The sequence below is a fragment of the Chiloscyllium plagiosum genome, unplaced genomic scaffold, assembly GCF_037043375.1.
Source record: "Chiloscyllium plagiosum isolate Xiang-an unplaced genomic scaffold, Cpla_swu_hap1 HiC_scaffold_50, whole genome shotgun sequence".
In the NCBI taxonomy this organism is placed as follows: domain Eukaryota; kingdom Metazoa; phylum Chordata; class Chondrichthyes; order Orectolobiformes; family Hemiscylliidae; genus Chiloscyllium; species Chiloscyllium plagiosum.
The window spans coordinates 49,642,210-49,770,067 of NW_028270188.1; the positions used below are offsets into that span (position 1 = coordinate 49,642,210).

The 127,858-nt window shown below is 47.4% G+C and overlaps 2 protein-coding genes across 8 annotated transcripts in view; both read left to right on the forward strand.

Annotated features, from left to right (window-relative positions):
* Nucleotides 1-14,895, forward strand: part of prpf3 (PRP3 pre-mRNA processing factor 3 homolog (yeast)) — a 23,237-nt gene extending 8,342 nt beyond the window's left edge. For 2 of the 3 annotated variants that reach the window (XM_087985024.1, XM_087985023.1), the window contains exons 4-16: nucleotides 39-179; nucleotides 2,165-2,248; nucleotides 3,163-3,383; nucleotides 5,631-5,940; nucleotides 6,749-6,915; nucleotides 7,438-7,520; nucleotides 8,446-8,589; nucleotides 8,695-8,794; nucleotides 9,096-9,209; nucleotides 10,169-10,287; nucleotides 11,513-11,596; nucleotides 12,721-12,782; nucleotides 13,512-14,894. In XM_087985024.1, the coding sequence (XP_087841150.1) occupies nucleotides 39-179; nucleotides 2,165-2,248; nucleotides 3,163-3,383; nucleotides 5,631-5,940; nucleotides 6,749-6,915; nucleotides 7,438-7,520; nucleotides 8,446-8,589; nucleotides 8,695-8,794; nucleotides 9,096-9,209; nucleotides 10,169-10,287; nucleotides 11,513-11,596; nucleotides 12,721-12,782; nucleotides 13,512-13,661 (1,779 nt within the window). In that variant the 3' untranslated portion in view covers nucleotides 13,662-14,894. Of the gene's footprint in view, nucleotides 1-38; nucleotides 180-2,164; nucleotides 2,249-3,162; nucleotides 3,384-5,630; nucleotides 5,941-6,748; nucleotides 6,916-7,437; nucleotides 7,521-8,445; nucleotides 8,590-8,694; nucleotides 8,795-9,095; nucleotides 9,210-10,168; nucleotides 10,288-11,512; nucleotides 11,597-12,720; nucleotides 12,783-13,511 lie in introns of all 3 variants that reach the window. The other variant, XM_043684004.2, reaches the window with a different exon arrangement.
* A 5,101-nt stretch (nucleotides 14,896-19,996) lies between these two features.
* LOC122544760 (regulation of nuclear pre-mRNA domain-containing protein 2) lies at nucleotides 19,997-107,179 on the forward strand. Of its 5 annotated transcripts, none has more exons than XM_087985019.1 (11): nucleotides 19,998-20,448; nucleotides 62,561-62,690; nucleotides 72,149-72,249; nucleotides 74,110-74,148; nucleotides 75,257-75,309; nucleotides 81,360-81,486; nucleotides 85,328-85,503; nucleotides 86,278-86,566; nucleotides 88,821-89,036; nucleotides 91,245-91,460; nucleotides 93,207-107,179. In XM_087985019.1, exons 1-11 carry the CDS (start codon nucleotides 20,181-20,183, stop codon nucleotides 96,257-96,259), a joined length of 4,668 nt encoding a protein of 1,555 aa, XP_087841145.1. In that variant the 5' UTR covers nucleotides 19,998-20,180; the 3' UTR covers nucleotides 96,260-107,179. The 5 variants fall into 5 exon arrangements, with proteins under 5 accessions (XP_087841148.1, XP_087841145.1, XP_087841147.1 ...); XM_087985018.1 differs by having other exon boundaries at nucleotides 19,999-20,448; nucleotides 88,818-89,036; XM_087985021.1 differs by lacking the exon at nucleotides 91,245-91,460 and having other exon boundaries at nucleotides 88,818-89,036.
* The last annotated feature ends 20,679 nt before the right edge of the window (nucleotides 107,180-127,858 follow it).

The window sequence follows — 127,858 nt, forward strand, 5'->3', positions numbered from 1 at the left end:
GGTGCCTCACTGTTTTCTGTTTTTTTTTTTGCTGGCAGGAGGTCTTTGGCGAGGATTCGGAGGTCACTCGGGAATCGTCGTCCAAGAGGAAACGGATCCTGAGGTTTGAAGAGGTTGAGGAGAATGACATTATCCCCGGACCACCCACAGAGAGTCCAGGCATGCTGACAAAGATTCAGGTCAGTCTGATTTCTCCGTGATGTCTACTGAGACCACAGACCGGTCAAAGAGTTGGCAAAGCAGGGTTGGATTTACAGCAGGATTCAACAAGCAGTGTATTTTACAGCAGGCTGTGTCTACTTAAATAGCACACTACTGGATACAATCAACTGAGTCGATAAGGCACTGCAGTACCCAGTCTACAGGGCCTGTTTGGATGGCGCCCGGCCTGCAGGGCGAAAGTGAGGACTGCAGATGCTGAAGATCAGAGTCGAAACGTGTGGTGCTGGAAAAGCGCAGCTAGTCAGGCAGCATCCAAGGAGCAGGAGAATCCACGTTTCGAGCATAAACTCTTCATTAGGCATCATAAGACCGTAAGAGCATAAGACATAGGAGTGGAAGTAAGGCCATTCGGCCCATCGAGTCCACTCCGCCATTCAATCATGGCTGATAGGCATTTCAACTCCACTTACCCGCATTCTCCCCATAGCCCTTAATTCCTTGTGACATCAAGCATTTATCAATCTCTGCCTTGAAGACATTTAGCGTCCCGGCCTCCACTGCACTCTGTGGCAATGAATTCCACAGACCCACCACTCTCTGGCTGAAGAAATGTCTCCGCGTTTCTGTTCCGAATTTACCCCCTCTAATTCTAAGGCTGTGCCCACGGGTTCTAGTCTCCTCGCCTAACGGAAACAATTTCCTAGCGTCCACCCTTTCCAAGCCATGTATTATCTTGGAAGTTTCTATTAGATCTCCCCTTAATCTTCTAAACTCCATAAGGCCTTCTGTGCGAAACGTCGACCCTCCTGCTCCTTGGATGCTGCCTGACTGGCTGTGCTTTTCCAGCACCACACTTTTTTGATCCCGGCCTGCAGGGCCTGTTCAAACAGCGCCCGGCCTGCAGGGCCTATTTGATTTGATTGATTTATTGTCACGTTTATCTTGTTACAGTGCGAAGTGTTGTATAACAGTATTTAAATAGCACAGGGCAGTGAACTGTTAATGAACCATAGGAAGGCAGAATCATTGAGCAAAACTGTAACAACGTGGTCATCCAGCACAGAAACAGACTAATCAGTTCATAATCCCAAACTAAACTACTCCCACCTGCCTGTTGCTGACCCATATCCCTCCAAACATTTCCTGTTCATGTCCTTATCCAAATGTCTTTTAAGTGTTGTAACTGTGCCCACATCCACCACTTCCTCAGGAAGCTCATTCCACGTGCGAATCACTCTCTGTTTAAAAAGAAAGTCCCTCTTCTTTTTTTTAAATCTCTCTCCTGTAAGGTTAAAAATGTGCCCCCGAGTCTTGAATTCCTCCACCCGAATGAAAAGACAACCACCATTAACCCTATCTGTATCCCCCATTATTTTATAAACTTCTTTCATCTCACCGCTCCACCTCAACAGCTAATAGCTGAATTGTTGACATATCCCTGTCCTGGGAGTGTTTGATGGGGGACAGTGTAGAGGGAGCTTTTTTCTGTATCTAACCCCGTGCTGCCCCTGTCCCTGGGAGTGTTTGATGGGGGGACAGTGTAGAGGGAGCTTTACTCTGTATCTGACCCTGTGCTGTCCCTGTCCTGGGAGTGTTTTATGAGGGGATGGTGTCGAGGGAGCTTTACTCTGTATCTAACCCCATGCCGTCCCTGTGCTGGGAGCGTTTGATGGGGGGACAGTGTAGAGGGAGCTTTACTCTGTATCTAACCCCGTGCTGTCCCTGTCCTGGGAGTGTTTGATGGGGGGACAGTGTAGAGGGAGCTTTACTTTGTATCTAACCCCGTGCTGTCCCTGTCCTGGGAGTGTTTGTTGGGGGGACAGTGTAGAGGGAGCTTTACTCTGTATCTAACCCCGTGCTGTCCCTGTCCTGGGAGTGTTTGATGGAGACAGAGTCGAGGAAGATTTACCTTTGGCTGAAAGGCCCCGAGGAAGCTTGATTATTGATTCTGATGTTGTTTTGCTGTGAATCTACTCATTCCTTTTCCTTATTTGCCTTACAGATCAAACAGATGATGGAGGCGGCGACAAAGCAGATTGAGGAACGGAAGCGGCAGCTGAGTCTGATCACCCCTTCATTCCAGCAGGTAACGGGTACTGTCACAACAGCAGCTGTGATGGTGGAACTCTGCTGTGCCTGATCATTGCTGCACTCCAGGGCACCCCTGCTTGGGAGAGAAAGTTGGATATGGGAGGGTTCCAGTTATCCCTTCCATTGCGGAGTTGGAAGGAAAGTCCTTGGAGTTAACCAGGGACTTCTGTTCATCCATCTCAGTGGAGTTCAAGATAATTTCAGGCAATGTCTTTGGACTGAGTGCTTGGAACAGGGAGGGGTTGTGCAAGAGGCAAGAGAGATCGCGGAGGGCCGTCCCTTCCCTGGCTGGCATCGGTTCAGTCAAAGGTGATGTGATCGTCATTGTGTCACGATTTCTCGTATCGCTGTGCACACGTGAGGTGCTGCGGGTTCTCTTTGAGCACGGGAGGTGGGTGTCACTAGCTGGATTAGTGTTTGTTGCTATATCTGGTTGCCCATTGAAGTGATGGTGAGTCGCTTTCTTGAACTGCTGCAGTCTGTGGTGATGTAGGGGACACCCACATTACTGTAAGGGAGTGAGTGGACGTCTGTATACGTCCAGGCAGTATGGTGAGTGGATTGGAGGGGAACTTACAGTTCCATGTATCTGCTGTCCTTGTCCTTCTAGATATTAATGGTGTCTGAGGAGCCCTGGTGATTTGCTGCAGTGCATCTTGTAGATGGTACACCCTGCTGCGACTGGGCGTTAGTGGTGGAGGAAGTGAATGAATGAAGGAAGGTGATGGATGGAGTGTCCATCAAGCAGGCTGTAGTCTTGAGGTGCCACAGCCCAATGTTGACTGGATGTCAACCTGTGACCTATTCTGGGGCCAGCTGAGGTGGTGAGAGGTGCTGCAGAAATGGGCGTCTCTCTGGTTGAGCTCTCTGCTGTTCGCTGTTGCCTGACGTGACCTTGTTTCTCTGCAGCGGGTTTCGGCCCTGGCTCCCAACGCTGACCTGCCTCCGATGGGTCAGACCATCCAGCCCTCCCAGGCAGCCTCCTTTATGAACGATGCCATTGAAAAGGCCAAGAAGGCGGCCGAACTGCAGGCCCGGATCCAGACCCAGCTCTCCTTGAAGCCCGGACTGCTGCAGAGCACCAACCTGGTGGGCCTCGCCAATCTGCACGCCATGGGCATCGCACCCCCGTGAGTATCTGTGCTGCAGTGTGCTGCCCCATGGGGAGAAAGTGAGTGGTCCTAGCCCGCACTGACTGAGGGTTGGGAGGGCGCATCTTCTCGGACACTTGGTGAAGGAACCCTCTCTCCCTCACGTTGCCCCTATCCTGCTCTTTACCTCGACCACGTCCCATGGGTGTGAATTCCACATTCTCCCTCTCAGGATACACAGACATTTCTCCTTGATTCCCATTTATTCGTAACTGTAACGTGTTGGCAGTCCTCCAGTTGCTGTCATTCCTTGACACGGTATTTTTCACTGTTGCGTGAAATATTTCTGCGTGGGAGCAGATGCCCTGTTCCCCGTGAGAGCATGTCCTCTGTTTTCCCCCTACTCCAGTAACAGGAGAAGGCCGTTTGCCCCCTCGAGCCTGCTCCACCATTCTCGATCATGGCTGATGGTCCACCTCAACGCCAATTACCCACGCAGTCCCCATATCCCTTGATGTGACTGGTCACCAGAAATCTCTCAGCCTCTCTGTTTCAATCTACTAAATTCTGCTCTTGCACCTTTGTGTCCTTTTATCATGTGGAGACTAGACCACTGCCCAGTCGCTGCGCTGATCTTGTCTCTCCGAGAGTCCGTAAGCTTTATATAATTTCTCTGTCAGTGTTGCCTCTCCACAGATGAATCTTGTCTCTACTAGCAAGCACACTAGCAAGCACAGTATTTGGCCAGTTGGGACTTACCTTTATTTGGTATTTTAAAAAAAAATTCACTCATGGGATTTGGTGCGCTGCCTGAGTCAGCATTTATTGCCTGTCTCTAGTTGCCCTTGAGAAGGTGGAGGTGAGCTCCCCTTCTTGGACTATGGTTGATGACTCTCAATGCCTTTAAGGAGGGAATTCCAGGACTTTACACCCAGTGCTAGTGATGAAATAATATATTAGATAAAAATAACGTCTGCAGGTGCTGGAAACCAGAGTCTAGATTAGAGTGGTGCTGGAAAAGGGCTTTCTGAAGAAGGGCTTATGCCCGAAACGTCGATTCTCCTGTTCCCTGGATGCTGCCTGACCTGCTGCGCTTTTCCAGCAACACATTTCCAGCTCTGAAAAAGCACAGCAGTGCAGGCAGCATCAAAGGAGCAGCAGAGTTGATGTTTTGGGCAAAAGCCCTTCATCAGGAATACAGGCAGAGGGTCTGAAAGGTGGAGAGATAAATGAGAGGAGGGTGGGGGTGTGGAGAAAGTAGCATAGAGAAACAGTATATTTCCAACTCCGGATTGCGGGGGGTGGGGGGGGCGGCAGCAATGTTCCCATGTATCAATTGCCCTTGTTGTACTGGATGGAAGTGGTCATGGGTTTGGAAGGTCATGGTGAGTTGCTGCAGTGCATCTTATTGATGGTGCATACTGCTACGACTGAGCATCAGTGGTGGAGGGAATGAATATGTTAACCAAGCGGGTTGCTTTGTCCTGGATGGTGTCAAAGCTCCTCGAGTGTGGTTGGAGCTGCACCCATCCAGGCAAGTGGGGAGTATTCCACTGTGCTCCTGACATTTGCCTTGTTGATGGTGGGGCAGGCTTTGGGGAGTCAGCAGGTGAGTTACTGGTTGCAGGACTCCCAGCCCCCCTCCTGCTATTGTGGGGCACAATTTATATGGCTGCTCCAGTTCAGGTCAATGGTAACTCCTCGGACTTTAATAGTGGGGGATTCAGTGATGGTAGTGCCATTGAGCTCCAAAGACCAATTATTAATAGTCTCCTGTGAGATGGTGAACCCCAGGATGTTGATAGTGGGAATGCAATCATAGTGACACTATTGAATGTCATGGGGCGATGGTTAGATTGTCCCTTGTGAGATGGTGACCACGCAGATGTTGATAGAGGGGGAGGTTTGGGTTGGTAACACCATTGAATGTCATGGGCGTGATGGTTAGATTCTGTCTTTTGGGAGATGGTAATGAGATGGATGTTGATAGTTAGGGGTTGGGATTCACGTTGCTAATGGCAATGAATGTCATGGGGAGATGGTTAGATTCTGTCTTGTTGATGATGGTCTTTGCCCAGGTAATTGTGTGGTACAAATGCCATTTGCCATGTGTCAGCCCAAATTGCTGACTTGACCACCAGTGCCCCCCACTTCTCAGCCCAATTGTCTGCCCCCTCCCAAAAAGAAACTTGGCACAACTACAGTTGCATCCCCGCTGCCGATGGTGGAACCTGAGGTGTTGGTATGTGTTTTTTGTTCAGACTAACGTCCTGTTTCCGTTGGCAGCAAAGTGGAGTTGAAGGAGCACCTGAAGCCGACACCGCTGATACTGGACGACCAGGGCCGAACGGTGGACGCCACTGGGAAGGAGGTGGAGCTGACCCACCGGATGCCCACCCTGAAAGCCAACATCCGGGCGGTGAAGCGGGAGCAGTTCAAGCAGCTGCTGCTGAGGGAGAAGCCCAGCGATGACCTGGAGGCCAACACCTTCTACGATCCCCGTGTGCCCGTGCTGCCCTCCCAGCGCCAGAAGAGGATCTTCCGCTTCCATGAGAGGGGCAAGTTTGAGAAAATAGCCCAGAGGATACGCACCAAGGTAGCGGCGGCCGGCCTGGGACGAGCGAGCAGTGGGAGAGGGGCGGGGGCTCCGTTTCCCCTCAACCCCCCCCCCCCCCACCTCGCGAAAGAGAAATCAGACGGGGTGGGTGGGAGGGGGTTGGGACTTGAAAGGGAATAGCGGCAGAGTTGAATTATTTAAGAGTAAGGATGAAGAGCGAGATGAAACGCTGTTCTTATAGTGTCGGCTCCCCCCAGCAGGCTAAAAGCTGCGATGGTTTGGATTGAGCCCCCTCGCTGTTTGATTGAATCCCTCGTGAATGTTTGGTGGATGGTAAAACTCCAGTGACCCCGGTGAAGGGGAAACGGAGCCCCCTTTGATCTCTCAGTTCGCCTCCCTCTGCCTTTCCTTTTGAAAGCGTAAACCCTGTGCTTTTGAAAAAGGAAACTATTGGGTAGGCAGCACAGTGATTAGATGTTACTGATTTAATAATCCAGCGAAAAGTCCAAACTCTACGGCCAGGCGTTTTGAGAGATCCAGTTTATTGAAAAATTTGGAAATAGAATCAGGCAAGGGGTCTGTAAAAGGTGTTGGAAAACCCCGTCAGGTTCACGCTGGAGTCTTTCCCGCTGTAGCGTTGCTGACTTGGGGTGGCAAGAGCAAGCAGAGATGGGGTTGGGGGCTGGAAAATGATGCGATCCTCGTATCCCACAATCTCATGAGTGGAAGTGGGTGACGATGCGGGAAGGAGCTGAGGAGGGCACGACTCCACTGGTGCTGTATCTTTAACGCAGTTACCCCCCCCTCCCCCCCAAACCCACCCCTGCCCTCTCCATTCTGTGTTCAGGCGCAGCTGGAGAAACTGCAGACCGAAATCGCACAGGCGGCCAAGAAGACGGGCATCCAGACCTCGACCAAGTTGGCACTGATCGCCCCCAAGAAGGAGCTGAGGGAGGGCGAGGTGCCGGAAATCGAGTGGTGGGATTCCTACATCATTCAGAGCGGGATCGAGCTGTGAGTTGCCTGGACGCTGGGTGGGGAGTGAGGTTCTGAGGGCTGAGTCTCGAGGCAGCGAGGCGAGGTGGGGTGCTTAACGCAGGCGTGGCCTGGGTGAGAACTCCCGGCTGTGTCGTTGGGCTATCCACCGGTGTGCACACGCTTGCAACTCTTAAACCCCACAAAACGTGGTGAAATCTGGTCGATTGCCTGGCTTGCTGATTCTTTTCCCTAAGTGGGCGGCACGGTGGCTCAGTGGTTGGCACTGCTGCCTCACAGCGCCAGAGACCCAGGTTCGATTCCACCCTCGGGCGACTGACTGTGTGGAGTTTGCACATTCTCCCCCGTGTCTGCGTGGGTTTCCTCCCACAGTCCAAAGATGTGCAGGTCAGGGTGGATTGGCTCGGGCAGCCACGTCGCGTACTAAATTACCTGCGTTAATAACTTGAGTAAAAAGGAGAGCGAGCGAGCAGCATTGCACTTGTCTTGATGTTCCTCTGTATCTCTCTGCCTCTGTTTTGAATTTAAACGCATGCTCAGGACAACGGAGAATCTGAAGAATGAACAGAATTTCCACGGCATTACAAACTTGGTGGAGCATCCGACTCAAATCAGCCCTCCCGGTACGAGCCCCACGAGGGCATGAGTGTTATCGTTGCAGGCCAGCCCCAGCTTTAACTCTCTGCTCTGCTCTGCGCACCCTTTCCCCAGTTCGGACATTTCCCCCCTCGAGGTCGGTCTCTATGTTTTAGTCTGTTTTAGTTCTGTCTAACAGGGAAAGAACAGGCTTTTCAGGTCCACCCAAAGTATTTCACAGCTACTGGGGGACATTCAAAATAATACAGGGATGTAAGAAATGTGGCCAAGCAACGCGTTCTCTCAGCGCCGTCCCTCCCGACGGTGCGGCGCTGAGCCTGGGCGCCGTCCCTCCCGACGGTGCGGCGCTGAGCCTGGGCGCCGTCCCTCCCGATGGTGTGGCGCTGTGCCTGGGCGCCGTCCCTCCCGATGGTGTGGCGCTGTGCCTGGGCGCCGTCCCTCCCGCCGGTGCGGCGGTCTGCCTGGGCGCCGTCCCTCCCGCCGGTGCGGCGGTCTGCCTGGGCGCCGTCCCTCCCGCCGGTGCGGCGGTCTGCCTGGGCGCCGTCCCTCCCGCCGGTGCGGCGGTCTGCCTGGGCGCCGTCCCTCCCGCCGGTGCGGCGGTCTGCCTGGGCGCTGTCCCTCCCGCCGGTGCGGCGCTCTGCCTGGGCGCCGTCCCTCCCGCCGGTGCGGCGCTCTTGTCTGTGATGACATTGGAGTGTCTGGATTTTGTGCTCAAATCTGGGGCCCGATCTTCTGGCTTGGGTGGAGGAGGGAGTGGGTACATGTCAGGGACTGAACATCCACCCTTTGTGCACAGCTGCAGCTGGCACGCTGGCTGCGTGGCCGCGTGGGGTTTTATCTGTGGAGCATCCTCTGCGTGAGCAGGGTGGCAGCTGGAGAGAGCCCAATGATCTGGCTCTGGCTGACTGACCGTCTTTGTCTGTCCACCCCCTCCACGTTGTGTGTGCACAGTTGACACAGACAAGCCGGTGACGCTTGGTGTTTACCTGACCAAGAAGGAGCAGAAGAAGCTGCGACGACAGACTCGGCGGGAGGGCCTGAAGGAGATGCAGGAGAAGATACGTCTGGGGCTCATGCCTCCTCCTGAGCCAAAGGGTAAGCAGCCAGTGGAACTGTCGCGCTTTTCTTTTATCCCCCACTCCCACCCCCCAGATCTCTGTCCCCCTTCCTAACAACGGGGCCTCCTTTCTGTCCCCACAGTGCGGATCTCCAACCTGATGCGGGTTCTCGGGACAGAAGCTGTGCAGGATCCAACCAAGGTGGAGGCTCACGTCAGGGCACAGATGGCCAAGAGGTTAAAGTAAGTGTTGTGGGGGGGGGGGGATGGGTTTGTCCTTGAATTGGTGATCCCTTCCCCCGGGAGCGGCGTCCCAGCAGGGGTTTGTGCTGTTCCTGCTCCCTGGGAGGGAGGCGAGCGTGGGCTCAGAGGGCAGGAGTGCAGCTGACTGCCGGGCGGTGAGTGGGCTGGAGTTGTGTTGGAGGGGGAGAGTTCGTGGCGAGAGTGAGCCGCAGCCTCTGAGGCAGCGGAAGGCAAGGGCTGGCTCAAGAAACCAGCTGGGTGGAGTGTCGCAGGCCTTGGGTGACCCCGTGTTTCGTTGCAGGGCTCATCAGGACGCCAACAGTGCCCGCAAGCTGACAGCTGACCAGCGGAGAGAGAAGAAGATCAAGAAGCTGAAGGAAGACGTGTCCCTGGGCGTCCACATCGCAGTCTACCGGTGAGTCCGGCCGCGAGGTTTCACCTCTGCCACTCCTCACCCTCCGAATTGCCCCCCTGTGTGGGTGCTGCCTATTCCACCCCATCGCCTGAGGTACCCATCGGAAATGTCAGCACTCCCCACGGTCTGCTCGACTGTCCAGGGCATCGGGTTGAAGGTGCCCTGCCTGTCCAGCAGGGTGTGGGTGCTGAGCTGAATGGTGATCCTGTGCCAGGGATTTCCAATGCCCCCTCGCTCCCTCTGCCAGCCCTGCATACCTGCTGCTCCCCCACTACGGCTGCTCTGGTTCAGCTGGGGTCAGCCCATTGCTGGCAGTCGAGCCTACCCTCAATCTGCCTGACTCGGTGCTAGTCCAGGGACGGCACCTCCTGCCAGGCATCAATGGGTTTGCCGTTACTTTCAACATGTTATGTCTGGTCGTGCACGTTGTTGGAGCAGCGGTGGGAGCTGCGATGCACATCGAAGCCGAAGAGCTTTAGGATGTCACTGTCTGATTAGCTCTGGCAACAATTCGCAAAGCTATTTGTGTATTCGCTGCCAGCAACCGCTTTTGAACTTTACACATTGTGGCAGGGAGCAAGGTAGCTAACCTGCTCGATCAGGTCCTACAGTCCGGGGCGTCAACTCTGGCCAGAGCTTGTTTTCTCAAACGGTGGTTCACAGGGTAGTACTGGCCCCAAGGAAACAGGGCTGATCTGATCCATTCTGTTACCCAAAACTGGACTTTTTCAATTCCCCTGAGTAACAGAAGTGTACTTTAATGCCTTATTGTACTTAAACCACCTTTGGAACAACGGCATCACGGGGACAAACCCCCCGGTGCGTCGCATCCCTCGGCGCTGACCCTCTGACAGCACAGATTTATGACACTCTGTATATGTTTAATGTTAATCTGTAGGGCATCGTCCCCACTGAAAATTGCTGTGGAATTGCCCTAACTGATCCTCTGCTAATTTCAGAATCCGAAACCTGAGCAACTCAGCGAAGAAGTTCAAAGTGGAAACCAATGCAGGGCAGCTGTACCTGACGGGAACTGTAGTCCTGCACAAAGATGTTAACGTGGTGGTGGTAGAGGGAGGTGAGGAAGATTGGGCTGAGTTTGTGTTGGTGCCCTGAGTTTCAGGCCATCCTGTCCCTGTCCTGGGAGGGTTTGATGGGGGACAGTGTAGAGGGAACTTTACTCTGTCTCTAACCCCATGCTGTCCCTATTCTGGGAGTGTTTGATGGGGGACAGTGTAGAGGAAGCTTTACTCTGTATCTAACCCTGTCCTGGGGAGTGTTTGATGGGGGGGACAGTGTAGAGGGAGCTTTACTCTGTATCTAACCCTGTGCTGTCCCTGTCCTGGGGAGTGTTTGATGGGGGACAGTGTAGAGGGAGCTTTACTCTATATCTAACCCCGTGCTGTCCCTGTCCCTGGGGTGTTTGATAGTGGATAGTGTAGAGACAGCTTTGATTGCAGTTTAGAAGAGTACGGGGCCTTTACTATGTCTATAATCCCAAGCTGTGTCTGTCTAGGAATTTGATGGCGACTGTGTAAAGGCATCTTAACTTTTAGAGTTATAAAGTCATAGAGATGTACAGCATGGTAACCGACCCTTCGGTCCAACCCGTCCATGCCAACCAGATATCCCAACCCAATCTAGTCCCACCTGACAGCACCCGGTCCGTATCCCTCCAAACCCTTCCCATTCATGTACCCATCCAAATGCCTCTTAAATATTGCAATTGTACCAGCCTCCACCACTTCCTCTGGCAGCTCATTCCATACACGTACCACCCTCTGCATGAAAAAGTTGCCCCTTAGGTCTCTCTTCCCTCTCACCCTAAACCTCTAGTTCTGGACTCCCTGACCCCAGGGAAAAGACTTTGCCTATTTACCCTATCCATGCCCCTCATGATTTTGTAAACCTCTATCAGGCCACCCCTCAGCCTCCGACACTCCAGGGAAAACAGCCCCACTCCCTAGGACCTTACCATTAAGTGTATAAGTCCTGCTAAGATTTGCTTTCCCAAAATGCAGCACCTCACATTTATCTGAATTAAACTCCATCTGCCACTTCTCAGCCCATTGGCCCATCTGGTCCAGATCCTGTTTGTTTTAGATGAGTCGAGGGACCTTCAGTTTTAAAAGGGTTCTTGCTGGGATCAGGGGATTGGGAGTAATGCTGCTGTGAGTGCAGGAGATGGTGATGCTGCCCCTTCTCTGCACCTTTTGAAGTGTGTCTGTGGGCAGAGAGGCAGTGTTGTTAAAAGCTGCGATTCCCAGTTTTCAAGGCTGTCCTCTCCTCTCCTCTCCACTCAGGTCCCAAAGCACAGAAGAAATTCAAGCGTCTGATGCTGCATCGTATAAAGTGGGCTGAGCAGACTGCCACTTCTCGAGACGACGGTGAGTCATGATGTTGGTTCCGTGCTTCCCTCCTCCGGGAGGAACTCCAGCGGGGATGCGGTCTGAAGGGGCAGGACACAGACCTGCTGAAGTCTACAGCATGTAAAGAGAGCAGGGGGACACAGTGAAAGGGAATGGTAAAGCTCTGAGACGTAAACATGAGAGGCTGAATTTGTTTTGGTTCATTTGTGGGACTTGGGCGACACTGGCTGGCCAGCATTGATAGCCCATCCCTCTTTGTCCCTTGAGAAGGTGGCGGGTGGGGGGGGGTGGTGAGCTGCCTTCTTGAATCACTGCAGTCCACCTGCTGTGGGTTGACCCACAATGCCGGTAGGCGGGAATTCCAGGATCTTGATCTAATGACTGTGAAGGAATGGCGGTTATATTTCCAAGTCAGGGTGGTGAGTGGCTTTGAGGGGAACTTGCAGGTGGGTGTTCCCACGTACCTGCAGCCCCTTGTCCTTCTAGGTGGAAGTGGTCGTGGGTTTGGAAGGTGCTGTCTCAGGATCTTTGAATTTCTGCAGTGCATCTTGTCGATAATACACACTGCTGCTAGGAGGTGGAGGGATTGAATGTTTTGTAGATGTGCCAATCGAGCAGGTTGCTTAGTCCTGGATGGTGTCAAGCTTCTTGTGATGTTGGAGCTGCACCCGTCCAGGGCAAGCGGGAAATATTCCATCCTAATCCTGACTTGTGCCTTGTAAATGGTGGATAGACTTTGGGGTGTCAGGAGGTGAGTTACTTGTCGCAGTATCCCTAGTCTCTGATCTGCTCTTGTAGCCACTGGTCACTGTGGTGAGTTTCTGGTCAATGGTAACTCCAAGGATGTTGACAATGGGGATTCAGTGATGGAATACCGTTGAATGTCATGGGGCGGTGGTTAGTGTCTCCTATTGGTGATGGTCATTACCTGGCATTTTTGTGTTGCGAATATTACTTGCCACTTGTCAGCCCAAGCCTGGCGGTATCGTCCAGATCTCGTTGCATTTGAGTGTGGGCACCTTCTGTGCGGTGTACAGGGAAGGTAGTCAAAGGACCAGGATGTTGGGTGCTTGCAGCTCACTGTTTGGAGCGAGTTAAGCCCGGGCTTGTAATAGTGTGTTTTTGCCCTTCCACCCTCTCAGACGAAGACGGATCAGACGATGAGGTTGTGAAGAAGGTGAACAAGTGTGTGCTGGTGTGGGAGGTAAGCAGTGTTTTCATCAATTACAGCTCCCTGTGACCCCACAGCTTCCCGGCCTGATGGCTTGTCCCCTTTGTTTGAAAACCAGAGCCGGGGGTGACTTGGTCACCACCTGAAACTGAGCCTGTCTGCTCAGCGGAGTCTCTGGAAGCCCAGGCTGGCCCGACTCCCTCAGGCTGATGACACTGAGTCGAACTGGAGCAGCTGCCTGCCTGTGTCGACCAGCCACACCTCTCCAAAGCCTTTGACGATGCTGCTAATTGATGTATTTAATTAAGTAGTGTATTTGCTGTAACTTCAGCCTCTGCGGTCTTTCGGAGACCCAATTCTGGACCCTTGCTCGTCACACGATTTCTGCACCTCAGCCCCAAGCTCTGGAATCGCCTTCCGAAACCTCTGCTCTGCCCGCGCTGTCTCCCCCGCTGGCGCTGCCCCTCCCCAGCTCATGCTCTCTTCCCCTTCAAGAACCTGACCTCTTTCCATAGCCATCCCTCAAGTGACTCGGTGTCAAATTAAATTTGGGTGCACTTCTGTGGGACGCTAAAACTGCTTACATCGATGCAAGTCATCAAGTGGTGGGTTGTCATTTTCAGGACTTGCCTTGATTTTTGTCGTTGGCATGAGGGAGCACTGACACGGGGTTCAGCAACTGCTCTCCGGGGTCTTGATTCTGACACACGGAGCTATTTGTGTGTGACACCCCTGCCTCCTTTTTCTCTCCTGTCAAACCAGGGAACGGCGAAGGAGAGGAGTTTTGGCGACATGAAATTCAAACAGTGTCCGACAGAGAGCATGGCACGGGAGCATTTCAAGAAACACGGAGTGGAGCAGTACTGGGACCTAGCCATCAGTGAATCGGTGCTGGAGGTTACAGAGGACTGAGGTGGCAGCATTCCGCTCCGTGTCTTCCAACTGTCTGTGGCCATTTTGGATTTTTCACGGGTGTTGGGCTTGGGAGGGTGAGAGGAGATGGTGTCTTGGTGTGAGACGGGCTTTCGTCTAGGGCTGGGAGGAAGCCAAGAGCTCCAGGGCTCTCTGATCCAAAATGCAGGAATTGAATATTGCCTCCAGATTTCGGTACCGCTATTCTCTTGTACACCCCATTCTCCGTACAGCTATCGTGTCGCCAGAGCATGTAGGAGACTGGAAAGATGTGCAGTCCTTTCTGACAGTGCTTACATCTGCCGGGGAAAGTAATATTGAGCGTTACAAATGTGATACAGTGGCCAGTCACAGCATGAAAAGAGAAAGGGGTTCTCATAATCCCTATTCCGGTCCATTTTGACGATTCTGATGCTTTTGAGCTCAATTGTTTTCCGAACAGCTTCTAGTCTCTTTGGAGCCGGGGGGATCCTGTTAGGAACCAGCTGCTTCCCTGGCGCTGTCCACCCTGGTTTGCATGTTTGTTACAAGTAAAACAAGTGGAGAGAGCAGAGACTGGGGTTGGTAGGGGGGTGGGGGGGGGCAGAAAGGTCGTGGGGTCGGTGTGATCATTTTCTCTCCTCCTCCCCCCGCCCCCCCCTCCCCCCGCCCGGAAAGAATCTTCACCCCTGTAAAAGAAATTGGCACCTGCCTTTGTTGAGGTCGGTCAAACAGGTTTCTGGAATGATCCATGTCACTTTTACCCACTGAATACCTTTAGGACAAATTCGGTTTAGAAGGTTGATCAGAAAGTTTTGGTATTTTATTCCAGCCAGGGCTGAGGCTTGAGACCCCCGTTCTATTCAAGTTCAGTGATGAGTGCATTGCAATATGTCATTCCCGACCTTCGGTTTGCAGTCCTTTTCCCCAGAAAGTCATTCATCTCCCTTTTTACCTTGCATGCTCACTTTCTCTCTCCCTCTCTTTTATTCCTTTCTCCCTCTCTCTCTCTTTCTTTATTTCTCTCTCTCTTTCTTTATTTCTCTCTCTCTTTCTTTATTTCTCTCTCTCTCTTTCTCTCCCTTCCTTCCTCTCCCGCCCCCTCTCCCGCCCCCTCTCCCGCCCCCTCTCCCGCCCCCTCTCCCGCCCCCTCTCCCGCCCCCTCTCCCGCCCCCTCTCCCGCCCCCTCTCCCGCCCCCTCTCCCGCCCCCTCTCCCGCCCCCTCTCCCGCCCCCTCTCCCGCCCCCTCTCCCGCCCCCTCTCCCGCCCCCTCTCCCGCCCCCTCTCCCGCCCCCTCTCCCGCCCCCTCTCCCGCCCCCTCTCCCGCCCCCTCTCCCGCCCCCTCTCCCGCCCCCTCTCCCGCCCCCTCTCCCGCCCCCTCTCCCGCCCCCTCTCCCGCCCCCTCTCCCGCCCCCTCTCCCGCCCCCTCTCCCGCCCCCTCTCCCGCCCCCTCTCCCGCCCCCTCTCCCGCCCCCTCTCGCGCCCCCTCTCGCGCCCCCCCCTCTCCCTCTCTCCCTCTCTCCCTCTCTCCCTCTCTCTCTCTCGTGGGCGCGCCCCCTCTCCCTCTCTCCCTCTCTCTCTCTCTCTCTCTCGTGGGCGCGCCCCCTCTCCCTCTCTCCCTCTCTCGTGGGCGCGCCCCCTCTCCCTCTCTCCCTCTCTCTCTCTCTCTCTCTCGTGGGCGCGCCCCCTCTCCCTCTCTCCCTCTCTCTCTCTCTCTCTCGTGGGCGCGCCCCCTCTCCCTCTCTCCCTCTCTCTCTCTCGTGGGCGCGCCCCCTCTCCCTCTCTCCCTCTCTCTCTCTCTCTCTCGTGGGCGCGCCCCCTCTCCCTCTCTCCCTCTCTCTCTCTCTCTCTCTCGTGGGCGCCCCCCTCCCCCTCCCCCGCACTTGGGCCTTGACGTGTTTTTGTTCTGTTTGTCCTGTCTGCTGATGGCGAGGTATTCTGGTTGACAGGTGAGTACTAGCTGCAGTGGAGTGACCCTGACGTTGCCACAGAGAAGTGAGATGTAAATCTCTCTGGTCTGATGGCTCATTGCCCCTCGTTCTGAGGAGAGCCACAGCCCTGTTTGCTCATGGAAGTTTACTGCACCTCGAACTGGAGAGGACCAAGGAGCTTTGTGAGACCTCTGTCAGCTGTAGTGGTTCTGTTCCTAACACTGAGGTTAAGGTGGATTATTTCTTTGAGTCACAGAACATGACTGTTTTATCTAACCTCATGTCTCACCTATCCTGGGAATGTTGGATGGGAACAATGTAGAGGAGCCTTTATTCTATATCTAATTCCCTGCTGCCCCTCTCTTGGGGGCTTTGGATTGGCAGTGGGGGGGGGAGAAGATAGTGTAGATAAAACTTTACTTATTATGTAACCCATTGCCGCCTCTGTCCTGGGAGGGGGAATACTGTAGAGGGAGCTTGACTCTATCTAACCCTGTGCTGTAACTGCAGTGAGATGATATAATGCTGACTCTGGGGGGTGATATCTCCTGTGTGAAATTGTTGCAGCTCTACCATATCCTGAATTTGGAACGCTGACAAGTGCTGGTATTAAGGTGACCCCCTCATTATATCCTGTTCTGTGCTCGACCTGAATAATCTCCCATTAACAACCATTGTTACCTTTCAAGCGAGAATCTGTGTCAACGGCCTGTAAAAAGAAGAGAAGCTGCTCAGATACGATTTGTGCTGTAGAGGGTTACAGCTCGGAGTTTCATAATAAAGACTAATTATTTTTTTCTAAAGTGTCAGTGTAGTGTACTGAAGTCTGTGTCCTCAGCAGCAATGTAGCAGTTGCCTCTTCATTTTATTGTAGTCACGTGCGCCTAAGTACAGTGAAAGGTTTTGTTTTGCGAGCAGTACAGGCAGATCATAGCAAACAGGGACATGGAGATCCTGGGGAGCTTGGACAGAGCGAGACACACAGGGGTCACAGCTGCACAGGAGGGGCACAAAGCAAGATCAACATTACTTGAAGTGAGATCGATCCATTCAGCAGTCTCATAACAGGGAAGAAGCTGTTCCTGAATCTGCTGGTGCGTGTGTTCAAGCTCCTGTATCTTCTGCCAGACTGATGAGGTTGGAAGAGAGCATTACCGGGGTGGGAGAGTGGTCTTTGATGTTGGCAGGCTTTCCGCAACAATGGGAAGTATAAGTGGAGTCCATAGTTGGTTTTCCATGATGTTCTCTCAAATTTCTGTAGTTGCCATTCATCCTTGCTTTTCAACATACCTGAACAGCTCCACATCTGCCTGGGTGGCCTCTTGTCATTGGGGTCTGTACTGTCTTAGCGTGGGAGAGCGAAGAGATCATTCGACCCTGGAACCTGATCATGTCCCTGTTCCTTGGATCACGGCTGGCCTCTATCAGGTGGCCTTGCCTGACAGCAATCTGTCCATGGCTGCCTGCGCCACTGAGCAGCAAGATCCCATATTCGATCTTTGCAATACACCCTGCCTGTATCGAGCTAGGTTCTCAGGTGAGTGCTGCATTCGTGGTTGAGGCAACAGGGCATCACATCGTCATGGCTGGAAAGGCTAATCTGATCGGGTGGGCCAGAATGAATTAACCTGCAAAACAAATACCAGCGCCTGTGGAAATTACGCAGATCAACTCGATGCTTTCTTCCGTTAGATTTTAGAACAAGGAACTGCTTTTCCCAGGAAATTTAAAACTAACCCGATCCCCATCCGTGAACCAGTATTTTTTTGAAAAAATGAGTCAGACAGCACATAAACAGACCTTTCAGTCCAACCAGTCCAGGCCGAACATAATTCCAAGCTAAACTAGTCCCACCTGCCTGCTTTTGGCCCATATTCCTCCAAATATTTCTTACTTATGTACTTATCTAAATGTCTTTTAAACCTTGTAGCCACTTCCTCCGGAACTTTATTCCACACACGGACCACTCTTTGAGGAGAAGAAAAGGATGCCCCTGTGACTTTTCTAAGTCTTTCTTGTGTCACTCTAAACATATGCCCCCAGTCTTGAAATCTTGTCTACATCGTGTCAGTTAGTAGTAGTCCCATCATGCTTGTGGACTCTATGACTCTATCCTGATGAAGGGCTTTTGCCCGAAACGTCGATTTCGCTGCTCCTTGGATGCTGCCTGAACTTCTGTGCTCTTCCAGCATCACTAATCCAGAATCTATGCTGAGTTGGTAGTTGTGCAATAACATACTTATGGGGTGCCACGCTGTCAAAGGGTCAGCCCTGACAGAATCCCTACAGTGTGGAAGCAGGCCATTTGACCCATTGAGTCCACACCCTCCCTCTGAAGAGCATCCCACTCAGACCCATTTCCCCACCCTATAACCCTGCATTTCCCATGGCTAGTTCATATAGAGGCTATGAGCATTTTAGCATAGCCAATCCATCCTAACCTGTACACCTCTGGACTGTGGGAGGAAACTCAGAGCACCCAGAGAAAACCCACACAGACATGGGGAGAATGTGTAAATGTCACAGACGCATACCTAAGGCTAGAATTGAGCCTGGTGCTGAGGTGGCAATGCTAGCCACTGAGTCATTGTGCCACCCTGTTTGGTGGGGGCGGGCGGGGGGGGGCTGGGCTGGGCTGTACTGTTGGTGGATGAGTTCTGAGGGAGCTAGCATTGTTGGATGTTCAGTGCTGCACTGTTGGAGAGTAAGTGCTGTGGGAGTGCTGCATTGTTGGAGGGTCAGTGCTTTGTGAGTGCCGCACTGCCCAAGGGCCTCGACTGAGGCAGCAGCTACTGTCATAGTCCGTGTTGACAGAGTGGGCACTGTCAGACGGTCAGTGCTGAAGGAGTGCCCTACTGCACAAAAGGTCAGTGCTGAGGGAGTAGATACTATCAGAGGGTCAGTGCTGATGGGTGCACTGCATTGTTGGAGGGTCAGTGCTTTGGCAAAGCTGCCCTATTGTCGGGTCAGTGCTGAGGGAGAGCCTCCCAGTTGGACAGTCAGTGCTTTGGGAGTGCAGCACTCTCGTAGGGTCAGTGCTGCAGGAATGCCACACGGTCGGAGAGTCGGTGCTGAGGGAGGCCGCACTGTGTCGGGAGCACCGTACTGTCGGAGGTGCAGCGCTGAGGGTTCAGCACTGAATTGCCCATGGTGCTATCGTGTCGTCCGGATGGTTGGCTGACAATTTCGCGCGCCGCCTTATTTTGAAGAAGGGAGAAAGTAAGCGCTGGAGATCAGACTCTGAGGGTGTTGCTGGTCAGGCAGCGTCCGAGGAGCAGGAGAATTGACGTTTCAAGCATATGCTCTTCAGCGGGATGTGCTTTACCAGCACCACGCTCTCGACTCTTATTTTGAAGAAGAGCAGGCAAGTTCGCCATGGCATGGCCGTTAATCTCTCACCCAGCACTTCACAACCAATCACGGGGATATTGATCACATTTTGGGAAGCTGGTCTGTGAAAACTAGGCGGTGGGGTGTTTGAACATCAGCCAGTGGTTCAAATCCCATGGGGAAAGGGGTCATGATAAAAGGTGGGCTAATGCGGAGTGGATGGTGTTCTGGGGCTGGGTGGGATGGCTTTGGAGGGTCAGTGGTAAGCGTGATGGGCCGAATGGACTCCTCCCAGGAGGGATCATATGATTCGAAAAGGGGGCGTGTTCTGAGGGGAAGGGATGGGCGGGAGTTTGTCGCAAGGGGGCGTGTCCTTAAGAGAAAGGGGCGGGATTGTTGAAGGAGGGCGTGTCCTTAAGAGAAAGGGGCGGGATTGTTGAAGGTGGGCGCGTCCTTAAGAGAAAGGGGCGGGATTGTTGAAGGAGGGCGTGTCCTGAACCGAAAGGGGCGGGATCGTTGAAAAGGGGCGCGTGTCAGAGGGCGAATGGGCGCGGCTGTTGAAGAGTGGGCGTGTGCTGAGGGTGAAGGGGCGTGACTGGATTAGAGGGCAAGTGGGCGGGGCACGAGGGTTAGTGGGCGCGGCGTCAACGGAGGCGGGGTTTGAGTGAAAACGGCGCGATGTGTGGGCGGGGTTTCGTGGAATCGGGCGTGGCATGGGCGGCGGGGAGGCGTGGACTCGACGTCCGCGCGTGCGCCCCAGGGGCGTGTGGGCGGGGTCGGAACGCCCGCCTTAACGGCTTTGGAAACCCCACCCCCGCGTGTCTTGGCGTTTGGGGAAGAAAAGTTGAGAGGGTTTGGGGGGGGGGGGCGGCGGGGTGTCATAGGAAAGAACCCCCGCTTGTATTCGGGGCGATTTGTTAGAGGTGGCTTCTCGCCCTCCCCCAACTGTTAGTGAAATCAGATCGGAGGTGGTGGTGGTGGGTGAGAGAAAGTGAAGCGATCAGAGGGAGAAAGAAACCGTCGCTGCTTGGGGGTGGGGGGGGGAGGGGAGGTGGTGTCACGTGGGGCACAACAGGAGGCCGCGCACGCTCCGTCTCCTGGGAGGTCACGTGCACTTAACGGCGTGCGGCATCCACGCAGCCCGACGTGCCCTGCGTGCTCGCCCCCCTAACGTCATCTTGCGTCGCCGTGCGCGCCCGCCGTCGGCGGCGGGGGGGGGGCGGGGCATATACACACACACACACTCACACAGCGAGCGAGCGAGAGCGGAGGAAGGAAGATGGCGGCTGTCGCAGCAGCGGGAACGGGAGGGCCCGCCGTGGCCGCTTCTTCTTCTTCATCGTCGTCCGCCTCCTCCTCCTCCTCGTCCACCATCATCCCCGGCGGCTCGTCTTCGTCGCTGGCCGCTCTGGAGGCCGCGCTGGAGAAGAAGCTGCTGACGGTCACCAACACGATGGACGGCATCCAGGGCCTGTCGTCCTGGATCCTGGACAACAAGAAGCACTACAGCTCCATCGTCAAGCACTGGATGAAGTGCATGAGGAAATGTGAGTGGCCTTGCTGGGTATAGTCCCCACCTGCACACGGGGCTCGCACGTATTCTGCCACGCCTCCATCTGTACATCCCAGCAAAGTTTATTTTTTTTTTCGCAATGGCCAGCATCTGTCATGTTTTGGGAACGAATGTTTTTTATGGCATTTCTCTCCCTTCCTCTTACCTCACCCCCCCCCAAAAAAATCAGTTAATATTATTCCCCCCAAATAAAACAGATAAGATCAATAAACTTAATACCGACCCTTCACTCTGACCAGTTATTATTGAGGAGAAAGTGAGGACTGCAGATGCTGGAGATCAGAGATGGAAATGTGTTGCTGGAAAAGCGCAGCAGGTCAGGCAGCATCCAGGGAACAGGAGAATCGACGTTTCGGGCATAAGCCCTTCTTCAGGAATGAGGAAGGGCTAATGCCCGAAACGTCGATTCCCCCAGTTATTATTGACCCCATTCAATTGTTCCACCCCCTCCCCAATTGTTCAGCTATTATTCTGCCAAGCCAGTTATTTTTCAACCCCCTTGCCCTGAAACTGCCACTCCCCTGCACACCCTCAAACTCCTACACCCTTAAACCCCCACCCTCAAACCCCCACCCTCCAACTCCTTCAGACCCCCAATCACTGCCCCCCCCTCTCCCCAGTAGTTATTTATTCTCTTGCCTCCCGAACAGTTATTGTCTTTCCTGACCGGTTATTAGTTGCTTGCCTTGACCGGTTATTATTGCTTCCAACTGGTCATTGCCCCCCCCCCCCCCCCCCAGGCTGTTATTCTCACTCAGTTGTTATTCCCATTCCCCCAACCAGCTGTTATTCTCTCACCCCCGTCCCCAGATCAGTTATTGCCCCCATTTTCCTGAACTTATTAACCTGACCAGGTTTCCAAGGATTGCAGGTCCACACCCTCTCCCCATCACTGCCAACTGCATCCAAATTTAATAACCTGACCCCTGACCAAAGTTTGCACGCCTTGCCACCCCCCACTTTGAATTTAACAATCTGATCTCTGAGGGCGAGCTAAAACATTTTGAAATTGACTTGCCAATCTACTGCTTTAACTGACTTCAGGATTACCTGTTTGGATTCCCCCCCCCCCACCCCCACCAATTCTCAGCTCCACTCTTGGGCTCATTAAGTGGATGTGAAGAGACAGGTCAGGTTGAAAGGCATCTTGATTTTCTGGAATTATTTGAACTCTGCAATACTGACCGTGTATGGGTGATATCGTGGCTGATTAGTACTACACAAAGCTTTGTGTAGCCGTGTTTCAAGAAGGATATGTCCTTGGTGTGCACGGGGTAAACGGTTGTGGAAACAACACTTAGTAAGAAATTTTTTTTAAAAATTGGATGGATGCCAGAAATTGTTGGTGATAGAGGAAACCAAAATGATAAAATTTTGTTAATGGCTTTGCTTCCGAGTACAGTGTCCAGAGATACAAGTGTTTTGTGGTTCTGCCACTGTGGTGGGATGTGCAGAACTCTCACTACAATGAGCGCACTTGTATTGTTAGGTTGTAAACTGATTTGTAGTATCGCACTAGTGGTTGCTGCCAAACAAGCAGTTTCTCTCGTTTTAAAAAGTTCTTTTATTTTCTCCATTTTCTTGAATTTGGTGTTGTGTGTTCTATGTGTATATTATGAGTCTGGTCAGCACTAATACGAAACAAAGAATTGTAGATGCTGAAGATCTGAAACAAAACAAAACAAATTGCTGGAGCGATTCAGCAGGTCTGGCAGCATCTGTGGAGAGCGAAAAACTCAGTTACTGTTTTGAGTCAGTTCTGAAGAAGGGTCATTGGACCCAAAACATTAATGTTGTGTTCTCTCCATAGATACTGCCTTTCCTGCTGAGTTTCTCCAGCATTTTTTTTTGTTCCATGGTAGATAGACCAGGCTTGTGAAGGTGTGTGGCAGGATGACCTGTGATTTATTTAACTGGTCTTGCTGGTGCGTGACTTTCGTGGTTTTGCATTGGTGTTAGCATGGCTCCAAAAAAACCTGCGTTGTTGAGGATTAAAGGCATTAAACCGATTCAAAAGTACCTTTTAAGCGGTGGCCACACTGCTATATAGTGATTTGCATGTTTATAGGTTAGGGTGACATGTCCTCTCATACTCCATGGGAAGTAGGCTAATTTTTTTTCCTGTACTTTCAGAGCAGCTTGATCAAAAGTACGTCATGTAGTACTTCAATCTTCCACATAATTTGTCACACTGCAATTGAGGTGTTTTTCATAGCTGTAGGCTCTTTCTCTGATTTCCCTTTTTGTTTCTTCAGAAACAGCCCCATGTCACTGATAATGAATTGACCGCAAGTTGCACACCCAGTTGCGAGTGGATGAAAATAGCCTTTGCCGCTGTTAAGATTTCAGGAAAACACAATGCGTTGTGAAAAGTTAGTGCGGGTGCCATGCTGGACTGAACAAAACATCTGGTTTTAAAGTCTGGTTTTAGAGTTTGTTTTTGAAATTCACCTTTGGAGAGCGCCTTTTGAGCTGGACCACAGTCGCTGCTAGTGGTGATGGGTGTGACTTGAGTTAAAAGAAGTGTGTTGTTACATCAGTTTGAAAACATGTTACCGGTGTGCTACATGAGCCTGTGCAATAACAGTACGATGTAATGCTGTAGATAGTTGCCATGGTTGACTCCACAGAATTATACACTATGGACAGATTGTAATGTCCAACACGAGAATTTGGAGCAGATTTCTCAGCGCAGGTCACTTTTTCACTTTTCACCCAAAGGAATTGGAAGAATCTTGTTACGAAGGTAGTGCAGTGGAAGACTACAGTTGGCTTTAGTATCAATGCTAGAGGAAGAGAACACTTATTCAGTGATTTCTTGTTGATCAAGTGTCTGTGGGCACAGACTTGGCTGTGATGCCTCCCTTCATCTGAAGAGTATTTTAATACTTTCCATCTAGGTGTATGTATCAAGCCCAGACACTTGCTGCCAGTGGATTTGTACCCTAACTCAAAAAGTCTTGTATTTCTTTTGCATCATTGGATGGCTGAAAGCACTTTACAGTGACTGAAGTACAATAACTGTTGGAAAATGAGAGGGGGGGGGGAAGAAAAGGGTAGCTAATTAGCACACAGTAAGCTGCAACAAACAACAGTTTGATAATAAACTGCTCATCAATTTGTAGTGCTAGTTGAGGGATAGATATCAACTGGGGAGAATTCCCTTGCACTCTGAAATAATGCTACAGGACCTTTTACTTCTAACTGAGGAGATATAATGTCTCAACAACAACCTGGCGCTTGAGTGTCAGCCTTGGTTTTTGTCCTCAGGCACTGGAGTAGAGCTTTAACCCACAATCCTATAATTCCAAACTGATCGTGCTACTAGCTGAGCCAGAGCTGACGCATTTAGTATTCTTTGGGAGCAACGCAAGGGTTTGGAATAGAATAAATTGGGAAAGTTCTCCAATAGTATAAAAGGAAAGACACTCATTTCCTATAAAGAACACCTAGGCACAATGGATAATATGGCCTTTCACTCTGATTTCTGTACTTGCCTTCTATTGTAGGACCTGGCTGTTAGCAATCTTTTTAACAAAGGTCATAGTTCCCCGAAGTGTAAAGGAATGAACAGCAATTGCTAGGTTTGGATTGGCACTTTCATTACACAACCCCAAAAACCCAATGCTAAACTGAAAGGCATACCTCTTTTGCAGCAGGGAATCTAATCCGTTTTTTTGTTCTTCCAAATGTAAAATGCTCAGTGTGCGCAAAGTCAGAGTTAGATTTCCAACAGCCGACAATTGTATCAGCTCTCAGTGAAATGCATGTTAGTATGAAACAAAAAGACCACCAATTAGAAAGAATGTTTTTTTTTTCTTCAGTCATTGTGATAATGTGTACACTGCTGCAGTATGCAGCTCCAGAATGTGTGCTCAGTTTCTTCCCGGTATTCATGGAGAGGACTTTTGTTAAAATCAAATGTGCAGAGGAATTAGGATGTGCAGGTTTCTTTGAAAGTCTGAATCTACAGTCTTGTCTTCTGATTGGCCTGGTTGTGGTAAATTGTTTTGCTCCAGTGAAGGCAGGTACTTGTGTTTGCGTATCATCTGTCTTCACTGATTCCCTACTAGCTCCTCACTTCCTGAACACTCGACTTTTAAGTGCTTGCTGTCATTTGCAAATTACTGCGTACGTTCTCTCAAACATATCTTTGCAGTCTTCTCTTCTGAATTGTCCTTGTCCCATTAAACTCCATTACCAATGGCAAAACATTGCTATCAGACCTTAATTTTCTTTTACCAGACATGACTACTCATGTCTCTTCCTGTCAGCATTCTCAAAACTTAACTCTTCCACCACACATTTGTTCATTCTACTCCTTCCAAATATTGTACCACCTTTTGATGAAAACAGAAAGTACTGGAGAAACTCAGCAGGTTCTGGCAGCATCTGTGGAAGGAGAAACCAAGTTAAAAGGTTTGTGTCCAATCTGACTCCTCTTTGGAACAGTTCTGAACCGCAAGTTGGCAAACTGAGAGTTCCTGCAATCAGCTGGATTTTGAGGAATCTTAGCAGAATTGAAAAGTCAGAGAGATGAACAGCACGGAAGCAGACGCTTTGGTCTAACTCATCCATGCTGACCAGGTATTCTAAATTAATTTAGTTCCATTTGCCAGCACTTGGCCCATATCCCTCTATTCATATCCCCATCCAAATGCCTTTTAAATGGGGATTGTATCTCATTGTATCAGCCTCCACCACTTCCTCTGGCAGCTCATTGCATACACACCTCACTTTCTGTGTGAAAAAGTTGTCCCTTAGGTCCCTTTCAAATCTTTCACCTCTCACCTTAAACGTATGCCCTCTAGTTCTGCACTCCCCCACCCCAGGGAAAAGACCTTGTCTATTTATCCTATCCATGCCCCTCATGATTTCATAAACCGCTATAAGGTCACCCCTCAGCCTCCAACACTCCAGGGAAAACAGTCCCAGTCTATTCAGCCTCTCCCCATAGCTCAAACCCTCCAACCCTGACAACATCCTTGTAAATCTTTTCTGAACCCTTTTAACTCTGTTTTCTCTCCACAAGTACTGAGTTTGTCCAGCATTTTCTGTCTTTGTGTTTTTCTGCGATGAGCTCATCCTTTCTGCTGAATAAAACCGAGGAAGGATCGTTTGACCTGAAACATTAACTCTGATTTCTTGTCACAGGTGTTGCCAGGCCTGCTGAGGTTTTCCAGCAATTTTTTTTTTCTCCTCTGTTGTAATTTGAATTTCAATTTAGCTTGTTCTCCTCCCGAGGTAACGGTTAGGCGGAAGCTCAGTCTGGGTCTGCTATCTAAGAAGTCACCACAGTTCTACCAGGTCATAGGACTGCTCTCTTGATATAGAGAGATGTCTGGTGGTTTAACTCGAGGGTCACCACACCCCAGGCAAGGGGACAGGTTGAGAAGGAGAGCCCTTCATGGTAACCTCAGCTGGAATTGAACCCATACTTGTTTGCATTACTCTGAATTAGATTTAGAATGTATTGTCATGGGTACTCAAGTACAGGAGTACGTGAAAAATATATAATGTTGCCATTCCTGGTACCATCTTGGGTAAAAGGTACAAAATCATAGGTACAAAGTAGAAAACTAAGGAAATACAGTTAAAAGTTCAACATTATTAAAGTACTAGTAGTATGAAGTAGAGAAATAAAGTTAAAAGTTAAACATTGCAGTCATCAAGTGCTTAGCCATACTGGGCTTGCACTCCCCTCAAGGGTTCAATCTATCCGTGCTGGGCTGGGCTTGACCTTCCCATGTTTGATGCCACTGCAGATGCCTGGAGACATCAGGCAGTCTGCTCTTGCTGCTGCCACAATGGCCATGGGACCTCTGCTTCTGCGCTGGGCTCAGCTCCCCCACGTTGGATCTGCTGTCTCGCTCTCCGCTGCACGCTCTCACTGTCCCGCACCGCTCTGGCATGATCTCTCCACAAAATTGATTAAATTAAGAGGAACACAAAAACTGTGAAGGAAGGGGAAGAAAAAGTAAAATCAGACGGAGCAGATGAGGTCCAGGCAGGAGCCCTCATGCTGTGCTGCTTCTCTGCCACCATCTTGGATGTTATTGCAAACCAGCCATCCAGCTAACTGAACTAACTGACCCCATGTCATTGCTGTGTCAGAAGTTTGTGTGTTCGTGCATATTGACGAGTATTTGTAAAGGTTCAATCAACTTTTCCCTAACTTCTGTGAATCAGAAATCCAGCTGAGTTTTGAAAATTCATTTGGAATCCTTTTCAATATTAGGCCTCTGCCTTCTTTTTAAAATAAACCCATCTTCTGAGCAATTTTAATGTCCTCATTTCAGCTACTCTTACTGGCCTATCTGATTTGTGACAATGTAGTGATATGCCTTTTGGTCTCTGAAGAGTTATTTAATTGGGAATAGCCTATCATGCAGTTTCTTTGCACACTATTATACTATTTTTGTTTTAAAAAGACACTGTGAGCTTGTATTCAGCGCAAATTGGTGATGTTTGTTCGTAGGATTGGGCTTGACATTCTGCCCTTTGCTCCCTGTGCGTTTTCTGCTTTTTAAGGGGGTGTGCAAATTGAAAATATTGGGTGGAACAGTATTCAGTAATCTCTCTTTTTTTTCCTCTTAACTGTTTCATTATGGTGACATTGTTGTTTAGGGGATTGGGTGCATTCTTAGCTGCTTTGAGATATTTTAAGTTCTTTGAGGAAATAACAAGCAGGATAGATAAAGGGGAGCTGGTAGAGGTCACATATTTTGATTTCTAAAAGGCATTTGATAAGGTACTGCACGTAAAACTGCATAACGTGAGAACCTGCGGTGGTACATGAGTGTGGATAGAAGGTGTAGGCCCTAAGCGATAGGAGCCAGAGAGGGGGATCAAAGGGATCATCTTCAGAATGGATTCCTATAACTAGTGGAATGCCACCAGAATCTCTGCTAGAACCACAAATATTTAGTTTATGTTAATGCCTTGGACAATAGAAGTGAATATTCTACCGCCTAGTTTGCAGATGACAAGAGTAGGTGGGAAGGTAAGTAATGAGGATGACATGGACTCTCCAGAGGGATACAGAGATGATGCGAATGGGCAAAAACCTAGCAGATAGAAGTAAATATGGAAAATGAGAGGTTATACACTGTGACAGGATTAGAAGAGCTGAATATTATTTAAATGGGGAAAGCTTCCAGAAATCTGCATTACAGAGGGATTTGGGAGCATGCATGGATTACAAAAAGGTGATGGGGAAGCCAAATGAACTGTTGGCCTTTCATTCAAAGGAAATTGAGTATAAAAATAGCGAAGTCTTGCTAAAACTATATCAGGCACTAGTCAGAACACAGGTGGAATACTGTGAACAGTTTTGGCCTAATTATCAATGGAAGCAGGCTAATCCCGGTTCACCAAGTTGATTTTGGTTATGGAGGGATTTTCTTGTGAGGAGAGATTGGGTAGGTTGGACCTGTACTCATTAGAACTTCGAAAAGTGAGTCAGTGTTGTTGAAACATCTTAGGAGTGGGGGTGTTGACATTGTAGAGCTGGCAAGGTTATTTCTCTGTGGGGGAAAGTCAAGAGTCTAGGACTGGAGGGCATAATCTGAGTAAGGAGTCACCCCTTTAAAACAGATAAAGCTTATGAATTTGTGGGATTCTTCACCACAGAGGGCTGTACAGGCTGGCTGGTTGAGACTGTCCCATGAAGAGAGATTGGGCAAACTGCGTCTGTATTTTTAAAAGTTTTCAAGACTGAGCGATGATCTCATTGAAATGTACAAAGTACTTGAAGGGATGGAGAGGGTAGATGCAGAGGAAAGTTTCCCTTGGCATTGGGGGTACAAGAGAGGGGTGGGTGTGGTGGTAGAGTCTAAAACTGGGGAGGCTACTGAGAATAGAGAAACCTTTTATACTGTTCTCCAGAGAGCGTTGTTTTGCTCTATTATTCCATGATTTATTTGTCAGCCCAACATATTTATCCCCTGAGAACCCCCACAACAATCTAGAAATTAACAAGTTGACCTACATTGTGTGCAGTTTCATCACTGTTTCTAGATGCATAGGTGCAGCAGAATTCTGTTTTTCCATAAAACCAGACAACAGTTGACTGGTCCTTTGTGTATGATTAAAGTAGAGATTGATGGATTTCGCTAGTGTCCTGAAGAAATATGGGGATTGTGTGGGAGAAGAGCTTCAGGATAGTTTTTGAGAATTCATGAACTGCTGGCTAGGTTGAGGAATGGCCTCTTGCTCTGGATTTGAAGAAAGAAGCTGAGTTGGAAATTGTGAAAGGCTTACTTCCATTCCTATGGGGACTTTATAAAAGCCGAAAGAACTGTGGGTGTTGTAAATCAGAAACAAGAACAGAAATTGCTGGAAAAGCTCAGCAGGTCTGGCAGCATCTGTGGAGAGAGCTAAGAGTTAACGTTTCAGGTCGAGTGACCCTTTCTCAGAACAGCCACTCAACTCAAAACATTAACTCTGACTTTATAATTGTGTGGTAGTTTTCTCATAGTTTCAAGACGTTTATCACACACAACAATCAAGACTGAGATGAGGAGGAATTTCTTCTGACTGAGTGTTGAGTGTCTTTGGAGTCTCTTGCTGCAGGTGCAGAGATCGTGTACATATTTGAGGCTGGATAGATTCTTGATAGTAGGGGAATTGAGGATTATGGGGAAAACACAGGTAAATGGACGTCAGTGTTTTGAATCCAGCATAATCGTTTTGAATGTTGGAGCAGGCTTGAGGGACTGAACAGCCTATTTGTTTTCCTATTTCTTATGGCCTTAACACCCATTTTGTTACCAGGCTAGTTTTAGTACCCGTTTCCCCATCCCATAAAAAAGCTGCTTAGCTGAGATTCGCTAACTACTGGCTGAGAATTAAACTGGGGCTTGCTCAGTTAAGAGTCATAGAGACATACAGCACGGAAACAGACTCTTCGGTCCAACCCGTCCATGCTGACCAGATATCCCAACCCAATCTAGTCCCACCTGCCAGCACCCGGCCCATACCCCTCCAAACCCTTCCTATTCATGTCCCCATCCAGATGCCTTTTAAATGCTGCAATTGTACCAGCCTCCACCACATCCTCTGGAAGCTCATTCCATACATGCACCACCCTGTGCGTGAAAAAGTTGCCCCTTAGGTCTCTTATATCCTTTCCCTGTCACCCTAAACCTATGCCATCTAGTTCTGGACTCTCCCATGATTTTATAAACCTCTGTAAGGTCACCCCTCAGCCTCCGACACTCCAGGGAAAACAGCCCTAGTCTATTCAACCTCTCCCTGGCAGAATCCTTGTAAATCTTTTCTGAACCTTTTCAAGTTTTGCAACATGCTTCCAATAGGAAGGAGACCAGAATCGCACGCAATACTCCAACAGTGGCCTAACCAATGTCCTGTACAGCCGCAACATGACCTCCCAACTCCTGTACTCAATACTCTGACCAATAAAGGAAAGCATATCTTCACTATCCTATCTACCTGCAACTCCACTTTCAAGGAGCTATGAACCTGCACTCTCAAGGTCTCTTTGTTCAGCAACACTCTCTAGGATCTTACCATTCATTGTATAAGTCCTGCTAAGATTTGCTTTCCCAAAATGCAGCACCTTGCATTTATCTAAATTAAACTCCATCTGCCACTCCTCAGCCCATTGGCCAATCTGGTTTAGATCCTGTTGTAATCTGAGGTAACCATCTTCGCTGTCCACTACACCTCCAATTTTGGTGTAATTTGCAAACTTACTAACTATACCTCTTATGTTCACATCCAAATCATTTATATAAATGATGAAAAGTGGTGGACCCAGCAACAATCATTGGGGCACTCCACTGGTCACAGGCCTCCAGTCCGAAAAACAACCCTCCACCACCACCCTGTCTTCTACCTTTGAGCCAGTTCTGTATCCAAATGGCTAGTTCTTCCTGTATTTCGTGAGATTTAACCTTGCTAATCGGTCTCCTATGGGGAACCTTGTCGAATGCCTTGCTGAAATCCATATACATCACCCTCATCACTGCTCTGACCTCATCAATCCTCTTTGTTATTTCTTCAAAAAACTCAAATCAAGTTTGTGAGACAGGATTTCCCACGCACAAAGCCGTGTTGACTATCCCTAATCAGTCCTTGCCTTTCCAAATATATGTACATTTTTCCAACAACTTGCCCACCACTGACATCAGGCTCACTGGTCTCTAGTTCCCTGGCTTGTCCTTACCACATTTTTTAAACAGTGGCACCACGTTAGCCAACCCCCCAGTCTTCTGGCACCTCGCCTGTGACCATCGATGATGCAAATATCTCAGCAAGAGGCCCAGCAATCACTTCTCTAACTTCCCACAGAGTTCTTGGATACACCTGATTAGATCCTGGGGATTTATCCACTCTTATGCATTTCACAACATCCAACACTTCCTCCTCTGTAATATGGACATTTTTCAAGATGTCACCATCTATTTCCCAATATTCTATATCTTCCATGTCCTTTTCCACAGTAAACACTGAGTGCCGAACCAGAGGACACAGCTTAAAAATACGGGATAGACCATTTAGGACAGAGATGAGGAGAAACATCTTCACCCAGAGAGTGGTGGCTGTGCGGAATGCTCTGCCCCAGAGGGCAGTGGAGGCCCAGTCTCTGGATTTGTTTAAAAAAGAGTTGGATAGAGCTTGCAAGGATAGTGGAATCAAGGGTAATGGAGATAAGGCAGGAACAGGATACTGATTCAGGATGATCAGCCATGATCATAATGAATGGTGGTGCAGGCTCGAAGGGCAGAATGGCCTACTCCTGCACCTATTGTCTATTATAAAATACTCGTTTAGTATCTCCCCCATCTCCTGTGGTTCCACACAAAGGCCACCTTGCTGATCTTTGAGGGACACTATTCTCTCCCTCGTTATCCTTTTATCCTTAATGTATTTGTAAAAACCCTTTCGATTCTCCTTAACTTTATCTGCCAAATTTATCTCATGTCTCCTTTTTGCCCTCCTGATTTCCCTCTTAGGTATAATCCTACTGCCTTTATACTCTTCTAAGGATTCACTCGATCTCTCCTGTCTATACCTGACATATGCTTCCTTCTTTTTCTTAACCAAACTCTCAATTTCTTTAGTCATCCAGCATTCCCTATACCTACCAGCCTTCCCTTTCACCCTAACAGGAGTATACTTTCTCTAGACTCTTGCTATCTCATTTCTGAAGGCTTCCCATATTCCAGTCATCCCTTTACCTGTGAACATCTACCCCCAATCAGCTTTTGAAAGTTCTTGCCTAATATCATCAAAATTAGCCTTTCTCCAATTTAGAACGTCATCGTTTAGATCTGTTCTAACCTGTTTCGTCACTATTTTAAAACTAATAGAATTATGGTCGCTGGCCCCAAAATACTCCCCCACTCTCACCTCAGTCACCTGCGCTGCCTTATTTCCCAAGAGTAGGTACATCCACATACTGAATCAGAAAATTGTCTTGTCCATTCTTAACAAATTCCTCTCCATCTAAACCATTAACACTATGGCAGTCCCAGTCTATGTTTGGAAAGTTAAAATCCCCCACCCTAACCACCCTATTATTCTTACAGATAACTGAGATTTCCTTACAAATCTGTTTCTCAATTTCCCTCTGACTATAATACAATCCCAATAAGGCGATCATCCCTTTCTTATTTCTCAGTTCAACCCAAATAACTTCAAGTCACTCAATTGCTACTTTGCCAACTGGGCCCACTAGAGGTGTTCATTTTCAGCTTAAAATAATATACCAGACAGTTTGTCAAAAGAAAGGAGTCAGGTTCTTCAACTTGACCGACTTTCACAGGGCATCATAAATCTGAAAACTGGAGGTGAAAGCTCAGACAGATGTCATTAGTGACAACATTGGAACATTTTCACTGCAGGCTCTGCCTTTTCTTTTGAGAGAGGATTGGATAACTGAATGGTATGATGTTACACAGTCTATTGTAGATGAAAAGTGTCAAAGATTTGAGCCATGCAGTATGGGAGATTGCTGACCTTATGAAGTTGTCACAACTGGCTGTCATTCTTGAGCAAGGTTTTAATGGGGAAATTGGGGCTCTGCATTGATGTTGAAAACTAAGCTGGTCAAACTGGGATTTGTATTGACTGCAATGCTCTCCATGGTAACCGAGTACATTGTATACTATCCATGTTGCAAAGTGAGGAATCCCCACATGTGACTCATTAGAACATTTTGTAGATAGAGGAGTTGCTATTGCAGAATAGACAATAGTTAAAGCCAGTGATGCTTATTCTGTCTTAATCTGTTGTTTAGTTGGAATTCTTTGTTCTTTCCTAACTGTCTGAAGCCAGAACTCCCAGGGTATTGCATAATCTTTGACTATCCATGTGGCCACTTTCCTGTTTTAATTGTGTAGGTTTTTCAAGCAGTCTGATCTTGTGCTGAATGCACGTCAAGTTTCCAGCAGGTGTCACTGGATAGCTGTTATATTTTTGTTTCATTTACTGCATCAAGGCTATTTGTACCATCCCAGCCACAATTCTTGGGAAGGTGAGTTAACTGAGAGGCTGTGATTGCACAGTCCAATACAGCGTTGCTCTAACCTAAGTGAAGGTACCACACAGTGATTCCCAAACTTCTGAACATTGTCACGACCCCTCTGAGAGTTGGGGAGTGGGTGCGAGTGTTAGACATGTGAAAGTAGACAGTGGGAGAGACCAGTTGGTGCGGGTGGAGACCTGTGGGATGGAGCAGGTACCAGTAACTCAGTCAATGTACTTGTAACTCAATCAGAGCTCCAGGACAGCTGTTGCTGCCTCGAAGCTGGAGACCCTGCCTCACTTGGGGTGCTGGACCCTCACTTTGAGAAGCCCTGCCATAGAGTTGGGACAGTTTTGACGATTGTCAATGTCTTGCACAGCAGTTATGTACATTTTTATTGTCACTGTGCTTCTTCAGTTAGTGAAAACAAAATCCTGAAAGTTTGCGGCAGCTGGGAGGTGAGGGAGTGTTCTGAGACTGTTAAATAACAGGCCAATTTCTATTTAATAATAAATGAATTGTGTAATACCTGATATTGGTGTTCTGCATTAACTATTTGCACACAGAAACAGCAATAACTTGTTTTCCATACCATTTTCTTCTAAAACCTTTTGTTTCTCTGCGGTGTTCAGATGTGAACAGATCATATTTTTGGTGGGTTGTACTAAAACTTATGCAGCCAGGAAATTAAAGAGGGGAGGTGCTTATCAAGTGTTGCCCACTTAAAGTCCGATTTCACTTGTAAAAGTGGTTTGAATTTTCCAATTTCTTTCTGGCAGGCCCAGAGGGAAATTTATCCTCCCTTTCTTGCCTGCTAGTCTGCTCCAAGCTGTCACTGATGGGGAATATCCTGGGCAGGCTGTCTTGAAAACACTGGAGCAGAATTTGACAGCATTATGCCTCCCTCATTCACTGCCCCACCCTGCCCCAAACACTACCCATTGACTCCTACTACTGCTACCTCCTCCCACCTCCCACCCATTAATGCTGATTGTCATGGTTCCAGGTGATGTCAAGAAATTTGTGAAGCCTGGAGATTGAATCTTGTCTCACTTATGGTCAAATTGACTTGGACATTGGAAAAGTGAGAATGATCATTTAAAGGCTTCCTTGTAACCTGTTCTTGATGTAATTGAAATTTTGAATTTGTTTGCCATGTAGCTGCGTAAGCTGTGAATAGAATTATTGTTGCTAAGCGTTGCTGTCTTACCATAAAATGTTAAATTTCAATTGTCTGTAAATAGAAACTGAAGGGTCGTTTTTTTTGTCTGACGATTGCTTTGGTAATGGTGATAGTAGTGGGAGAGTTCAAGAGTGAATATATTTAGTCGTAGTTATAGTTACTTGCAGTTAAATACATCTTCCAGCTCAAATTGGAAGCTTTTTTATCTTGAGGAATGCACGTGGTCATTTGTTTTCACCACTTTGTTGTGGAGCAGTCAACCTCTTTGCTCTGGGATGCTCCTGGCTGCAAGCCAATATATTTATTAAAATCAGCTGTAGGGAGTTCAGAAGTGTTTCTCTTCTTGTAAACATTGACATTTCTGCATCTTTGAGGCAACCGCATTGCTCTTCGGAACCTCGGCTTCTGATTGGCAAACCAACATCTATCATTTTCTGTTTTTTAGTTTTTGTAAAATTGTGAATAGGTAACAAATAATAAACAATGAATAAATCTGGATTTGGATTAATAAGAAACTGGATTTTAACAAATATAAAGTTAGAGCAAAATATTGAATTGGAGAAGTAGTGGTAGTGATGAGTATAGATTAAAGAGTTGATATTATTTGAATGTATTTTAGGTATTGATTTGGGATTGCTATTACAGCCAGTGTATCACAGCAGTTCTGTTTCTCCGTTGACACGACAGCTTACACAGAAGATTAACTCAGAAAAGGAGGCAATTCCTTCAATCTGCTGACAGTCTCAATGCCAATTTTGAGGGTGTGGGGCTCTCCATTCTACTCCTCCTCGTTAATGTTTTTGTCAGATCCTGTGTGGGAAAGGAGCTGGCCGATCAGATGTTGGGATTCGATGTTGGCATTAGGAGTCATCCACTGCTCTGCCATTCAGCAAGATCATTGCTGATCTGATGAGTCGATATTCCTGTCTACCTCAGATAACCTTTCACCCCTTTGGTTTTGCACTTTTGTCAAAAATATATTTACCTCTGCCTTAAACTCTGCCTCAGCCACTTCTAAGTAGTTGCAAAAAACTTGACCTGTGTTGGGGGGGGGGGGGTGGGGTGGTGGAACTAATTTGTCTTAAAGGATAACACTTAATTTTAAATAATAAACCCTACAACAACCTCCCACAAGAGGAAACGCTTTCTGCATCCACCCGCTAAAGACCCCTGAGGACCCTGTATGTATCAATCCGACTGTTCTAAAGTCCAGAAGCTGCGTGTCTAGCCTGTGTACTCTTTCATCATAAGGCAACATTCCTACTCTAGGTATTGATATTGTAAACCATTGCTTCCAATGCATTGACATCCTTCCTTAAATAACGAGACCAAACCCCACACAGTACTCCAGATGTGGCCTTGCCAATGCCCTGTTTATCTCAGGGATAGCCACCTACTTTGGGTGTTCAAATCCCTTCGCGATAATTAATAACGTTCTATTAGCTTTCCAAATTGTTTGTTGTACCTGCATACTAATCTTGCATACTATGATCCCTTCGTTTCTCAGAGCTGTGGAATCTCTCACTATTTAGATAACATGTTGCTTTTTAATTCTTCCTGCCAATTCACATTTGCCCACATTATATTCCATTTAGACTCAGTTGTATAGCACGGAAACAGGCTGTTCGGTCCAACTCGTCCATGCCGACCAGTTATCCTAAATTAATCGGGTGGCATGGTGGCTCAGTGGTTAGCACTGCTGCCTCATGGCACCAGGTTCCCAGGTTTGATTCCAGCCTCAGGCGACTGTGTGGAGTTTGCACATTCTCAGTGTCTGTGTGAGTTCCCTCCGGGTGCTCTGGTTTCCTCCCACAGTCACAAAGATGTGCAGGTCAGGGTGGATTGGCCATGCTGAATTGCCCATAGAGTTAGGTTCATTAGTCAGAGGGAGATGAATCTGGGTGGGTTACTCTTCGGAGGGTCGGTATGGACTTGTTGGGCCGAAGGGCCTGTTTCCACACTGTAGGGAATCTAATCTAATCTAATTTAGTCCCATTTGCCATTATTTGGCCCATATTCCTCCAAACCCTTCCTATTCATGTACCCATCCAGATGCCTTTTAAATGTTTTAATTGTATTAACTTCAACCATCTTCTGTCACCCACGACCCTCTGTGTGGAAAATCCCTTAGATACCTTTTAAATCCTTACCCCTCGCCTTAAACCTATGCCCTCTAGTTTTGGACGCCCCTATCCTGGGAAAGAGATCTTGGCTATTTACCCTATCCATGCTCCTCTCAATTTATAAGTCTCAAAAAAGTCACCCTTCAGCCTTTGACACTCCAGGGAAAATAGCCCCAGCAAATCAGCCTCTCCCTATAGCTCAAACCACGGCAACATCCTTGTAAATCTTTTCTGCACTATTTCAAGTTTAACAACATCTTTCCTATAGCAGGGAGACCAGAATTGAACATAATATTCCAGAAATGACATAACCAATGTCCCCTACAGCCACCACACGACCTCCCAACTGCTATAGTTAATGCACTGACCAATAAAAGTAACTGTACCAAATGTCTTTTTCATTACCTTGTCTACCTGTGACTCCACCTTCAAGGAACTATGGACCTGCACCCCATGGTCTCTTTAAATGGCAACAATTCCTAGGACCCTACCATTAAGTGTACAAGTCCTGCCCAGATTTGCTTTACCAAAACACTCACCTCACATTTATCTAAATTAAATTCCACCTGCCACTCCTTAGCTCACTGGTACATCTGATCAAGGTGCCGTTGAACACGAAGGTAATCTTCTTCACTGTTCACTAGTCCACCAAATTTGGTGTCATCTACAAATTTACTGACTATACCTCATATATTTACACCCAAATCATTTATATAAATGACCCAGCACACAGCCTCCAGTCCAAAAGAAACCTTTCATCACCCCCTGTCTCCTAGCTTTTCACCAATTTTATATCCAAATGGCTAGCATTCCTTGGATTCCATGGGATCTAACCTTGCTAGCTAGTCTACCATGTGGAACAATGTCCACTGCTCTGCCTTCATCGATCTTCTTTGTCCCTTTAAAAAACTCAAATGAATGAGGTTCGATTTCCCGTGCACAAAGCTTATATGACTCTCCCTAATCAGTCGAAATACATGTTAATCCTGTCCCTCACTCCTTAACATATCTATACTCCTCCTAGCCTTCTCATGTTGTTTTCTCAACTTGCTTTCCTGTCTGCCTTTGTGTCATACTATCTATCCCTTCACCCAAGTCATTTGTATAAATGATAATATGTTGAGCCCCTAGAACTAATCACCTGTTACATCTTGTCAACCAGAACATGAACCATTAATGCTTGTTGTCCATTTCCTGTTAGCTCAGCTAATCATCTTTCCATGCCAATATGTTAACCCTATACCATGAGTTTTTTTTTGATTTCCTCAATGACCTTTATCAGAAGTAGTTTGGAAACCTCAGTACAGTACATCTGCCTGTTTCCCCTTCATCCACACCGCAAGTTTTTTTGTCAAAATACTCTTGGTTATGTACAACATCCCCTTCACAAAATCATGTTGACACTCGCTGATTACTTTTTTTCCCTGTTCCTGCTACAACTTTTAAAATTACTTCTAACATTTTCCTGAGGAGATATGTTGAGCGAACTGGCTTGTAGTTTCCTGCTTTTTGCCTCTCTCTCTTTCTGAGTAAAGGAATTGAATTTACCTTTTCTAATTTAACAGAACCTTTCCCGAATCTAGGGAATTTTGAAAGGCTAGAACCAGTACATCAACTATTTCTCAAACCACTTTTTTTCTAGGATGATGTTCATCAGGACTCGTTAGTGTGCAGCTCCAACAACTTGCTCAGTTTAACTTCCTTGGTGACTGTAATTATTTCTGCTCCTTCCTCCCTTCCATTCCCTCATTTATAGTTATTTCTCGGATGTTACTGGTCTTCATTGTAAGAATACAAATGTAAAATAACTTAATTCATCTACCATCTCCTTATTTTCCATTATTAATTCCCCAGACACTCTGTATAGGACCTGTATAGTCACTCTAACTTCTGTTTTTTAAGTTTCTACAGCAACGTTTCCTGTTTTTTCAATCGTTCTAGCTAGCTTTCTTTAATGCCGATTTGTCTGTCTGTATTAGTCTATTGATTAATCTTTATATAATCTCTCCAATTTTCTGATCAGCCTCCCATCTTTGTGCATCGTATGCTATTCATCTCTTCCCTTGAATTTAAATTTGATTTTGCTTAATCACACAAGATTAATGTTCTTCTCTTCTCTTTCATTTTTCAAGGTTAATAATGATGGTGCCCGAGGTTGTTAGGTTTGATTCTGTGTGGCTTTTTGCATTGTGGTACATTTATGGGGCAATGTGCATTCTTTGAAATTAAAAAACACAACCAGCTTGACTTTTTTTTTTGGTCGATGTGGTCCACGTTTTTTGATTCTGATATAGGTACCAGTCGTGATGCAGCTCCTATCTTGCACTCTGGAAAAAGTGAGGACTGCAAAAGCTGGAAATCAGAGTTGAAAAGTTTGGCACTGGAAAAGCACAGCAGGTCAGGCAGCATCCGAGGAGCAGGACAATCAACGTGTCAGGCATAAGCCCTTCCTCAGGATATCGTGCACTCTGTCAGCCAGGTTTCTTGTTTGGGAGATGCAGAAGCTAAGTTTGGATCTGTCTTCACTGACATCTGCATAGGATACTTTGAAATGTGGCTAATTAGTTAGGGGCCAGTCAGTTCAAGTGACTTGACGGTTGGTTTGCCATGCAGCGTAATACCAATACCGCAGGCTCAATTCCACCCTGGCTGTGGTCTCCACAAAGGCCCTGTCTTCTCAACCTCTTCTGAGGTGTGGTGACCCTCAGGTTAAGCTCACCATCACATGTGTCTCTTTAATGAGCAAGTAACCCTGTGGTTCACTGGGACTTTGGTGACCAGTAATTGTGTAGTGATCAAGATTGGGGCAGCATGGTGGCTCAGTGGTTAGGACTACTGCCTCTCAGCACCAGGGACCTGGGTTTGATTTATCCACTGGCGGCTGTCTGTGTGGAGTTTCCTCCCAAAGTACAAAGATGGGCCATGGGGGATCTAAGATCGCACTGCAGAGCTTCGCATCACAGCACAAGCAGGACGATCCTTTAACCTGCCCAGCCCAGGCCATCGTGACTTCTTGAGACTCCAGAATGATTGTGGAGTCCCAAGAAACTTAACTTAGTGGTGTTTTCAGCCGTCCAGAGATGCCTAAAAATGGAGGAGGAGCATCCGGGGTCAGGTCTGCAGTTGAGCCCGCAGCAGCCTCAGAGTCGAATACTCTCCAGGCCCTGGGGAACCAGCTCTTGAAATCTTTTGAAATCTCGTGAGATGTTAAGAAAACAGATTGAAGAGAAGCTGGCTCCAATCTCTCTCATGCTGCAGAAGCATGAGCAACAGCTGGAAGACCGAGAGAAGAGGACGGAAGAGATGGAGTACAGGGCCACAGTGGTGGAAGCTGATGCCAGTTCATCCAAGGATAAGATCCAAGCCCTGGAGACGCAGGTCCATAATTTGCGTGACCAAGTGGACGATCTTGAGAACAGGGGCAGGAGAAAAAACATTCGGATCATCTGAGGGTAAGGAAGGTGAGTGGCCTGCAGAATTTGTTGAGGATTGGCTTCTGAAGTTTCTTGACTGGGAGGCTGGCATGAGAGGATAGAAGTTAGAGAGGGCTCACCAGTTCGCAGCGCGGAGATCGGGTCTGGGTCAACGTCCTCGTCCTCTCCAGGTGAGGTTTCGTCATTACCGGGATAAGGAGAGAGTCATGGAGGCTTCCAGAATCCAGGGGAAGGATCTGAAGGCCCTAATTTATGAGGGCTGTAAGATCATATTTTTATTCAGGTGTTCTCAGCAGCGGTGATCCAGAAACAAAAACCTTACGACGGTGTCAAGAGAAGACTGAGGTAGCTTGGGATTCAGTACTCCCTGAGATATCTGGCAGTGCTTCGGATCACTGTAGATGGATCCATATATCTCTGACACGTCAGAGAAGACAAGAGACTTTGTGGGCAAACTAACCTAATTTGAACAATTTTAGTATGTATGAATAGTGTTGTTTGGGTATGTTTATCGTTCTGTTAAAGAAACAAAAATGGGTCCTGTAACGTGTAGAATTGAATCTAGGATAACTGTATGATGGGTTACCCAGAGTACGTTTTCCCCTGTTGTGGAAAAAGAAGTAATGGAAATCTGGAATGAGAAAACATGATTTGAACAGACGATGGTGCTGTGTTTGAAGAAGAGTGCCATGTCAGGGCTTTTTGTTTTTAGTTTTAAACTAAAGTAGTAGGAATTGAATGAAAGAACACCTTTAAGTATGGTGTTGCTGGAGCTTTCCTTGGATCATGTTAAATCTCTCAAGTGTTTTGGAGCTGCACTCGTCCAAGCAAGTGAACAGTGTTCTATCACACTCCTGTTTGGTAGATGGTTGAAAGGTGGGTTAGGAGGTGAGACACTTGCCACTGAGCACCCAGCCTCTAATCTGCTCTTGTAGCCACAATATTTACAAAAGTGGTTCACTTTGGTATCTGGTCACTGGTAATCCACAGTAAGTTTGGTGGGGGCATTCAGCGGTTTTAATACAATTGTGTCAAGATGAGGTGTTTAGACTTTCTCTGTTTGGAAATGGTCATTGCCTGGCACTTATTCTTGTGGATTCTTACCAGCCATTTGTCATTGCAAGTTTGAATGCTGGCTGGCCATGCTGCAAAATCGTACAGATTGCTTTATTTAAGATATTACAAATGAAGCTCAGCCCTACAGTGAATATCTTAACCTCCTTTGAGGTATTGCTTTTATTTTATTTTCAGAACCTTCTCACGTACATCAATAGTTGTGATTTGTTGAGCAATTTCCAGGTCTTAAAATGGGAAACAGCCGAGTATGACAGCATAAAGCTATGTTGAAAAGTTTAAAACGATTCAACCGATTGACGTCTTAAGTCTCACTTGAAGACTGGAGTGTACTCATTCTGGGCTGAGATTCTAGTATAATACCAAGGAAGTATTGAAGTATCCGATTAGATGCCCCTGCTGTGCTGGTTCATGTGGAATCCATAGCAATATTTAGAGCAGGACAGAGCGTTCTTCCCATATCAGGGATGCGGTTATACTGGAGGTACTTCAGTGAGGTTCAAAACATGGACTCCAAAGATGATGGGCTTGTGTATTGAGCGGTTGAGCACTTTAAGCCTATACTGTCTGGAGTTTCAAAGAATGAGAAGGTATCCAGTTGAGCGATTAACAAAGTAGATGTTAAGTGGATGTTGTCCCTTGTGGGCATTTAAGAGTGAGAGTCATGGTTTTAGGCTAAGGGCTAGCAGATTTAAAACACATGAAGTGAAATTGCTTCTTTGTAAGTGTTGCGAATCTGTGAAATGTGCTACCCCCAGCGTGTGGTGGTTGCTGGGACACTGAGTGAATTTGAGGAGAGAGATTTTTGATGAGTAATGGGTTGAAGGATTATGGAGAATGTGCAGGAAAGTGGAGTTGAGGCCAAGTTGAGATCAGCCACTGTTGAATGGAATAGTGGAGTAGGCTTGAGGGCTAAATTGTCTCCACCTTGTAATTCTTATCCAATTACTCTATTTTCTTTCAACTAAAAACCAACGAGTTTGTCCCTCTTCCTGTTGTTTGTGAGATCTCGTTTTAAACCAAGCTGCCTATTTTCCTACGTAGCAACGGATACTGCATTTCGGAGTAGTTTGTTGGGCGCCAAGTACTTTGTAATATTTCTGAGATTTGAATAAGTGTTGTGTAGATTCAAATTTGCTTTTTGTTGAGTGAGTTATAAATTAGTGAAGATCTTTCTTTGCACCATGTAAGCGTACCTCATTGACTGAAAAACACTTCAAAACATTTCCACTGAATGGAAAAGATCAGGCCACCATATTCCTACCTGTCCACTGAACTGCTTTCTCATTCAAGAGAGACAACTGGTGGTGGTTTAACCCGAGGGTCATCATACCTCAGGTGAGAGTAGAGGTTGAAAAGGAGAGTCCTTCATGTAACCTCAGCCTTGGTGAGGGAATTGAACCACTCTGCATCACAAACCAATTGACTCTTTTGCTTGTGAAAGGATGCTATGTAAATGCAGGACTTTCTTTCAAGTCTTTGAAGATTTTTAAATAAATTTTTGTTTAGTAATTCCATGAAGAAAAGATTTCTCGTGGCTCTCGGATCTTGGTTTCAGAAGGAGAGGGAGGAAGTCAGAAACTTGCACCCACTCCTCAACCTTAAACGTTCCCCCTCCATTCTATATTTAAGAAATTCTACATAACTTTCAAGGTGATTGGCATAAGTATGTCAGTAATCCACTGCTTTATATGGCTTTGTTTGCCACTGGATGGTGTAATTATCTAAGTCTTTGTACCAGTTTTAGAAGACCTTGAATTTGATATTCAAACAGAAATTGCTGGAAAAACTCAGTCTGACAGCATCTGTAGAGAGAAAGCAAAGTTTTGGGTCCCGTGATCCTCCATCAGAAACATTAACTTTGCTTTCTTTCCACAGATGCTGCTAGATCTGTTGAGCTTTTCCAGAAAATTTCTTGTTGTGCTTTTGATTTCCATTATCTGCAGTTCATTTTTTAATTTTGATATCATTCATCCATGCAGTACCTTCAGATCACAGTTGCCAAATAAGATTAATTTTGAGTGGTATGGGTTGCTATTTTATATCTGTTTGATTCTTACTTTTGAAATAGTGGAATATGGAGAAAGCTATTGTGTGGAACGCCAATCTACAATCTGGATTTAGTCATTAGGTGATGCTAAGCCTGATTGTTAGAAACTTGTAGACTGAGGAAAGAATTGAGTAATTTTGGGCCATGGGCAAGAATAAAAGAGCTCTGGGCCAAAGAGACAAGAGACTAGGGAGGGAGACAAGTTTGCCAGTCATAGACGGGCAGGCAGAGGAAATTGAATAACAAGATCCGATAACTACCTTATGCTAGAACATCCCTGTGGAATCTGTTAGCAAAGATAAATAGTTTTATTGTGGAAAAGGGACAACTTGAAATTGTTCCTGTAATGTCTTGCTGAAATGTGTTGCTGGAAAAGCGCAGCAGGTCAGGCAGCATCCAAGGAACAGGAGAATCGACGTTTCGGGCATAAGCCCTTCTTCAGGAATATGCCCGAAATGTCGATTCTCCTGTTCCTTGGATGCTGCCTGACCTGCTGCGCTTTTCCAGCAACACATTTTCAGCTCTGATCTCCAGCATCTGCAGCCCTCACTTTCTCCTCGCTGTAATTTCTTGGTCAACCGAACCGATATTTGTGGGAAACAGTGAGAAATTTTATAGCGTTTGCAGAATCGCACTCCAGTGAGTTTTAGTTTTGCATCCAGAGAATTCATGATCGGGTGTGGGATGAACTTCCTGAGGTACAGTTACTAAGTTTAAAAGACATTTGGATAAACACATGAGTAGAAAAGGTTTGGAGGGATATGGGCCAGGAGCAGGCATGTGGAACTAGTTTAATTTGAGATTTTGTTTGGCAAGGACTGGTTGGACTGAAGGGTCTGTTTCCATGTTATTTGACTCTATGTTCTAGTGTTATCAATATTTCAGCTTGTTTTAATAGTTTTAAACAACTCAGATTTGTACCAACATTGTGCACCAGACTTGTGTTTTTAGAACATGTTCGCATTGGACCTCCTGTGCACTTCTCTCACAGCCTGTGGCAGTTGTAAGTAAGCGGAAAGCATTCTTTCTTAAAGGCAAGAAATCCTGGAAATGGACTGGTTAGTGTTAACAGAAAGAAAAGCCTGGTTATGATGACCTTAGCTGTTATCTAACTGATTTATATTGAATAGCTTGTTGGCTTTTTAACCTGATGGCGGCATCTTGATACTTGGTGTATCTGTTGACTTCTCCCCTCCGAGCTCCCCCTCCATTTTCTCCCCTCCACCCAAGTTTACCAAATTCTGTTGCAAATACTAATAGGTTGGAATGCTTTAGGATGTGTTTCAAGGGCTTAAACTCTATAATGTGAAACGCAGGTTGCAGGGTACAACTTCTAACCAATCATCAGAGCAGTGCACTACATAGGAAAAAAGCACATTCTGTTACCTTTGTCAGCATTGAACCATTTTATTTGCCAGTTAGATGGGCCAAATGTTAACCAAAACACATTTCATATTATATTTAGGAATCTTTTAATTCAAATTAAATTGACAGTAAAATGTGAATATTAATTGCACAGCCTTCTATGACAAACTGCACATATTATGTATGGGAATATTTCAGCTTCTCTACTTTCATGAGAATTCATTTTCACAGTCTGTATATTGCAATGAATTTGTGTGTTTGCTTGTATTCTGACTCCAGCTGATGGGATTACTGGACAAGTCAGATCACAGAATGAAACCTGGCTTGATGGACTATAAGTTTTAATTTTTGCAGATATTTACTGTGATGGTTTGTTGCTGAATGTATTTACCTAAATATCTACATATTTAAGGTGTCAGTGTTTTCTAACACCAGAACACAAGTTTATTACACTAAAGAAAACATTGCAAAGCTATGTATAACACTGTTTAAAAAGATCCAACCATAATTAGTAAAATGGCTTCAGTTGCTTCCCAGCAATGGCCTTTTATAGATACTCAATCCCAGAGAAATAGTACTCCTATTGCAATTCTTAAATTTCTCACTTAACTGACTCTTTCTACTTGTCCTTTCAGACTGCTGTAACAGTTTTTTAACTTCTTTCCAGCTCTGAAGGCCTAAACTACTTTAATGTTCTGTCAGCTTGAATATTTCTACACAACTTCTCACAGCTTGGAGACTTCAGAAACTAAACCTGTTCATCAGAACTGAACACTTGTTTCTTCTCTATTCTACTAAAACTGAAGTCAAACTAAACTAATGGCCCTTGCTCTATTTTATCGGAATGTTGTAAACTCAGCAGTCTTAACAATTTATCAACTAACACTATCCAGCTAGGCACAGAACTGAATGTAATGCTTTCTTGGCATTTATGTACTTAGATTACTGCTCCAAATGACTTTCTAAATTTTTTTGAAGCAAAACGTTGACACTCATAGAACCGAAACCCAAATCCATCTACCTCTATTTTACCAATGGCGGTGCACATTACACACCTTTATTGCACTTAGATCTATCACTGTTATCTGGTGCCATGCATCAAGAAGGGGAAAGATCAGCCTGGTTTCTTACTCCTTTCATACCTCTTCATTTAGTTGTAAATATTGGATGAGGCCAGAATTGCCTGAAATAAGAGTAGGTTAGATGTTAAAATCTCTCGTGAAACAAAATACTCATTTGCTTCATCTGGACACATTGATAGAGATCTTAAGAGTTGATTTAAAAGGCACTTGTGATCGGTAAGGTGTATGTTGGTTGGGCATTTCTTTCATGAGAGTTTTAGTTAAATGTGACAAAGTGACATGCATCTGTTGGCTAGTTTCTTGTAGGCTCTGTTTTCTTCATTTATTTGTTAAAGTAACATTCATAGTTTCAAAATTTACAACAGTGAAAGAGGCCCTTTGGCCCATCATGTACTTGTCACTCATTAGCACCTATCTACACGAGACCCATTTTTCTGCATTTGGCCTTATAGTCTATCGTGGTTTAAATGGTCATCTAAATACTCCTGATTTGGAGATGTCAATGTTGGACTGGGGTGTACAAAGTTAAAAATCTCACAACACCAGGTTTTGGTCCAACCCGTGTAATTGGAAGCACTAGCTTTCAGAGCACTGCTCCAACTGGTTGTCCACAACCACCTGATGAAGGAGCAGCACTCCGAAAGCTAGTGCTTCCAATTAAACCGGTTGGACCAAAACTTGGTGTTGTGAGATTTTTAACTAAATACTCATGGCTGGAACTTCTTTCACTGGAGGATGGGAAGTGACTTTGTAGAGGTATCATGAGTATAGATAGGGTGAATGGTAGGTATCTTTCCCTAGGATGAGGGATTTCAAGGCAAGGGGGCAAATGTTTAGGGTGAGAGGAGAAAGATTTACAATGGACGTGAAGAGTATATCTTTTCCACAGGGTGGTTTGAATGTGGAGTGAATTACGTGAGGAAGTGGTGGAAGTGGGCATAATTACAACTTTAGAAGGCATTTGGATGGGTACAGGAATGGGAGGGGTTTGGAGGGATATGGGCTGGGAGCAAGCAGGTGGGAATATGTTTGGCATGGACTGGTTGGACTCCAGGGTCTGTTTCCATATTGTATAATTCTATGACTTCTCTATGTGGGGCCAGTGTTGGTCTGGGATAGACCAAGTCAGAAGTTACACTACACAGCTAATATCTTCACCTGAAGAAGGAGCAGCGCTCCGAAAGCCTGTGATTTTAAATAACTCTGGATTATAACTTGGTGTTGTGACTTCTGACTTTATCTAAATACCCCTTATACGTTTTGATGGTTCTCATCTCGACCAGACATGCTCCACCCTCTGCATGAAAAACCTCTTCCTCGAAATCCCATCTAATCCTGTTTTCCTTTACTTTAAATCTATGCCCCTGAAAAGCAACCCTAGCCTCTATGTAGCTGAAATTGCTGAGCCCGAGCAACTTCCCGGTGAATCTCCTCTGCACCCTCTCCAGTGCAATCATATCCTTCCTATAGTGACCAGATCTGCAGGCAGTATTTCGGCTGTGCCCTAACTAAATGGCATTGAACGCACATCCACTTCTGTTCTACATTTGTTCAAATAAAGCTTGCTGGAAATTCTGAAACTGCTGAACGTACTTAACTGGTTGAACTGTAGAAAATAAAGCTAATGGTCCAGATCTGTCACCTTTGAGAACTACAATTGTGCAGTCTACCCCTTGAAACCTTTGCAGTGTATGAAATAAGAAGGTTGAAATTGAATTCAGATAACACGCAAGTGCATTGCTCAGCATGAAAAATTTAACTGTTGTTTTCATACAACAGAAGTAATTTCTTTATGGCAAGTAAGCTGTTCACCAATGCAACAAAGCATATTGTTTCTTAAAATCCTTGGTAGCATGAAGTAGTTAAATTTTTGAAATGCAAATGTACTTTTTTCCCATACATGCCCTAAAGTTCAGTTGTCAAGAGCAAAAATTCATAGTCATAGAGTTATACAGCACAGAAACAGACCCTTCAGTCCAACTCGTCCATGCCGACCACATATCCCAACCCAATCTATTGCCATTTGCCAGCATTTGGCCTATCTCTCTCTAAACTCTTCCTATTCATATACCCATCCTGATACTTCTTATTTGTTGTAATTATACCAGCCTCCACCACTTTCTCATTCCATTTTTTGTGTGAAAAGGTTGTCCCTTAGGACTCTTTTAAATTTTTCACCAGTTGCCCTAAACCTATGCCCTCTAGTTCTGGACTCCCCCATCCCAGGGAAAAGACCTTGACTATTTACCGTATCCATGCCCCTCATGATTTTGTAAACCTCTATAAGGTCACCCCTCAGCCTCCAACACTCCAGGGAAAACAACCATAGCCTATTCAGCCTCTCCCTATAGATCAAATCCTTCAACCCTGGCAACATACATGGAAATCTTTCCTGAACCCTTTCAACTTTCACAACATCCTTCCAATAGGAGGGAGACCAGAACTGTGCACACTATTCCAAAAGTGGCCTAACTAATGTCCTGTACAGTGGCAACATGACCTCCAAGCTACTATAATCAATGCTCTGACCAATAAAAGAAAGCATACCAAAAACCACCTTTGTTATCCTGTCTAACTACAACTCTACTTTAAAGGAGCTATGTACCTGCACTCCAAGCTCTTTTTGTTCAGTCACACTCCCTAGGAGTTTACCCATTAAGTGTATAAGTACTGCTCTGATTTGCCTTCCCAAAATGCAGCGCTTCCCAAACTCCATCTGCCACTCCTCAACCCTTTGGCCCATCTGATCAAGATCCCTTTGTACTCTGCGGTAACCTTCTTTACTGTCCACTACACTTCCAATTTTGGTGTCACCTGCAAACCTACTCACTATACCTCCTAAGTTCACATTCAAATCATTTAAATAAATGATGAAAAGCAGTGGACCCAGCACTGATCCTTGCGGCACACTCCTGGTTACAGGCCTCCAATTTGAAAAGCAGCCCGCCACCATCACCTTCTGTCTTCTACCTTTGAGCCAGTTCTGTATCCAAATGGCTAGTTCTCCCTGTATTCCGTGAGATCTAACCTTGCTAAACAGTCTACCATGAGGACCTTGTTGAACCCCTTACTGAAGTCCATATAGGTCATGTCCACTGCTCTGCCCTTATCAGTCCTCATCGTTACTACTTCACAAAACTCAATCAACTTCGTGAGACATGATTCCCACGCACAAAATCATGTTTACTATCCCTAATCAGTCCTTGCCTTCCCAAATACATGTAAATCCCTTAGGATTGCCTCCAACAACTTGCCCACCACCAGTGTCATATTTCGCACCAAGCAAGAGCTCTGATGAGTCATTTAGATTCAAAATGGTCTCTGTGTGTGTCTCTCTACTGCCTGACCCACTGTGATCTCCAGCATTTGTTGTTTTCAATATAGAATCCAGCATCTGCAGTAATTTTATCCTACAATGAGAATTCAGGTGCTGTGGTAAGTAGCTCTCTTATTTTAATAGGTGAGCCATTCTCTTGTTCTGACAGTACCTTAGGGTATCATTCGACAGGTACTGATAGATCTTTGTGACTGTGCTCAGCATTTTCACCTCATTTTTGTCCAACTTAACTGAGTGCTGACATCTGATTCGGCTTAACTTAAAGCCTTGAAGCTGCATTTACCCACTGCATTGCTAAGTGTTCTACTCCGTGACTAACAAAAAGTTCATTTAGTACAGCAAGTGATTAAGGAGGCTAATTGGATGCTATCCTTTATGAGAGGAATTGAACATGAAATTAAGGATGTAACACTTTTATTTTTATAGGGCATTGGTGAGATCCCATCTAGAAATGTGTGTGGAGCTTTGGTCATCTTATTTAAGGGTGAGCATTAATGCATTGGAGGCAGCTTAGAGGAGGTTTATAAGATCGATACCTGGAATCAGCAGGTCATCTTAACAGGAACAGCTTATTGGACAGATTGGGTTTGTTTCAGTGGAGTCAGAAGAGTGAAGGGTGACATTGAAAATGATCAGTTCTGCTATAGTCTTGACAAGATAGATTTTAAAAAGGCTGTTTTCTCTCGTTGGTGAATCCAGAACTAGGGTGCAATGTTTTTAAAAGTAAAAAAAAATTAGAGGTCGCCCTTTCAGGGTAGAAGGGTTTTTTTGACTTTGACCGGTTGTGCAACAGTTGAACACTCTGCCTCAGAAGGCAGTGGAGACAGAGTCGTTGAACATCCTTACAACAGAAGGATAGTTTCTTGTGAAGCAGGGAAATCGGGGGTTATCGAACGGTGGGTGGGGATGTGGAATTCACCGCTGACAGCTGAGCCATGATGGAGTGGGGCCAAATGGCCGTCTCTTGCTCTTAATTTGTATGTTTCCGTGGGTCATCCATACAAGACAGTCCCTAAGAAATCCAATCTGGAATCCTGGTTGGAAATGTGGCATTCGGAACACAAACAAATCAGTTTGACCTTATTGAATGGCAGAACAGGCTTGAGGGACCAAATCACCTGTTTCTCCTAATTGGTATGTTTGATTTGGGGTTTTGATTGTTGACCATTGATTTGCAATAAATGCATACATTATGATAGAAAATATTACCCTTGCAAAGTAATGGGATGCAGTTTTCAGTGTTGCAATAGAGCTGGCCTTTAGAGCTGAGCTAGAATTGTTCACAATGCAAACATAGCAGAAAGGGGTTGCTGATTGAAGAATAATCCTCTGTTTTACATGTATTTTAGATAACTGATTGAGGTTTTGCTTGTAACAGCTGATAAGTGAGCATCTTTCCCTTGACTATCACTGTCTGAGAAATGCACAGCTGGTGTGAGGTTGGACCATACACATCAAGATACAGAATTCCATCTTTATATTGAGTTAATGGGTGTCACCTTGAACAGCAATGCATGTTACATTTAATCTTTGTCTACCTATGCTTTGGAGTACAAAATTCAGCTGGAGTTCCTCCTGATCTGCTTTCAGTGAGAAAGTGAGTATGTGTATTTCTGGGTTTTGGTACAAGGCAGGGTTGTTCTGAAAAGATGTGCTTTGTGCTAAAGCAACCAGGCGGCACTAGGCTTGCAGGTCACTTTGGTGTGATTACCAATGGGCAGTTTGTATCTGCACATCTGTGGTTTGCAGGGCGAGAGGAAAACCTGTTACTGTTTAAAAGCAAAGGAATGATTTGGAGAGGCCGGTGTCTGACTGGGGTGTACAAAGTTTAAAAATCACACAACACCAGGTTATAGTCCAACAGGTTTAATTGGAAGCACTAGCGTTTGGAGCGCTGCTCCTTCGTCAGGTATTTGTCCAGGTGTTGAATTATAACCTGGTGTGTGGTTTTCTTTAACCGTTTAGGATAGGTGAAGAGAAAATGTCATATCTTTGGAGCTCTCTTCCTTGAAAGGCAGTGAGAGCAGTGTCTTTTAACACTTATAAAGTAGAGGTGGGTAGATTCTTACTGACTAAGAGGATGGGCAGGAATATGGAGCAGTCAGACCAGCCATGACGTTCGTGAATGGCTAACAGCTTCCAGGGGCAGAGTGACCTACTAATTCTTTGTTGCTAGTTTCCAGGTTGAATTTCACAAAGTTGATTCAGGATTTTGCATTGTAATGTTACATGGAATCTCACTTGCTTGGATTGCACCAATTTGACACCTACATTGCTTGAGCACCAAGTGCACACAGAATTTATCTTTTGTATTTAACACAACCTTGTCTCCTGCAGAGAGGGTATGAATGAGTAACTTGTCATCACTGAGTCAACAAAATGTTAGTTTAATTGGAGGGAAAATGTTTGGAGAATAAAGCGATTACCATAGTGTAATTTTTTAAGCTAGAAGTTTCCTGAGACCTGTCTCATCATTCACAAATTCTCGAGCAAAGTGAATGGTTTCTGCCCTGGCCAAAAGCATGCTGTCAGTTTAAGGTGAATGAAGTAGGGAGTAAGTGTCCTGGAACTGAAATGCATTTACATTTGAGCTTACCATAGTTGTTTAGGAGTCAATGTTTGATGAAAGCTAATGCTTCCAGTTAAACCTGTTGGACTATAATCTGGTGTTGTCTGGTTTTTAACTTTGTCTATCCCTGTCCAACACCAGCACCTCCACGACAATGTAAGCTTGTTTGCCACAATGAAACAGAATTGTGGTTCGGCTTGCCTGTCTAGTGTGGCGCACCTCTTTGTAATGTTTTGAATTCATTGCAATAAATTGATTCACCCAGTGAGCCCTTGAAGTTATTGGTGCGCGGATCAAAATGCTGTCTGTGAGCATGATCCTGCTTTGGGAGAATACAATTTAGATCTTCTGTGCGTTCTCAATTCAAGTTGAGAAAATATAATTCCCACTTGTGTAAAAAGCTGCTTGTGGCGCAGTGGTGGTGTCCTTACCTCTGGAATGGGAGGCCCATATTCAAGACTCATCTGTTCCAGGTTGAGATGGAAGGGGGGGGGGGGGGAAGTTAAATTGAAAAGAAATGTCAAGGACTGTCACTCCTGCAGTGTGTCGTTCTGGAAACCAATCAGGTGGTGTCCAGGGATGAGGTTCTACAGTAGATTGTAGCCAGTAGCAGAGTAAAAGCAGCGACTTGAGTTAAAACAAATCTCAGCAATTTAAGAGAAAGTGATAATGGTGCAATCAAACTATTTTTGGCTCTTGGAAGATGTTCTTGTGGTTTTTCTTCCGAATAGCTGGTTGAGACCATTTGAAATGTAGGTACTGCGTTTTTGGGGCGTTTGTAGCATTATCAGATAAAGGCAAACTGTAAGAGAGGTGATTAATAAGGTCTTGAGATGATGCATACGCAGCTGAGTGTCAGCACCACAGACTCCTAAGCAAAGAACGGCTTAGATCGGCACATCAGTGCAGAGCACAGTCAAGCCCTCCCGAGTTGTCCATAATGTAAAGCACTCTTTACACCACTGACACCAGAGACACATGCCAACGAGGGTGTATTTATTTTGACTGCCACTTCTTCCAGATGGAGTAACAACAGCCACATCATCATGGATGTGGTGCTGTCGATTTGTTCACACTGATTATACCCACTGCTTTCCATTATACATGCGGCTGAGGAATCTTGGCACAGTGAGGATTCCCTTATGACTGAGCAACCACGTTTTTTCCTACCCCTGCCCAGAAGAAGCAGCAGGGTGTTGGTGATCACCTTTGAAACCAAAAGATGGACCAACCTACACATGGAGCCTGGTGACATGAACAGTGTGTGCCCTGATAAATCCAAAAGCCCACGATGGCCAACTGGTATCACTGGAGCTGTCTGCTCCTGCACCATAGACTGTTTTGCTGTTCAGAGTAATTCTGCCACTCCAACCCTTGCCGACTTAACAGGAAAACCCCGTTTATAGAGTTATAGGGCAAGGAAGCAGACCTTTGGTCCAACCAGCCCATGCCAAACATACAAGTAGTTCTCGGGTAAAGCGTGTTCTGGCAGCGCAATTTGCTCATAGTGTTGCTGAAGAATTAAAGAATGAGAATTTTGAGAATATTCACCTCTGTTAGCAATAATGTGGTTCCAGCAGGGATCTGTTCATGTGGTTCGTTCTGCACGTGCACCGATGTCCGTGCTGAAGTCTTTGTGCCATTCTCTGCATGCACTGGTGTTAGCTGCCAACAGAGCAGCTTTCAGTGAGAGGTACTGTACAGACAGCAGGTTTCTGAGAGAGATGCATTGAGCAGCTTCCTGTGAAAGATACATTGCTCCTAGATTATCCCTTTTTTTTTGGAAAAAATGGAGAGGCATAGTGACAAGAATGTTAGCAAGAAGTATCCTGGTGATAAGCGCAAAAGAGAGGCTACAACACTGGAAGAGAAACTAGATATTATGAAGCATTTTGAATATAAGATTAGATTAGATTACCTCCAGTATGGAAACAGATCCTTCGGCCCAACAAGTCCACACCATGCCCCTACCCTATATTTACCCCTGACCAATGCACCTAACACTGTAGACAATTTAGCATGGCGAATTCCCCTGGCGTGCACATTTTTGGACTGTGGGAGGAAACCAGAGCTCCCAGGGGAAACCCACACAGACACTGGGAGAATGTGCAAACTCCACACAGACAGTCGCCTGAGGTGGGAATCGAACCCGGGTCCCTGGCACTGTGAGGCAGCAGAGCTAACCACAGAACCACCATGCCGTCCCAAGGATAAGGAGATAATGTGATATAGATGGCTTAACAGGTGTGAGGGAGTTTACCTTATATGCTATGATTCCCTCAATTCCTGCATTAACAATATTTTATAATGTACTGTGTTAAATTTACTTCTGTTTTGTTGATAAATATGACTTTATACGTTCATTCAGGCTGTGCTATACTTTGAGAGACGTTTGGGTGATTTTTGAGCCAATTGTGAGTGATATCTTTTGCTGGTCTTCCCTTGACCCCACTTTTCCCATAGGCCCCATTATTCTATTAAGTGAGGAATGCAACTCCAGCATTGTAGGAGAACTACCTGTAATCCCAAACTAGTCTCCCCTATCTGCCCCTGGCCCGGATCCCTCCAAACCTTTCCTATAATGTACTTATCCAATTGTCTTTTAAACATTATAATTGTGCCCACATCCACTGCTTCAGGAAGCTCATTCCATACACGAACCTGTCTTTTTAAAGTATCTCTCCTCTCATCTTAAAAATGTGCCCCTGATCTTGAAATCCCCCATCCTATGGAAAAGACAATTATCATTAACTCTACCTATACCCCTCGTTAGTTTATAAACTTCCATCAGGTTGCTCTCAACCTCCTAAGCTCAGGTGAAAAAAGTCCCAGCCAATCCAGTCTTTTTTATAACTCAAACCTTCCATACCCGGCAACATCCTGGTAAATCTCTTCTGAACTCCTCTCCAGTTTAATATCCTTCCTTTTAACTGGGTGACTGGAACTGGACACCGTATCCCAGAAGAGCTCCCACTAATGTCCTGTACAATCACATCATGATTTCCCAATTCCTGTACTTAAAGAACTGGGCAATGAAGGCATGCATGCTAAATGCCTTTGCACCCTGTCTGTATGAACTCCTAGGTCCCTTTTCTATTATACTACCCACGGCCCTACCATCAATTGGATAAGTCCTACTACCCGTGTTTGTTATATCAAAATGCAAAACCTCACATTCCATTCGCATGTTGTTCTTCTATTTCATCCTGGTTTGAACATTTCAGGTCTGGAGGTTTGACGAAGGGCATTTTCAGTGTTTTTAATTCAATAAATGGGAAGCCAGATCTCCAAATGCTCACAACTTGCAAGATGTATGCCACCACCAGGGTATTGATTTGTGTGTCCTCTGAGATGAGACTGAAATTCTGTTTAACAGCAAGTGAACGGTTTGTTTTATGGGGAGAGATTGAGCACTTTAGGTTTCTACTTGCTGGAGTTTAGAAGAAAGGGATGATATCTAGTTGAGCGATATAAGATGCTAAAGGGGATTGACAAAGTAGACGCAGAGCAGCTGATTCCTTGTGGGGCAATCTAAAACAAGAGACCATAGTTTAAGCATAAAGGGTTGCAGATTTAAAACAGATGAGAAGGAATTACTTCTGTCAAAGGGCTGTGAATCTGGAATTTGCTAGCCCCGAGACTGGTGTATGCTGGGACACTGAATAACTTCAAGGAGGAGATACACAGTTTTTTAATGAGTAATGGGTTGAAGGATTATGGAGAGTAGGCAGGAAAGTGGGGTTAAGGCCAAGGTGAGATCAGCCGTGATTGTATGAAATGGCAGAGCAGGTGTGAGGGGTAAAATTGCCTACTCCTAGTTCTTCATTCTTAGGAAGTACAGCAGATCAGACTGCACCCTGTGAAAAGGGTCAATTCATGTCTCAGAAATCTCTTGACATCCACTTCATGACATACCATTCTTGTATCATCTTATGCTCATTTTAAAAATGTTTTGTTTTAATCCACTCACTGGGCTCGCCCAACGTTTATTGCGCACCCCTAGATGTTCTTGAGAAGGTGGTGGTGGTGGTGAGCGAGCTTCTTGAAATGCTGCAGTCCACTCACTATAGGTAGGCCGACAATACTGTCAGGGACGGAATTCCAGGATTTTGAAGGAATAGTGATATATTTCCAAGTCAGGATGGTGAGTGCCTTTCCTACTTATCCGCTGCCATTGTTCTTCTAGATGGAAGTGGTTGTGGGTTTGTAAGGTGCTGTCTGGGAGTCTACGGTGAATTTCTGCAGTGCATCTTTTAGATGATACACAATGCTGCCACTGAGTGTCAGTGGTGGAGGAAGTGGATGTTTGTGGATGTGATGCAAGTTGGCTGCATTGTTGTGGATGGTGTCAAGCTTCTTGTGTGTTTGGAGCTGCACCCATCCAGGCAAGAGAGGAGCACGCTTTCTTATAAGCAGTATGTCTAAAAATATCCAGTTCTAACAAAAGGCAAACTGAAATATTAATTTTATCCTCATCAATGGAGAGAGTGCCTGGCCGGCAGTGTGTCCAGTATTCTGTTTGTATTTTAAGACTTTGAGCATCTAAGTGTCTCCTAACATGAATATAAACTAAAGACAGGAAGCATTCTGCACTTGTATTCTAACTTTTCCTAAGTAGCTTTGGTTTGCTTGGTGAATCAGAATCTAGTTTCAAAGATTTCTATTTAGATAGGTATATTTCAGTCTTAGGAATACGACCTGTATTATTCTGTCCCTTTAACATACCTCGTTGGGATGTTAGATTACAGTTTTGCTGGACTGATTGTATAAAGATTGCAGTTCCAAGGAAGTTCCTCCCAGAGCCCCTGCAATTATTCTAATTTAACAACAGGCTGCACTCCAGTTTTTGAAAATCTTTGTAGCCCTTTCCATGTTCCAGAGAGAACCAGGCAAGGCCTGGTGAAAATGTTAGGTTGTTTTTGAACATTAGCCTACTCAGTTGCGATGGTAAGCCTGTTTTCTCTGCATACTTCTGTGGGTCTTAATTAGGTTTAACTAGAGCATAGTTTGCTGTCTGTTCCAACAGTCTAACTGCTGGTTGAAGTTGGTGGTGAAACATTGCACTAATTGTGCTTCAGCATCATTGATGCTAAATACCTGGAGGTATCGTGGTCGGTGGTGAATATAACATCATTTGCATGCCATCTTTGCATCCGTACATCTTTAGACTCCTGGTCCTGACTGCAGGTTCCTGTCTACTGGGACTAAGTCTGTCCTTCCACTGCCTGACGAAAAGGCAAGGTAAATGCTGAAGGAGATGGGACTTCCACGTAAACAAAAGGCCACAGAAGTCTAGTAAAATTACTTTGCTGTCATTTCCTGCTCCTCGGAGATAGTGAGCAACTGTTCATGATAACAAGATGTAAATCAGGAACTTAGGTTGTAATTTCCTACATCACGTGACCCATCTCCCTGTGGTGAAGTATAGTTTCACATCTGAGTGAGACTTGATCCAAAATGATGATTATTTGGGTTCTCCTTGGAAAAATGAATGCGTATTGTTTTTGTTTTTCTATTGTCGTCCCGTTTCCCTATCCCCCTATAGATGAAGCAAGACGCTTAGAGACACAGTACAGTTTTACCTCCTTCATCTTTATTCCGGGCCCTGGAGGAGAGAGGACGATTGCCCATGTGCACAGGGACATGAGTTCTCAATGAATTATATAGTCACTTGCAGGGAGGAGCATCCAGATACGGCACCATACATATTGCTTGGGTGACCGTTACAATCAGTGAATCAGTAGTAAAGATTAAGCCATCTTCTGTTACACAGTGAATGTTCTTAACCTTGTTAACTGGCTTCACGTAATGAATACTTTTCACCTTGTTAACTGACTTTACATACTGAATGCTTCTTTATCTTGTTAAATGGCCCTACCTAATGAATGCTTTTCCACCTTGTTAAACCACTACCCTTGCCTCCAGCACCTTATTGTTTACTGCAAGTTCTTGTCTAATCTGAGTCATGCTAAGTTGAACTTTTTTATTTCACAAAACTCAAAACCTAACACTTTTCCTACCTGCTCATACCTGATACACAGTTTCACTATATTACACCAAACAATATTGCACAATCTGGGAATATGTCGATCATTATGACTTAATATGTCACCAAATGATTCATTTATTTATCGAACTATTGGAAAAGTTCTTATGTCTGTTTTCTTTCCTCCTAAGTCTTCAACCAGACCATATACCACTGTCCACCAGCTCCTTTCCAGTATTTTACTTGTGTTGGTCTTATATCCTATTGTTAAGTACACATTAATGGCTTGATGAGTTCCTCCTCTCTGTTGGATTCAGTACAGGACTTTGCTTTCCAGTTACTACTTCCACAAATGGCTTTGCTGAATTTAGGAATTCACCTTAAAACCCTGCGTGTAAATCTGTGTCCCATGTATTTCTACATGACACATTCCAGGGTACTACAAGTCTCATCACAGGCAATTCCGTCACACTGGTTTGTCTAGTCAGTGTGTACCACAGAACAATGTGGCTTTAATTTTAGGACCTGATTACAATTTGAAGTATGCGAAAATGATTTGCAGTTTCGATATTCTAATCAAAATTTCTGATGGGCAAATCATGTTTTGTAATAAACTAGTTATGTGATTATAACTTGTGTTCTTCATCTAAATTTTTAATAAAACTATGTAGACTTAAATGTGCAACTTAATTTAATCTGTTATATCTTATGGGATAGCACAATGAAAATCAAGCCCTACTATTCCTAGTTTTGTCACAAAACTTAAACTTTTTTATAAAGTAAAATTCTCCAATTTGTCTTTTTGAACCAGATTGACAATGTGAACCAGTTTTCAGTATTTAACAATAGTTCTTATTTACTGCAACAATTATGAACCATCGGTTTATAACTCCTACTAGTTCAAATTCTAGCCCCTTTATAAACTCTCCCTTACACAAACATGCACACGGGAAAAAAAATAGATGTTATGGACAGAGAGAAAACTGGGAAAGCAATTCACTGGTCCCTGTTCATAGGTCTACTGAGATGATTCTTGTGCGGAGTACAGCATGGCTTAGTCTTCCTTCTCTGGATGCTTTCACTGGTTTGCAGCAGGCACAGGGTGGCTGCTTCAGACTTACAAAACGTCTTGGACTTATTACTTAAAGATCACAGCTTACGGCAACTATGGAAGAAAGAATCAACTTTTTTTTCAGGCTAAAAGTGGGTTTTACTGCAGAGAACAGAGAGCTGCTGAGCTGGTGAAGATCTGAAGGCTACTTACAGCCCCAAGCTGATCAGATACCTGATGATTGATCACTCAGTTGTCGGCAAGCTGAAGGCCTTTGTCATTGATAACTGGTCACTAATCAAGCAACACATCAACTTGTTTGTAGCTGAATCTCCATTTGTATACATCCCTCGGCTCCTGTCCGTCTGCAAACTACACTTCAATTACTGGTTGGATAACAGCCATGTAAATGGCACTTACAATCAGCATCAGATTACTTGCTTTTAAACCATACAGGTGATCCTTCAGCAACCCTTGTTTTTAAAACATTTCATTTCCAGTCCATAATCAAGAGGACAGAAAAATAGGAAGGCAGAACCAGATCCAGATTTCTGAATTTAGGCCACCTGTTGTGGTGTGAGGTGGTGAAAGTTGGGGTAGTGGGAAAGCCATTTTGGCAATCCAAGCTGTGGATTCAACCTGGGAAACTCTGAGCCTGCACTGGTCTGGTTTGACTTTCCTGGATTCTGCCACAGCTCCCTGAAAAAGGTCATCGCACACTAATATATTTTTCGCTCATCTTGCTGTTAGTCTTGGTTCATAGATTTTTGAGTTTGTGATTTACATAATTGTTAGAAATAGCAGCTTCCGTTCCCCCAAATTCTCCTGTGACCTCTGGCTCTTCCTTTTATATTTTTGAATGTTTAGATTATTTTTAAATAAAACTACTGTTTTCCTTGCACCCACTCTTCCTCCACCCACCCCCCCCCCCCACCAACGCCTCAACTCGCCAGGCATGAAGCTGCTTATTATATACTAAACAACAGCTTAAAAGGATTATAAAACTATTTAAAAAGCATTTAGGGGATAAAAGGCATTAATAAATTATTAATTACCTCAATCATTCAACCAGCATCAAAGAGATAATTACAATTAATATTGCTTTTAGGTTGAGTGGTAGTGATCACTACTCTCCTCCAGTTTGCAGGACCAGGACCTTGTTATATTGAAAATTCCAGTTGCTAGTTGAGCACAGAATCTCTACAATGTGGAAGCACACCATTTGGCACATCAAGTCCACACTGACCCTCTGGAGAGCATCCCACCCAGATGCAGCCCCGGACCCGGTCTCTGTCACTCTGCATTTCCCAAGGCCAAGCTGCCGAACCTGTGCATGTTTGGACTGTGGGAGGAAACCCCCATGAACCTGGGGAGAACATGCAAACTGCACACAGACGGTGACCCGAGGCTCGAATCCACCCGGGGTCCCTGGTGCTGTGAGGCGGCAGTGCTAACCACCAAGCCACTGTGCCACCCAATTCACATTGTAAGCTGCTGAACCCTTCCTTGTCTTGAAGCTGTTAGAGTTTGAATTCAAAGCTGCTGTCAAAACCGGTGCCTGTAAATTCTTGCTTGTCTGTGTGCTCATTGTGATAGAACTGTCATGTGACTTTGTGTCCTTTTCACATGGGGCAGACTATTTAATCTTTTTAATCCAAAAAAGTAACCTTTATGTTTTATTCTTGTTTTGCACAGGGGTCCAAACCTTCATTTCAATGTTTTCCTTTTACTTCCTGTGGATACTGATGATCAGGGCACACTTTTTTTTGCGGTGTTTAAAATAAGCAGTGATCTTTGAAGAGCAGTCGTGCCCAATGTCAGTGGAGTGGTTTTGGAGTGATGGAAGTTGTCATGACTGGGAATACACTGAAAGGGTGTTGAAAGCAGATTCAACAATAACTTTTCCGAGCAAATTAGTTAGTGACTTGAGGAGAAGATATTCTTTTGAGGAAAGAAAGGGAGCAGGCTTTATTGGGCAACTCTTCACAAGAGTACACACACCAGCACAGTGGGTCAAATAGCCAGCTTATGTACTGCATGGTCCTTTGGAATGTGTTCTGGTGTTTTGAAGCTTTCGGTGTAAGGTTTCTTTATGTAATCAGAAATAGGAATTTACTATAGCAGCACTTGTGGATTTAAGGGAATAAGTAACTTCCTGAGGAACATTTGCAAGGAATGCAATAGGAACAAGGATATGGGCCAAATGTTGGCAAACGGGATCAGATTTATACAGGATATCTGGTTGGCATGGAAGAGTTGGACCGAAGGGTCTGTTTCCATGCTGTACATCTCTTTGACGATCAATTGAGCAACTTACATAGTCACAATAGTAGCTGCAGCTGTTAGCGTGGGATTGTAAGCCATGGTGATGGGACACTCAAACTAAAATCTTTTTGAAAGGTAACTGTAGTCTTCATTGTAACCACAGTTATTAGTGGGAGCAGTAAGAATAAGGTGTGAAAGTATGTTAGTGTAATGAAGTGAAGTCATCATAGTCCCAGCAGAGCATAGCATTGGTGTGTAATCAGAGAGTGACGATTAGTGGTGAATTTAACCTGAGGGTCACCACACGCTGGTGAAGGAGGACACTGAGAAGGCAGGGCCTTTAGTTCAACAGGATAGGGAAGTTTAAATTAGACTGTACAAGGTGCTCGGGAGACCACATCTAGAGTACTGTGAGCAATTTTGATCTTTTTTAAGGAAAGATATTATTTCATTTGAAGCGGTTCAGGAAATGTTCACTCAGATGATCCCTGGTACAAACAAAGGCTAAACAGGCTGGGACTCTGCTCATTTGAGTTTGGGACAATGAGAGGTGATCTCATTGAAACATACAGGATTCTTAAGGAGCTTGACAGAGTAAGTGCTGAGAAGGTGTTTCCCTCATGGGAGAGTGTAGGGTCAGAGGGCATGGTCTTAGAATAAAGGATTTGAGAGAAAGTGAGGGCTGCAGATGCTGGAGATCAGAGCTGAAAATGTGTTGCTGGAAAAGCGCAGCAGGTCAGGCAGCATCCAAGGAACAGGAGAATCGACGTTTCGGGCATAAGCCCTTCTTCAGGAATGAGGAAGTGTGTTCAGCAGGCTAAGATAAAAGGTAGGGAGGAGGGACTTGGGGGAGGGGTTTTGGAAATGCGATAGGTGGAGGGAGGTCAAGGTGAGGGTGATAGGCCGGAGTGGGGTGGGGGCGGAGAGGTCAGGAAGATGATTGCAGGTTAGGAAGGCGGTGCTGAGTTCGAGGAATTTGACTGAGACAAGGTGGAGGGAGGGGAAATGAGGAAACTGGAGAAATCTGAGTTCATCCCTTGTGGTTGGAGGGTTCCCAGGCAGAAGATGAGGCGCTCTTCCTCCAACCATCGTGTTGCCATGGTCTGGCAATGGAGGTGTCCAAGGACCTGCATGTTCTTGGTGGAGTGGGAGGGGGAGTTAAAGTGTTGGGCTACGGGTTGGTTGGGTTGGTTGGTTGCGGAACGTTTCAGAGAACACCTCTGGGACACCCAGACCAACCAACCTCCCTCCACCTATCGCATTTCCCAAAACCCCTCCCCCAAGTCCCTCCTCCCTACCTTTTATCTTAGCCTGCTGAACACACTTTCCTCATTCCTGAAGAAGGGCTTATGCCCGAAACGTCGATTCTCCTGTTCCTTGGATGCTGCCTGACCTGCTGCGCTTTTCCAGCAACACATTTTCAGCTTAGAATAAAGGATGCCAAGTTAAGAGTAAGATGAGAAGGAATTTCTCCTCTGTAAAGGTTGAGGGTCTTTGGCGCTCCTTGCCACAGAGAGCTATAGGGGCAGTGTCCTTGTATATATTTAAGGCTGGGATGGTAAGTGCTTTTTCAGTTGGCAATCAATGTTTGTGGGGAAAATTCAGCAAAGTGGACATGAGTATGAGATCAGCCACGATTCTGTTGAATGGCAGAGCAGGCTCGAGGGGCTGAACAGCCTACTCCTGTTCCGAGTTCTTAGGATGTTCTGGTAACCTTGGTCAGTGCAGGAATTGAGACTGTGCTGTTGGCATCACTGCATCGCAAACCAGCCATCCAGCCCAGTGTGTGTCAGAGCATTGTATGGCTCTGTCAAACCTTTAGCTTAAAAAAGATTTCACAATAGCAAAACTTGTCTTAAGTCTCAACATAATGAATTTTGTATGTGAAACCTAAGGTTGAAATTGTTCTGCAAACTCCCAAGTATTTATTACTTGTGTTGTAGCCCGTTTGTATTTCACACTTGCTGGTATTGTGCGGGGTAGAGCTTTTGGATTTGGTAATTCGGGATCCTGTCATTCTGCTGCTTAAGAGGCTACTTTCACAAACTAACTGAGCTTTTTGTTTTCTCTTTAGCCTCAATTCCCCATCGACTGAACCTTTTCTATGTTGCCAATGATGTTATTCAAAACTGCAAAAGGAAGAACGCGATTATTTTTCGAGATGCATTTTCAGAGGTTCTGATTGAAGCCGGCACTTTGGTGAGGTAGGTGATGCAATCCTTTTCAAAGGGTAACTTTTACTTTCAACATTATTGACCTGGACGTCCCAACGAGGGTTGGAAGTGGATTCCGAAAGAAAATTGCACAGGCCCTTGAAGTAAATAGAACTGCAGGGCCACATGGATCGAGCAGGGGAACAAGATTGATTATGCTGCTTGCCTGAGTACCAGCATGCACTTGGGCAGAATGGCCCCTCCTGTATCATCTGTCACTCCGTTTGCTTAATTGAGGGCGCTACGTGCTTCATTGCTCCTTGCTATGTGTAAACAGCTGCCTCAAGTTACTTATTCTCTTAAATTCACAAGTGCTGCCATAGTAAATTCCAAATTATGGGGTGGCACGGTGGCTCAGTGGTTCGCACTGCTACCTCGCAGCGCCAGGGAACCAGGTTTGATGTCAATGTGGAGTTTGCACATTCTCCCCGTGTCTGCGTGGGTTTCCTCTGGGTGCTCCGGTTTCCTTCCACAGATGTGCAGGTCAGGTGAATTGGCCATGCTAAATTGCCCGTAATGATAGGTGCATTAGTAGAGAGTAGGGGAATGGGTCTGGGTGGGTTACTCTTTGGAGGGTCGGTGTGGACTTGGGCAGAAGAGCCTGTTTCTGCACTGTACGGAATCTAATCTAATCTAATTTAATGTATTTTTGTGTTGTGGTTTATCCAGTTTTCTATGACCCTGTAAGTATTGAGTATGACTGGGATATAATTTGTGGGCATCTAACCAACCTTCTCCATAGTCCTTCACCCACCTTCCCTCTGCACCCCACATCATTTTTATTTACTTGCACCCCTCATGAGACTGTTTAAGCAGCTATAGAGAGAGAAGCTGAATAGGCTGGGGCTATTTTCCCTGGGACGTCAGAAGCGGAGAGGTGACCTTAGAGGTTTATAAAATTGCTTGGGTGAATAGTCAAGGTTTTTCCCTAAGAGTAGGGGAGTCCAAAGTTAGCAGCCATAGATTTAAGGTGAGAGGGAAAAGATTTTAAAAGGAACCTGTTAGTACAGGAACCAGATCCTTCAGTCCAACTCGCCTATCAGATATCCTAAATAAATCTGGTCCCATTTGCCAGCATTTGGTCCATATCCCTCTAAACCTTTCATATACCCATCCACATGCTTTTTAAATGTTATAATTGTACCAGCCTCCTCCACTTCTGGCAGCTCATTACATACGTGCACCACCCTCTGTGTGAAAAGGTTTCCCCCTAGGTCCCTTTCAAACCTTCTCCCCGCCTCACCCTACATCTATATCCTCTAGTTTTGGATTCCTTCACCCTGGGGAAAAGACCAAGCCTATTTACCCTATCTGTGCCCCTCATGATTTTATAAACCTCTATAAGGTCACCCCATACATCTGATACTCCAGGGAAAACAGCCCCAGCCTATTCAGCCTCTCCCTCTAGTTCAAACTCTCCAACCTGGGAACATCTTTGTAAATCTTTTCTGAACCCTTTCAAGTTTCACCACATCCTTCCAAAAGGAGGTAGACCAGAAAGTGGCCAAAAGTGGCCGAACCAATGACCCGTACAGCTACAACATGATCTCCAAACTCCTGTACTCAATGCACTGACTAATAACGGCGTACCCGTCGCCGCCTTTACTATCCTATTTCCCTGTGACTCCACTTTCAAGGAATTATAAACCTGCACTCCAAGATCTCTTTTTTTTTGAGCAACATTCCCCAGGACCTTACCATGTAGTGTATAAGTCCTGCCTTGATTTGTCTTTCCAAAATGTAGCACCTCAATTTATCTAAATTAACCTCGATCCATTGGCCCATCTGATCAAGATCCCAATGTACTCTGAGGTAGCCTTCTTTGCTGTCCGCTACACCTCCAATTTTGATGTCATCTGCAAACTTACTAAACGTTGTATCTTCACATCCAAATCATTCATACAAACGATAAAAAGCAGTGGACCCAGTACTGATCCTTGTGGCACACCACTGGTCACAGGCCTCCAGTCTGAAAGGCCACCCGATGTTTTGTATCTTCAAGCCATTTTGTATTCAAATGGCTAATTCTCCCTGTATTCAGTGTGATCTCACCTTGCTAACCAGTCGACCATGTGGAATCGTGTCGAACGCCGTACTGAAGTCCATATACATCTCCTTCACCACTCTACCCTCATCAAACCTCTTCGTTACTACTATAGAAAACTCAATCGGGTTAGTGAAACATGATTTCCCACAAGCCATGTTGACTATCCCTAATCAGTCCTTGTCATTCCAAATACATGTTAATCCTGTCCCTCAGGATTCCCTCCAAAAACTTACCCACTACCAATGTCAGACTCACCTGTCTTTTAGTCCCCTTTCTTAAATAGTGGCGCAACATTAGTCAACCTCTAGTCTTCCAGTACCTCATCTGTGGCTATCAATGATACATATAGCTCAGCAAAAGGACCCCAATCTCTTCCCTCGCTTTCCACAGAGTTTTAGGTACACCTGATCAGGTCCTGGGGATTTATCCATTTTTTTGTGTATTAAGATGTCCAACATTACCACCTCCAATATGGAATTTTTTTGAGATGTTGCTATTTATTTCCCCATGTTCTACATAATTTTATTTTTCTCATTTAGCAAACACTGCAAAATACTTGTTTAGTATCTTCCCCCATCTCCTGCTGTTCCACATATAGGCGGCCTTGCTGATCTTTGAGGGGCCCTATTCGCTCCCTACATACCCTTTTGTCCTTCGTGTATTTATGGAAACCCTTTGGATTCTCTTTCACCTGATTTGCCAAAGCTATCTCTTGTTCCTTTTTTGCCCTCCTGAGTTCCCTCGTAAATATACTCCTACTACCCTTATACCCCTTCAGGGATTCACTGAATTCCTGCTGTCTATTCCTGACATATGCTTCCTTTTTCTTGACCAAAACGTGAATTTCTCTCGTCATCCAGCATTCCCTGTACCAACCAGCCTAACCCTTCACCCTAACAGGAACGTACTATCTCTGGATTCTCGTTACCTCATTTTTAATTGCTTCCTATTTTCCAGCTGGCCTTTTACCTGTAAACATCTGCTCCCAATCAACTTTAGAAAGTTCTTGCCTAATATTATCAAAATTGGCCTTCCTCCACGCTAGAAGTTTAACTTTTAGATCCAGTCTATCCTTTTTCATCACTATTTTAAAACTAATAGAATTATGGTCACTGGCTCTAAAGTGCTCCCCACTGACACCATCTCAGTCACCTGGCCTGCCTTACTTCCCAAGAATGGGTCAAGTTTTGCACCTTCTCTAATGGGTACACCCACAATACTTCTTCAGAAAATGTTCTTGTGCACACTTAACAGATTTCTCCCCATGCAAGCCCTTAACATCCTGACAGGCCCAGTCTCTGTTTGGAAAATTAAAATCCCCAACCATAACCACTCTATTAATCTCTCAGATAACTGAGAACCTCCTCCAAATTTGTTACTTTCTTCAGCATTTGAAGTTTCAGTAATCCCTTGCACAGACTGCTTGTTGATTTGGTGTTATCTTATATCCTGCAGACAAGCTTTAATTTTCTATACCCTTGGGAAAACAGTCATAACATGGTCAGGCAGTGTTGTAATGAAATATTTTCACCCTGAACGTGTTAAATTGTGATGGGTGCAGTTTCCTGTCATACTATTGCTGAATGGCCACTTGGTCAAGTTGTATTTGGGTTGCTATTTTCTGAGCACTTGTAGCCTGCACCCCTGAGGAGAGAAAATTGGAGTGTGGCAAAATGTAACCGTGTACGTTAATGCTGCCGTCTCCCTCAGTTACCCATTGCAGTTGGGTGAATAAATGTCTGTCTGTTGAATATGCATGTGTTCTCGTTACTACCACTTCCCTTTAGGGATGGCAGCTTTGTTTTCCCTCCAGTAAGCTGAATATTTGTCAATTGACTTCATGAAGTTAAATGGCAATCATGTTACATTACTACAGGGTGAAAAAAATGTCTGTGTCAAGGAGAATTGGATTTTTAGATTAATTTAAAATTGGAATCCCGATTGTTTGGGGGGGTCAAGTGTCTTGGGAATGGGAGTATTTTGCGGAGGAGCTGAACTTGTTAAAATTAAGCTTTTTTTTTTCGACATGACATGTTGAAATGTGTTTAGAAAATTAACGTCACTGAAATTTGAGTGAGATGTAACAACTGTGAGAAAATATCCAATAATAGCTGTTAACTTTTCTGTCTGAAAAGGGCATTTAAAGCTGGACATCACTATTTGTATATTAATGCAATATCTGAATCCTGGATGTGTGCCACTAAACCTTTTATGTAACTCACTGGTATAAGCTGCTATGCAGGCAGCAGCAGCCAAACCCTGTCCTAAAATAAACAGCTTTCCACCTAAACAAAATCTTTGTGCATGCATGGGTGTTTGTATGATCTTCTCAGCACTGAGTATGCTGTGGATCTGATCGATCACTCACCCAGACACTTGTTCACCAGAGGAGCCACTGAAGCACTTTGGCAGTGACGAGATTCAAACCCACACTTGGAGAGAGATTGGAGCCTCCATCCAATGTCTTAGTCCGCTCGGGGGCACGACCTGATGTTTGCTTATCCTAAGCATAACATAAGCAGTTAATGCTTTGAATAGCCCAGCATCAAGAAGTAATGGCGTCTCTCTCACTTGCTACTAAGTAACAGCTTGTGAAATGTTTACCAAGTGGAGTCACCATTCGAACAAAGGCATTTTGGAGTTCTGATAGATCAGAAAGCCACGTCATTACATTCAATGTTCACTCAAAGTAAAGCTACCTGTGTTGATTGTGAAGTGAATGGTTTACAATCTGTAAAAGGGCGATTAGTAATTTAATGTGCTTGTTGGGAGGGATAGAAGAGGAGGATTGGTTTACAAGGTAACGGTTACCTGATGCTTGGAGTATGTTTAAATCTTATCAGAGTAAGCCATCTTTGGTTAAACTACAGTTGAGACATTTGTTTACTTTTGCTTGTCAGGAAAAATGTGGTTGAAGGCTGACCATGGTGTAATGAAGTTTAGGATTTCCTGTGCAGTCATATGACAGGTAGCATACCCTGAGCTGAATGATGTCTTAATTTGTTGTGATTTCAGTGATTCAGAACGAGGAGGGTCAGTTTAAATCCTGTAACAGTAGAGATGGATTATGGAAACACATGTATTCCTATATTGAATTGGTAAATGCATTGCTGATGTCCCATCCTTGAATTCTTGTCCCATATTGAACTGTGAAATTGGATAAAACTTCTGCCCGGTAATGCTGAACTGCTGTGATGATTTTTAGCGAGTTCATGAACTCATTTACCTAATATCGGCAGTCAACAATTTATTGTACTTCTGATCTTTTATTGGAAAGCAGCAGTTCAGCCATGGTGCGTTAATTAATTAGGCATAGAAAGGAAATTTACGACCTTTGACAGATGTGGGCACCAGGCTGGGACTTCCTCCCTGGAACGTAGGAGGCTGAGAGATGATCTTCATGGAGTTGTGTAAAAAGAAATTGAGGGGCATACATAAGGTGAAAAGCCAAGCATTTCCCCCCAGGGTAACGGAGTCCAAAACTAGAAGGTGTAGGTTTAAGGTGAGAGGGGAAAGATTTAAAAAGGACCTGAGGGGCAGTGCTTTCGTGCAAAGAATGGTGCATGGACAGAATGAGCTGCCATAGGAAGTAACAGAGGCTGGTACAATTACAACATTTAAAAGGCATCTGGATGGGTACTTGGATAGGAAATATTTAGAGGGATATGGGATATGAGTTGAAATGAGGAAACCTGGTCACATGGGCCTGTTTCGGTGCAGTCTGCATCCTTTACTTTGACTTTACTGATCCAGGAGCCGTTCTGTAAGATGGAGGAGTAGAGGCAGCGCACTCCCACACCTCAGTTGTCTTGTTGTCTTTTGTGGCAGTCTCTGGTAGTCTTTGGTCCCAGTAGCAACAGCCTTTGTTCTTCCCTTGGGCTGATGCGTAGGAGCTCCTAGTCTTCCTGCAAGAAGACGGTGTGGCCTGTCTCCATGGATCTTGCCCTTTCTTCCCCTTCCTGTCCCTGCTAATAAACGTTATTATGGGACTGGCCATCAATGCTGTGTCAGTCACCTGTTTATCCCCTCTGCCATGGGGGAAAGCTGCTGATGCCCACCTCCACTTAAAGGTTCGTTTTCATTTCTCCTAACAGCAAAACCACCTTACTTTTATTACACTGTGTTGATAATGGAATAGGATGGTGCCTGATAAACCTTTGATGTGACTTAAGACCCTGATGATTCTTCTGACTGCTTCACTGCTTTCATATAGATTTGTTTACATTTACAGAGCGCGAAATAGTAATTTGTCACAGATGATGGTCTCATGCTACGCAGGGAATACCAAATATGGAGTGCTGAGTTAACACACCGGTTTTAAGGAGGCCCTTAATTCTCAACAGTTAATGTTCCCTTAAAATTATCACACACGCTACATTCTTTATTGTTAATCAGCTTCTGCATCCTTCTCCTTTTTCCGTCTACGCCCAGCTTGTATGTGGAAAACAGCAACTGGAGAGATTCAACATGTGGACTTCAGCAGTTTCCTCATTTCCCCTTCCCCCACCTCATCCTAGTTTCAAACTTCCAGCTCCTCACTGTCCCCTTGACCTGTCCGGACTTGTCCGACCTGCCTAGCTCCTTTTCCACCTATCCACTCCACCCTCTCCTCCCTGACCTATCACCTTCATCCCCTCCCCCACTCACCTATTGTACTCCATGCTACTTTCTCCCCACCCCCACCCTCCTATAGCTTATCTCTCCACGCACCAGGCTCTCTGCCTTTATTCCTGATGAAGGGCTTTTGCCCGAAACGTCGATTTTGCTGCTCGTCGGATGCTGCCTGAATTGCTGTGCTCTTCCAGCACCACTAATCCAGAATCTGGTTTCCAGCATCTGCAGTCATTGTTTTTACCATGAGGCTCATCTGTCTGCCTCCATTCAGTTCTGTTGAAGGGTGGTCAAGCTGGTATGGCTGCCCCTGTTTCTGTGAGCTGATGCTGTCTGGGTTTTTTCCAGCATTTGCTGTTGTCAAAGCATGCATTAGATTAGGAATGTCTCTGATTTTGCTACTCATACTGGAGAACAATTTCTCCAAGTGACACAGCTGTCCTTGTTCCAGTCGTCTCCAGCTACATGCTGTGATTGATTTATTGTTGTCACGTGTACTGAGATGTGGTGAGAAGTGTTGTTTTGCATGCTATACAGACAGATCGTACTATACAAAGTGCATCAGGATAACAGAGCAGAGTGTAGAATACAGTGTTATAGGTGCAGTGGGAGAGAGCTCAGAATTAACATTGGAGAGGTCTGTTCAAAAGTCTGATAACAGCAGGGAAGAAGCTATTCTTGAATATGTTCAAAAGTGTATTTGAGCTTTTATATCTTCTGCCTGACAGAAGAGGATGGAAGAGAAGTTAGCTGGGGTGGGAGGGGTCTTTGATTATGTGGTTATTTCCCCAAGGCAGGTGGACTCAATGGATGGAAGACTGGTTTGTGTGATAAATGTTTGTGACTGTTTGGAGTTTGTTGTGTCCTTGGGAAAAGCAGTTGCCAAACCACACTGTGGTGAATCCAGATAGGGTGCTTTCTGTGATGTATCTATAAAAAATTGGTAAGAGTCCTTGTGGTCATGTCACATTTCCTTAGCCTCCTGAGGAAGTAGTGACACTGTTGTGCTTTCTTGACACTTGCATTGACGTGAGTGGGCCAGGGTGGATTATTGATGATCTTCACTCTCAGGAGTTGGATGCACCTGACCATCTCCACCTCAGTACCATTGTAGCAGACTGGGGCGTGCCCTCCACTCTGCTCCCTGAAGGTGACGACCAGCTCCTTCGTTTTGCTGACATTGATGGAGAGATGGAGTACTTAGAGGCATGGCGTTAAAAAAACAACAATCTCTTTCCTTTCGTCTCATTGCCATTTGTGATTTGACCTACAACGGTGGTATTGTCAGCAAACTTGTAAATGGAGTTGGGGCGGAATTTGACCACAGCCATGTGTGTATCAGAAGTACAGTAGGGAGCTGAGTACATAGCCTTATGGGGCACTGGTGTTAAGGATTATGGTGGAGGACTTGTTGCCTATTCTTACTGAATGCGGTCTATGGGTCAGGATGTCCAGAGGGAGGAGCTGAGACCGAGGTCTTGGAGTTGAGAGATCAGTTTGTTTGGAATTACGGTGTTGAAGGCTCAGCTATAGTCAGTAGGTCAGAACCTGACACACTGACTATGTTGTCCAGATGTTCCAGGGATGAATGTGTGGCCAGGGGAATGCTGTGGACCAGTAAACAAATTGCAAAGATTAGATTAGATTCCCTACAGTGTGGAAACGGGCCCTTTGGCGCAGCAAGTCTATACCGACCCTCTGAAGAGCAACCCACTCTGACTAATGCATCTAACACTACAGGCCCTTTAGCATGGCCAATTCACCTAACCTGCACTTTTTGGACTGTGGGAGGAAACCCACACAGACATGGGGTGCAAACTTCACACAGACAGTTGCCCGAGGCGGGAATTGAACCCGAGTCCCTGGCAACGTGCGGCAGCAGTGCTAGCCACTGTGCCGCCTAAAATCATAGAATTCCTATGGTGAGGAAACAGGCCATTTGGCCCAACTTTCCACGCTGAACCTCCGAAGAGTAACCCACCCAGACTCATTCTTCTACCCTATCACTTAACATTAATCCCTGACTGATGCACCCCCATCCCTGAACACTATGGGCAATTTAACTTGGTCAGTTCACCTAACTGGCAAAGAATCAGGGAAATTTGGGAGGCTGGAGTTGATGTGAGCCAAGACTAATCTCTCGAAGCACTTCAGAATTATCGAGATCAGAGCCGCCAGCCGTTAGTCATTGAGGCATCAGGATGATGCTGGTTGTCTTGAAGCTGGTAGGAATTTCAGACAGAGAAGGAGGGGGGGAAATGTCACAGAGCAAGAGAGTTGATCAGACGAGGCACACTCTAAGGCAGGATTGATGAATGAATTGGAGATGGGACTGCAGATGCTGGAAAGTCAGACTCAATGGAGCTGGAAAACGCACAGCAGGTCAAGCAGTGTCAGAAGAACAAGGGAGTTGACATTTCAGGTCGGAACCTGTCGTCCAGTCCTGATGAAAGGTTCCGACCTGAAATGTCGACTCCCCTGCCCCCCGATGCTGCTTGATGAACGAATCATTCGGTAAAATGTGTCGGAGTAGTTAATTTGTTGTGACCGATCATTAGGTGCAGTGATATTAAAATAAACCAGAATGAGGAAATGAGGAACGATCCATTTTTTAAAAAAAACCTGTGTATGTTCCTCTGCTTTTGTCAGAGAGGAAAATACAGATAACACTGGAGGTCCCATAAACTTTTATACCCTTAACTAACTGCCAAGGTGTAAAAAGCTAAATAAAACAGTCTGTAGTTGAAAACTAGCACCAATTCACAAATATCCTTTTTTTGATTTTCTGTAGGGATCCTTCCATTCGGAAATCTGTGGAGCGAATATTCACGATATGGGAGCAGAGAAGCGTCTACCCAGAGGAGTTGATTGTGGACCTGCGAGCCGCTCTTGGTGAGGGTGGTTTCTGTAAATGTGGAATAAAGACTGTTGATTCTAGGAATTTTGAGCCTTCCTTTAAGCTGGAGCCCCCTTACTTATTGAGGTCCCTACTGAGGTCTTAAAAGAACTCATTCAAACCTTTGTGCTGCTCTTTGTTCCATCCGTCACCTTGTCCCCGTCAAGGTCACTGAAAGGTGACCGTGGAAATCACAAGCTAGCTCGTGAGTAATTGACAGACTGAAAGAGGTAACATGCTATTCAGCACCTGAGAGCTCTCCTCCTGGTACCTGAGTAAACAGATGCTTGGACATGGTTCCAGCATGATCCGTACTTTGAGGATGTTCTGGTCAGAAGTGCCTTGTCTTTCAGGAGTGATATAGCGTAGAATTGTCGCACAAGGTCTTCACGTCAAATCCATTCTACATTAAAACTTCTAACTCTTAGGCTGCTGTAATGTGGGCTGTTTGGAGGTACTTGTGTCTGGAATGTAGCTGGAGTTGAAAGGCTGTATGTGCCCCGGCTGGTCTGTTGCTAATTCTCCTGCAGTGCTCCTGTTATAATGCATTTAAAGTTCTCAAAGATTAGCGATCACTAATCCTCAGCTGTTACTCTCCAACATCTCCTGCCTCACACTCAGCCCATCTGCAACTGAAAAGATCACCAGTGCCTCTTATTTCTACTCAGAAAATTACTCCCTTGCTCTCCAGCTGGGTTCACAGCCTCAAACCCTTCGTAAATGTCACCCTACCTTTGTAGCTTTATCATGGTCTGTACCTAAGCTCTCTGCTGCTTTTTGAAATTCCTCTCTAAGCTACTGCCAGTTGCACATCTTTCCCAGAGTACTGGTCTGTGCATTGCAAAATATCTCCATTACCCTGGCACCTGTATAATCTCATCATCCTTTTAATGGAGATGTGTAATTTTTACCTGAACTGCTGCCCCCAATAAAGGGGAGCCTATACTTCTGAACAGTTTTGAGTATTTTTGTTTCTGACTGGGTAATGATACCACTGATCCCGACAACCCTTGAATATTCCTAAGGGACCATTCTTGCCTGAACTTGGAATGTGGAGAACCCCCTATCCTGGACCATTCTCATGTCCACCTGTATGGCTTCCTAATTGGGATATGTTTTCTCCCCTCTTCCTTGCTCTCACACCCCAAAGGCAGCTTTAATCTGCACTACTCCATGAAATTGCCTCTATCAGTCTTGAGCAGGGATCAGACCCGTGGGACATACTTGGTCGGTTTTGCACTCTCTCTGTCCCTCCACCCTCTCTGTCCCTCATCAAGAGACTGTGACTGTGTCTGTCTTTAACAAGCTTTGAAATTTTGAGAGAAAGAAAATTTTGAACTGTGTGCGCGCGCGTGTGTATAGGACAGCAGAGGGCATTGAGCTGAACAGAATCACCTGGACTCCGTTTTCTCTTTGGCCTAATAATGTGCACCATGAACCACAGACTGATCAGCGATCTTGGCTCCCTATCTGCAATTTCCCTGTGTAACAATGGATTGAATCTCATTTGGGGAAAGTTCCAAACATAGAGAAGACACAGCCCCTCCCACCCAAGTGAGGAGCAGCTGAAGACCAACTTGTGCAACCTCTGCCTAACGGCAAGGGGTGGGCTTTACTTACAGATGAACAGAGATGGGTGGCTGGGAGAATGGGCTCCGAATTTTACCAGTCTTCAAAGTTAAAACAGTTCAATGAGGCCAGATGCTTTGCACCAAATGCTTTTAATAATTAGCACTTCCCTTATGAACAAATGCAAATGAACCATATCACCGTGCAGTCTGGAACGATTGTTGAAAAGGCTTCAGACAAAGCAATCTGGAAATTCACTATTTTTCACTTGTTTCCATTCATTTTAGTGGGACGAAAACCAGCTGAATTTACAAAAGTGAAAACAGGTATGGAACAAATTTTGGGCAGTGGGGAAGGTGGTGTTCAGATGTATTCAATAAAACACTTAAGCTTTTGTGATTATCACACGATACCCTCTTTGCAGTATCCTCATGCTTTCTTAGTGCTGATGGACAGAAGTGTGGCAGTGTAAGGGTACTGGCAATCAGGTTTGTAACAGCAACAGGGTTAGTGATGGATCTATATAGATCCGTTTGATTTGGCTGTGGATAGGGCATCGAGGATTCAGGTCTGATATCTGTGCCCTTGTATCTTCTCAACAGGGTGGTTTACAAACTTTGGAAAGAAATGGACACACTCCCGGAATCTATTGCACTAAAGCCATGAAAGACTGGTTAGCCAGTGAAGGAAAATGTTTGCCACCGTATTTCATTTTATTGAAAAAGTCAGCAGAAATGGTACAGAATTGACAGTGCTCACCTCTGTGCTTATTATGGACAGCCCCCAAGATCAGAGCCCCTCTGGCCTTGGGCTGCTTCTGGGTACCATCCTGGAGAGCTATGAGTGTTAGTGTCGGATATGTAGGATGGGGAGTTGGAAGGAATCTTATAGGTGGGGATTGCTTGTGGTTGGAGAGTGACTCGTCCTCTTCCTTTTTGGTAACTTTGCTTAGTGCTGGAGCAGGGAAGCTGATTTAACTCACCACCTCCTCCTTAATCCATTGGATCCAATGGCAATGCAGCTATTGCTTCCTGGGGTTTAGACGAGGAGTCTCAAGTCTGAATCCCTCTATGAAACCATGCCCTTTTTTTGGCACTTTGTTAATGGCAAGGAAAGTGTATTATTGACAGGAGATGCGCTATAGCTGGAGGTTTGGGTAAATATCGTAGACAATTTATAGGGACTTCGGAGTGCTGAGGCAAAAGTCACTATGTTATTTTTATCAAAAGTTTGCATCATGACCTTGTGTTTTTGGTTGTCAGCATTTCTTGCTATGGACACCATGTGAGAGAGTGTTTGTGTGACCTGCGCACCAAATGATAAAGACTCATGATGTATTAGACGTGTCCACCTTCTGGATTAGCTGAGATCGTAGTGGTGGCCCTGCAGAGTTGTGCACTGTTCAGACTGACTCTGTTTTCTCTTCCTTTTCAGTGAGCGATAAGACCCGTGTTGTGGTGAAATCCAAGATTCTCGCTGAATTCCGGGTGAGTGCTTCAGCTTTCCGTTTTCTTCTCCCTCTCACCCCTTTCTGTTCCTCCTCTCCCAGCTGTTGGGATACGGTTTCCATGCAGGGCGCTTGCTGCTGATGCCACATATTCCAGATGTGCAAACCCAGACAACCTGTGCCAGGGTGAGAGACACTAGGGCTGAGTCTAATTGTGTCCTGATCAGAAACCCTCCCAATATATTTGTCTTCTGGGGTGCGATCACTGAACAATCATAAGGGGTCAGTGAGAGTGACCTGGTTTATTTATCCCTTCCCCTTTCCCTGTGGTGGAGAGATGGACTTGTAGTGCACTTGTAGTGTTCAGCCTCATGTCAGTTTACAGAGTTGGAACATGGGACTGCCCTGGTCTTTGTAGTTCCATGTATCTCCCTGAAAAGCACAGTTATTCACTTGACTGAATGTTTTTAATGTGTCTTGCAATAGAATTTGTTCTTTTTATTTTGTTTCTTGTCAGTCTGTTTAAGCATTGGACAGAGACTTACCACCACCTGACCAAGGACTACTGGAAATGGTCAATAAATGCTGGTCTTTATACTAATGCTGACAAACCCAGGGTGATTTCTGTTTTAAATACGCCCCTGCCTCTTCCCTTTCCTTGCTAACAGAAATAAATTATGTTTGAAATTGTGCCTTGCAGGGTTGGTAGTAAGTGCTGGCAGGTTCCTCACCCGCTCCTCCTTCAGGAACACGACGTGACACAGCTTCATGGCTGCCAGCAGCCTCTCACTCTTAACTTACCTTGGCACGCAAGCCCAGTCAAATGTTCACACCTTATCCTGCCTTTATCCCATCACAGTCATGAGCACTATTCCAACAAGAATAGAAACTGACTGGTCTGTCCGTCAGCTCACTGAGGAAAGTTATTGAACTCTGTTCCTTGCATTGGGTCAATGAACCTAGGCCAAGATGCAGTCCATTGACCTGCATAGCATAGGACCAATTGGGCTGATTGCTGAATCAAAGAAAGTGCCACAGTTACTGTAGCCTGCTGGGAGTAAGGGCTGTTATATCCGTCTGCACCATCAGTGTCCAGGGTTTAATTTCATTATCCTTCAGTGGAATCTGAGTTCATCGGCAAGGCCACCTGCTATTTGTCCCTTGATCTGAGTGACTTAAGAGACACCAAGTCATCGAGATGTACAGCATGGAAACAGACCCTTCGGTCCAACCTGTCCAAGCTGACCAGATATCCCAACTCAATCTAGTCCCACCTGCCAGCACCTGGCCTGTATCCCTCCACACCCTTCCTATTCATACACACATCCAGATGCTTTTAAATGTTGTGATTGTACTAGCCCCCTCCACTTCCTCTGGCAGCACATTCCAAACAAGTACCACCCTGTGCGTGAAAAGGTTGCCCCTTAAGCCTCTTTTATATCTTTCCCCTCTCACCGTAAACCTCGAGTTCTGGACCTCCCCCCCCCCGCGCCAGGAAAAAGACTTTGTCTATTTCTCCAATCCATGCCCCTCATGATTTTATAAACCTCTATAAGGTCACCCCTCAGCCTCCAGGGAAAACAGCCCCAGCCTGTTCAGCCTCTCCCTGTAGCTCAAATCCTCCAACCCTGGCAACATCCTTGTAAATCTTTTCTGAACCCCTTCAGGTTTCGCAACATCTTTCCAATAGGAAGGAGACCAGAATTGCACGCAATAAACAGTGGCCTAACCAATGTCCTGTACAGCCGCAACATGACCTCCCAACTCCTGTACTCAATACTCTGACCAATAAAGGAAAGCTTACCAAACGCTGTCTTCATTATCCACCTACCTGCGACTCCACTTTGAAGGAGCTGTGCACTCCAAAGTCTCTTTATTCAGCAACACCCCCCAGGACCTTACCATTAAGTGTATAAATCCTGCTAAGATTTCCTTTCCCAAAATGCAGCACCTTGCATTTGTCTGAATTAAACTCCATTTGCCACTTCTCAGCCCATTGGCCCATCTGGTCAAGGTCCCATTGTAATCTGAGATAACCTTCTTTGCTGTCTACTACACTTCCAATTTTGGTGTTATCTGCAAACTTACTAACTATAACTCTTATGTTTCACATTCAAATCAGTAATGTAAATGACGAAAAGTAGTGGACCCAGCACAGATCCTGATGGCACTCCATTGGTCACAGGCCTCCAGTCTGAAAAACAACCTTCCACTACCGCCACCCTCTGTCTTCTACCTTCGAGCCAGCTCTATATCCAAATGGCTAGTTCTCCCTGTAGTCCATGAGATCTAACTTTACTAACCAGTCTCCCATGGGGAACCTTATCGAATGCCTTACTGAAATCCATATAGATCACGTCCACTACTCTGCCCTCATCAATCCTCTTTGTTACTTCTTCCAAAAAACTCATTCAAGTTTGTGAGACATGATTTCCCACCACAAAGCCGTGTTGACTATCCCTAATCAGTCTTTGCCTTTCCAAATACAGGTACATCCTGTCCCTCAGGATTCCCTCCAACAACTTGCCCACCATCAACGTCAGGCCCACTGGTCTTCAGTTCCCTGGCTTGTCCTTACCACCCTCCTTAAACAGTGGCACCACATTTGCCAACCTCCAGTTTTCCGGCACCTCACCTGTCACTATCGATGATACAAATATTTTAGTAAGAGGCCCAGCAATCATTTCTTTAGCTTCCCACAGAGTTCTCGGGTACACCTGATCAGGTCCTGCGGATTTACCCACCTTTATGCGTTTCAAGACATCCAGCACTTCCTCCTCTGTAATATGGGCATTTTGCAAGATGTCACCATCTATTTCCCTACATTCTTTTTCTTCCATATCCTTTTCCACAGTAAATACTGATGCAAAATATTCATTTAGTATCTCCCCCATCTCCTGCAGCTCCACACAAAGGCCGCCTTGCTGATCTTTGAGGGGCCCTGTTCTCTCCCTAGTTACCCTTTTGTCCTTAATATATTTGTGAAAACCCTTTGGATTCTCCTTAATGCTATTTGCCAAATCTATCTCATGTCCCCTTTTTGCCCTCCTGATTTCCCTCTTAAGTATACTCCTGCAGCCTTTATATTCTTCTAAGGATTCACTCGATCTATCCTGTCTATACCTGACATATGGCTCCTTCTTTTTCTTAACCAAACCCTCAATTTCTTTAGTCATCCAGCATTCCCTATACCTACCAGCTTTCCTTTCACCCTGACAGGAATATACTTCCTCTGGACTCTCGTTATTGCATTTCTGAAGGCTTCCCATATTCCAGCCGTCCCTTTATCTGCGAACATCTGCCCCCAATCAACTTTTGAAAGTTCTTGCCTAATACCATCGAAATTAGCCTTCCTCCAATTTAGAACTTCAACTTTTAGATCTGGTCTAGCCTTTTCCATCACTATTTTAAAACTAATGGAATTATGGTCGCTGGTCCCAAAGTGCTCCCCCACTGACACCTCAGTCACCTGCCCTGCCTTATTTCCCAAAAGTAGGTCAGGTTTTGCACCTTCACTAGTAAATACATCCGCATACTGATTCAGAAAATTGTCTTGTACACACTTAATAAATTCCTCTCCATTTAAACCCTTAACGCTATGGCAGTCCCAGTCTAGGGGTTTGGAAAGTTAAAATCCCTGACCATAACCACCATATTTTTCTTAGAGATAATCTCCTTACAAATTTTTCTCAATTTCCCTCTATTAGGGGGTTTGTAATACAATCCCAATAAGGTAATCATCCCTTTCTTATTTCTCAGGTCCACCCAAATAACTTCCAGGAATATCCTCCCTCAGCACAGGTGTAATACTGTCCCTTATCAAAAATGCCTCACCCCCCCCTCGTCTCTTGCCTCCCTTTCTATCTTTCCTGTAGCATTTGTATCCTGGAACATTACGCTGCCAGTCCTGCCCATCCCTGAGCCATGTTTCTGTAATTGCTATGACATTCCAGTTCCGAACCATGCCCAGGGTTCATCTGCCTTCCCTTTTAGGCCCCTTGCATTGAAATAAATGCAGTATAATATATCAGTCCTACCTTGTTCTCTGCTTTGTCCCTGCCTGCCCTGACTGATTCACTTCTGTTCTCAACAGTATCAGTCTTGGATTGATTTCTTTCCTCTATCTCCCTGGGTCCCACCAGCCCCCTAACTAGTTTAAATCCTCTCAAGCAGCTCTAGCAAATCTCTCTGCCAATTTAGGCGCAATCCGTCCTTCTTGTACAGGTCACTTCTACCCCAAAAGAGATTCCAACGATCCAAAAATGTGAATCCTCCCATACAACAGCTCCTCAGCCATGCATTCATCTGCTCTATCTTCCTATTTCTGCCCTCATTAGCTCGTCACACCGGGAGTAATCCAGATATTACAACTCTTGAGGATTCCTTTGTAAATTCCTGACTAACTCTGTAATCTCCCTTCAGAAGCTCAACTTTTCCCATCCTATGTCATTGATTCCCTTATGTACAATGACCTCTTGCTGGCCCCTCTCCCCTCTTGAGAACATTCTGCACCCTCTCTGAGTCATCCTTGATCCTGGGGAAACCAGGGAAACAACACACCATTCTGCTTTTTCGCTGCTGGCCGCAGAAGTGTCTGTCTGTACCTCAACCTAGAGAATCCCCCAACACAATTGATCTCTTGGGACCCAATGTACCCCTCATTGAGCGAGTCTCAGTGTCAGAAACTTGGCAGTTCGTGCTACATTCCCCTGAGAATCCATCACCCTCTACATTTTCCAAAACAGCATACCTGTTTGAAATGGGGATAGCCACAGAAGGCTCCTGCACTAACTGCCAACCTCTCTTACCTTTCCTGGAGTTAACCCATCTATGTGACTGTATCTGTGACTTTTCCCCCTTCCTACAACTGCCATCCATCGCATCCCATTACTCTTGTAAATTCCTCATTGCCTCTAACTGTCTCTCCAGCCGATCCATTTGATCTGATAGGATTCGCAACCAACGACATTTATTGCAGATATAATCCTCAATAACCAGTAAACTCTCCCTAAATTCCCACATCCGACAAGAAGAGCAAATCACTCTACTAAAAGCCATTTTTGTTCTCTCATGATCTACAGACGCGGAAAATAGCATCTTATTCCTTGACAAAACACTGCTCCAGGTTAAATTAATAGTTATGGCTTATATTTTAAGTTTAATGAAGAGACATATCTCAATAAAACATATCATCAAGAAATAACCCACTCTCCTCACTACTGCAGGCTTACTGTAAGGCCACACTTTAATATTCAGTTTTGTTTCTGTGCTGTGACCTCTCCCAAACAGGTTCCTCCAAGATTAGTTGTGAATTTTACTGTTTGTTAATTTTCCCAGACGCACTCTGATGGGGAGAAGAGGGACGGGGGGGATGAGAGATGGGGGTGAGGGACTCTGATGTCCAGCGACACATGAATTCATACAGCAAAGGCAGTAACCGTGCAGGTCTCTCTGTCTGTCTCTCTGTCTGTCTCTCTGTCTGTCTCTCTGTCTGTCTCTCTGTCTGTCTCTCTGTCTGTCTCTCTGTCTGTCTCTCTGTCTGTCTCTCTGTCTGTCTCTCTGTCTGTCTCTCTGTCTGTCTCTCTGTCTGTCTCTCTGTCTGTCTCTCTGTCTGTCTCTCTGTCTGTCTCTCTGTCTGTCTCTCTGTCTGTCTCTCCGTCGTCCCCCCCCCGTCCCCCCGCCCCTCTCCTCCCCCCCCCGTCCCCCGCCCCGCATCCACCACTCTCTCAGGAAGTTCATGTTGTCCTTTGTTGAGATTGCTGGGTGTTGGAGGGGTGCACTCTGTGCTTTAAAAATAATGATGTAGGACTTTGTTCAAGCCCTTATGGGAGGACAGGCAGGCTCAGCCTGGATTATACAGTCAAATTCTAACCTATAGCCTTATGACTCAGAAATGAGTGCTGCCACTGAGTTATAGCTGTCAGGTGGGAAAATATATAAACCTCGCAGCTTACATTTACCTTTGCAGTTTTTCTTTGGTCCTTTGTCTGACTGTCACGTTATAGTATTTAGTGTTAATTGCCACAGGGGGCTTGTTTTGGGGGCCATCACTTCGACAGAATCTGACTTGTACTTTTCCCCCCACTGCAGCCTCAGGCACTGATTGACCAGCTCGGGTCCTACAAACAAGCTGAGGATGAGAGAGAGTTCAAGGAGAAGCAGCTTGGGACCCTCCGCGTGGACGTTTGCAGCACAGAGACATTGAAACGGTTGAAAGGTAGAGTGCAGAAATTGGCATGCAGCAAATTAACCTAATGAATGGTTGCGGAACACTGGGGAGGGGCTTTGAACCTTACGTTTATCATTAGCTTGCATGCATGCCCTCCTTTTGATTTGAATAAAACCCTAAGAAATCGGAGTAGGACCTTCGTCGTCGCCCCCCCCCGCCCCCCGAGCCTGCCTCGCCGTTCAATAAAATCATGGCCGATCTACACCCAGGGCACGATTTCTCATGTGCTAGTTCTAAGCTTGTCTTTCAAAGCTTCCCGTGATACAGCTTCTATAACTTTCTGGTAAATCCAGCCATTCACAGCAGCCCTTGGGAGAAGAAAAATTCCTTTGCTTCTCAACTTTAAATGAGTGACCTCCAACTCTGTGACCGTGTCCCCTCGTTCGAGGCTTCCCCCACTAGTGGAGTCATACAGCACGGAAACTGACCCTTTAGTCCAATCAATCCGTGTCGATCGTAATCCCAAACTAAACTAGTCCCACCGTCCTGCAATTGGCCAGTACTCCTCTGAACAGTTGTTATTCATGTATTTATCCAAATGTTTTTTACCTGTTATAAGTGCACCCACACCCACCACTTCCTCTGGAAGTTCATTCCGCACACAAATCAAAAATGTGGCCCCTCGTGTCTTTTTAACTTTTTGTTCTCTCACCTTAAAAATAGACCAATTTGTCTTGAAATCCCTGCCGTAGGGAAAAGACACATGCCATTCACTTTATCTATACCCCTCCTGATTTTATAAACCTCTGTAAGATCACCCTTCAACCTCCTACGCTCCAGTAGAAAAAGTCTCAGCTTATCCAGCCTCTGCTTATAACTCAAACCCTCCATTCCTGGCCACATCCTGGTAAATCGTTTCTGAACCCTCTCCAGCTTAACAATAGCTTTCCTATAATAAGACGAGCCAAGCTGGATACAATGAGGCCTCACCAACATCCTGTGCAACCTCAACACAACGTTCAAATCTCTAATTAATAAAGACAAATCTGCTCAGCCATTCTTGACAAGGCAACCCTTTTATTTCAGGAAACAACCTAATGAATTTCTCTCGAACACGATGCAATGTCAGCACATCCTTTCTTAACTAGAGACCAAAACTGTACATAGTACTCCAGGTGCGGTGTCACCAACACCCTGTGCTGTAGTGTCAATTATTTCCCTATTTTTAAAATCCAAACCATGAGAAATAAAAGCCAAAATTCCATTTACTTGCTGCATATGCATGCTGACATTTTATGTTTTATGTATGAAAATACCCAGGTCCTCTGTGCTGCACTATTTTTGAGTTTTTCTCTATTCAAATCATTATCTGCTTTTGATCCCTGCTATCAGAGTGCATGACCTCTCAACTTCCTACATTAAACTCCATCTGCCATTGCATACAGTTCTGATCACCACACTATCAGAAGGATGTGGACACTTTGGAGGGGGTGCAGAAAATGTTTACCAGGATGTTGCCTGGTCTGGTGGATTTCAGCTGTCAAAAAGGTTGGATAGACTAAGTTTGTTTTTCACTGGAACACAGAAGGTTGAGGGAACGACCTGATAGAAGTTTAAAAATTGTGAATGGCAGGAATTGAGTGGGAAGTATGAGGCTTTTTCCCACGGTGGCAGGGTCAATGACTAGGGGACACAAGGTCAAAGTGAAGGGGGGGGGGAAGAGAAGGTTTAAAAGTGATATGCGAGGCAAGTTTTTCCCACAGCGGGTGGTGGGTGCCTGGAACACTGCCAGAGGAGGTGATGGAAGCAGATACAACAGCAGCATTCAAGAAGGACCTGGACGAATACATGAATAGGAAGGGAATAAAGTGACGTGGATCCTGTCAGTGAAGGCAGTTTTAGTATGGAAGGGCAAACTGTGTTGGCGCAGCCTTGGAGGGCCGAAGGGCCTGTTCCTGTGCTGTATTGTTCTTTGATCTTGTCCACAAGCAACAAATCTTTTTTGCAGATTGCTTGCACCCTCTTCGTAACATCTTTCTGTGTTGTCAACAAATATAGATATTAAACTCTGCCTTGGCTTTCAGATCATTAACATTATTAATAAAAAAGAACCTAGATTAGAGTCCTGTAACAGTTTACGGGTTACCTCATCCCAATCTGAAAAAACCCAATCGAATGCACCAGTGTCCACCAGCGCCTACATACTGCAGCTGCAACGCATTGCCGATCTAGCCATCTCTGTTCAATTTAATGAGTTTATACGTTAAATATTTTAAAAGTAAATCTTCTCACTACACCCTTCAGCTGTAATAACCATCTCACGACTTAAATCACTTGGCCATTCAAAAAAAGACAAGGACGAAATACCCATCAGTCACCTACCTGTGTTCCAGTGACGATTGAATTCAGCTCTGACCAGTGAAGGCTGGTTGAAGGGGTTCTCTGCTGTTTTTAAAATCTTCTCTCACTGCTGCCCTTTCACACACGTCTACCCTTCCCAGCATCCTTCACAAGTGATGCTGACCCTACTCCTCCCAGTCTGTACAATGCATTGGCTCCTTTGCTGTTTCTCACTGTGTTGGGTACAGTGGGATATGGTGCTACCCAGTGGTTGCAATCTGCAATTGCAGTGCTACACAAAACTCCTTTTGAACAACTGCAGTGATGTTGTACTTAATATAACCTGGAAACTGCAGAATAATTCATAAGCCAGCCAAATATTGTGGCAGCGAAGACAGTTACAATGGCAATAAATACGGGCTCTGCCAGTAACACACAGCCCATAATTGATCCTTTTTATTTAAATAGCACTAGCTCAGCAAGGCAGCTTTGCCAACAGTATCTAACTCTGCAAACACTAAACCTTGGAAAGACAAGGTACGTTGGAAACACCACCCCGTGCAAGTTCCCCTCCAAGCCCCGCACCGTCCTGACTTGGAAATATGTTAGAAAATGCTGGGAAAGAAGGTTCACTAGACTTGAAACGTTAACCCTGTTTCTGTCAGCAGCTGCAAGTTTTTTCCAGTGTTTTCTGATTTCCAGCATCCTTAGATTTTCGGAAATATGTTGTCCATTCCTTCAGTGCGGCTAGACCTTGGAATTCCCCCCTTGACGATACTCTGGATCTACCAACAGCAAATGAACAAGAACAAGTCCCAACATAATCTTTTCCATGGAGAAAGTGAGGTCTGCAGATGCTGGAGATCAAAGTTGAAACTTTATTGCCGGAACAGCACAGCAGGTCAGGCAGCATCCAGGGAACAGGAGATTCGACGTTTCGGGCACAGGCCCTTCTTCAGGAATGCCTGAAGAAGGGCCTGTGCCCGAAACGTCGAATCTCCTGTTCCCTGGATGCTGCCTGACCTGCTGTGCTGTTCCAGCAATAAAGTTTCAACTTTAATCTTTTCCATGGTCAATTAGAGACGAACAATAAAATGCTGGCCTGGCCAATGATGCCCACACCCTTGGTCTGAATTGTTTAAAAAAGCAAGAGTATTGATAGTATACGTGACCAAAAGTCATCACAGTCTGTAGTTTAGGGACAACAAATATGGACATTTGCAATGTTTTAATGCTACTCTATATCGTTTTTTAAGATATGTATGTTACTTGTCATTTGTTGCTCTCATTGAATGTCCCTTGTGTGTTTTTGGGATCGTCTTGAACCCTTCAATAAAATTTTATAACCCAGCTTTGCAGGAGAAAGCACTCATTCATTTAGTCTAGCCTTCCACTCAGAGTTGGTAACCCTGTATCTCCTCTTCATAATAGATTGTCCGGACCTGCTTTCTTGGTTAAATCGCGCTGGGCTTTCCCTGCTTCAGAGCAGCCCCGATTTGCTGGTAATTTGTTCAGTCACAGGAGCCCCTCATTCTTTCTGTCTGTGTAGATCGTGCTGGAGGCAAACGCTTTTCCAAAGACTTTGAAGAATCCAGCTCCAAGTTGGAAGACTTCTGTGCCGAGCTCGAGAGGGAGGTGAAGAAGACCCCACCGCTGATTGAAGCACTCGAAAATGCAGAGATCTTTTATGAGGCTCAGTACAAGGAGGTGAAGATTGTAGCTAATGTAAGTGTCTTACAGATGGGACTTCTCTGTGTGGGGATGCAGACTGCATTTGTAACTGCATTGCTAGAGGGTTCTCAGCAAATGTATCTCCTGCAAGCCAATTAATTTCCTCCTTGGGCCATTTCACGCCTTTTCCATTGTTCTTTTTCCCCTGATAGTTTGTTCTGTAACTCTTAGCATCTCTTGTGCAAAAGGTAACTACCTTACTTCAGAGTTTTCTACTATTAACTCGATAGCCAAATGCTGCAGATCTGAGATGGAAGCAGAAGATGCTGGAAGTACTCAGGCAGATCAGGCAGCCTCTGAGTGTGTGTGAGAGAGAGAGACCCAGCTAATATTCCAGATCAGAAGCAGGTGAGTGAGAGTGAAAACAGCACACACAAACAGGCCAGTGATTAGGATGAAACTCAGGAGAGCTGACATAAGCACAGAAGGTTGTATGATGCCTTGTCGAAAGTTGAAGCTTTAAACTTTGTTGGGACGTTACAGGAGGTCATGGGCAGGGAGGTCAGTGGGTGAGCAACTAGAGAGTTGAAATGCCAGGAAAACTGAAACTCAGGACTGAGACGCTGGAGCTTTTGGAATAGGCAAGGGATGGCCAACTATGTCCTAATTCCTGCACCTCTGCTGTCACCTTGCCCGCTCCCTCTCGTGCCCAACCACAACAGTGTTCCCATCATCCTCACCTTGCACCCCACCAGCATGGACTGATTGTAATTCTGCATATCTTCAGTTTTGATCTTCTCACCATTGCCTCGTTCTGCTTTCTGACAGGCGTACAAGACGTTTGCGAACAGAGTCAACAACCTGAAGAAGAAGCTGGACCAGCTGAAGACCACGCTGCCAGATCCAGACGAGTCTCCTATTCCGTCTCCCAGCATGGACGCTCCATCGCCGACTGGCTCCGAGTCCCCCGTGCGGCCGCTCGACGAGCCCGTGGCGGAGCTGAAGAAGCTGGAGGAGAGCCCCGGGCCGCTGACGCCAGACGCCTCGGGTGATAACTGCGATGTGGAGGACATGGAGCTCTCTGATGACGAAGCAGCGGGAGCAGCAAATATCATAGGTACCAGGCTCAGAAAGGGGCGGCCGGTCGTGCTTCCGAATGCAGGGAATTACAGAATCACCCCTCACACCACCAGGCATCGTTGGTCCCAACCAGACTGAGCTGGCATTCATACTGCACAGCCACCCCCCACCCCCAGTCTCCTGACTCCTAACCACATCTTTCTCTGCTTTCTTATTCCTGTCTCGTGTCTTTTTAGCAGCAGCTGAGCTTTTTACCTTGGCTGTGACCTGCGATGGTGAACTCCAATACCAACCACTGTCTCAGGCGATGAGACTTTTCCAACATTCACCCCCATCAGGTCAGATCTATGAGCAATGATGTGATATAGTCCCTCGTTTTATATTTCCATAGGTAAAAAGACTCACTCCTCATCTATTCCCTACTCTCACTGTCTCATTCAGGATTTTAAAGATTTCTCTCAGGCATTGTCGCGGTTTTCCCTTTTTCTGAAGAGTAATTACAATCCGACCAGTTTGCTCTCTCCCGCTAATGCAGTAGAATCAGTGCGGAAAGAGGTTGTTAGGCCCACCGAATCCGCACCAACCTCTGAAGAGCATCCCACCCAGACCCTGCCCCCGCCCCTCCCACCCTCTCCCCATAAACCCTATATTGCCTATGGCTAGCCCCACCAAGCCGGCACATTCCAAGTCACTACAGACCACTTCCCATGGCTAGTCCACCTAGCCTGCACATCCCTGAACACTACGGGCAATTTAGCATGGCCAATCCACCCAACCTGCACACCTTTGGACTGTGGGAGGAAACTGGAGCACATGGGGGAAAGCTGGAGAATATGCAAACACTCATCCAAGGCTGGAATGGAAGCAGAGTTCCTAGCGCTGTGAGACAGACCTGCCAATGTGCCACCCTGAATACCTTCAATCTGGTGCCATCCTTGTAAACCATCTTCATTGCACTTACTCCAGTGCTGCTGTGTCCCTCTTGAAGCGTGGGAATTGGAACTGTGCACACTTATCAAAGGGCTGTCTGACCAGGGTCCTGTGCAAGTTTGAGAACTACAATTAAGTGCCATATCCCTCTAAATAAATCTCAGTGCTTTGTCAGTATTTTCACCTGCTTTTATTAGCCATCATCGCTGCTTTTTGCTTTAATTCACTCATGGGGTATTGGTATCCCTGGCTTGGCCAGCATGTATCGCCAGTGGGCTGTTAGAATTCAGTCTCATTGTGGGTCTGGAGTCACATGTAGACCAGACCAGGTAAGGATTTCCTTCAATAAAGGACATTGTTGTAAAACCACTAATCTACGGTGGTTATATTAGCCTGGCTTTGTAGTCCAGGTTTTTATTACGTTCAGGTTTCACTGGTGGGATTCAAACCCACGATCCCAGCACATTAACCTGCCCTTCCTGAGTTACTAATCTAGCAGCAAGACCACTAGGCCCATTACCTCCCCTTTTGTGATCCGTTCGCAAGTATTTTTAGTCATTTTTCAGGATTATTTTATTACATTTAAATTATTTTTTTCAGTCCTTAACATTTAAATCTAAGCTTTTGTTTTGTAGATGAAAACGTTCCCTTTGCTCTCAACTCTGACTGGTAGCATTAGTTCTGTTGTGCCAGGCTTATTTCTTACTCTGTCTTGTCTTTAGATCTGGGTTTCTCTTCCCCAGTTCATGCAGCCCTCGAATACCTTGACCTGAATGAGTCTCCTTTGGCAGAGACACCAAACCGTCCTGATGGTGGGAGATGACACAGGCCCAACTTTATCATCACTGGTTAGCTGTACGTCCCAGGAAGAGCGGTTTGGGTGAAATGGGCACTCTGGAATAGCAGTGGGATACATAAGTTCTTGTATGTTTGCTTTGTCACTGTCTGGAGTCAAGCTATAGGTCTCCTGAATGCAGACAATGTCGCTGAGCATGTGGGCTGTTCCACTATCTGAGCTGATGGGTCAGTTAGGGTGTTCCTTTTGGCTTCAGTGCCCACTGAGACCAATAAGGCAACCTTTGAGAGGGTTCATATTCATTGCTTCTCGTCGAAATTGGATACATTTTTGATTGGCTGGAATGGAATTGGATCCACTTGTGCAGTCACATGACATTTTAATTTTTAGCGGTCTGGGCATTTGAGAAACATGAAATTCAGTGGGATGGGAGGAATATTGTAGGTAAGTGCACCATTGGGGAAAACGTAATTCTAACTTGTTTCTCTTTCCCTCTTCCCTATCTCTCTCTCCCCCTCTCTTCGCCTCTCCCCCACCCTCCCCGTCAATCGTTGCTCTTTAGCAGTAGAGAGTGAGGAGAGAAAAGAGGAATCCAGTCCAAGCACAGCAGCGGCAGTGAGCGCGAGTCCCCAACCAGAGAAGGTGTTGACCCCGGTAGAGACCCCGCAGGCAAAGAGCAGCACGGTAACGCCGCCCCTGGCCCTGCCAAACCTGGCCAACATCGATTTGGGCAAGATCAGCTCCATCCTCAGCAGCCTGACCACCGTCATGAAGAACACAGGTGAGCAATGCAGGAAATTGCCTGTAGCCAATTCACATACAAAACACTCCACAAGTTATTTTTCTTTTCCAGGGTTGGGTGGGCTAGTTGGGTTCTTTTTATCATCATCCCACTCAAGTAGGAGTGACTAATTTAACCGAACAGAAGGCTGCTCATGCCTGACAGCTTGACTGAGCGGCTTGCCTGTGCTCGATGTTTGTTGCCCTTCAGCACAGTTCCAGTACTTTGACCGCGTGTTCCAAGCTGGTTCACCAGTGCAGGCGCGAGTGACTACTGCCGTGGTTAAAACGCGCTTCGGGCGAGATGTGAAATGTCCCCCTGCCCCGTCTGGGAATCACCAGCCTTGTCAAGGATCCCACGGCGTCTCCCAGTTGGAATAATCCAACCTTGGCTACACAATTTAAGATGCACGACCAGTTGATCCATTTTAATTATTTGAGGGGAGGCGGGGGGGGGGGGCATGTTTTGTGAAAATTGGCAACTCTTCTCGAATGTGAAGCAGTTTGGAGAGGCTTTTTTGTAGAGTTATGATATGATGCTAAATGAACACAAGTCTTTGCCACTACCAAATGTAAGTAGTACTTGGCAAAGCTTCCTGTCTTGGTACTCATCAGGACATTTTGCAAGAATGCCAATTCAAGGAGGAAATCAGCCCATCAGCAGTATCCTCTATTGGAGTATAGATGTTGGTTTTTGGAATTCTGTTCTTGTGTGAAATGTCCTGATGAGTGCAAGATGGGAGCATCGACAAAATTCTGTTCTTTCAACAATGTTTTGATCTTTTTACTTTGTCTGGAGTCAGGGAGGAGAAATTCATTGGTTATTTGTGCGCATTAAGTGAAATGTAATCCACGAAATAAGATTTTTGCCACTCTAAGAGAAACAGATACTCTGATTTAGCACTGACCCTCAGTCTCTGGGGGAGTGCAAGTTGATCGGGGAAACTGTCACATTGTGCTCTATCCTGAAGTAGCATCAGTGTCACGTTACTGGGGCAAAGTAGAGGGAGTTTTACTCTGCTTTGGAGATGGGTTGAGCCACGTCAAGAGAGTGCTGAATAATGTGGCTGCTCGCATGTTCTTGTTTTTGAGATGTTTTCTCTTTTTTTTCTTATTGGGTATAATTCAGCACCCATGTCTTTGCTTTCTGTTGTCTGTGTTGGTGTAGCCTAAGTCTTGCAGCAAGTCGCTCCCTGGAGATTGTGGAATAATCAGCATGCTAATTCTTCATGTTGAATGTAGAGCAAACATCACAGTGTTTGCAGGCAAAGGCTTCTGTTCTGTGTGTATGCATGTACCCATACACCACCCTGACTTGGAAGCATATCGCTGTCTCCTTGCTGTTGCTGGGTCAAAATCCTGGATTTCCCTCCCTAACGGTGTCTTAGCAGCTAGGAGTGTGCTTCTCCCTGCTTAAACATCCTGGGCAGTTGTATATTAGGAATCCTGAGGGTTTAGACCCATACGTGGCCCAGCTTTAGAGCTATGTTAAGTGTTGTTGAGGCCACATTTGGGGTATTGCGAGCAGTTCTGGCATAATGTAACTGTACTAAAGGGAGTGCAGAGGAGATTCACCCAAAATGCCAACTGGGCTGGAGGGTCTAAGCTATGAGGAAAAATTGCAAAGGCTGGGATTTTATTCCCTGGAGCAGCAGGGGTGGACAGGGAAATGGGGGTGGAGAGGGAAATGGACAGAGGTGTATAAGATGCTGAGGGGTGGGCATAGTGGACAGAGAGGCCCTTTTTCCCATTAGTAGAGGGCTCAGTCACCAGATGGTTTAAGAAGAGTTAGAAAGTTAGGAGGAAAGTTGAGGGCAGTTTATTTCACGGTTTGGGTGGTGGGTATCTAGAACTCGCTACTAGTTGGAATTGAAAGGGTAGTTGAATCAGAAACACTCGTAACATTTCAGCAATATTTAGATATTTACTTGCATTGCTGTAGCCTCCAGGGCTGAGTGTCTAGAACTGGCCTTTATTGTCCGGCACAGACACGATGGGCCAAGTTGATCTCCTGTGCTGTCCGTGCCTATTAGCCTATATGCTTCATTCAAGATGACACAAACTGGATGTTTTATTTCCAACTCTTGGGTCTTTCAAATTGGAGAGAAGCAAAGGTTGTGTTTGAATTTCTTTGCTGCTGCGTCAGATTGCTCAGCTTGGCTATCGGTGACCTTGTCAGATTTTACTTTTCTCTCCCCTCTGTCTCCAGTCAGCCCAGCAGTTGGTCAAGCGCCTGTGCTTGCGGTAACGTCAGCGGCTCCTGCTGGCGGGCAACTGAATAGTGGCCTCAAGGCCCCCACGCAGAAGCCTTCTCCAGTCACTCCCAATCCTCTGGCGAGCATCCTGTCAAAAGTTGAATTAACTCCAGAGAGCATCCTGTCAGCACTCAGCAAGACACAGGGGCCCTCTGCTCCAGCTCTGCAAGGTAAACTAGGGAACTGTACAAAATTCCACCTGAGCAGACCCTGATTCTCCTCCTCCACCTGATGGTCTGTACTCAGCACCCGAGTCTTTCACATCAGTCACTTGGAATCCAGGCCAGCTGGAGATGAGTTTTCCAAAGCTTGGAATTCCAGCTCAATTGCTCATTGCATCTTTTTGCACTTTTAACTGCTTTTCTGGGGCCTTAATCTTAATTCCTAACGCTTATCAACAGTCCACAGGTTTTTAGCATCATCTTTGTTGTCACCTTGGTGGTTAACTTCATTATTTTGCTGCAGTCTAATTCTTTCGAAGTGCAGGGGGGCCCCTGAGCTATGGGCCTTAGCACTTCTCAATTTAATGAAAGAGAAATTGCGGAATTGAGTTTTCAGCATTGTGACCTTCAAACTCCTCTGTCGAAATGTGGCTTTCAGCTTGGTTTTCTTGTCAAAAGTGTCGAGGTTAGCATGTCTGAGTGTAGGTCCATGCTGTTTGGACCTGCTTTAGTTGTCCTTCCAGCCAGTGGATGCTGCCTGTTGTTAACTATCCGTGCAATGTTGCCTAAGAGTCCTCCTCCTCAAACCCAGCTAACAATAAGCAGAATATCGGCTCCCTTGGTGCGAGTGAGCTCCTTCAGCATTTAGAGTTGCTAGTTGGAGCCTGCAGCACATTTGCACGCCTGCACTCGCCTTCAAACCCCGTGAAAGCTTTGCACTTGCTCAGGTGTAAAATCTCCTGTGTCATGCTTTCTGTTACCTTACGGGCTTCTGACAACCCCGATGTTCTCCCCACCTTCTGTGAGCCTGAGCTTTTCTGTGACTTGCGTCACGTTGCGTTGGTCTGTCACCCTTGCTGATGTAGAATGACTTCCACGCCAGCAGTGCCTCCAATTTTACATTCCTGTAGTGAAATTGCTGCATGACTCTGCCATTCCCTGTCTTAGCTACCTCTACCAAGTGTACAGCCCCCCCCCCCAAACCACCTCAAAGAGCTCTGCACTCCTCTGCATCTCCGGACTCCCCTTGTCCAACTGTCAGCTAGCCTGGCTCTCCAGCTGTGGAATTTCGTCCTAAAATTCCTCTGCCTGCAACATCTCTCTCTCTCTCTCTCCTGATCTAAGGCACTCCTTAAAACCTACCTCTTTTCACCAAGATGTACAATCCACTTTGACTTAAATAAAACAAAGAACCACGAGATCTGAAACAAACAGAAATTGCTGGAGAAATACAACAGGCCTGGCAGCATCTGTGAGCAACAGTTAACATTTTGAGTCCTTCAGGCACCCTTTGATGGTTTTGTTTGCTTTTTTTTTGGTTAAATCTGCTCCTGTGAAGCACCTCTGCCTTATTAAAACCCGGTGTGTTAATGCACTCCTTGTTCTTTTGACTCCACTGTGCGTAAAGCTTTCAACCAACTGCACAGTTTATCAAGGTTTCTAAAATCTTCTGACCACCTCCTTCCCACCTTCAGGACCTCTCAAAGCTTTCAACTGCCTACTCAACTTCTCATTAGAATCTAGTCCTCCCATCTCTTATGGAGAACAGCAGAGTGCTTTTACTGAAGTGAAGGTATAGTGTAAGCGCATGTTAAGGGGAGTACCGTAATTAACAAAGGACAGTCAAAGTATATGTTTTTTAACCAGAACTTTATAACCAATTGTGTTGGATGAAAAGTTTGAAGTTAGTCTATGGTTGTACAAAGTAATGTACTGAAATATCCTTTTTCTTTCTCCCCTTTCTCCTGATACTAGGTCTCTCGTCATTGCTTCAGAGTGTGACAGGAAACACTTCTGTTCCATCCAGCAGTGCAAGTTCAAATATTTCTACCCCGGCAGTGACCAATGTCACCAGTCCGATAGATAAAGGTGTTCCCATTATTAATGCCAGTACTCAGTCTATGATCCAGGGGCTTATCGGCTGCTCTCCAAATTCGCCTGCGTCTGAAGTTTCCTCTGGCTCATCTGTGAACTCAGCCCCTGTAAACCACAGCCCCGCTCTGTCCAGTGCAAACCTGAAGGCCCCCGCCAACACTACAGTGCTTGACAGCTCTCTCCGCAGTACCACTTCTGGATCAAGGGGAGGCTTGACCAGCCAGAAGTCATCGGCGGAGGCGGTGGCAGAGGAAACCGAGGCCGAGCCGCCCTCGCCGTCGAGTTTGGAGATGAAGATTCACAACTTCTTGAAGGTCAACCCAGGCTTTAAGGCTTTGGATCTCAATATCCCGCTGCTGAGCAACCTGGGCTCTGGTGATTCGAAGAGTCTACTGCCGCCGTCAGACACGAGTCGTAACCCTGGCAGCGCCATGCTGGACAACCAGGACGGCACGCCCGTCCGAGACGAGCGAGGTGGGACCCCCACCCAAGATGAAATAATGGACAAGCCAGCCACCCCGGGCCCGATTGATCCAATGTCCTTGCTGTCGAAGTTAATCAGCCCGCCCTCCTCTTCAACCAGCAGCACTATCTCCCCCCCACTTTCCCTCCCGCAAAACAGAGATTCCGCTTACTCAGAGATTTCCAACACTGTGCCTTCTTACCAAAGCAGCTCTTCGTACGGCCGTGGCAGGAGCCCGTTCCCTCCTTCTTTCAAGCCCTCCGAAATGTGGGAGCAGTCGTCTCCCCACAGGGATTCCCCTCCTGAACAGTTTTACTCGGGTGAATCCTGCACTGATTTTGATTACGCAGGTCCACCTCCTTCAGTCTCCAGCTTGGCGAAGCAGCTCCCGAAATCCATTCTCAAGTCAAATAAATCTGATCAGAGTCCCAATGAATACCAGTCTGTTTCCACCAGTTACAGTCGCCTCAAGTCTGTGTTCTCCAAGCCTATGAAGTCCATTCTTAAGAAGCAGGAGGCTTATGGCAGCAGGTCAAATAGCAGGGGGGGGTACGGAGATGATGATCAGGGGGTTGAGCACGAGAGCCTGTCTTCACCCAGCCGGAACAATCCGTTCTTCCCCTCAGAGTCTAACAACATCATCTTGCAGCCCTCTTTCTCAGATATGTCTCGCGCGGGATCACTTCCGAAAGTGTTCTCCGACTCGCTCACTTCCCGCCAGTCGTCTTCCACACAAAGTGCCGGTTCTTATAGCCGCATGCCGGTCACAAGCATTGAGAAAGCTGTGTCGCTAGGCTCCCCTGTCTCTGCCACTTCCACCATAGAGTTTAAAAACATGCTCAAAAATGCCTCCCGCAGGCCTACTGATGAGAAGCCTTTAGAGAGCCCCATTAGTCCAGCTCCGACAGGAGGCGTGAGCGAAAAAGGGAGCCTGTCAATCTTTGGACAGACTGGGATTGCAGAGACTGGGGAGGACGAGCAGCATTGTATAGAGACTCACATATCCACGTCTGAATTATCCAAAAGCATAGAGGAGAAAGGAGCCCCCATTGAAACACTAGGTTCCAGTACCCCGTCAGCAGGGAGGCTGATGTTTGGAGAGCCTATTCAGACTCTGGACTCTAGCCGAGGGTCAGGCAGAGGTAATCTGAGTCATGGGAGAGGGGGCTCTAGGAGCAGTTGGTTTGAACAGAGCGAAAACATTTCAGACTTTGAAGATGAGTCATCCTCTCTTGACGTTTCTGAGATGACTCAAGGTATTCCTCCCAGTTTTAGAAGCCAGTTTGAAGAGCACCGACTCCAGTTCCCTGATACTTCAAGCAGCTTTAGGTCCAACAGCTTTAGCTCCCCCTTTGAGAGGCAGACCCAGCAAATGGGACTGCCGCCCGGCTCGCTGCACGATCGGATCGGGCCTCCCCCCGTTCCGAACCGTGACCACGTCGGGCACCCCCCTGGTCCGCCGCCAGATCACGTACTTGCCCCGTGCACCCCGCAAGATCACATCGGACCCCCGCCCCCTCCTGTGCCCTTGCGAGATATCGGGCTGCCTCCAGTGCCCCCGCGGGATCACCTGAGTCTGCCCCCGGGTCCTCCTCCTCCTCCTCCTCCTGTCTCCCATGACCACCTCGGGCCTCCTGGCCCCACCCAGGAGCACGGGGCTGTCTCGTCGGGTTCCCTGAGAGAGCACGCTTCCTTCTCGGGTCCCCCTCAGGATCACGGTGGGCCACCACCTGGTACTACCCATGAGAAGATCGGGCCTCCGCGGGACCACGCTGGGCCAGCCCCAGGCACTTCTGTTGACCACATCGGGCCGCCGTCTGCTCCTCCCCCTGATCACTTTGGTCCTGGCTTACCTCCTGGCCCCCCTCCACGGGATCATCTTGGCCCCCCGCCCCTGGACCACCTTGGACCCCCACCCGGCCCCCCGGTGCCACCACCTGGGCCCCCTCCACGGGATCACTTGGTCCCACCTCCTGGGCCCCCTCCAATCCCCCCACCAGGTCCTCCCCCTGGCCCCCCTCCGCGGGATGTTCTGGGTCCGCCGCCAGGCACTCTCCCGCAAGATCACCTGGTCCCGCCTCCCGGCCCCCCTCCCAGGGATCCACTTGTCCCACCCCCAGTCCCCCCTCCTCAGGACGTTCTTGGTCCATTGCCTGGATCTCCTAGAGACCTCCTTGGCCCACTAGCCGGGCCCCCAAGAGAACTCCTAGGCTTACTACCGTGCCCTCCAAGAGACTTCCTTGGCTTAACCGGCAGGCCTCCAGTGCAGAGGTCGCCAAGGGATTACTATAGCCAATCCTTTACACCCCAGCGAGAGTACAGTAACCCTGGTAGATTCTTCCAGAGAGACTTCAGGGGCTCTTTCAGGCCTCGAGAATCTTTTCAAAGTGGAAAGCGGCCCGGTTTGCCATTCGGGAGCCCCCCTTTCTCCACGGCTCCGAAACGACCCTACATGCCTCCTCGGTACTGAGAAAGCAAGATGTTGCAGACGAGCGGGAATGTTTCTGTGTTGGAGACTACGTGAAAACTCATCTCTAACCCTTGCTCTCCGAGCAGCTGTTGTGGCTGTAGTGGCAAGGGTTTGGCGTGGCGCATTGTCAGTCATTGACTTGTCTTTTGGTGTCCTTGTCTGTTTGCCCTCCTGACTCACTTCCTGTTCTCCCACTCTGTCCTTCCCGAAGCTGACCTGCTGTGCTAGGTCAGAGGTGTATGTAAGGTTAAATGTTTCCGTACAGTATCATTACAAACTACTGCACAGCAAGTTTTCATCAGAGGAGCTTGGAAACTTCCATGATGTGTAGGAATCCTACATGGAGCTAGAGAACCATTTACTTTTACATAAAGTAAAACTTTTGTATTGCTGCAAAGTTCATCAAGAATACCGTCTTAAGATACTGTAGCCTCTGTCCGAAACCTTTGCTATTTTGTGTTTGTTTTTTTTTAAAAAAAAAGTTACAGTTTTACTACGTGTACTAGTTTGTGGAGGGAAAAATGTGGTTAATTGCAAATGTTTCTGTTGTCATTGAAAGCATTTGCAAGTGAAACACACCCCTCCCCTCCACCCATAGTCAAATTTCAGGGCTAGAATTTTCAAAGCTGACACCGCATTGTTTCTGAGTCAACGCGATGAACACTATTTTGTAGAGGGTTGTGTGTTTCCTGCACCAGACACTTTTCAAGAGGAAAGTGTTGATTGGGCGGGGTGGGTGTTAACTGTACAATCCATTTCCTACTCACTGGAGAGGATTCTGTGCCAACTGCTCGGGCTTTCTCCTCTCCCCCCCCCCCCACCTCCGCACCCCCGTAAATAACAAGTGTGTGTCAATTCAGCTCCTTGGCAGAGGGTTCACATCAGCCTGTGTGTGGATTGTGCAGTGCATTGAGGGTGGGCGTTTCTCCTTTTTAACCCCCCCCCCCCCCCCCCAAAATCCCCCCTCCTTGTTTTGAAATGTATAGCATGCCCCTGTTTCTCCCACTAACCTGTCTTTTTCTCCAGAGCAGCACCGTCAGCCACTAGGATGGAGCGTCTTCCCCTTGGCAATGCCAGTGCTGCTGATAAGGTGCCAAGGAGAGGGCAACCAATGCTGGTGTTGGAATCTGAAGCACACTGCCCCTGGTTGTCCATCCCAGATGTGGGAATGGTGGAAGATGCTCCATCTAATAATCTGGCTGAGAACCTCCCGAGACTCCAAACAATCGGAAACAAGAAGATTTTTTTTTTTTTAAAAACCTTAACGGGCAGGACTGGAGCCTGTGGACTGTGCAACGGGCACAGTTTTAAGCTGTTAAGATGTGTAGTGTTTCTAATGGCAGTGCAGTTAACAAAGAAACAAATGCATTTATCTACAAAAGAAAAATGGTGAATCTTTGGAATAAACCTTCCTCTGTCATTTTACAAGCTCTTTATAGTAGACCGATCAGTCAGCGATGCGATAGGCAGAGTAAAACCTAATTCTCTGCAGCTTGTTCAAAAGTATTTTGAATTTTCCTACCCCATGCTTGCTGATCGGCTGCTAAAACTGCCTAACGTGCTGCTGGTAGCCTTTTTCTGTGGCTTGTTCTGTCCCAGTCACTGTTTTGTTAAATGTAACATGCTTGGCCTGGTGAAGTACCTGGCTGAATAACATTTGTTCCTCTTTATATGACTTATAAAGAGACGTGGGGGAGAGATGGGTGGGTGCGGGGGGGGGTTGGGTGGTGTTGGGGATGCAGATGTAGAGAGCCAACATCAAGCAGTGACTGGAACAGCTTTGTAAAAACTCGTGTCCAGTCTGTTTCAGAACTCGTCTTTGCTTTATTGAAGGTGACGTTTGAAGAATTAAAATGAAAATTGAGGTGGATCCAGTGTAACCGGACTTAGTCCCATACAGTCTAGTTCGTGCTGATGCTGAGCACTTTGAATGGCTGTATTAGTAACTGAGTTTTTTTGGGGGGGGAAGAAAAAATCGACACACACACACAAACAAACAAACACGTTCTATCTTTACACTCAGATGAAATGTACAATGTTGTATGTAGCAACAACGGAAAAAAAAAAACTTTTTTTGTTTCCTGAATTAAAAAGTGAAGATCAAGTTCTCCATTTATTTTTCTGAAGAGTTTGTAAGCATTTAGCAATTTTTATTAACTACACTATAGATGTAAAATTTGGATGCAGTGTCAAGTTTAAGCTGTGAAGATTCCTTTCAAGTTAAGGCTACTGGAGCTAAGTTGTACAACTGAACTGATCTGTCACATCTCTTCTCCATAACGCTGTTATTACATGTGAATGTAACTTGGCTGCAGGGGAAGGGTATAACTTTATAGATCCAGTGGTTTTTCAGATGAAACCGTACCTCTGTAAATATGTCATCTAGTTAACGCATTTAGATTACGATGTCTTCACTATCTGTGTTAGAAACAGTCAAACTGAGTGAAAGTTTTGCCTGCTTTTAGAGAGACAACTGAAATGCTTTTGGAAATGACCTGTAATTACTTTAATAAAAAAAAGTCTAATTTTTTTTTTGAGATGAATAAGGATTCAGCATTTTGCCGCAAGCAGTGAACCTTGCACATTACTCAAGTGGGAAGGGGCTGGTGAAATCTGTTTTCTGAAGATCTGTATAAATTTGCTATTGTGTGCATTTGGCTCAACGTAGATTTTTTTTCCCCCCACATTCCCCACCTAATGTACAGATACACTATTAAAACTGAGGTAATCTGGCACATCTTAAAATGGCATACTGTGTTCCTAATCCAAGAGTTACCTTGAATTCAGACACATCAGCTCTTACTGGGCAACTGGGTGATTTCTTGACTAGAATCCCTGCAGCTGCTCCTCCAAGTGACAGTACAGCATACTGTCTGCTGAGGGTTATGCATAATGCTCTAACATCCCCATTTGGACAGTACTGGTCACCCACGATTGGCCTATGTAAAATGTGTGTTTAACTGACATCGCTATTCAACTGCCAGAGGCTTGGCAGTGTGCTACAGCTGAAAGAACACTTCAAATTTTAAAAAAACACTAGGGCATGCAACAACTTGAAAAGCGATTTGCTGGAGCTGTGGCCGTAGATTTGAACCAGCATAGTCATGTCACTGGTGACATATCTTGTTTGTGGAAATTCAAGTCCTTGAACGAGCAATAGTGTCCTGCGGTGGGGTGGGGTGGGAATGGGAAATAGCTGAACCTATACTTTAGCCTCTTCCCTGGAAAGTGCAGTGTGGTGTAATCGCCCCCAGCAATGAGACTGTCAAAGGGCTTCCTGCATTATAAGCCTGCACTGATTTTATATTAACACGCTGAAAATAGCCCCTAATGGTTGGGGGTGGGTGGTGTCATTACCAGATTGACAATATGTGTAACTAGTGCACGTCTCTAGAGGTCCTACCTCTTCGGTATACATGCATGAAGTGTTGCCCATGGAACTGTTTTACTGGATGTTTTCATGCTGCTACAGACGTTCTGGCCACTTCATCAACTGCACAGCATGCCACCCTAAACTTTGGACACTAAAACAGTTGCATGGAAGGAAGCTTTGTCCGTTTGCCTTCTGCAGTTGGCTTTCTTACAAAACAGCAGAAGAAACTTGAGATTGCTTGAATCTAATGTCTTTTCCCAAGGAGCCAGTGCCAGAACCAAAATTGAGGATGGTTCGAGTTACCATTTCTTTTCAATACCTTTTGATTTAATATAGAGAATTTGATGAGCAAATTAAAAAAAATACGCTATTATTTTCTCTGAAATGTGACGTCAGTTTCTGCTGACAAAGGGATGGGGTTCTCCTTGTAATGGCATTCTTGAATAACTTACTGCTAAGGAGCACTTTCTTTGCCTTTGCCCCTGCCCCCCCCCCCCAAAAAAAACCCCTCTAAAGGTCTTCTGTAGTTATCCATTAACTTGTTGATAGAGGTTTCTGAAAGTTGCCAGCTTCTTTCACCATCACCTGCCCATATTTGGCAGCTCAACACAAAACCTTTCTCCCCGCACTGAAGTTTAACTTTCTAATTTTGGGTCAAAATTCCCGCAAGACGTGAACAAGAAACAGCCAGCAAAACCTGGGAATTGCTGGGCAGTCCACTGTTGCAAAATCTCCATTTTATAAAACGTTTTGTGCATCTGGGCATTCAATTCTACCAAGCCTGGCTTTGGGATCAACGTCAATGGGAAAGCCCCGAGAGGTTTGCAAAGGTTCGGTTCAAATGTCAGGTGTGTTCTTTTTGAAGTTTTTCACCTCCACCTGAGAATGAAGCCTTCGCGTACATATTTGGTACAGCCACTTCTCTCATGTTTGTTTCTGAGTTAGCTCCTCTGAATTTAGTAGGAACCCTTCATATCTCGGAGGCTGTCATTTGGAGCGCCTTCAAACCATCAGTACTTCCTTGGCTCATCGTGAAGACGTATTGTTCCAAGAAACTAGTTTGATCCAGTTTCATTGATCACCTTGTTTGATCTTCCTATCAAACTTGTAAATGCAAGTGGGTGTGTAGAGGTGTAATACCTCACACATTGCCTGTTTCCTACCTATACGATCTTATAAAAGATCTGTTATCTGTATTCTGAGAATATATGTTAATGATTCCATCCATATTGGAGGAGTGCACTACTTCTGAAGCTTTGGTCACTTCAGATAGCTTGGATGAAGCATCTTGGTATTTCACCCATTTTGGGTACATCTGTTCCCCAGACTCGGAGCTACGGCGAAGGAAGATTAAAAAGCATTTTGGCTGTGGATACCCACCGACGTCTTTTAAAGTCTAGAAAGCTGGAATTTTGAATTCACTACTTTGTTGCAAAGGGCCAAGTTGTGAAAGGAGCCGTTGAGAAAAGTAATCCATGGATTGATCAGAAGAGGCTTGGCAACATTGTACAGCTGAAAGAAGACTTCCGTTTAATAAAAGAATAATAGGGGAAGCCATGACTTGAGACTCTAAGCGCCATATGATAGGTTTCTGAAAGCAGTTTGCTGGAGCTGTGGCTGTAGATTTCATGGCCATGTCATCAGTAACATTTCTTGTGGCCTCTTGTGTTTTTTTAAGAACCATGCACAAATATTCTGTCATCTCTTTGAGTAGATGCGTCCCATTTTCTTTATGGCTATCTTGTTCAGATTCCAAATCGACCAGCTGTTGGAGAAGATCCTAGAAGGAGAATGGTCATTCAGAATTGAAGTAACAGCCAGGATCCATGAAGAATGGAAACTGAGCATGAATTATTCCTAATTCATATTCTCCATGTTAACCTTCCTCTTTGCTTTAAATTTTAAAAATCGGGACCCCATTGGTATCTTCTCCAGGCAAGTGTTTATCTCTACAAAACTGACCCAGTACCAGGCGCTATAGAATGTACACACTGAGAAATAGCCCCTCTTTATGAAGCTTCTTCACTTCAGATTGATGAGGGTGTATACTCTGAACACTTTGGTCAAAACCTGCCTTCAAAGCCATGCTCATAAGTTCATTGAAACAACAGAAATGGTGACAGCTTACAAAAATTAAATGAAGCTAAACTTAACTTGACAGCAGTGCTAGCATGGAAAATTCTATAAAAGAAAAAAGTGCAGCTACATTAGGGTTTGAACCCCCCCCCCCCCCCCAAATAAAAAGCTGAAACCTAACAATCAAAGGTGTCCTTTGGGTTCGTGTTCAAGACTCAAGAATTCAATTAAGGTCTTGAAGGGTTATCGATGAGAGGAAAAAACAATTGTACTTATTCCCACATTGTGGTGATGACGAATCATGTTGAAAACTTGACCTGTTTGGTAGATTTGTTCCTTTGATCCCTCAAAAAACCCAGCAATAAGTTTTTTTTTGTTGCTGCTTGAGGGGATATACCAATATTGAAACAATCTTTGCTTGTATGTTCCACCCTGTATGTGTCTATTGGCACGCTGCCTTGGCTTTTAAAGAAAATATTGGCAAATTGTTTCCAAACAACTGAAGATTGATTGATAATTCCTACTACTAGTACTAAAGGGGAATCATAAATTATAAAGTGAATTATATTTTGGACCAACAATGAAATGACAAATAGAAACTTATGCATGGGTGTACAAAGTTGGACTTGTACCTTAATTCAGACATTCCATTCCTGACAAGGATAAGAACAGCCAAATCTGTTTTCATTTTTCTTGCTGTTGTATCAGTCTATGGCCATCAGTCAAACTTGCCCTGTTGAAGGTAAGTCCTCACCTCAAAACTGCTTTGAATTAGCAGTGAATTGCTGCATTGAGTCTACCATTAAAAAGGGATTTTCTGCATTATAGAATGGCAAACTGTAAAGTTTTAAACTTATTTTTCTCTTTTGTTTCTCCCCCACCCAATGCCAGATTTTATAAAATTATCTCAGAAGCTGGCTTTTTTTAACCAGTTTAAGTAACCAGAGTTTTAGACTTGCGTTTACTGCAAGTAGTGTTCCATGAAAGATTTTTCAGAACCCAGTGATTTAAGTGAGAGTGACTCCGGAACTTCTCTGTTAAGACAGATGTGAAATTGCTTTTCTTAAAGAGCCATACATCTGTGGAATTCGCTACCTCAGAATGTGGTATATATTGTTGCTTTGAATTTAAGGAGGAGTTAGACAGAAATTTAATGAGCAACGGGGTGAAGGGTGGTGCAGAGAAAGTAGGAAAATGCCCTTGAGGCTGGGATGAGGTCAGCCATGATCATATCAAATGGTGCAGCAGGTGAATTGCCTACTGCTCTGATTTCTTAACATTATGTTCTATTAGGACTTACAGTCCACAATGTCCACTCTCACAGTCCATCTTTGTAACAAAGCTGTTTAGATAATAGAAACGCAGTGATCTCTTCACCTCCCAGTTTGTTTTATGTACTTCTGTCAGACAAATAGATAGGGGCAGCAAGATCTGTCAACAATGGCTCACAAAAGTGGTTTATTACCTTACCAAATTTCCACTCTATTTTGGATCAAGAATTGCTGGAGAAATACCTTGTCCATTGATGACCATCTTTCTGTTAGAGCAGATGTATGAGACAATAGGGCTAGTTTGCATGTTTTCTTGGCAAAACTGTTCATCTTTTAAGGCAGGGTGAGTTCAGAATGAAGCCCATAGACATGGTTGCAGCTGTGTTTGATTACCTTCTCAAAATCCATTTGCCTTTTGGTGAACTTTTTTTTAAAAAAAATAAGATTCTTCTTAATCGCATACAGACATTAATGTTGAATCTTTCGAGAACATAATTGAAAAAGTGTAAAATGCCTAACCCATTTATTTTCTATAATGCATCCTCCATTTCACTGTTTGGTGCAGTGGTCCAACTCTGAAGAGACGGCAGGATTTCTAGTGGGACAATGACCAATGTCCAGGTGTTCTGAAAGCCTGCAGTTTCTGGACAGTTGATTGAGGCTCCCTTAAAGTCAGATCTGTCTGTGAGAAACGTTGTCAACTGTGACACTTTTAACAAGTGTGTAAAACCATGACACTGAACCTTGGTGAGCACTTTGCTTATCCATGGCTTTGTCCCTTTTTTTTGATATCCATTAAGATCTTATTTAATTCTGACTGAAAGCAACCATTACAATGATTCTAAAACCTCACAGACTGCCCAACTCTTGTAGCAGTTCATGTGAAATTTCAAACACTTATAGGAAAGTCATGGTAGAGTGTTTGTACCTGACGTTTGCTCAGTTTGAATAAAAGATTTTAAAGCACACTGCTGATATCTGTGCTTTTCTATGCTTTGGTTTGTGCTATGTTCCCTTCTGTGGAATTATCTTCTTTCAGTATAAAGCACGGAACCCTGTTTGCAAACCCACCAGCCAATGACATTCTTGCTCACCAGAAATAAATGGAGATTTGGGTCACACTTTCTTTACTCTCTTTCTTCACCAGGAGGTAAATTCCAAGTTTGGATCACTGGCCTTTTTCTCTGCATCAGTGCTATCACACGCATCTACTCTACATAGTGGGACATCCCACATTGACTGGGGTTACCATGAAGGACTATCCTCAAACTCACCTGAGGCATGGTGACTCTCTGGGTAAACCACCACTCCTCATCTCTCTCTAATTGGAGAGCAGCCCCATGATGTGGTGGGAAATTTGTTAACTTCTCCATCTGTGGAGTTGGTAATGATTGAGGGTCTTCATATTTTGTGAGTAAGGTTTAGTGGCCAACGCTGTTACCTCAGGTGCATTGATCAGTAGTGTCTCATCTTTGTTTTGTAACTGCTCATTCTTACCTGGGAGCGTCAATTGGTGTGCAGTATCGCATCATGGATTCCCAGTATAGCTCGTCGTGTTTCTCAATCACAATTAGCATTTTGAATCCCTGTTCTTTCCTACCAGGGTGAAAATATGAGCGACATGGTGGCATTAGCCACGATGTGAACTCCCTGATGTGTAGTGTTGAGTTCCACCAAAATCTGGAGATATACTTCACCTATTTGCAGGATTGTGCATGATTTTGGGAGGAAGCGCTCTAAAGTATTGTTTAACACGTTGTAAATATTAATGAGATTGTATGTATGTGAGGTAGCTTGGTATTTGTAGACGATTCATTGGAGATCCCATCAGGTTGGAAATTGAAATGTGCCAATTGAAATATTTTAGTTAGTTGTGTGGAAAGTACAAACTGTCAAGTCTGCTGATCAGGAGTTTCAATCCAATAGTTGTGTAACATGAAAATGGATTGTTTTGGAGACAGGAGAGAAACCTTTAGTTGCCAGACAGTGTTAGGAGAAAAATCACAAGTTGAAAATGTCCTTACCTATCTCCTCCCATTGAGAAACTCATTATCTGTTCAGGCCAACTCATCACCAGGTGTGGCAAAGAAAACTGGAAGATTTAAGAATTTTGTTTTTCAGTGTTGCTTTACATTGAATTGAAAAAAATGATTGCATTTAAAGCTTCGTTCTGGGAGAAAATAGTAGTAAATTCGACGTCAGGGCTGAGATTTCCTCTGGGAGGTATGCTGTGAATAGATTGGAGAACACTTCCTATCTATTATTTCTGAAAGATCTACTTAAAAGACAGTAGTTGGAAGAAATGCCCCTTCTTTACAAAGTATTTCAGAACAGGAGCTGTTAATGCTGACTGCTGTTCAAAACAATGCTGTTATTAGTGAACAGAGGGACAGCAGTCAAGGATAGAAAAATGATGTTCTACCCATATCCTTTCTTTTCAGAAGTACGTAAGGATTATATTGTCATCCTCACTCCTGCTGGGCATTACATTCAATAGAAAAAGTGCCTATGAACGATAGTATGGAGTTACAAGTAGGTTAGTGAGACACCATTGTTTATGTTTCTTGTGTGAAAATACTCCATCTTTAATCCCAATTTGGGAATTAAACACTGACAGTGAGCTAAACCCATGATGCTCCTCTGTTAAGGAAATGCGCTCTCCTTCCCACCCCTACCATACCTTTCATTTTTGTTCTTTCTAATGTGTCGCTGCTCTTCTTATTTCTTGTCTGCTCTCCATTCTGTCTTTCTCTGGCACCATTCTAAGGCATGGATAGCCCACAGCAGGTTTAACTGGCCTCTCTCTCAACATCAGTGCACACCAGTCTGACTCATGGTCAACAGAACTGAGCAATACAGCTGGTGGCAAGGTGCCTACTGTTTGAGGGCTCTTTGTTCATTCAGGGAAAATCAATGTTATCTCTACCAGAACAAAGAAATGTGAATTGCATCTGGTCTGTGGAATGATTTACATTGCCAGCAATATAAATTAGGTGTTGTTAATGCATTAATATTGAAGGTCAGAAAGCTACCCCAATTCAGGTAATGGTTCCACTAACTCATTTATTGCCATACATTTTAAGGGTCTTATGTATTAGGGTGATCTAAGGTTTGGAGTGTCTCTCACGGAGATCCTACTTCAAATCCCACCTGTTCTGGAGTTGTGACATAGCAGGTTATTTTAAAAATCTTAATTTGAAGTTTATAATGTATAGGAGCACCAACAGTGTTTAATGATTCTCAGCTGCACTGTCAAGTTGCTATCACCCTAGCCATTACCATTTAACAAGGAATGTAGGGGCTTCTGTGATTACTTTTCAGGAAAACAAAAGCCCACATATCTAGTCAGAAAGCAGGAGGGTAGTGGATACTGGAAGTGGCTCGGAGTCAGAGTTAACATTGAGTCAACCTCCTACATTGTGAGACGTTAATCGTGCCACGCAGAGGCTGCCTGACCTGCATTCCCTGTGACTATGTCAGGACACAGTGTTGGACTGGGGTGGACAAAGGCAGAAGTCATACGACACCTGATGATGGAGCAACGCTCCGAAAGCTTGTGATTTCAAATAATCCTGTAGGACTATAACCTGGTGTTGTGTAATTTCTGACTGTGTAGCAAAGTCGTAGTAATAATTGAATCTTTAAAAAAAAAACACCTGTGCATTTCTTGTGTGTCATGAAATTTGGGTTTTGTAGGACAATCTTTGAGATTGTTAGTCTTTTTTTTATTTGTATTGTCTATTTTTGTTTATGATGTCGCAATTGAAGACACATCCATGTTAATGACCGCTCTGACAGTACTGTAATTTACATGGGCTGCAAAACTGTTTACCATTTGGAATTGTGAACGAGTAAATTGAGAAAAGGATGTCATTAACCTTACAGTTTTTCATCGTTCCAAAGGAAAAACTAAACACTGTTTGGCGTAATGTTCAAAGTTTGTAATTGTCACTTTGATAAAGAAATCCCATTACTGGTTGGAATTTTGAAGAGGGAGGAAGTTTAATATTAATAAGGAGTTACTGAGAGGTCTGGAGCCTTTTACTAAACCTGCATGTCCTCTGTAGCAGTCAACACTGCATTCTTTATACAACTATAAATGTTTACTTGTAACTAAAATCAAACTGAACATGGTACATGGGTTGATGTTAGATTAAGGTAGCTCTGTTCTCATACTGAAATAAAATTTATTTTTGTACATTCTTGGGTAAATGATGTGTGTTTATATTCGGGGTAACAAGGGAGTATGAACTTTTTGGATGTTTTTCCTAAAGATTATCCAATTTTTCTGCTGATTTGCTGGTAGTGGCTGGTAACTGACCTTTGCAAATGTAGCTGTCTGCCTCCCACCTCGTCAGGCATGTTCCAGGAGCAGCAGCAATGTCAAAGGGAAGGGAGCAGCCAAAGAAAGGCCATTTGTGCCATCAGAATGGTGCTAGTCCTTAGCAATTCATCCACACCATCAGCACTTCACCCCTCCAAGTCCTGCAGAATTGTCCGTCTTTACTGAGTTTGCCAACAGTTGGAGAGATGCCAGATGAGGTGCAGGTTTATGAGACTTGAAGGGAATTAAGTGGAGGGGGGTGGTTATATGTAAATAAAATCAGATTTTGTCCATTTCCTTTTGCTAGAAATATCTGAACAGAGAGGAAGATCTTTATATGAAAATTCTTCACATTTGTAAACTGTCTTTTCAAGTCTAACAAACTGCTTCTGTTCCTGCCTCTCTTTGCGACTGGACTTTGGGATTCTGATTGCCAAATGTCAAATTTCCAAAAACCGGGATGCAGAGACTGAGAATGGTAAGTTAACTGCTTTTTTTTTCCCTGAGAACTTAAATATTTTATCCTCTACAAGCAACTGATGCTTTTCCAAGGTTGTGGTCCGAACAACAGTCACAAGAAACAGAACTTTGAAAAATAAAATTCTCAGTTGGCAGGACTTTGCTTGTATCTATCACCCACCCTTCACCCTATCCTTAAAATGGTAATGGTGAGCCACCCCTTAAATCTGCTTTATTCCTGGTCCCATTGTTAAATGAGAAATTGTGGTTGCACAGAACCTGCTGAAATAAGGCACTTCTTGCAGAAGTCTTTAATCTTGTTCTCATCAGGACACTTTGCAAGAATACCACTTTAAGGGCAAAACAGTCATTTATGTCCTGCATGAGAGGAGGATGCTGATTTGTTAGATCAATCCATTTGGGTGGGGTGGGAGGATTTAATTTGATTTACGATTGTCACGTACCCAGGTTACAGTGAAAAGCTTTGTTCTTTAAAGTCATAGAGCTGTACAGCGTGGAAACAGACCCTTTATTCCAGCCTATCCATGCTGACCAGATTTCCAAAATTAATCTAGTCCCATTTGCCAGCACTTGGCCCATCATCCCTCATGAACCCTTCTGATTAGATGAGATTAGATTAGATTACTTACAGTGCGGAAACAGGCCCTTCAGCCCAACAAGTCCACACCGACCCGCCGGAGCGCAACCCACCCATACCCCTACATTTACCCCTTACCTAATGCTACTGGCAATTTAGCATGGTCAATTCACCTGACCTGCACATCTTTGGACTGTGGGAGGAAACCAGAGCACCCGGAGGAAACCCACGCAGATACGGGGAGAACGTGCAAACTCCACACAGTCAGTCGCCTGAGGCGGGAATTGAACCCGGGTCTCTGGCGCTGCGAGGCAGCAGTGCTAACCACTGGGCCGCCCACAAATTCATGAAGCAATCCAGATGCCTTTTAAATGCTGTAATTGTACCAGCCTCCACCACTTCCTCTGGCAACTCATTGCATACACGTACCACCCTCTGTGTGGAAAAGTTGTCCCTTTAGTCCCTTGTAAATCTTCTCCCCTCTCACTTTAAACCTATGCCCCTGCAGTTTTGGACTTGCCTTCACTGGGGAAAAGACCTTGGCTATTTATCCTATCCATACCCCTCATGATTTTATAAACCTCTATAAGGTCAGTCCTCAGCCTCTGATGCTCCAGGGAAAATAGCCCCAGCCTGTTCAGCCTCTCCGTACAGTTCAAACTCTCCAACCAAGGCAACATCCTTGTAAATCTTTCCTGAAGCCTTTCAATTTTAACAACATCTTTCCTACAACAAGGAATTGAATGCAGTCGTCCAAAAGTGGCCTAACCGATGTCCTGTACAGCTGCAACATGACCTCCCAACTCTGTGCAGTACAGTTAGATCATATCATACAAAATGCATTCAGGCAAGAGAACAGGGTGAGGAATATAAGGTTATGGCTGCAGAGAAGGCGCACAGAGAGCGAGATCAACATTTAAATTTAAAATGTGAGAGTTGTGTTTGGAAGTCTGATAACAGTGGGGAATTGAATTCTCTCTCATTGGCACTGTCCCTGCTCTCGTCCTGAAGTTTGGAATTCAAGTCCCACCTACGAACCCAGGACAAGGAGCCAAAGTAGGCCAATCGGTCCATCGTGTCTGTTGCTTGGGAATGGAAGGAATTGTATTTGTCACTGGGAATTTGTGCACCCCGATGAATTTACCTGGAACCATGTCAAAATCAGTGAGCAGTGACTGGATCTCCTGCTCACCAGCAGTGATCCCTCAAGTTTCCCATCAACATTGTTCCAACACCGGTGCCCAATGAATTCTCCTTCAGCTCGAAAGCCAAGTTTGGAGGGGTGGGGTTGCATGGCAAAATGGTTGGCTTTGGTACCTCTTCCAGTGAGGAAAAGGAAAGGGTCTCTGAGTCTCGAGAAGGCAATAAGCTGTGCAGTGACTCTCCAGGATTTCAGGAGGCATGGGCAGTGTCGAAAGAGAGCCAGAGACTGCAAGTAACTCCTCCCTGGCCCCCACCAAAGCAAGAGTCAGCCTTCAGGTGAAAAGGAGAACACTGAAATGAAACTGAACCATGTGGTAATCAATCTGGAATAGCACGACTTTTCAAGGTCAAAGTTTGAAATGTCTTCCACCCATGAAGCAGGGTTGGCAAACTCAGGATGATTAGGTCGATATGTGCAATTATAATGCAAGCCTTTATATTAAAATTTACAATTCTCTGGCACAAGGTTATCAGCCCCAAACCCGCTACAGATGCTGAATTGCTGTTAAATCCAATCTCATCCTACAACGCCTGCAACATTTGACTGTGCCCGTTATGAATGCCCAGTGCAGAAGTCAAAAATCTGGGAACCCGTGATAGAAAATGAGGGGGCGAATGTAATTCCTCTCTCTCTCCTCTCTCTCTTTCTTGTGTCTCTCTTTCTTTTCTCTCTCTCTCTCTCTCCTCTCTCTCTTTCTTCTCTCTCTCCCCTCTCTCTCTCTCTCCTCTCTCCTCTCTCTCTCCCCCCTCTCTCTCTCTCTCTCTCCCCCTCTCTCTTTCTCTCTCTCTCTCCCCCCTCTCTCCCTCCCCCTCTCTCTCCATGTCTCTCAATCGCTCTCTCTCTCCCCCATCTCCCTCTCTTGCCCTATCTCTCTCTCTCCCCGTCTCTCTCTCTCCCCGTCTCTCTCTCTCCCCGTCTCTCTTTCCCCCGTCTCTCTCCAACCATCTCCCTCTCCACCCATCTCTCTCTCCACCCATCTCTCTCTCCACCTATCGCTCTCTCCACCCATCTCTCTCTCCCCCATCCCTCTCTCCCCCCATCCCTCTCTCCCCCCATCCCTCTCTCCCCCCATCTCTCTCTCCCCCCATCTCTCTCTCCCCCCATCTCTCTCTCCCCCCCATCTCTGTCACACTCTCTCTCTCCCCATCTCTGTCACTCTCTCTCCCCATCTCTCTCTCTCTCTCCATCTCTCTCTCTCCACCTATCTCTCTCCCACCCATCTCTCTCTCTCCACCCATCTCTCTCTCTCCACCCATCCCTCGCTCCACCCATCCCTCGCTCCACCCATCCCTCGCTCCACCCATCCCTCGCTCCACCCATCCCTCGCTCCACCCATCCCTCGCTCCACCCATCCCTCTCTCCACCCATCCCTCTCTCCACCCATCCCTCTCTCCACCCATCCCTCTCTCTCCACCCATCCCTCTCTCCACCCATCCCTCTCTCTGCCCATCTCTCTCTCCGCCCATCTCTCTCTCCGCCCATCTCTCTCTCCGCCCATCTCTCTCTCCGCCCACCTCTCTCTCCGCCCATCTCTCTCTCCGCCCATCTCTCTCTCCGCCCATCTCTCTCTCCGCCCATCTCTCTCTCCGCCCATCCCTCTCTCCGCCCATCTCTCTCTCCGCCCATCACTCTCTCCGCCCATCACTCTCTCCGCCCATCACTCTCTCCGCCCATCACTCTCTCCGCCCATCTCTCTCTCCGCCCATCTCTCTCTCCGCCCATCTCTCTCTCCGCCCATCTCTCTCTCCGCCCACCTCTCGCTCCGCCCACCTCTCGCTCCGCCCACCTCTCGCTCCGCCCACCTCTCGCTCCGCCCACCTCTCGCTCCGCCCACCTCTCGCTCCGCCCACCTCTCGCTCTGCCCACCTCTCGCTCCGCCCACCTCTCTGTCCCACAATCTCTCTCCCCATCTCTCTCACTGACCCCATCTTTCTCTCTCACTTTCATCTCTCTCCCCATCTCTCTCTCTCCCCCATCTCTCTCTCTCCCCGATATCTCTCTCTCTCTCCCCCATCTCTCTCTCTCTCCCCATCTCTCTCTCTCCCCCCCATCTCTCTCTCTCTCCCCAACTCTCTCTCTCTCCCCATCTCTCTCTCCCCACACCTCTCGCTCTCTCCCCATCTCGCTCTCTCCCCATCTCGCTCTCTCCCCATTTCTCTCTCTCCCCATCTCTCTCTCTCCCTACATCTCTCTCTCTCTCTCTTCCCATCTCTCTCTCTCTCTCCCCCCATCTCTCTCTCCCCCCATCTCTCTCTCTCCCCATCTCTCTCTCTCCCCATCTCTCTCTCTCCCCATCTCTCTCTCTCCCCATCTCTCTCTCTCCCCATCTCTCTCTCTCCCCATCTCTCTCTCTCCCCAACTCTCTCTCTCCTCCACATCTCTCTCTCTCCCCATCTCTCTCTCTCCTCCACCTCTCTCTCTCCTCCACATCTCTCTCTCTCCCCATCTCTCTCTCCCCATCTCTCTCTCTCCTCCCCATCTCTCTCTCTCCTCCCCATCTCTCTCTCTCCTCCCCATCTCTCTCTCCTCCCCATCTCTCTCTCCTCCCCATCTCTCTCTCCTCCCCATCTCTCTCTCCTCCCCATCTCTCTCTCCTCCCCATCTCTCTCTCTACTCCCCCCATCTCTCTCTCTCCCCCCATCTCTCTCTCTCCCCCCATCTCTCTCTCTCTCCCCCATCTCTCTCTCCCCCATCTCTCTTTCTACCCCCATCTCTCTCTCCCCCATCTCTCTCGCTCCCCATCGCTCTCTCCCCCCATCCCTCTCTCTCCCCCATCACTCTCTCTCCCATCTCTCTCTCTCTCTCTCTCTCCCCATCTCTCTCTCTCCCCCCATCTCTCTCTCTCCCCCCATCTCTCTCTCCCCATCTCTCTCTCTCTCTCCCCATCTCTCTCTCTCTATCCAATCTCTCTCTCTCCCATCTCTCTCTCTCCCCATCTCTCTCTCTCCCCCCCATCTCTCTCTCTCCCCATCTCTTTCTCCCCCCATCTCTCTCTTTCTCCCCCCCATCTCTCTCTCTCTCTCCCCATCTCTCTCTCTCCCCATCTCTCTCTCTATCCAATCTCTCTCTCTCCCATCTCTCTCTCTCCCCATCTCTCTCTCTCTCTCCCCATCTCTCTCTCTCTCCCCATCTCTCTCTCTCTCTCCCCATCTCTCTCTCTCTCTCTCCCATCTCTCTCTCTCTCCCATCTCTCTCTTCCCCATCTCTCTCTCCCTCTCTCCCCCATCTCTCTCCCCATCTCTCTCCCCATCTCTCTCTCTCTCTCCCCATCTCTCTCTCTTTCCACATCTCTCTCTCTCTCCCCATCTCTCTCTCTCTCCCCATCTCTCTCCCTCTCCCCATCTCTCTCTCTTTCCCCATCCCTCTCTCCCCCATCCCACTCTCCCCATCCCTCTCTCCCCCATCCCTCTCTCCCCCATCCCTCTCTCCCCCATCCCTCTCTCCCCCATCCCTCTCTCCCCATCCCTCTCTCCCCCATCCCTCTCTCCCCCATCCCTCTCTCCCCCATCCCTCTCTCCCCCATCCCTCTCTCCCCCCATCCCTCTCTCCCCCATCCCTCTCTCCCCCATCCCTCTCTCCCCCATCCCTCTCTCCCCCATCCCTCTCTCCCCCATCCCTCTCTCCCCCATCCCTCTCTCCCCCATCCCTCTCTCCCCCATCCCTCTCTCCCCCATCCCTCTCTCCCCCATCCCTCTCTCTCCCCATCTCTCTCTCTCTCCCTCTCTCCCCATCTCTCTCCCCATCTCTCTCCCCATCTCTCACCCCATCTCTCACCCCATCTCTCACCCCATCTCTCACCCCATCTCTCACCCCATCTCTCACCCCATCTCTCTCCCCATCTCTCTCCCCATCTCTCTCCCCATCTCTCTCCCCATCTCTCTCCCCATCTCTCTCCCCATCTCTCTCCCCATCTCTCTCTCTCTCTCTCCCCATCTCTCTCTCTCTCTCTCTCTCCCCATCTCTCTCTCTCTCTCCCTCTCCCCCATCTCACTCTCTCTCTTTCCCCATCTCTCTCTCTTTCCCCATCTCTCTCTCTTTCCCCATCTCTCTCTCTCTCTCTCTCCCCATCTCTCTCTCTTTCCACAACTCTCTCTCTCTCCCCATCTCTCTCTCTTTCCACAACTCTCTCTCTCTCTCTCTCCCCATCTCTCTCTCTCTCTCCCCATCTCTCTCTCTCTCTCCCTCTCCCCATCTCACTCTCTCTCTTTCCCCATCTCTCTCTCTTTCCCCATCTCTCTCTCTTTCCCCATCTCTCTCTCTTTCCCCATCTCTCTCTCTTTCCCCATCTCTCTCTCTCTCTCTCTCCCCATCTCTCTCTCTCTCTCCCCATCTCTCTCTCTCTCTCCCCATCTCTCTCCTTCCCCATCTCTCTCTCTCTCCCCCTCCCCATCTCTCTCTCTCTCCCCCTCCCCATCTCTCTATCCCTCCCCATCTCTCTCTCCCTCCCCATCTCTCTCTCCCTCCCCATCTCTCTCTCTCCCTCCATCTCTCTGTCTCCACCCATCTCTCTGTCTCCACCCATCTCTCTCTCTCCCCCATCTCTCTCTCTTCCCCATCTCTCTCTCTTCCCCCATCTCTCTCTCCTCCCCCATCTCTCTCTCTACCCCATCTCTCTCTCCCCCCCATCTCTCTCTCCCCCCCATCTCTCTCTCTCCCCCCCATCTCTCTCTCCCCCCCATCTCTCTCTCCCCCCCATCTCTCTCTCCCCCCCATCTCTCTCTCCCCCCCATCTCTCTCTCCCCCCCATCTCTCTCTCCCCCCATCCCTCTCTCCCCCCATCTCTCTCGCTCCCCATCTCTCTCGCTCCCCATCTCTCTCCCCCCATCTCACTCTCCCCATCACTCTCTCTCCCCCCATCACTCTCTCTCCCCCCATCACTCTCTCTCCCCATCTCTCTCTCTCCCCATCTCTCTCTCTCTCCCCCTCTCTCTCTCTCTTTCCCCATCCCTCTCTCCGCCCATCCCTCTCTCCCCCATCCCTCTCTCCCCCATCCCTCTCTCCCCCATCCCTCTCTCCCCCATCCCTCTCTCCCCCATCCCTCTCTCCCCCATCCCTCTCTCCCCCATCCCTCTCTCCCCCATCCCTCTCTCCCCATCCCTCTCTCCCCCATCCCTCTCTCCCCCATCCCTCTCTCTCCCCATCCCTCTCTCTCCCAATCCCTCTCTCTCCCCATCCCTCTCTTTCTCTCCCTCTCTCCCCATCTCTCTCCCCATCTCTCTCCCCATCTCTCTCTCTCTCCCCCCATCTCTCTCTCTCTCCCCATCTCTCTCTCTTTCCACATCTCTCTCTCTCTCTTCCCATCTCTCTCTCTCTCCCCATCTCTCTCTTCCCCATCTCTCTCTCTCTCCCCATTTCTCTCTCTCCGCCCACCTCTCTCTCCGCCCACCTCTCTCTCCGCCCACCTCTCTCTCTGCCCACCTCTTTCCCCATCTCTCTCTCTCTGTCCCCATCTTTCTCTCTCTCTCTCTCGCTCTCTCTCCCCCTCTCTCTCCCCATCTCTCTCTCTCTCTCTCTCCCCATCTCTCTCTCTCTCTCTCCCCATCTCTCTCTCTCTCTCTCTCCCCATCTCTCTCACTCTCTCTCTCCCCATTAGTCACTCTCTCTCTCCCCATCTCTGTCACTCTCTCCCCCCATCTCTGTCACACTCTCTCTCTTCCCATCTCTGTCACTCTCTCTCTCCCCATCCCTCTCTCTCTCCCCATCCCTCTCTCTCTCTCTCCCCATCTCTCTCTCTCTCCACACATCTCTCTCCCACCCATCTCTCTCTCCCACCCATCTCTCTCTCCCCCCACCTCTCTCTCCACCCACCTCTCTCTCCCCCATCTCTCTCTCTCTCCCCCAACCTCTCTCTCCACCCACCTCTCTCTCCCCCATCTCTCTCTCTCTCCCCCATCTCTCTCTCTCTCCACCATCTCTCTCTCTCCCACCATCTCTCTCTCTCCCACCATCTCTCTCTCTCCCACCATCTCTCTCTCTCCCACCATCTCTCTCTCTCTCCCCCCATCTCTCCCTCTCTCCCCATCTCTCTCTCTCTCTCCCCATCTCTCTCTCTCTCTCCCCATCTCTCTCTCTCTCTCCCCATCTCTCTCTCTCTCCCCATCTCTCTCTCTCTCTCCCCATCTCTCTCTCTCTCTCCCCATCTCTCTCTCTCTCTCCCCATCTCTCTCTCTCCCCCCATGTCTCTCCCCCATCCCTCTCTCCCCCAATCCCTCTCTCCCCCCATCCCTCTCTCCCCCATCCCTCTCTCCCCCATCCCTCTCTCTCCCCATCCCTCTCTCTCCCCATCCCTCTCTCTCCCCATCCCTCTCTCTCCCCATCCCTCTCTCTCCCCATCCCTCTCTCTCCCCATCCCTCTCTCTCCCCATCCCTCTCTCTCCCCATCCCTCTCTCTCCCCATCCCTCTCTCTCCCCATCTCTCTCTTTCTCTCCCTCTCTCCCCATCTCTCTCCCCATCTCTCTCCCCATCTCTCTCTCTCTCTCCCCATCTCTCTCTCTCCCCATCTCTCTCTCTTTCCACATCTCTCTCTCTCTCTTCCCATCTCTCTCTCTCCCCATCTCTCTCTTCCCCATTTCTCTCTCTCTCCCCATTTCTCTCTCTCTCCCCATTTCTCTCTCTCCGCCCACCTCTCTCTCCGCCCACCTCTCTCTCTGCCCACCTCTTTCCCCATCTCTCTCTCTCTGTCCCCATCTTTCACTCTCTCTCTCTCTCGCTCTCTCTCCCCCTCTCTCTCCCCATCTCTCTCTCTCTCGCCCCCATCTCTCTTTCTCACCCCCATCTCTCTTTCTCACCCCCATCTCTCTCTCTCCCCCCATCTCTCTCTCTCACCCATCTCTCTCTCTCCCCCCATCTCTCTCTCTCCCCCATCTCTCTCTCTCCCCCCATCTCTCTCTCTCCCCCCATCTCTCTCTCTCCCACCATCTCTCTCTCTCCCACCATCTCTCTCTCTCCCACCATCTCTCTCTCTCCCACCATCTCTCTCTCTCCCACCATCTCTCTCTCTCTCTCTCCCCATCTCTCTCTCTCTCTCTCCCCCCATCTCTCCCTCTCTCCCCATCTCTCTCTCTCTCTCTCCATCTCTCTCTCTCTCTCCCCATCTCTCTCTCTCTCTCTCCCCATCTCTCTCTCTCTCTCTCCCCATCTCTCTCTCTCTCTCCCCATCTCTCTCTCTCTCTCCCCATCTCTCTCTCTCTCTCCCCATCTCTCTCCCCCATCTCTCTCTCCCCCATCTCTCTCTCCCCCATCTCTCTCTCCCCCATCTCTCTCCCCCCCATCTCTCTCTCCCCCATCTCTCTCTCTCGCCCATCTCTCTCTCTCGCCCATCTCTCTCTCTCGCCCATCTCTCTCTCTCTCCCCCATCTCTCTCTCTCTCCCCCATCTCTCTCTATCCCCCCATCTCTCTCTCTCACCCCCATCTCTCTCTCTCCCCCATCTCTCTCTCTCCCCCATCTCTCTCTCCCCCCATCTCTCTCTCTCCCCCATCTCTCTCTCTCTCCCACCATCTCTCTGTCTCCCCCATCTCTCTGTCTCCCCCCATCTCTCTGTCTCCACCCATCTCTCTCTCTACCCCCATCCCTCTCTCCCCCATCCCTCTCTCTCCCCATCCCTCTCTCTCCCCATCCCTCTCTCTCCCCATCCCTCTCTCTCCCCATCCCTCTCTCTCCCCATCCCTCTCTCTCCCCCTCTCTCTCTTCCCCATCCCTCTCTCTGCCCCTCTCTCTCTTCCCCATCTCTCTCTCTCTCCCCATCTCTCTCCCCATCTCTCTCCCCATCTCTCTCTCCCCATCTCTCTCCCCCATCTCTCTCCCCATCTCTCTCCCCATCTCTCTCCCCATCTCTCTCCCCATCTCTCTCCCCATCTCTCTCCCCATCTCTCTCCCCATCTCTCTCCCCATCTCTCTCCCCATCTCTCTCCCCATCTCTCTCCCCATCTCTCTCTCTCTCTCCCCATCTCTCTCCCCATCTCTCTCTCTCTCTCCCCATCTCTCTCTCTCTTTCCACATCTCTCTCTCTCCACATCTCTCTCTCTCTCCCCATCTCTCTCTTCCCCATCTCTCTCTCTCTCCCCATTTCTCTCTCTCTCTCCATCTCTCTCTCTCTACCCCCATCTCTCTCTCGCCCCCATCTCGCTCTTTCCCCCCATCTCTCTCTCTCCCCCCATCTCTCTCTCTCCCCCCATCTCTCTCTCTCCCCCCATCTCTCTCTATCCCCCCATCTCTCTCTATCCCCCCATCTCTCTCTCTCGCCCCCATCTCTCTCTCCCCCCCATCTCTCTCGCTCCCCATCTCTCTCGCTCCCCATCTCTCTCGCTCCCATCTCTCTCGCTCCCCATCTCTCTCGCTCCCCATCTCTCTCGCTCCCCATCTCTCTCGCTCCCCCCATCACTCTCTCTCCCCCCATCACCTCTCTCCCCCCATCACTCTCTCTCCCCCCATCACTCTCTCTCCCCCTATCACTCTCTCTCCCCCCATCACTCTCTCTCCCCATCTCTCTCTCTCTCTCCCCCTCTCTCTCTCTTTCCCCGTCCCTCTCTCCGCCCATCCCTCTCTCCCCCATCTCTCTCTCCCCCCATCCCTCTCTCCCCCATCCCTCTCTCCCCCATCCCTCTCTCCCCCCATCCCTCTCTCCCCCATCCCTCTCTCCCCCATCCCTCTCTCCCCCATCCCTCTCTCCCCCATCCTCTCTCCCCCATCCCTCTCTCTCCCCATCCCTCTCTCCTCCCCATCCCCTCTCTCTCCCCCATCCCTCTCTCTCCCCATCCCTCTCTCTCCCCATCCCTCTCTCTCTCTTCCCCATCTCTCTCTTTCTCTCCCTCTCTCCCCCATCTCTCTCCCCATCTCTCCCGCATCTCTCTCTCTTTCCACATCTCTCTCTCTCTCTTCCCATCTCTCTCTCTCTCCCCATCTCTCTCTTCCCCATCTCTCTCTCTCCCCATTTCTCTCTCTCCCCATTTCTCTCTCTCCCCCCCACCTCCCTCTCCGCCCACCTCTCTCTCTGCCCACCTCTTTCCCCATCTCTCTCTCTCTGTCCCCCATCTTTCTCTCTCTCTCTCTCTCGCTCTCTCTCCCCATCTCTCTCTCCCCATCTCTCTCTCCCCATCTCTCTCTCCCCATCTCTCTCTCCCCATCTCTCTCTCTCTCTCTCTCCCCATCTCTCCCTCTCTCTCCCCATCTCTCCCTCTCTCTCTCCCCATCTCTCTCACTCTCTCTCTCCCCATTAGTCACTCTCTCTCTCCCCATTAGTCACTCTCTCTCCCCCATCTCTGTCACTTTCTCTCTCTCCCCCCATCTCTGCACACTCTCTCTCTTCCCATCTCTGTCACTCTCTCTCTCCCCATCCCTCTCTCTCTCCCCATCCCTCTCTCTCTCTCCCCATCCCTCTCTCTCTCTCCCCATCCCTCTCTCTCTCTCCCCATCCCTCTCTCTCTCTCCCCATCTCTCTCTCTCTCCACACATCTCTCTCCCACCCATCTCTCTCTCCCACCCATCTCTCTCTCCCACCCATCTCTCTCTCCCACCCATCTCTCTCGCCCACCCATCTCTCTCTCCCACCCATCTCTCTCTCCGCCCCACCTCTCTCTCCCCCCACCTCTCTGTCCGCCCACCTCTCTCTCCGCCCACCTCTCTCTCCCCCATCTCTCTCTCTCCCCCCATCTCTCTCTCTCGCCCCCATCTCTCTCTCTCTCCCCCCAACTCACTCTCTCCCCCCATCACTCTCTCTCCCCCCATCTCACACTCTCCCCCCATCACTCTCTCTCTATCCCCCCCACTCTCTCTCACCCCCATCTCCTCCCCCCATCTCTCTCTCTCTCCCCATCTCTCTCTCTCTCTCCCCATCTCTCTCTCTCTCCCCCATCTCTCTCTCTCACCCCATCTCTCACTCTCTCTCTCCCCATCTCTCTCTCTCTCTCACCCCCATCTCTCTCTCTCCCCATCTCTCACTCTCTCTCTCCCCATCTCTCTCTCTCTCCCCATCTCTCTCTCTCTCCCCATCTCTCTCTCTCTCCCCATCTCTCTCTCTCTCTCCCCATCTCTCTCTCTCTCTCCCCATCTCTCTCTCTCTCTCCCCATCTCTCACTCTCTCACTATCCCATCTCTCTCTCTCTCTCCCCATCTCTCTCTCTCTCTCTATCCCATCTCTCTCTCTCTCTCTCTCTCTCTCCCCATTTCTCTCTCTCTCTCCCATCTCTCTCTCTCCCCCCATCTCTCTCTCTCAATCCCCCCATCTCTCTCTCTCCCCCCATCTCTCTCTCTCCCCCCATCTCTCTCTCTCCCCCCATCTCTCTCTCTCCCACCCATCTCTCTCCCCCCATCTCTCCTCTCTCCCTCCCCCATCTCTCTCACACTCTCCCCATCTCTCTCTCTCTCCCCATCTCTCTCTCTCTCTCCCCATCTCTCTCTCCTCTCCCCCCCACTCTCTCTCTCTCTCACCCCATCTCTCTCTCTCTCTCCCCCATCTCTCTCACACTCACTCCCCATCTCTCTCCCCCATCTCTCTCTCTCCCCCATCTCTCTCTCTCCCCCATCTCTCTCTCTCCCCCATCTCTCTCTCTCCCCCATCTCTCTCTCTCTCCCCCATCTCTCTCTCTCGCCCCCATCTCTCTTTCTCCCCCCATCTCTCTCTCTCGCCCCCATCTCTCTCTATCCCCCCATCTCTCTCTCTCGCCCCCATCTCTCTCTCTCCCCCCATCTCTCTCTCCCCCATCTCTCTCTCTCACCCCCCATCTCTCACTCTCTCCCCCACTCTCTCTCTCTCTCCCCCCATCTCTCTGTCTCCCCCCATCTCTCTTCTCCACCCATCTCTCTCTCACCCCCATCCCTCTCTCCCCCCATCCCTCTCTCCCCCATCCCTCTCTCCCCCATCCCTCTCTCTCCCCATCCCTCACTCTCCCCATCCCTCTCTCCCCATCCCTCTCTCTCCCCATCCCTCTCTCTCCCCATCCCTCTCTCTCCCCCTCTCTCTCTTCCCCATCTCTCTCTCTCTCTTCCTCTCTCCCCATCTCTCTCCCCATCTCTCTCCCCATCTCTCTCCCCATCACTCTCCCCATCTCTCTCCCCATCTCTCTCCCCATCTCTCTCCCCATCTCTCTCCCCATCTCTCTCCCCATCTCTCTCCCCATCTCTCTCCCCATCTCTCTCCCCATCTCTCTCCCATCTCTCTCCCCATCTCTCTCTCTCTCTCCCCAGCTCTCTCTCTTTCCTCATCTCTCTCTCTCTCTCCCCATCACTCTCTTCCCCATCTCTCTCTCTCTCCCCATTCTCTCTCTCTCCCCATCTCTCTCTCTCCCTCCCCCATCTCTCTCTCTCGCCCCCATCTCTCTCTCTCCCCCCATCTCCCACTCTCCCCCCATCTCTCTCTCTCCCCCCATCTCTCTCTCTCTCTCCCCCATCTCTCTCTCTCCCCCCATCTCTCATTCTCCCCCCATCTCTCTTTCTCCCCCCATCTCTCTCACTCTCCCCCCATCTCTCTCTATCCCCCCATCTCTCTCTCTCGCCCCCATCTCTCTCTCTCCCCCCATCTCTCTCTCTCTCCCCCCATCTCTCTCTCTCTCCCCCCATCTCTCTGTCTCCCCCCATCTCTCTGTCTCCACCCATCTCTCTCTCTACCCCCCATCCCTCTCTCCCCCATCCCTCTCTCCCCCATCCCTCTCTCCCCCATCCCTCTCTCTCCCCATCCCTCTCTCTCCCCATCCCTCTCTCTCCCCATCCCTCTCTCTCCCTCTCTCTCTCTTCCTCTCTCCCCATCTCTCTCCCCATCTCTCTCCCCATCTCTCTCCCCATCTCTCTCCCCATCTCTCTCCCCATCTCTCTCCCCATCTCTCTCCCCATCTCTCTCCCCATCTCTCTCCCCATCTCTCTCCCCATCTCTCTCCCCATCTCTCTCCCCATCTCTCTCCCCATCTCTCTCTCTCTCTCCCCATCTCTCTCTCTTTCCTCATCTCTCTCTCTTTCCTCATCTCTCTCTCTCTCTCCCCATCTCTCTCTTCCCCATCTCTCTCTCTCTCCCCATTTCTCTCTCTCTCCCTCTCTCCCCCATCTCTCTCTCTCGCCCCCATCTCTCTCCCCCCCATCTCCCACTCTCCCCCCATCTCTCTCTCTCCCCCCATCTCTCTCCCCCCCATCTCTCTCCCCCCCATCTCTCTCTCTCCCCCCCATCTCTCTCTCTCTCCCCCATCTCTCTCTCTCCCCCATCTCTCTGTCTCCACCCATCTCTCTCTCTCCCCCCATCTCTCTCTCCCCCCATCGCTCTCTCCCCCCATCGCTCTCTCCCCCATCTCTCTCTCTCCCCCATCACTCTCTCTCACCCCATCACTCTCTCTCCACATCTCTCTCTCTCTCTCTCCCCATCTCTCTCTCTCCCCACATCTCTCTCTCTCTCTCTCTCTCTCTCCCCATCTCTCTCTCTCTCCCCATCTCTCTCTCTCTCTCCCCCTATGTCTCTCTCCCCCCCATCTCTCTCGCTCCCCATCGCTCTCTCCCCCCATCTGTCTCTCCCCCCCATCTCTCTCTCCCCCCATGTCTCTCTTCCCCCCATCTCTCTCGCTCCCCATCGCTCTCTCCCCCCATCTGTCTCTCTCCCCCATCACTCTCTCTCCCCATCTCTCTCTCTCTCTCTCTCCATCTCTCTCTCTCTCTCTCTCCCCATCTCTCTCTCTCTCTCTCCCCATCTCTCTCTCTCTCTCTCCCCATCTCTCTCTCTCTCTCTCCCCATCTCTCTCTCTCTCTCCCCCATCTCTCTCTCTCTCTCTCCACATCTCTCTCTCTCTCTCCCCATCTCTGTCTCCCCAACTCTCTCTCTCTCACTATCCCATCTCTCTCTCTCTCTCCCCATCTCTCTCTCTCTCCCCATCTCTCACTCTCTCTCCCCATCTCTCTCTCTCTCCCCATCTCTCTCTCTCCCCATCTCTCTCTCTCTCTCCCCATCTCTCTCTCTCTCTCCCCATCTCTCTCTCTCTCTCCCCATCTCTCTCTCTCTCTCCCCATCTCTCTCTCTCTCTCCCCATCTCTCTCTCTCTCTCCCCATCTCTGTCTCTCCCCCCATCTCTCTCGCTCCCCATCGCTCTCTCTCCCCATCTCTCTCTCTCCCCATCACTCTCTCTCCCCATCACTCTCTCTCACCCCATCACTCTCTCTCCCCATCTCTCTCTCTCTCTCTCTCCCCATCTCTCTCTCTCCCACATCTCTCTCTCTCTCCCCCCATCTCTCTCTCTCTCTCCCCCATCTCTCTCTCTCTCTCCCCCATCTCTCTCTCTCTCTCCCCATCTCTCTCTCTCTCTCCCCATCTCTCTCTCTCTCTCCCCATCTCTCTCTCTCTCTCTCTCTCTCCCGTCTCTCTCTCTCTCTCTCTCCCCATCTCTCTCTCTCTCTCTCCCCATCTCTCTCTCTCTCTCCCCATCTCTCTCTCTCTCCCCATCTCTCTCTCTCTCCCCATCTCTCTCTCTCTCTCCCCATCTCTCTCTCTCTCTCTCTCCCCATCTCTCTCTCTCTCTCTCTCCCCATCTCTCTCCCCCCATCTCTCTCTCTCTCCCCATCTCTCTCTCTCTCTCCCCATCTCTCTCTCTCTCTCCCCATCTCTCTCTCTCTCCCCCATCTCTCTCTCTCTCCCCATCTCTCTCTCTCTCCCCCCATCTCTCTCTATCCCCCCATCTCTCTCTCTCACCCCCATCTCTCTCTCTCCCCCATCTCTCTCTCTCCCCCATCTCTCTCTCCCCCCATCTCTCTCTCTCCCCCATCTCTCTCTCTCTCCCACCATCTCTCTGTCTCCCCCATCTCTCTGTCTCCCCCCATCTCTCTGTCTCCCCCCATCTCTCTGTCTCCCCCCATCTCTCTGTCTCCACCCATCTCTCTCTCTACCCCCCATCCCTCTCTCCCCATCCCTCTCTCCCCCATCCCTCTCTCTCCCCATCCCTCTCTCTCCCCATCCCTCTCTCTCCCCATCCCTCTCTCTCCCCATCCCTCTCTCTCCCCATCCCTCTCTCTCCCCATCCCTCTCTCTCCCCATCCCTCTCTCTCCCCCTCTCTCTCTTCCCCATCCCTCTCTCTGCCCCTCTCTCTCTTCCCCATCTCTCTCTCTCTCCCCATCTCTCTCCCCATCTCTCTCCCCATCTCTCTCCCCATCTCTCTCCCCATCTCTCTCCCCATCTCTCTCCCCATCTCTCTCCCCCATCTCTCTCCCCATCTCTCTCCCCATCTCTCTCCCCATCTCTCTCCCCATCTCTCTCCCCATCTCTCTCCCCATCTCTCTCCCCATCTCTCTCTCTCTCTCCCCATCTCTCTCCCCATCTCTCTCTCTCTCTCCCCATCTCTCTCTCTCTTTCCACATCTCTCTCTCTCCACATCTCTCTCTCTCTCCCCATCTCTCTCTTCCCCATCTCTCTCTCTCTCCCCATTTCTCTCTCTCTCTCCATCTCTCTCTCTCTACCCCATCTCTCTCTCGCCCCCATCTCGCTCTTTCCCCCCATCTCTCTCTCTCCCCCCATCTCTCTCTCTCCCCCCATCTCTCTCTCTCCCCCCATCTCTCTCTATCCCCCCATCTCTCTCTATCCCCCCATCTCTCTCTCTCGCCCCCATCTCTCTCTCCCCCCCCATCTCTCTCGCTCCCCATCTCTCTCGCTCCCCATCTCTCTCGCTCCCCATCTCTCTCGCTCCCCATCTCTCTCGCTCCCCATCTCTCTCGCTCCCATCTCTCTCGCTCCCCCCATCACTCTCTCTCCCCCCATCACTCTCTCTCCCCCCATCACTCTCTCTCCCCCCATCACTCTCTCTCCCCCTATCACTCTCTCTCCCCCCATCACTCTCTCTCCCCATCTCTCTCTCTCTCTCCCCCTCTCTCTCTCTTTCCCCGTCCCTCTCTCCTCCCATCCCTCTCTCCCCCATCTCTCTCTCCCCCATCCCTCTCTCCCCCATCCCTCTCTCCCCCATCCCTCTCTCCCCCCATCCCTCTCTCCCCCATCCCACACTCCCCCATCCCTCTCTCCCCCATCCCTCTCTCCCCCATCCCTCTCTCCCCCATCCCTCTCTCTCCCCATCCCTCTCTCTCCCCATCCCTCTCTCTCCCCATCCCTCTCTCTCCCCATCCCTCTCTCTCCCCATCCCTCTCTCTCCCCATCCCTCTCTCTCTCTTCCCCATCTCTCTCTTTCTCTCCCTCTCTCCCCATCTCTCTCCCCATCTCTCCCCATCTCTCTCTCTTTCCACATCTCTCTCTCTCTCTCCCATCTCTCTCTCTCTCCCCATCTCTCTCTTCCCCATCTCTCTCTCTCCCCATTTCTCTCTCTCCCCATTTCTCTCTCTCCCCCCACCTCCCTCTCCGCCCACCTCTCTCTCTGCCCCCATCTTTCTCTCTCTCTCTCTCTCGCTCTCTCTCTCCCCATCTCTCTCTCCCCATCTCTCTCTCCCCATCTCTCTCTCCCCATCTCTCTCTCCCCATCTCTCTCTCTCTCTCTCTCCCCATCTCTCCCTCTCTCTCCCCATCTCTCCCTCTCTCTCTCCCCATCTCTCTCACTCTCTCTCTCCCCATTAGTCACTCTCTCTCTCCCCATTAGTCACTCTCTCTCCCCCCATCTCTGTCACTTTCTCTCTCTCCCCCCATCTCTGCCACACTCTCTCTCTTCCCATCTCTGTCACTCTCTCTCTCCCCATCCCTCTCTCTCCCCATCCCTCTCTCTCTCTCCCCATCCCTCTCTCTCTCTCCCCATCCCTCTCTCTCTCTCCCCATCCCTCTCTCTCTCTCCCCATCTCTCTCTCTCTCCACACATCTCTCTCCCACCCATCTCTCTCTCCCACCCATCTCTCTCTCCCACCCATCTCTCTCTCCCACCCATCTCTCTCGCCCACCCATCTCTCTCTCCCACCCATCTCTCTCTCCGCCCACCTCTCTCTCCCCCCACCTCTCTGTCCGCCCACCTCTCTCTCCGCCCACCTCTCTCTCCCCCATCTCTCTCTCTCGCCCCCATCTCTCTCTCTCGCCCCCATCTCTCTTTCTCACCCCCATCTCTCTCTCTCCCCCCATCTCTCTCTCTCCCCCCATCTCTCTCTCTCCCCCCATCTCTCTCTCTCTATCCCCCCATCTCTCTCTCTCCCCCATCTCTCTCCCCCCATCTCTCTCTCTCTCCCCATCTCTCTCTCTCTCTCCCCATCTCTCTCTCTCTCTCCCCATCTCTCTCTCTCTCCCCATCTCTCTCTCTCTCTCTCCCCATCTCTCTCTCTCTCTCTCCCCATCTCTCTCTCTCTCCCCATCTCTCTCTCTCCCCATCTCTCACTCTCTCTCTCCCCATCTCTCTCTCTCTCCCCATCTCTCTCTCTCTCCCCATCTCTCTCTCTCTCCCCATCTCTCTCTCTCTCTCCCCATCTCTCTCTCTCTCTCCCCATCTCTCTCTCTCTCTATCCCATCTCTCTCTCTCTCTCCCCATCTCTCTCTCTCTCTCTATCCCATCTCTCTCTCTCTCTCTCTCTCTCCCCATTTCTCTCTCTCTCTCCATCTCTCTCTCTCCCCCCCATCTCTCTCTCTCTATCCCCCCATCTCTCTCTCTCCCCCCATCTCTCTCTCTCCCCCCATCTCTCTCTCTCCCCCCATCTCTCTCTCTCCCACCATCTCTCTCCCCCCATCTCTCTCTCTCTCCCCCATCTCTCTCTCTCTCTCCCCATCTCTCTCTCTCTCCCCATCTCTCTCTCTCTCTCCCCATCTCTCTCTCTCTCTCTCCCCATCTCTCTCTCTCTCTCTCTCCCCCATCTCTCTCTCTCTCTCCCCATCTCTCTCTCTCTCTCTCCCCATCTCTCTCCCCCCCATCTCTCTCTCTCCCCCATCTCTCTCTCTCCCCCATCTCTCTCTCTCCCCCATCTCTCTCTCTCCCCCATCTCTCTCTCTCTCCCCCATCTCTCTCTCTCGCCCCCATCTCTCTTCTCCCCCCCATCTCTCTCTCTCGCCCCCATCTCTCTCTATCCCCCCATCTCTCTCTCTCGCCCCCATCTCTCTCTCTCCCCCCATCTCTCTCTCCCCCATCTCTCTCTCTCTCCCCCCATCTCTCTCTCTCTCCCCCATCTCTCTCTCTCTCCCCCCATCTCTCTGTCTCCCCCCATCTCTCTGTCTCCACCCATCTCTCTCTCTACCCCCATCCCTCTCTCCCCCATCCCTCTCTCCCCCATCCCTCTCTCCCCCATCCCTCTCTCTCCCCATCCCTCTCTCTCCCCATCCCTCTCTCTCCCCATCCCTCTCTCTCCCCATCCCTCTCTCTCCCCATCCCTCTCTCTCCCCCTCTCTCTCTTCCCCATCTCTCTCTCTCTCTTCCTCTCTCCCCATCTCTCTCCCCATCTCTCTCCCCATCTCTCTCCCCATCTCTCTCCCCATCTCTCTCCCCATCTCTCTCCCCATCTCTCTCCCCATCTCTCTCCCCATCTCTCTCCCCATCTCTCTCCCCATCTCTCTCCCCATCTCTCTCCCCATCTCTCTCCCCATCTCTCTCCCCATCTCTCTCTCTCTCTCCCCATCTCTCTCTCTTTCCTCATCTCTCTCTCTTTCCTCATCTCTCTCTCTCTCTCCCCATCTCTCTCTTCCCATCTCTCTCTCTCTCCCCATTTCTCTCTCTCTCCCCATCTCTCTCTCTCTCTCCCCCATCTCTCTCTCTCGCCCCCATCTCTCTCTCTCCCCCCCATCTCCCACTCTCCCCCCATCTCTCTCTCTCCCCCATCTCTCTCTCTCTCTCCCCCATCTCTCTCTCTCGCCCCCATCTCTCTTTCTCCCCCCATCTCTCTTTCTCCCCCCATCTCTCTCTCTCTCCCCCATCTCTCTCTATCCCCCCATCTCTCTCTCTCGCCCCCATCTCTCTCTCTCCCCCCATCTCTCTCTCTCTCCCCCCATCTCTCTCTCTCTCCCCCCCATCTCTCTCTCTCTCCCCCCATCTCTCTGTCTCCCCCCATCTCTCTGTCTCCACCCATCTCTCTCTCTACCCCCATCCCTCTCTCCCCCATCCCTCTCTCCCCCATCCCTCTCTCCCCCATCCCTCTCTCTCCCCATCCCTCTCTCTCCCCATCCCTCTCTCTCCCCATCCCTCTCTCTCCCTCTCTCTCTCTTCCTCTCTCCCCATCTCTCTCCCCATCTCTCTCCCCATCTCTCTCCCCATCTCTCTCCCCATCTCTCTCCCCATCTCTCTCCCCATCTCTCTCCCCATCTCTCTCCCCATCTCTCTCCCCATCTCTCTCCCCATCTCTCTCCCCATCTCTCTCCCCATCTCTCTCCCCATCTCTCTCCCCATCTCTCTCTCTCTCTCCCCATCTCTCTCTCTTTCCTCATCTCTCTCTCT

Excerpts from the sequence above, each read along its gene's own strand:
- LOC122544760 (XM_087985018.1), top strand. The coding sequence starts at position 20,181 with ATGGCGGCTGTCGCAGCAGCGGGAACGGGAGGGCCCGCCGTGGCCGCT. Across the intron at positions 74,149-75,256 it reads ATTTACAAAAGTGAAAACAG|TGAGCGATAAGACCCGTGTT; the intron begins GTATGGAACAAA and ends CTTCCTTTTCAG. Across the intron at positions 85,504-86,277 it reads AGGTGAAGATTGTAGCTAAT|GCGTACAAGACGTTTGCGAA; the intron begins GTAAGTGTCTTA and ends GCTTTCTGACAG.